General features: G+C 46.4%; 1 protein-coding gene across 4 annotated transcripts; it reads left to right on the top strand.

The window, feature by feature from the left end:
• The first annotated feature begins 26,049 nt into the window (after window positions 1–26,049).
• LOC135056685 (carbohydrate sulfotransferase 15-like) lies at window positions 26,050–139,197 on the top strand. 4 transcript variants are annotated; one of them, XM_063962141.1, is made up of 8 exons: window positions 26,105–26,192; window positions 60,827–61,492; window positions 77,764–78,103; window positions 85,360–85,506; window positions 85,613–85,769; window positions 117,867–118,023; window positions 127,649–127,796; window positions 138,593–139,197. In XM_063962141.1, the coding sequence occupies exons 2-8, from the start codon at window positions 61,133–61,135 to the stop codon at window positions 138,778–138,780; spliced, it is 1,497 nt and encodes a 498-aa protein (XP_063818211.1). In that variant the 5' UTR covers window positions 26,105–26,192; window positions 60,827–61,132; the 3' UTR covers window positions 138,781–139,197. The 4 variants fall into 4 exon arrangements, with proteins under 4 accessions (XP_063818214.1, XP_063818211.1, XP_063818213.1 ...); XM_063962143.1 differs by lacking the exon at window positions 26,105–26,192 and adding an exon at window positions 58,996–59,057; XM_063962142.1 differs by lacking the exon at window positions 26,105–26,192 and adding an exon at window positions 59,105–59,260.
• Window positions 139,198–144,179: the final 4,982 nt, after the last annotated feature.

Below are 144,179 nucleotides of genomic sequence, written 5' to 3'. Positions count from 1 at the left end.
GTCGACCTTTTGTACCTGTCGACTTAGTGCATGTTGACTATATGGTGTAGACCTATTGACTGTCTACCTAGATGGTGTAGATCTAGCATCTGGATACCGATTTGATGTGGGAAGCCTGGCAACAACTCAGTGGCGGGCTCTGATGTCCCTACCTAACATGAAGTCACAGATGTGGCCAGAGCCGGCCCTAACCAATATGATGCCCTAGGCAAGATTTTGGCTGGTGCCCCGTAGCACTACTACTGGTTCCACCTCTGACCTTGCACCTTTTTTCCAGCACCTTCACCCCTCACCCATAGCAGTCCTTATTTTGGTGTTTGTACCCCCTATATTTTAAATAGGAACAGTTCGCACATTTGGCACACAGCCCAAAAAGGGGTGTGTTTTTGCTGGCAAGGGACATGGCCACACAGTAACCCCAATTCCAATTACGCCACATAGTACTGCAACTTTATTCACATTTGATCATGCGATAGTGTCCATAATTCACATTACATCCCACAGTAGTATCACTTTACCTTATAAACGTTACTCCAAACAGTAGAGCCCCTTATTCACATTACATCACACTGAATTGCTCCTTATTCACATTACACCACACCATATTGCTCTTTATTCACATTAGACGACACAGTAGTGACCTTTTCATATGCAACGCCACATAGTAGAGCACCTTATACACCTAATGCCACATATTAGTAATGCATTTATACACATTCCTCACAGTAATGCCCCTTACACATATGAGACACCTTATTAATGTCCTTATAAACATAATGCGCCTTACACATTATGACAACCTTTATTAATGCCCTTTTACACATAATGTCCCTTACACATATGCCGCACATGATTAATGCCCTTATACATATAATGGCAAACATAGTGCCCCTACACATTTGCTGCACATTATTAGTGCCCCTATACACATAGTGCCCCTTACACATTTGCTGCACATTATTAGTGCCCCTATACACATAATGACACACATACAGTAGTACCCTGTTACACATATGCCGCACATTATTAATGCCCTTATACACATAATGACACACACAGTGCCCCTTACACATATGTTGCACATTATTAATGCATTTTTACATGACACACATAATGCTCCTTACACATATTCCAAACACAAATTGATTTGGTGGGTGTAGAAGAACCCACACCTCACCAAAAGAAAAGAAATTCCTTTGTTTGGAGCACTCTTTTAAATGATATGTATGAATAATGATATGTATGAATAATGAAAAAAAAATTTTGATTAAAACTTAACTTTTATTTTTCAATACTTGTCACACCGAGTCCCGCCAGCGCTGCAGCCTGTCTTCCGCCTTCGCCACCGCCTATGCAAGTGACTCGGGAGCGCTGCCACAGCCGCCAGCTCCCGGGTCTCTGCCTGCCACTGCCAAGTTGCCGCTGCGGGGAGAGTAATGCCGGCACTCACACAAGCTGCAACAATATTTGAAGAGATGCTTTCCCTTTTTATACAGTGTGCGTCTCACTGATGACTTTTACCAGGTAAACTGTATCACACAGTTGGGCTGGAGAAGTGTCAATGGAAGACACTCCTTTGACCCCTTTTGCATTCACTTACAGCTAACAAAAGTAAATTGAGCATGATCAGTACTTTTCTATCATGCCTCTACCATTCTTGATTGAAGGCAAAAATGGGTTTGGGGGTATCCTATTTAAGTCACTGGCCTTGTATTGTCATATATATATATATATATATATATATATGTGTGTGTGTGTATATATATATATGTGTATATATATATATATATGTATATATATATATATATATAAAGCAGAGGTGTGGCACTCAGATTTTTCTTCAATAAAGCACAGCAGCCTAGATTAGATTATCAAAATAAATGATAATCTAATCTCGGCTGCTGTGCTTTATTGAAGAAAAGTCCGAGTGCCGCACCTCCATTTGTTGCATGCTATCTTATAGTGAAGGCACTGGCGAAGCAGTGGATTTGAATTGGGAGTGCCAGACCCTGGCACCTCTGTAAGGGACGGGGAGCGGTGCCACAGGAGGCAGTTGGTGTTACAGAGGCCCCTGTGCGGTAATTCCGCTTGTGAGAGCCGCCACACCTGTGCAATGGAGAGCTGGCACTGTGTGTGGTAATTCTACCCATAGGAGCCTCTGCACTGGAGAGGGAGTGTTATTGTAGGCGCAGCTCCCATATATGAGCTGGCGCTGTGTAATAATTCCACCTGTGAGAGTCGCCGCAGCAATGGAGAGAGAGCACCCGTATATAAGTGTCAGCGCCTGATCCCGGATCGTCTTCACAGGTGACAACACACACTCTTTCTTTCTCTCTCTCTCTCTCAGACACACACACTCTCCCTGCCGTAATGTGTAAAAGGGGGACTGCCTGCCGTAATGTGTACAAGGGGAACTCTACGTGTCGTACTGTGTAAAAAGGAGGACACTACGTGCCATACTGTGTTAAAAGGGGACTCTGCCTGCCAATGTGAAATAGGGGACTCTACATGCCATACTGTGTAAAAGGGAGCGCTACCTGCCATACTGTGTAAAAGGGAGCTATGTGGCCACGCCCCTTCATCAAGAAGCCACGCCTGCGGCGCGCATTGGCCCAGATTCTTATTTGGGGGGGGGGGGTGGGGGGGGCGCCGATGTTGCTTTTTGCACACAGCGCTAAAATGTCTAGTTACGGCACTGTCTGGATTTTACCAAGCAGTGTGAGTGGTGCTGAAAGTCTTCTTAGGATCGACTTCTCCCCCTACTTCAATAAAACTTATGCATATAAGACTGATGCCTCTTCCATAAACATGAATCAGTAATAATGTCCATGTCTGTGTTGATGAAAAAAAGAATGAAAGAAAGAATACATGGTTGCAATTAGACTATAATGGGCATCTCATCTGCATTGTTAGTTCAATGTAACTTTTTTATGTCCTAAGGCAAGGACCTGTCACATAGGTATTTGTATCCAATTGTGTGTGTAACAAATACAGTTGCCTAGGCAGCCACCTTATGTTTGACCAAAATCTAGTCACAGTATAGCAAACCAGGTAAATCAATCAACACTTAATCATATTCAGAACAAGGTGACGATACACATAGCAAATCCTGTGCATCTTGGTAATTATCTATATTCTGAGATCACATTAATTCATGTGGGAAAAAATTATATTGTGATGTAATATGGGCAGTGGCGCGTCTAGTCACAGTATAGCGAACCACGTAAATCAATCAACACATAATTATATCCAGAAAAAGGTGACAATACGCATAACGAATCTTGTACATCTTGGTGATTATCTGTATTCTGGAATCACATAAATTCATGTAGAAGAAATTATATTGTGATATACCATTGACAGTGAAAAGAATAAATAGTATAGACACTCTAGTAAACTAATCCCATCTACTGTCTGACCTCATCCGTGAGCGGAGGAAAGATGAGAGTAGGACCGTCGACTGTGTCATAGAGATAAGAAAGACAAGCGCACTGGTTAAAGACCAGGGAAGAGTTACAATTCCTGGACAATCCCATCACCACTAGGAAAATATGTAAAAAAAGATCAACATTCATTCCTTCTGAAACTATCAGCCCAGAAACCACGGTTTTCCTAAATCTGGTGTCCAGAGAATTCGATAACATCTATAAGAAATCTGGACATAACAGACGAATAGGAAACCTGAATCAAAAGGAAAGATCAGCCCTAGCTGAAATAAAGGAATGGGATGACACCATAATTAAACCCTCTGACAAAGGGGGTAACACGGTTCTGTGGCCCAAAGTCATGTATATGAGGGAAGCTTTAAGACAGCTTGATGATACAACGTGTTATCAAAAACTTATACTTAATCCAACTCAAAATTATATGGAGATGTATAACAACATGATAGACCGTGCCTTCACAAATGGTACTATCCTTAAGGAAGAACGTGATTTCCTGCGAGTGATCAATCCAAAAATTCCCACATTTTATTTACTCCCAAAGTCCACAAGAACCTACAGGAACCGCCAGGACGTCCCATAGTGTCCGGAATAGGTGGACTTTCGAAGAGGGCAAGTATTTTTTTAGACACTCACCTCAGAACGCATGTAACAAAACTAGCATCATACGTTAAAGACACACCAGACGTTCTGAGAAGACTCAATGATGTCCAACTAGAGACCAAACATATTTTGGTTAGTATGGACGTCGAGTCTCTTTATACTTGCATATCCCACGATCTTGGGATGAAAGCAGTTGAATACTTCCTACATATGGAAGGAATGGGTGATTTTCAATCTTTTTTGTTGAAATTACTAAAATTTGTACTGCACAAAAATTACTTTGTCTTCAATGACCGCTACTACCTCCAGGTAAGGGGGACGGCTGTGGGGGCGGCCTGTGCGCCCACGTATACCAACCTCTTCCTGGGGTGGTGGGAAAGAGAACATGTCTTTTCCGACAGGAATGACCAACATACACAGCATATCATCACCTGGCTGCGCTATATAGATGATGTTCTCATCATCTGGGATGGTTCTGAATGTGAACTCTTTTAGTTCCTTACAGATTTGAACAATAACAACCTCAACTTGAGACTAACAATGAACCACAGCAGCCAGGAAATCTCTTTTCTTGATCTAAAAATCTATAAAGATGGAGGGAATATGCTGGCTACAGAGTTACATCGTAAGGAGACTGCTACAAATAGCATTCTCCACAATTCCAGCTCACATTTCCCTCCTACCATAGCGAACATACCCAAAGGGGAGTTCCTACGGTTAAAAAGGAACTGTTCGGATGAGGCAACTTACCGACACAAAAGTGAGGAGGTGACCGTCCGTCTTAAAGAACGGGGCTATAGTAACAGGTCCATTAAAAGGGCACGCAATTCCTTACTGAAGACAGATAGGAACTCACTTATTTTCCAAGAAAAGAAAGTAAAGGATCAAGAATTGAGATTTGTGGGAGACTTTTGCCAGGAGTGGAGACAACTCAAAGAAGGCATTCAAAAGCACTGGCATGTTCTGTTGTCTGACCCAGACTTAGCAATTAATCTGGGAGAAAAGGTCTCGATGAGCTGGAGTAGGTCACCTAACTTAAAGGATCACTGGGTACAAAGTCATTACCAACGACACCCCTCTGTCTCTCCCTCAGTCAGAGGCACATACCCATGTGGGACCTGTAGAGCTTGCGACTACATGAAGCCAATACAAGAGATTACAGATAAATTTGGTAATCAACATAGGATTTCTGACTACTTCAACTGCAAAACAACAAATGTGGTGTATTGCCTACAGTGTTTATGTGGTAAAAGATACGTGGGAATAACCACCCGTATGCTTAAACAACGGATATTGGAACACGCAGGAATGATTCGGAATGTGGACAGAGATATGCAGAATTTTCGACAAATAACAATGGTGGCTAGACATTTTTATCTTCATCGTAATGATAACACCCATCGAATGCAAGCCTTTGGCTTGGAAAAGGTGAAACTTGGAATCAGAGGGGGTGACGCAATGCAGGAATTGCTCAAAAAGGAGAGTCAGTGGACCTACCTACTGGGAAGCCTAGCCCCATCAGGTCTTAATGAACACATAAACTATACAGTATTTCTATGATCATATCCAGGTGGAGCTGAGATATATTTTTTTAGATCCATAATTGCATCTTCATCTTTCACTTTTACAATTTTAATCTTATTAATTTCTACTCTTATTTTATTTTCACCACCCTTGTTCTTTGGATATATTCTTACATCGTATTTTATGCACTAGAATCACCTTTCTTAGACCATAATCACAAAATTATAGTATTTAATCAAGCACCAATGCATAGCAATAATACACAACTATTACAGCATCTCTATTTTATCTCTTTTTCCCTTTTCTTCTGGTTTTTCTCTCTCTCTACTTTCATGTCTTCCCAACAGGAATCAGTACACTCTTTGAACACAATTAATTATAGTGACACTTTCATGACCATCATCATTTCAGACCAGGTTTTCATTCACGCGTAAGTTTTTTTAGTGTGGCACTTTTTTTCACTTCACCGTTTTTATTTCACTTCATCACACATGCCAGGCTGAAATAATATCTGCTTGGTCAATAATCAGTAGACTTACACATAGGATTTAAACCTTTCACTCTATTGTCACATCACCACACATTCCTTTTACACATTTACAATTGACATTCAGCACTTATGACATATTCATATCCTTCCTCAAAGGTGTCACCACTATGTAGTATCTCTCATATACACGCCCCCCTTTTTTTGTTCTATATTCATATTTAACCTATGCCTCACCATACACTCAATCTTATGCATTATATTGTACTTTACAGTAACCACATTAGGTAGGGATCCCTCCTTAGGGCACTGCAATCATGTATGTTCTATGTACCTTCCTTTTTATTAATGAGTTATTTTTACTTTAGATACCTTCCTTTTTATTAATGTGTTACCTTTATTTATTTTTATATTTATATTTATTTTAATATTTTTTTTATATTTATTTTTACTATTATATAATTAATTAATTAATCCTTTTTACACTGACACACACTCACAATATTTTTGTTATTATCATCACTATTATTATGAATTCATCATCCCAATACTTTTACCATTTCCCTCACTTTCAAATCTTTAATTGTTAATTAGTTATTTAATTAATTAATATTCCATTAACAATTTTATAACCCAAATTCAATCTAAATTATCTTTTCTTACCATTTTTATTTTAATTATTTTATTTTTTGATCTTTGTTAACAAGGTTTAGGTCTCTGCTCTTTGTTATCGGATAATGCAGCATATATCAACTGTCTAATTAATTTACGTGTGCTTATTAATTGAACAAGTGTCTCATGTTCATGATTCAATTATATATTAAATTATTTTTAAGTACCATTATAATAATTAGGATATCATCATGACCTATCTGTGTTACTTTGTGCAAGTAAATTCTGTGTATAATAAAAATCTTATATTTATTTTGAGATTATGATGTCATAACATTCGCCTGTGGAGTAGTGATAGAATATGCACTATCTAATGGATAGAACAGCTGGGTTAACTTACGCCTTAATTAGGCAATTAGAATCTCAGGAAAGCTATTGGCTAATGAATCCTTTTTAAATGTACCATCTGAACACCACTATAGGCTGCCAGGTGAGCAAGCCCAGGTGGTGAAACGTACGTCCAATAATGGCCCAACGCATGGACTCCCCACTGCAGGGGGAGCCGTGATCAGCAGCAGTAATTTCACAGTGGATGAGCGGCTTGGATCGATCGAATCTGGAGATACCGCGGTCAACAGCGGTGACATGCAGTAACGTGCGCTTCAGATACAACAGTCCGGTACTCCCGATACTCTCTCCCCCCCTCTCTCTTCTCCCCTCCACGGACGGCATTTGGTTTCCGGTGGCGCATCCGGACCCTGCAAGGCTATCTGCATCAGGGTCCGCCTAACACCACTTACGGCTTCTCAAGTTACCATCCGTCTTCTCCTTTTTTCAACGGCACTACCCACGATCCTACTCTCATCTGTCCTCCGCTCAATTGATGAGGTCAGACAGCAGATGGGATCAGTGAACTGGAGTGCCCACTATCCTTTTTTTCAGTCTCTCACTAGATAGAATTATCAGTGTATATTTGCTAATCGGTATCAATCTTTTTGAGCAGTATGGCAATGTGCAATGTGTAACCAATGTGGACATATCAATATCTTTGATATCATTTAGTCTGTGCTCACAAATATATACACCACCATTATTCTCTAACAACAATACTATCTACAAGGAGCAATTTTGGTGTGAGCAATTGCAGTGTAAATTTAAACCCTCTTTTTTTCTTTAAGATTAAGAGTTAATGATCTCATTTTGTAGATTATAAAATTGACAGCATAATTTAAATTGATCCCTGTTTATTGTCTTTTCTCATTTCGGAGTCTGGCTCAGACCCAAGTGGCGCATTTAGACCCTGCAAGGCTTATAAGCACCAGGGCCCATCTAACACCACGACGGGGTCTTTAACCAGTGCGCTTGTCTTTCTTATCTCTATGACACAATGCAGATGAGATGCCCATTATAGTCTAATTGCAACCATGTATTCTTTCTTTCATTCTTTTTTTCATCAACACAGACATGGACATTATTACTGATTCATGTTTATGGAAGAGGCATCAGTCTTATATGCATAAGTTTTATTGAAGTAGGGGGAGAAGTCGATCCTAAGTAGACTTTCAGCACCACTCACACTGCTTGGTAAAATCCAGACACATATTATTGGTCTGGACCTTATATGAAATATTTAAGGTTTAATACTTTAATACCAATGAATTGTCTGATTAAATGCGAACAGATATAAAAAATATCACTACTGCTGCTTGTTCAAAAGTCTGATAGATTACTATCATTGTCTCTTTTTTATTATTTTTGAGCAAAATACATAATTTTAAAACGATAGTATTTGCTCTCACTCATAGATTTTTACCACTGTTTATAAGGGGATTTACCAATTGATACGTGCATTATACCCCTTTCATTTTTTAGTCAAGTATTGAAAAATAAAAGTTAAGTTTTAATCAAAAATTTTTTTTCATTATTCATACATATCATTATTCATACATATCATTTAAAAGAGTGCTCCAAACAAAGGAATTTCTTTTCTTTTGGTGAGGTGTGGGTTCTTCTACACCCACCAAATCAATTTGTATTTGATACACTATTCCTTGGACCACCTTCAACGCAAGAATTGTCGCTCATTGGGGCTTACATTTTTTTCCTTGTTTAGTTGGTTATCATTATTCAGTCAATTAATTATACTTAGTCTGGTGCAGGATATACCTGGATTTGTTACATATTCCAAACACTACTGCACAACCAACCCACTCACATGCACACAGCACTCACACAGCCAATAACACTGTGACCTCTGCCTCTGCTTGGATACAGATGTGTCCTCTTAAATCTTGCCTCAATGCTAACGTCGGGCACACCTTTTTAATGAAAAATAAGATTTTACTTACCGGTAAATCTATTTCTCGTAGTCCGTAGTGGATGCTGGGGACTCCGTAAGGACCATGGGGAATAGCGGGCTCCGCAGGAGACTGGGCACTCTAAAGAAAGATTTAGTACTATCTGGTGTGCACTGTCTTCTCCCTCTATGCCCCTCCTCCAGACCTCAGTTAAGGAAACTGTGCCCGGAAGAGCTGACATTACAAGGAAAGGATTTTGGAATCCAGGGTAAGACTCATACCAGCCACACCAATCACACCGTATAACTCGTGATAAACTTACCCAGTTAACAGTATGAACAATAACAGAGCATCAGATAAACCCTGATGCAACTATAACATAACCCTTATTTAAGCAATAACTATATACAAGCATTGCAGAAAAAGTCCGAAATCTTATTTTCTCTAACGTCCTAGTGGATGCTGGGGACTCCGTAAGGACCATGGGGATTATACCAAAGCTCCCAAACGGGCCGGAGAGTGCGGATGACTCTGCAGCACCGAATGGGCAAACACAAGGTCCGCCTCAGCCAGGGTATCAATCTTGTAGAATTTTGCAAATGTGTTTGAACCCGACCAAGTAGCAGCTCGGCAAAGCTGTAATGCCGAGACCCCTCGGGCAGCCGCCCAAGAAGAGCCCACCTTCCTTGTGGAATGGGCTTTCACTGATTTTGGATGCGGCAATCCAGCCGCAGAATGAGCCTGCTGAATCGTGTTACAGATCCAGCGAGCAATAGCTTGCTTTGAAGCAGGAGCACCCACTTTGTTGGATGCATACAGGATAAACAGCGAGTCAGTCTTCCTGACCCCAGCCGTTCTGGTTACATAATTCTTCAAAGCCCGGACTACGTCAAGCAACTTGGAATCTTCCAAGTCACAAGTAGCCGCAGGCACCACAATAGGTTGGTTCAAATTAAAAGATGACACCACCTTTTGCAGAAATTGCGGACGAGTCCGCAATTCTGCCCTGTCCATCTGGAAAACCAGATAGGGGCTTTTACATGACAAAGCCGCCAATTCTGACACACGCCTAGCCGGAGCTAAGGCCAACAGCATGACCACTTTCCACGTGAGATACTTTAGCTCCACAGTCTTAAATGGCTCAAAACAGTGGGATTTCAGGAAACCCAACACCACGTTAAGATCCCAAAGTGCCACTGGTGGCACAAAAGGGCGCTGAATATGCAGCACTCCCTTAACAAACGTCTGAACCTCAGGCAGTGAAGCCAGTTCTCTTTGAAAGAAAATGGATAGGGCCGAAATCTGGACCTGTATGGACCCTAATTTTAGGCCCATAGTCACTCCTGACTGTAGGAAGTGCAGGAATCGACCCAGCTGGAATTCTTCTGTAGGGCCTTCCTGGCCTCACACCAAGCACATATTTTCGCCATATACGGTGATAATGCTTTGCTGTCACGTCCTTCCTAGCCTTTATCAGCGTAGGAATAACTGCATCCGGAATGCCTTTTTCCGCTAGGATCCGGTGTTCAACCGCCATGCAGTCAAAAGCAGCCGCGGTAAGTCTTGGAATAGACAGTGCCCTTGTTGCAACAGGTCCTGTCTGAGAGGCAGAGGCCATGGGCCCTCTGTGAGCATTTCTTGCAGTTCCGGGTACCAAGTCCTTCATTGCCAATCCGGAACAATGAGTATTGTTCTCACTCCTCTTTTTCTTACAATTCTCAGCACGTTTGGTATGAGAGGAAGAGGAGGAAACACATAGACCGACTGGAACACCCACGGTGTTACTAGTGCGTCCACAGCTATCGCCTGAGGGTCCCTTGACCTGGCGCAATGCCATTTTAGCTTTTTGTCGAGGCGGGACGCCATCATGTCCACCTATGGCAGTTCCCGTCGATTTGCAATCTGCGTGAAGACTTCTTGGTGAAGTCCCCACTCTCCCGGGTGGAGGTCGTGCCTGCTGAGGAAGTCTGCTTCCCAGTTGTCCACTCCCGGAATGTACACTGCTGACAGTGTGCTTACGTGATTCTCCGCCCAGCGAAGAATTCTGGTGGCTTCTACCATCGCCACCCTGCTCCTTGTGCCGCCTTGGCGGTTTACATGAGCCACTGCGGTGATATTGTCTGACTGGATCAGAACCGGTTGGTCGCAAAGCAGGGTCTCCGCTTGACTTAGGGCCTTGTATATGGCCCTTAGTTCCAGGATATTGATGTGAAGGCAAGTCTCCTGCCTTGACCACAGCCCTTGGAAATTTCTTCCCCGTGTGACTGCCCCCCACCCTCGGAGGTTTGCATCCATAGTCACCAGGACCCAGTCCTGAATGCCGAATCTGCGACCTTCGAGAAGGTGAGCACTCTGCAGTCACCACAGGAGAGACACCCTTGCTCTGGGGGATAGGGTGATTAACCGATGCATCCGAAGATGTGATCCGGACCACTTGTCCAGTAAGTCCCATTTATGGAACCTGCCGAAGGGAATGGCCTCGTATGATGCCACCCTCCTTCCCATGACTCGAGTGCAGTGATGCACTGACACCTGTTTTAGTTTTAATAGATTCCTGACCAGTGTCACGAGCTCCTGAGCTCTCTCTATCGGGAGATAAACCTTTTTCTGGTCTGTGTCTAGGATCATGCCTAGGAGAGGCAGATGAGCTGTAAGAACCAACTGCGACTTTGGAATATATAGAATCCAGCCGTGTTGCCGTTTCACTTCCAGAGAAAGTGATACGCTGTTCAGCAACTGCTCTCTTGATCTCGCTTTTATGAGGAGATCATCCAAGTATGTGATAATAGTGACACCTTGCTTCCGCAGGAGCACCATCATTTCCGCCATTACCTTGGTGAATATTCTCAAGGCCGTGGAGAGACCAAACGGCAACGTTTGAAATTGGTAATGACCATCCCGTACCGCAATTCTGAGGTACGCCTGATGAGGTGGATAAATGGGGACATGAAGGAATGCATCCTTTATGTCCCGAGTCACCATAAAATCTCCCCCTTTCAGGCTTGCAATCACCGCTCTTAGCGATTCCAACTTGAACTTGAACCCTTTCAGGTATATGTTCAGGGATTTTAAATTCAATATGGGTCCGACCGAACCGTCTAGTTTCGGGACTACAACATGGTTGAATAATAACCCCCTCCTTGTTGAAGGAGGGGAACCTTGACCACCACCTGTTGAAGATACAATTTATGAATTGCAGTTAACACTGTTTCCCTCTCGTGGGGGGAAGCCGGCAGGGCCGTCGGTGAGGGGGCATCTTCTCAAAGTCCAGCTTGTATCCCTGAGACACAATATCTATTGCCCAGGGATCTAACAGGGAGTGAACCCACTTGTGGCTGAACTTACGAAGGCGTGCCCCCACCGGGCCTAGCTCCGCCTGTGGAGCCCCAGCGACATGCGGTAGATTTTTGTAGAGGCCGGGGAGGACTTCTGTACCTGGGAACTAGCTGTGTTGTGCAGCTTCTTTCCTCTGCCCCCGCCTCTGGCAAGAAAGGACGCACCTCAGACTTTCTTGTTTCTTTATTCGAAAGGCTGCATTTGATAATGTCGTGCTTTCGTAGGCTGTGCAGGAATATAAGGCAAAAAATCAGAATTACCAGCTATAGCTGTGGAGACCAGGTCCGAGAACCCTTCTCCACACAATCCTCAGCCTTCCAAATGCCTCTTAAGTCGGCATCATCTGTCCATTGCATATTCTACAGGACACGTCAAGCAGAAATCGACATAGCTTTGACTCTAGGACCCAGTATACTCATGTCTCTTTGGGCATGTTTAATATATATATATATATATATATATATATATATACCTATCACTTAAGACAGCATCTTTAATATATATATATTTCTATATATACATATATATATATATATCTATATATCTATATGCATACTAGGGTCTCAATCTCTGCTGAGAAGGTACCTGTCCACGCTGCCACAGCGCTATAAACCCATGCCGACACAATCGCCGGTCTGAGTAGTATACTAGAATGTGCACGCTATCTGCAGGATCCCTGAGAATAGCTAGTGCTACCTTCCGGGCAAACGGGACACCCTAGGGGAAGATTCCCATCACATCCTGGCCCTAGTGGGGAAAGGATACTGCTTGAGAATTTTTTGTAGGAAGCTGCAGTCTCTTGTCTGGAGTTTCCCGCTCTTTTTCCTCATGAGAGGAGGGAAATTTACCTCAGCTTTCTTCCCCTTAACATGTGCACCCTTGTGTCAGGGACAAATGAGTCATTAGTGATATGCAAATCCTCTTTTATTACAATAATCATATATTGAATACCTTTCAGCCATTTTGGCTGTAACTTTGCATTATCGTAGTCGACACTGGAGCCAAACTCCGTGTCGATATCAGTGTTTATTATTTTGGATAGTGAGCATTGTGAGACTCTGAAGGTCTCTGTGACATAGGGACAGACATGGGTAAATTTCCTGTCTGCTCTCTAATCTTTTGTGCAATAAATTCATCTCAGCACTTACACATATCCAAACAGGTGTCGGCATTGTCGACGGAGACACCCTCTCACACACATATTTGCCCTATCTCCTCCTTAGGGGAGCCTTTTACCTCAGACATGTCGACACACACATACTGACACACCACACATACAGGGGATGCTCTATTTGAAGACAGTTCCCCCACAAGGCCCTTTGGAGAGACAGAGAGAGAGTATGTCAGCACACACCCAAGCGCTATATGACCAGAGTCGGCCCTAACCAATATGATGCCCTAGGCAAGATTTTGGCTGGTGCCCCCTAGCACCACCGCTGGTTCTGCCTCTGACCTTGCACCTCTTTCCCAGCACCATCACCACTCACCCATAGCAGTCCTTGTACCCCTATATTTTAAATAGGATTAGTTCACACATTTGATGCACAGCCCAAAAAGGGGCATCTTCTTGCTGGGAAGGGGCATGGCCACACAATAGTAACCCCAATTCCAATTACGCCACACAGTGCTGCAACTTTATTCACATTTTATCTTGCGATAGTGTCCATAATTCATATTACATCCCACAGTAGTATCACTTTACCTTATAAACGTTACTCCTCACAGTAGAGCCCCTTATTCACATTACATCACACTGAATTGCTCCTTATTCACATTACACCACACCTTATTGCTCTTTATTCACATTAGACGACACAGTAGTGCCCTTTCTATATGCAACGCCACATAGTAGAGCACCTTATACACATAATGCCACACATTAGTAATGCATTTATACACAATTCCACACAGTAATGCCCCTTACACATATGAGACACATTAATGTCCTTATAAACATAATGCACCTTACACATTATGACAACCTTTATTAATGCCCTTTTACACATAATGTCCCTTACACATATGCCGCACATTATTAATGTCCTTGTACACATAATGACACACATAGTGCCCCCTACACATTTGCTGCACATTATTAGTGCCCCCATACACATAATGACACACATACAGTAGTACCCTGTTACACATATGCCGCACATTATTAATGCCCTTATACACATAATTACACAAATAGTGGCCCTTTACACATATGTTGCACATTATTAAAGCATTTTACATGACACCCATAATGCTCCTTACACATATTCTGAACACTACTGCACAACCAACCCACTCACATGCACACAGCACTCACACTTCCACTAACACTGTGACCTCTGCCTCTGCTTGGATACAGATGTGTCCTCACAAATCTTGCATCAATGCTAACGTCGGGAACCTTTTTTTTTTTTTAAATGCATCTTATTTGCATTGCTATGTGGCTAGGATGCACAAGCAGCTTCTGCTGATTAAACTGATTGTTATGCACACCAGTGCCTGCAGGAATGTACTGGTGTTTGAACTGTTATGCACACCAGTGCCTGCAGGAATGTACTGGTGTCTGAACAGAGAGGGATGCAAAACAAATGAACTCACAGACAGACTGGGAAATATGACATAACGTACACAGAAGGTGATAGGGTAACAAAACCAACACAGAGTGAACAGAGAAGCCCAGAGGCTAAGAAACTGGGTGTCTCCCTAGTATTAGAAATGCTCAGATGGAAAAAGCAAGATGTTGTGTTTTAATACGTAGAGAACCCGAAATGCTGTTGCTAAGGGCAACAGCAAAACCCTAAAGGGTTACCAACGGGTGTGGCAGTAAACTCCTTGGTCAGAGATGGAATAATAGACACAAGGAGAGTCTCCACAATCCTAATTCTCACTTGCAGGGCCCAGGTACAGCTTACTGCCACTAAACTGACACATGGACACCCTGCACATTGAGAGAGGATTAAGCAGGCAGGTCTGAAAGTACAGCCACAAACCTGCTGGGTTCACAGAATATCAAAAGAACCTCAGCAGGCTAAACGACTGACTCCAGTCTTACTGCTAGGCCTGGATTGGCAGAGTGTAGTACCAAATCCCCAGGCCTATTTGCAGTAAGCAACAACAAATACAAAGCTACACAGTACTGGCTAACTTTCAGGAACTGACTAACCAACAAAGATTCAGCAGCATCTGCTTAACCTGAGAAGAGGCCTTATAAAGCAGGTGCTGTCCACGCCCCCCTCAGACCTCACAGACTGTGAGCACAAAAACCAGCACCGGATCCCCTGCCTGTAACCACTGCACAGCAAAAGACCCGAACCGGAGTATCAGCTGCGCTCAGGTTACTCCGCTAGCACTTGTCTCCCGGTTGCCATGACGACGTGGCAGCACAGGGCAGGAGACCCTAACAGTACCCCCCCTCTGACGAGGGGTCAAAGAACCCCTACCACCGGGTTTATCGGGGAACTGCGAGAAGAAAGAGCGTATCAGTCTGGGGGCATGAAGATCACAACTGCGCACCCACGACCGCTCCTCCGGGCCATACCCCTTCCAGTGCACCAAAAATGACAGCCGACCCCGAACCATCTTGGAGTCAAGAATCCTTTCAACAACAAACTCCCTCTGGCCACGTATCAGAAGAGGGGAAGGTCTTCCTCTGGAAGAAGGATTACTAATCGCCCGTTTTAAAAGGGAACAATGAAATGTTTTATTGATACCCAAAGAACGGGGCAGATCTAACTGAAATGCCACCGGATTGATAACCCTGGTGATCTTATAAGGGCCGATGAACCGGGGGCCTAACTTATGAGATGGCTGTCTCAACTTCAAATTCTTGGTAGACAACCAGACGAAGTCTCCTAATTTGAAGCTGCAGGGTCTTTTCCGCTTATCAAAAACCCTTTTGGTCACTAATGACACAGACACAAGGGCTTTCTTCACTTTCCTCCAAATACCTCTAAGGACCGAAACGACAGAGGAACCACCAGGCGTGGAGTCCAGGGGGTCAAAAGAATTGGCCTTAGGATGATGCCCATACACACAAAGGAAGGGAGAGATCCCTGTAGCAGAGTGAGCCGCGTTGTTATAGGCAAACTCCGCCATTGACAGATGAGCAACCCAGTCAGTCTGACACTTGGAGACATAACACCTGAGGAACTGCTCCAAGGACTGGTTCACCCTTTCAGTCTGCCCATTAGACTGCGGATGGTAGCCTGACGACAAGCTGACAGAAATCTGGAGATCGGAACAAAATGCCCTCCAGAATTTGGCCACAAACTGGGATCCGCGGTCAGAAACCACATCAAGTGGCAACCCGTGGAGATGCACAACATGCAGCATAAATAATTCAGACAGGCGTCTGGCCGATGGCAGCCCAACCAGTGGAACGAAGTGCGCCATCTTCGAAAACCTGTCAACGACAACCCAGATGGCTGTCATCCCCGAGGATTTGGGCAAGTCCACAACAAAATCCATTGAAATGTGGGTCCATGGCTTAGATGGAATAGAGAGTGGATGTAATGGGCCAACAGGAACCCCTCTAGGAGTCTTATTTCGGGCACAGATGTCACATGCCCGAACCCACTGATCCACATCCTTAGCCACCGAGGGCCACCACACCGCCCTAGATAGCAACTCCCGAGTTCTGGCAATACCCGGGTGACCTGCCGACTTCTTGGCATGGAATTCCAGGAACACTCGCTGTCTTAACCTAGGAGGCACAAACAAAAGACCTACCGGAAGGTCTGGAGGAGCCTGCTCCTGTGCTCTAAGGACTAATGACAAGAGGTCCTGGGTAATGCCCACTTTAATACATGATGGGGACACAATGGGCAACGGCTCCTCGGTGGTCTCCTGGATTGGAGCAAAACTCAGCGAGAGCGCATCAGCCTTGATGTTTTTTGACCCAGGGCGATATGTTATCAAAAAATTAAAGCGAGCAAAAAACAAAGCCCATCGTGCCTGCCTGGCATTGAGACGCTTCGCTGACTCTAAATATGCCAAATTCTTATGGTCGGTGAGAATTGAGACCACAAACTTAGCCCCCTCAAGCCAGTGTCTCCACTCCTCGAGTGCATCCTTAATAGCCAACAATTCCCGGTTACCCACGTCATAATTCATCTCGGCAGGCGAAAATTTACGGGAAAAGTAAGCACAGGGATGAAGGCGATTATCAGACACTCCCATCTGAGAGAGCACTGCCCCAATACCCATCTCAGAGGCATCCACCTCCACCACAAAAGGACGCTCTGGATCTGGGTGTCGCAGCACCTTGGCCGAGACAAATGCCCTTTTGAGACGGGCAAAAGCCGCTTTGGCCTCACGAGACCAGTGAGCAACATCCGCCCCTTTCTTAGTGAGTGCCACCAAGGGCGCCACTATAGACGAAAATCCAGCGATAAATCGTCTATAAAAATTTGCAAAGCCCAGGAAACGCTGAAGCGCCTTCAAACTAGTGGGCTGCACCCAATCCAGGACTGCCTGTACCTTGGAACCCTCCATTTGGAAACCTTCTGGGGAGATAATATATCCTAGAAATGCGATTTGCTGAACTTCAAATTCGCACTTCTCCAGCTTCGCCCCAAGCCGGTGGTCTCTGAGTTTCTGGAGGACTAAGCGTACATGCTTCCGATGTTCCTCCAGGGAATGGGAGAAGATTAGGATGTCATCTAAGTATACAACTAAGAATCTATCCAAATATTCCCTGAGCACATCGTTCATGAAATCCTGGAAGACTGCCGGGGCATTACAGAGCCCAAAAGGCATCACCAAATATTCATAATGCCCTGAGTGGGTATTAAAGGCAGTCTTCCATTCATCCCCCTCTCTTATTCGGATTAGATTGTACGCACCGCGTAGGTCAATCTTAGAAAAAATGGTGGCAGTACGAAGCTGGTCAAACAAGACCGAAATGAGAGGCAGTGGGTTTGAGTTTTTAATCGTGATACGGTTCAATTCCCTGAAGTCGATGCAGGGTCGCAATGAACCGTCCTTTTTACCCACGAAGAAGAACCCCGACCCAACTGGAGACTGTGAAGGTCTGATAAATCCTTTAGCCAAGTTCTCCTGAATGTACTCTGCCATAGCCTGAGTCTCAGGACGTGACAGGGAGTACAACCTGCTCTTGGGAAGCTTAGCATTCGGCAACAAATCAATGGCACAGTCATAGGGGCGATGGGGAGGTAGACCTCTGCAACTTTTTTGGAGAACACGTCCGCAAAATCTGCATAACACCCTGGCAATCCTGGCAAACTTAGCTGCGAGAGCCTGACTGGAAGGCTCAAGCAACTCCTGAAACAATCAGTACCCCAACTAAGAATCTCCCCAGAGACCCAGTCAAATTGAGGATTGTGGGCCCTTAACCAGGGTAACCCCAACACCAATGGGGCAAAAGTACAGACAGTCACATAAAAGGACAATTTTTCAGAGTGTGTGGCTCCAATAAACAAAGAAATCTGGCTAGTGCAAGAGGTAATTTTACCGTGGGATAATGGTTCCCCGTTTAACCCACAAATCTCAATTTCCGACCCCAAGGGTACTAAGGAAACAGAGTGTTTCAGGGCGAATTGGCGGTCCATAAAAACCCCGTCTGCCCCACTGTCCACAAAGGCCCCAGTCTTGACAGTTTGACCGAGGATCTTCAAGGTCACCGGAATGATAAAAGTCTTCTTGGGAAATTCTGACTTCTGGCCTGACAGGATATTTCCCATCACCCTCAGGCCCTGAAGTTTTCCGGCTTTTCTGGGCATGATACTACCACATGACCCTTATTCCCACAGTACAAACACAACCCCTGCTGTCTCCTCCGCGTCTTCTCACGCGAGGAGAGGCGGGTAGCCCCAATCTGCATAGGCTCCTCGGAAAATTCCTCAGAGTCTGAGGTTCCCTTGGGAAAGAAGGAAACCTCGGTCTCCCTTTCAAGCCTACGCTCTCTCAGCCGTCTATCCACCCGGATGGATAACTGCATGAGCTGATCCAAGCTATCAGGCAAGGGATATTGTACCAGTTGGTCTTTTATCTGGTTAGAAAGACCTCTTCGGTACTGGTGTCTCAGGGCTGGGTCATTCCACTGGGTATCATGGGCCAACCTCCGAAACTCCGTACAGTAAACCTCAACTGGCCTTCGCCCTTGCTTAAGGATCGAAATCTGAGCCTCGGCTGAGGCCGTCTTGTCAGGGTCATCATACAACATGCCCAGTGCCGTAAAAAAAGCATCAACACTTTTAAGCGACGGACAGTCAGGCTGCAACCCATATGCCCAGACCTGTGGGTCTCCTTGTAGCAAGGAAATCACTATGCCCACCCGCTGAATCTCTGACCCAGAAGACTGAGGCCTAAGCTGGAAATATAACTTGCAGCTCTCCTTGAAACAAAAGAACTGCGAGCGATCTCCAGAAAAACGATCCGGAAGATTTACTTTCGGCTCCTTAACCCCTGAAGGTGCTGCTGCTGCGGGAGCTCCGCCAGCGGCCTGGGAGGTGTGCATTTTAATGGACAAATCATTAAATTGACGAGTCAGGACCTGCACCTGATCGACCACCTGTTGCAACGTATTTTGAGGGGTATGCTCCATATTCCCACAAAATTTCAACAGGAGTATTGGGCTGCTGAATATGTTATGCACACCAGTGCCTGCAGGAATGTACTGGTGTTTGAACTGTTATGCACACCAGTGCCTGCAGGAATGTACTGGTGTCTGAACAGAGAGGGATGCAAAACAAATGAACTCACAGACAGACTGGGAAATATGACATAACGTACACAGAAGGTGATAGGGTAACAAAACCAACACAGAGTGAACAGAGAAGCCCAGAGGCTAAGAAACTGGGTGTCTCCCTAGTATTAGAAATGCTCAGATGGAAAAAGCAAAATGTTGTGTTTTAATACGTAGAGAACCCGAAATGCTGTTGCTAAGGGCAACAGCAAAACCCTAAAGGGTTACCAACGGGTGTGGCAGTAAACTCCTTGGTCAGAGATGGAATAATAGACACAAGGAGAGTCTCCACAATCCTAATTCTCACTTGCAGGGCCCAGGTACAGCTTACTGCCACTAAACTGACACATGGACACCCTGCACATTGAGAGAGGATTAAGCAGGCAGGTCTGAAAGTACAGCCACAAACCTGCTGGGTTCACAGAATATCAAAAGAACCTCAGCAGGCTAAACGACTGACTCCAGTCTTACTGCTAGGTCTGGATTGGCAGAGTGTAGTACCAAATCCCCAGGCCTATTTGCAGTAAGCAACAACAAATACAAAGCTACACAGTACTGGCTAACTTTCAGGAACTGACTAACCAACAAAGATTCAGCAGCATCTGCTTAACCTGAGAAGAGGCCTTATAAAGCAGGTGCTGTCCACGCCCCACTCAGACCTCACAGACTGTGAGCACAAAAACCAGCACCGGATCCCCTGCCTGTAACCACTGCACAGCAAAAGACCCGAACCGGAGTATCAGCTGCGCTCAGGTTACTCCGCTAGCACTTGTCTCCCGGTTGCCATGACGACGTGGCAGCACAGGGCAGGAGACCCTAACACTGATATGCAGCATGCCAATATACTGTGTGAGACTGTGGCTGTATCTGCATATGAAATGCTACATACAGAATATAGGCATGCCGCATATCATTTTAATCAACAGAAGCTGATGATGCCCCTAGGCATATCAAATGCCCTAGGCAATTGCCTAGTTTGCCTATACCTATGGCCGGCTCTGTATATGACCCAGGAATCACACAGTAACTTATGCTAGCCATACATCAGACCAACTTCAGACCAACTTTTCTCCAACACTCCAAACTTCCAACCATCCAACTTGTCTGTTCAACTAAAACAGTGCCCCACACATCTAACCAACTTTTTACCAGTGCTCCACACATCTAACCAACTTTTCATCAGACCAACCAACCTACCAACTTCTGTCCAACTTGTGATGTCACCGAAGTAGGCGGACAGTGCCTGCCTACAGTTCTTCAGTTTGTTTTGTTTTTTTTCATTTCAAAACATGCAGAATTGTCTTTTTTTCAGTTAACTGGGCTTTTCTTTCACCACCATACATTTATTAGATTTACTTGTTTTTATACTGAACTATGGATACCAGCATGGTTGGGCTGCCAAGGCAAATTATCTATATATCTATATATATATATATATATATATATATATATATATACACATATACCAGATGTAGATATTTGGCACTCCCAATGTAGTAAAATGTACAGCTTGCCTGGTGCCCTCCTGAGCTTCAAAAAGCAAACATATCACAAACGATAGGCGGCACTCTAGGACTTTTCAAAAATCAAGAACATACGTGACCCTGTTCTGACAGCTTAACGTTTCGGTCATTTTCAATCCGCCACACTTTGCTGGCGGAATCTAATAAAAAATTTTAAAAACATGTTTTTTTTGGTGTTTTTTTGGGTGGGTAATAGCATATCTATTTATATTAGAAGGGATTAGGTACTTGGTTTGTCTTTTTTGGAGGCACAAGTATTATTTATATATTTTAAAAAAAATTATTATTATTATTTTTTTAAATGGAATGGGAAAAACCTGAAAAAAAATTGCGTGGGGTCCCCCCTCCAAAGCATAACCAGCCTCGGGCTCTTCGAGCCGGTCCTGGTTCTAAAAATGCGGGGGGAAAATGGACAGGGGATCCCCCGTATTTTTAAAACCAGCACCGGGCTCTGCGCCTGGTGCTGGTGCAAAAAATACGGGGGACAAAAAGAGTAGAGGTCCCCCGTATTTTTTACACCAGCATCGGGCTCCACTAGCTGGACAGATAATGCCACAGCCGGGGGTCACTTTTATACAGTGCCCTGCGGCCGTGGCATTAAATATCCAACTAGTCACCCCTGGCCAGGGTACCCTGGGGGAGTGGGGACCCCTTCAATCAAGGGGTCCCCCTCCTCAGCCACCCAAGGGCCAGGGGTGAAGCCCGAGGCTGTCCCCCCATCCAAAGGCTGCGGATGGGGGGCTGATAGCCTTGAGAAAATTAAAAGAATATTGTTTTTTCCAGTAGTACTACAAGTCCCAGCAAGCCTCCCCTGCAAGCAGGTACTTGGAGAACCACAAGTACCAGCATGCGGGAGAAAAACGGGCCCGCTGGTACCTGTAGTTCTAATGGGAAAAAAATACCCAAATAAAAACAGGAGACACACACCGTGACAGTAAAACTTTATTTCACACATGTCGACACACACATACTTACCTATGTTGACACGAAGCAGTCGGTCCTCTTCTCCAAGTAGAATCCACGGGTACCTGAAAATAAAAGATAATTATACTCACCTGATCCAGGGTCCAGATTATAATCCACGTACTTGGCAAAACAACAAACCGAACACCCGGACCAAACGGACTGAAAGGGGTCCCATGTTTACACATGGGAACCCTTTCCACGAATGCAGAGACACCCCGGTCACAGCTGTCACAGAAGTGTCTCTTCAGCCAATCAGGAAGCGCCACTCCGTGGCACTCACCTGATTGTCTCCGTGCGCGTCTGAAGTGACAGAAGGCTGGCGGAGGGGGGCCGCGGGGGGGGGGTGAATTAGCGGTGCGGGAGCCGGTGCGGGCTGGAGCTGGCCCTGGTGGTGGTGAGGGGGAAGGGGTGCCGCGATCTTGGGGGGCAGTGACTGCAGGAGGGGAGCAGAGGTCCCGCGATCGCTGGTGATATGCGGGGGGTGCCGCGATCGTGGATGATATGCGGGGGGTGCCGAGATCGCGGGTGATATGCGGGGGTGCCGTGATCGTGGGTGATATGCGGGGGGTGCCGCGATCGCGGGGGGGGTGCCGCGATTGCGGGTAAGTTGCGGGGGGTGCCGCGATTGTGGGTAAACTGCAGGGGGTGCCATGATTGCGGGTAAGTTGCGGGGGGTGCCGCGATTGCGGGTAAGCTGCGGGGGGTGCCGCGACCGCAGGTGGGGTGCCAGTGATCGGGGGTGGCGTGCGTGGGTGCAGCAATCATGGGTGGGGTGCGGGGGGTGCCGCGATCGTGGGGTATCGCGGGAGGGGTGCCACTGCTGGGTGTCCTGTGACAGCGGCAGCCCGGCAGCAGTGATGTGCTATTGTAGCGGTGCGGGGGGGGGGGGGGGTGCGGCGAATTAGCGGTGCGGGGGGTGCGGCGAATTAGGCGGTGCGGGGGGGTGCGGCGAATTAGCGGTGCGGGGGGGGGGTGCGGCTGATTAGCGGTGCGGGTGCGGGGGGGGGTGCGGCGAATTAGCGGTGCGGGGGGGGTGGTGCTGATTAGCGGTGGCGGTGCGGGGGGGGTGCGGCGAATTAGCGGTGCGGGTGCGGGTGGGGTGCAGCGAATTAGCGGTGCGGGTGCGGGGGGGGGGGGGTGCGGCGCATTAGCGGTGCGGGTGTGGGGGGGGGGGGGGCGGCGAATTAGCGGTCCGGGTGCGGGGGGGGTGCGGCGAATTAGCGGTGCGGGTGCGGGGGGAGTGCGGTGAATTAGCGGTACGGGGGGGGGGTGCGGCTGATTAGCGGTGCGGGGGTGGGAGGGTGGCTGGCGGGCGGTGAATTACCGGTGTGGCAGCCGGTGCAGGCGGAGGGAGGCTGGCGGGCGGGGTGTAAATTTGCGGTGCGGGAGCCGGTGCGAAGGGAGGCTGGCGGCCGGGGGGGGGGGGGGAATTACTGCTGGGCGGGCTGAGGGAGGCTGGCGGGATGGATGGGGCGGACGGCGGTGGAAAGGGACTGGCGGGCGGAGGGGGGTTAATTTGCGGTGCGACTGGCAGCTGGGCAGTGGCGGGTCACTGCGGCTGGGGCGGTGAGGTGGCCGGAGGGGTATGGAGCACAGAGGGTCACCTGCAGCACGAGACAAAAGTAGGCGGACACTAGCAGCCAGTGTCCGCCTACTTATCGTTCAGTTGGGGGGAAGTTTTCCCCTACACCTGAACGATTGGTTGGGAAAATCAAACAGGTTGATTTTCCCAACTAGTTGGTCAGACCGTTACTGACCGTTTTTTAGCGTGTGGGAGCAAACGGCTGATAATCGTTTGCTCCCACACACTGCCAGATTATCTTTCCAACCAGCCAACTAGTTGGCTGGTTGGAAATATATTGTCCTGGTGTATGGCTAGCTTTAGTGTTAACCCAGTAGCTGCTGTATATATTGTTTTTGCACCAAATTTATATGCCCCCCCTCTCTTTTTACCCTCTTCTATTGCAGGGGAGAGCCTGGGGAGCTTCTCTCAGCAGATCTGTGGAGAGAAAATGGCGCTGGTGAGTGCTGAGGGCTTCTGTCCCGTTTCTGTGTAAAAATAATGGCGGGGGCTCGTACATATATACAGTGCCTGACTGTATATATGTATAATTTTGCCAAAAGGTATCTTAATTGCTGCCCAGGGCGCCCCCCCTGCGCCCTGCACCCTACAGTGACCGGAGTGTGCGGTGTGCTGTGGGAGCAATGGCGCACAGCTGCAGTGCTGTGCGCTACCTTAAGTGAAGACAGGAGTCTTCAGCCGCCGATTTCGATGTCTTCATGCTTCTGCTGCTTCTGTTCTTCTGGCTCTGCGAGGGGGACGGCGGCGCAGCTCCGGGAACGGACGATCAAGGTTAGGTACCTGTGTTCGATCCCTCTGGAGCTAATGGTGTCCAGTAGCCTAAGAAGCGCTACCTAGCTGCCGTGAGTAGGTTTGCTTCTCTCCCCTCAGTCCCTCGTAGCAGTGAGTCTGTTGCCAGCAGAAGCTCTCTGAAAATAAAAAACCTAACAAAATACTTTCTTTTCTAGCAAGCTCAGGAGAGCCCACTAGGAGCACCCAGCTCTGGCCGGGCACAGATTCTAACTGAGGTCTGGAGGAGGGGCATAGAGGGAGGAGCCAGTGCACACCAGATAGTACTAAATCTTTCTTTAGAGTCCCCAGTCTCCTGCGGAGCCCGCTATTCCCCATGGTCCTTACGGAGTCCCCAGCATCCACTAGGACGTTAGAGAAATGCATCTTATTTGCACTGCTACAGTATGTGGCTAGGATGCATAAGCAGCTTCTGCTGATTAAAATGATATGCAGAAGCTGCTGATGCCCCTAGGCATATCAAATGCCCTAGGCAATTGCCTAGTTTGCCTATGCCTATGGCCGGCTCTGGATGTGGCTGCGGAAAAGAGGCACACGGGGCCTCACCTGCATCTGCCTCATAGCCAGGCCCAAAGGCTCATCACAAAGCAGTAACTGCAGGCATGTGGCATGTTTAATAGAGGTCATACATATTCTGAATGACTAGATGTAAGCTAGAATGTCTGAGAGGTCTGGCAGTATCTGCTGATCAAGCATAGCAGTCTGAGTTATCACAGATACAATCTGTTACTATCCTTCCTGGCTTACCACCAGAGAACACTGCTGCTGATTCTCACCACCCCTCTTGGGAGTAGGGTCAGCTATCTATAGGGGGGAGGGGGTACACACATGGAATACACATGCGACAGCATGGCTCCATTATATATGTATGATGCATGCTTGTATATATCAGCTTGAGGCATGCATCATATACCTGGACTGGTGCAGTAAATTACTATTTGCAATTTGATCTTGATAACTGCACGACTTGCAAGGCTCTGCTATCCTATGTGCAACCTACGCCTGCTGCTGTGTCTGCAGCAGATGGAATTATTGCATGAAACGCTGTTTCCTAAGCAGCATTTGTCTGCAGACTCTGTTTGGCGCCAGCACTCTACACATTACGGTAGTTGTATGTGTGTGGGCGTGTCTCGGGTGACATGTAGGGGCGTGTCCTGCTAGCTTATCCCAGGCAGCAGTAGAGGCATCTCATTCTGTAAGAGACAGTGAGATGCTGCTGCCTGGACTGGAGTTTCCCAAAGATGCTGCCTGACACCCATCTGCCTGCACACAGGGAAAGGGTAGCAGCCTGCAGAGTGCATTGTACAGAGACAAGGATCCTGCATAAGGTACATTGTATCACTGGGGGGGATCTGGGGGATGCTGCATTTGATACATGCATAACTTAATACAGAGTGCAATGATGCAGTGTCAGAGGTGCTGGACGGAGATCATCACATACATCCTGCAGGGAACACTCTCCATAACCAATACAGATCTCTATAGGACTCACATGGCTGAGACAGACATCTGCCCATCATTGTATTCCACTCTGGAATACTTGCATGCAGCAGAAGTTGTTACTGTACAATGTTGTTTTACATATTCCATATTTGCAGGACACACGTGATAAAACAGCTGCGAGGTATGTGCATGGTATTATAGAGTCAGGCAACCTGTGGCTCACACTGTGGTGGCACTAGAAGTTCCAGCATGCACTAATTCCATAACACTAGTGCAGATGATTGATGGGTAATAGTAGTATTAACATTCCAGAGGGCTCCCATATAACCTGATTACTTAAGGACCCTTAAAGCAAAGTGCCATAGACCAGAGATGGTCTGTATGTGTCTTGTGCTTACTCCTTGCTCCCCTGGTGTATAAATAATACATATGAAATAATATTCTGGGAACAGGGAATAAGCGTTTCTCTAGCAGTGGGAACACCTATAGAATAACAATAAGGTATCAGTAAACGTGTCCAGTGCCAACGGGAACACATCAATCAGTTGTACCGCTGTGTAGTAACTATATGGATACATTATTTCAGTTCTTGTAATGATATTTTTATTGCACTTGTAAGAGGCAGATTCAGTTACACGCGAGAAGCGTTGCGTGGGTGTGTGTGTATATATATATATATATATAAGTGTGTGTGTATATGCGCATATAACAACAATTACTGGATCTCATTCCTTCTCACACCGCCATGGGCTGCCAGCGAGGGTTTATTTACTAATGCTTGATTTGGGGTTTTTGGTCATTTTGCATCCGATGTTGCAATGTGGAGATTTACTAAAGGCAAAATCAAATGTAAAATCGAATCGCACTCAAAATCGAATATCGACAAAATGTTGGCACACTTACGTAGACGAATATGGGATCCCCTGGTTTACTAACATTCAAATTGAAAATCGAACACAAATCGAATGACAAATTCCCCAAATAATCCAGTTACTGTGCCTTTGCGATGGCTCTAATGGGCATCTCTGTACTTTTATAGGAATGCTGGTTTTTATCATTTCACACATCCTCACAGTGGACACTCGCAGCTGCAGTCGCCATAGCGTCCGTCAATGAATCAGGACAGATATTAATAATACTGTAAAGGCTTTGGGTGGGATGTACATCGCCCCCCCTTGCCGCCCACCGCAGCGATGCTAATCGCATATGTACTAACATATGCGATTAACATCGCAATGCGGTGACAGAGACCTCCCGCGATAACTGTTATAAGGTTGTGCAGGGGTCTCCGTCACCTCCCTGGGGTCTCGCACATCCCAGACACCGACAAGCAGGCAGACTTGAGTCCTGGGCTCCTCCTCCCTGCAGCCGGTAGGACCTCCAGCTGTGTTGGTTGGGGGAGGAGGAGTTTGGGTTCCTTGACCAGGGCTGCCTGCACACAGGTATGCCGGGGGGAGAGGGGGGGGGGGGTAGCGTGAGTGGCGGGATGAGGCGACTGACGGTAAGAAGCCCATAGGCTTCTATAGAGTGTCGTTATCAAATTATGGTGATACCCTTGGCTGTGAAAACCCGGGTCCTAGTACATATGAAAATGCAGTAAAACCCCCGAAAATGGGGGTTTTACCGCATTTTTCCTTTAGTACATCCCGCCCTTTATGTGAAAGGTCCAAATTATGTGATTATAGATGTTTTTATAAATTTTAAAAGAAATCAAGAAACACTTGAGGATCTGCGCATGTCTCTAATAAAAAGGGACCCAAACCATACTTGTTGACTTAATGGCTGCTCTGGGAGGGAGCAGGAAGGTTGGCACAGCAGGGGTGTGTGGTTCCGGACTAGGGGGCGGTCTGGGGTGATGGAGGCCGGATCGCGTCAATGCTGCCCCACCCCCCGCTATACAATGCCCAGATTACTAAAGCATTTATTTATTTTGTATTTGATTTTACATTTGATTTTATAGGTGATTTTGAAATGGATATCCTAAACTGAACATAAAATGACTAGTCAAAATCGATCAACGAATTTGATTTCAAAATCTTAGTAAATATGGGATTTGATGAGTGAAATAGAATGTTGACTCTATTTGAAGGCATGGTTTCCCCTTTAAAAAAAGTCTGAAATCGTCCGGCATCCCTCCTCTGTTAATCTCGGATTCCATTACATCCTGCCGGCAGTCTATTTAAATCGAATTTAAATAGAATACAAAATCAAACTTTAATAAATATATACCACACAGCCTGCGAAGCCGCTCTTGGAGTAACTTGCATATAAAGGATAGTTATTTCACAAAGCTTGGTGGAGTGATAATGTGGAGAGATAAAGTACCAACCAATCAGCCCCTATCTGTCATTTTTTACACACAGTGTGTAACATGGCAGTTGGGAGCTGATTGGTTACTACTTTTTCTCTCTCCAATTTTTGCTAAATCTCCTTCAAAATGTACTAATCAGGTCCTGTGGGATAAGATGTATTATTTGGATTCAGTATGCTATCCCGGCTGTCGGGATCCCAGCGATCAGGAGACCGACGCCGGAATCCTGACAGGCGGTATACCAGTGGCGAGCACAGCATGTCCCCTTGCTCTGCTCACCACGCTTCGGGCTCGGTGGCTGCCTTCGGTCGCCACAGGGTTAATATTCCCCCTCTGGTGGTGGCGTGGACCACCACCCGCCAGCATTTCACTGGGTGTCGGGATTCCGGCGTCGGTATCCTGACTGCCGGGATCCCGACAGCCGGCAATTTGAATGCCTCCTGTATTATTTGATAGTAATTGGGGCTATACTGTAAGCTTTAAAGGGATGCGGTCATGTGACTGGCGCTCGGGATCCCGGCGGTCGCCATCCCGATGCCGGAATCCCGAGTGCTCAAAATGCCGGCAGTGCGAATGTCGACCCAGAGGGTCTATTCCCACTCGTGGCGAGCGTAGTGGGGGCTGCCCGGATCCTGGGGTCGGTATGCTGGCCGCCGGGGTCCTGGCAGCCGACAACGAGAACCCAATCTGTTTTAAATACATTTAAAATAGTTTTGCATTGATTCATGTAGAGATGCACAGATATAGCTACATGACTTGTACCTGGCAGCTATTGCCAGCTGCTGCCGCTGAACAGATACCCTCTGTATAAGCCCTTACATTGCACCCCACACCCACGCATTTTGTGGGCTCATAATGCAGCCTGTCCATTCACTAAGATCTACTGACATCAGTGAGACACTTCCAGCAAGATATTTACAGCAATCATTCTGTATGCTAATAAAGACACTGCAATAATTGTGCATTATCATCCTGTATCTGGTTTTGTTTATGCAAATATTGTGACTACAGAACAGGGGTTTGTAACTTCTAAGATTTCAATTATGTCATTGAAACCGCTTTGTGACAAATCATCTCATTTTTACATAGTAATATACTGTAGTACTTGATTATTTTACTGTCATAAGTTTATCACAATTGAGAGAATAGGAAATAAGGTTCTTGTAACAGAAAAAAAAAATCAAAACAAAAAACTTGATAATGGGGGTAATTCGAAGTTGGTTGCAGCAGGAATTTTGTTAGCAGTTGAGCAAAACCATGGGGGTCATTCCGAGTTGTTAGTTCGTTATGTTTTTCTCGCAACGGAGCGATTAGTCGCTAATGCGCATGCGCAATGTCCGCAGTGCGACTGCGCCAAGTAAATTTGCTATGCAGTTAGGTATTTTACTCACGGCATTACGAGGTTTTTTCTTCGTTCTGGTGATCGTAATGTGATTGACAGGAAGTGGGTGTTTCTGGGCGGAAACTGGCCGTTTTATGGGTGTGCGCGAAAAAACGCTACCGTTTCTGGGAAAAACGCGGGAGTGGCTGGAGAAACGGAGGAGTGTCTGGGCGAACGCTGGGTGTTTGTGACGTCAAACCAGGAACGAAACTGACTGAACTGATCGCAGATGCCGAGTAAGTCTGGAGCTACTCAGAAACTGCTAAGAAGTGTCTATTCGCAATTCTGCTAATCTTTCGTTTGCAATTTTGATAAGCTAAGATTCACTCCCAGTAGGCGGCGGCTTAGCGTGTGCAAAGCTGCTAAAAGCAGCTTGCGAGCGAACAACTCGGAATGACCCCCCATGTGCACTACAGGGGAGGTAGATATAACATGTGCAGAAAGAGTTAGATTTGGGTGGGTTATTTTATTTCTGTGCAGGGTAAATACTGGCTGCTTTATTTTTACACTGCAAATTAGATTGCAGATTGAACACACCCCACCCAAATCTAACTCTCTCTGCACATGTTATATCTGCCTCCCCTGCAGTGGACATGGTTTTGCCCAAGTGCTAACAAAATTCCTGCTGCGATCAACTTGGAATTACCCCCCATGTGCACTGCAGGGGAGGCAGATTTAACATGTGCAGAGAGAGTTAGATTTGGGTGTGGTGTGTTCAATCTGCAATCTAATTTGCAGTGTAATAATAAAGCAGCCAGTATTTACCCTGCACAGAAATAAAATAACCCACTTAAATCTAACTCTCTCTGCACATGTTATATCTGCCTCCCCTGCAGTGCACATGGTTTTGCCCAACTGCTAACAAAATTCCTGCTGCGATCAACTTCGAATTACCCCCCATGTACATCTTATAGTAAATCAGGAGTTACAGCATGATTTTGATGGGATGGTATAGAAATACCGGCAGTCGGGATTCCGGTCAGAATCCCATCAGTGGAATCAAGATCCTGGTGAGTATTCTAAGGCTAATCCTACCCCAGGGCCGATTCTAGGTCTTTTGGCGCCCCGGGTGGAGAATAGGGGCGTGGCTTCATACAGGGGCGTGATCAGTTACGCCCCCTGTAGAGTTGTGCCCCCATTTGTGCCCCCTGTAGCGTAGTGCCGCTTGCACACACCAAAAAATAATAATACTTACAATCCCCGCTCCTGACCGCTGCAGACCTCCGCCGGCGCCGCTCCTCTCCTCTCCTCGGATCTATGGGAGAGACGTCATGACGGAGAACGGGTTAGGGTTAGGCACCCCCCTCTGATGGTTAGGGTTAGGCTGCGGGGCCAGTGGGTTAGGTTTAGGCAGCGGGGACGGGGGGTTAGGTTTAGGCACTTACGGAAGAAAGTTAGGGTTAGGTAGCGGATAGGGAGGGATAGGGGGGTAGGGGAGAAGGTATAACACCCCTTACCCCTGTCAGGTTGTTCTCGATCGGGATCCCGACATCTGTATTTCGTACATCCCATGCACCGGCTTTCCCTGCTGAACCCGCAACAGGTAGTGTTTGTGTGCTGAGGTGTTGCTATTTAATTGGGGGAGGAGATTGTGTCTGGGTGGTGCTGGAGTGTTGAAGGTGTAGGCAGGGGGAGGACAGTGTGTGTCTGGGTGGTGCTGGAGTGTTGGAAGCAGTGATGCAAGTAGAAAAAATGTCTTACAGGTACTGTGTGCGCGCGTACCAAAAATGGGTGTGGTCAAATGCCACATGGGGCGTGGCCAATGAAAATGGGTGCGTGATACACATATGGGGGGCCAGATACACATATGACCCCAATAGTGCCAGATATACATTGCCCCACAGTGCCAGATATACATTGCCCCACAGTGCCAGATACACAAATGCCCCCACTGTGTCAGATATACATTGTCCCCCAGTGCCAGATACATATATGCCCCCCAGTGCCAGATACAAATGTCCCCACAGTGCCAGATATGCCCCCAGTGCTAGATACAGAAATGCCCCCAGTGCCAGATACACATGTCCCCTCAGTGCCAGATATGCCCCCTGTGCCAGATACAGAAATGCCCCCCCAGTTCCAGATATGCCCCCACTGCCAGATACAGATATGCCCCCAGTGTCTTATATGCCCCCAGTGCCCGATACAGAAATGCCCCCAGTGCCAGATACACATGTCCCCCCCCAGTGCTAGATACAGAAATGCCCCCACAATGCCAGAGATGCCCCCAGTGCCAGATAGAGATGCCCCCAGTGCCAGATACAGAGATGCCCCCAGTGCCAGATACACATGTCCCTGCAGTGCCAGATATGCCCCCAGCGCCAGGTACACATGCCCCCCCTACCCTCCCCCTTCCCCTGCTGCTCACCACGCTGCTGCTCTCCTGTTCCTGTGTGTGAGGGGAGGAGAGAGCGCAGCGTGCTCCTCTCCTGCCCCTCAGTCTCCGGCGTCGGTGTGGGTGTCACTCTACCTTCAATTAGGTGCCGATCCGTGAGCCAATCAAAGCTTGCGGTCCGGCAGCCAATCAGGAGCCTTGGCTGCCAGTCTGCGAGCTCTGATTGGCTACCGGGAGGGAGGGAGGGAGCGGCGGCCCGGCGGCGGTGGGTACGGCGTACCCACGGCTCAATTCTTAAGTGTACGCCATACCCACCCGTACCCGCCCACTTGCACCGCTGGTTGGAAGTGAAGGCAGGGGGAGGACAGTGTGTGTCTGGGTGGTGCTGGAGTGTTACAATTGAAGGCAGGGTGAGGACAGTGTGTGTCTGGGTGGTGTAGCTGGCGCTGCGGAGGAATTTGACAATGAGGATTCTGATGTTGATGTGGTTTGTTTGAATAAGGCACCAGTGCAGACAGTTGTTGGCCATGGGATGAAAAAGCCCATTGTCATGCCTGGGCAAAATACCAAAAAAGCCACCTCTTCGGTGTGGAATTATTTATCCACAAATCCGGACAACAGGTGTCACGCCATCTGTTGCCTTTGTCAATCCATAATAAGTAGGAGTAAGGACGTTAACCACCTAGGAACATCCTCCCTTATACGTCACCTGCAGCGCATTCGTCAAGTTCAGAAACTTTGGGTAATAGCGTAAGCAGTCCACTGACACCTAAATGATGTGGTTTGTTTGTTTGAATATCATTTCTCTGTGAGGATGAGGATGTAAACACTGAGGGGGGTGAATCTGAGGATGAGGACGACATCTTGCCACTGTAGAGCCAGTTTGTGCAAGGAGAGATTAATTACTTCTTTTTTGGTGGGGATCCAAACAAACCAATCATTTCAGCCACAGTAGTGTGGCAGACCCTGTCGCTGAGATGATTGGTTTGTTAAGAGTGTGCATGTCCTGTTTATACAACATAAGGGTGGGTGGGAGGACCCAACCACAATTCCATCTTGCACGTCTTTTCTTTGCCACATCATTCCAGGGGTGCTGCCCTATATGGGGTACTGCCCCTCTGCCCTATCAGTCCAGGGGTGCTACCCCACTGCCATTTAAGTCCTGGGTGCTGTTGCCTGTCTGATGTGCTGTGTAAGTCTCCAGGTGTGCTGCTGTACTTGATCCTAGGTTTAAATGAAAGCCTAGAGCAGATATGAAACAAGCTTCAACATCACAAACAGATTTGTGAAAACTAGGTGGAAATAGAAATTGCCGAAGTGTTTTTAAATAAAGTGGGGAGATACCACATTTGTGGCCAAAGTCAGTGAGACTGAATCATAATCCAGCGCAACTGCCGGGGAGGTAAACGTGATGTTTTCTGCCGGAGCATTAGAGAGAGGTTCTTCTCAATTATTTCATGTTAGGGACTGACTTAAATGAATGGCTCCAATTAGTCAACCTTCATTTTGATTTATTATTGATGTTCCACATTTTGGGATTATTTATTTAAAAGATGCGCATTTGTTGTACAGGGATCTTCTTTTCCTAAGGGCTTCATAGGGTTATCGCAAGACCTTGCGGTGTTAGAAGAACAGAGTTTCAGTGATCTTGCATTGCATCAGCTTTCCATTGCACTGCAGCACAAGATGGACCAGGAGCTCCTGTGACAATTCCATCTTGCACCTCTTTTTTTTTTTTGCATTATGTACTCTTTTTTTAAAACTGCCATCCTGTCTGCCACTGCAGTGCCACTCCTAGATGGGCCAGGTGTTTGTGCCGCACACTTGTGTCGCTTAGCTTAGTCATCCAGCTACCTCGGTGCAACCTTTTGGCCTAAAAACAATATTGTGAGGTGTTCAGAATAGACTGAAAATGAGTGGAAATGAATGTTATTGAGGTTAATAATACCATAGGATCAAAATTACCCCCAAATTCTGTGATTTTAGCTGTTTTTATGTTTTGTTTTGTTTTTTCAAAAATCATCCAGATCCAAAACCCGAAAGGGTGGTTTCGGCAAAATCAAACCAGATCCAAAACACGAGCGGGGATCCAGATCCAAAACCAAAACACAAAACCCGAAAAGTGTCTGTCACACATTTCTAATGCAGATCTGTCCTCATCTTAGCTGCAGTCCCGCCAAAGAGTCCCTCTTGGCACGCCATGGCGCATGAGAATCTTCTAGTGTCGGGCGTCTATTTTGCTTCATTTTAACAGAAAATGTGACTAGATTTGAACTGTCATTCACACACAGTGTACAAGTGTCCTATGTCAAATTAATCAGCACAGTCTCCTCATGCGTCCTAGTCAGCGTTCCGACTAAGAATCACTTTCGGCAAAAAAAGATGGCCGATGTTAGCAGAGTTGCACGGGACCTGGCGGTTCACTCATGCCAGACATCTCACACTGCATGGCGTATTTGGGGCTAGATGTATGAGGACACATCTGTATGTGTGTGTGTCTATGTATGTGTATAGGTGTGATCGTATGTATGTGTGCATGTGGGTGACAGTATGTATCTGTATGGGTGTGTGATTTTATGTATGTGTGGCTGTATGCATGTATGTGACTGTATATGTATATATGTGTGTGACTGTATATATCTATGTATGCACCAAGGCTTGTCGTACAAGAACTCAGACCCCACGTCCCAAATTTTGCTCTTTAGGGCCCTCCCAGTTTTAAGTGCCCCGTGGCTCCAAGGCCTAAATCCAGGTTGTTGGTAGTTAATGTGGGTTAGAGGGAGTGTGTTTCTGGGTGCTGCTGGGTTGTTGGTAGTGAATGTGGGTTAGAGGGAGTGTGTGTGTGGGTGCTGTTGTTGGTAGTGAATGTGGGTTAGAGGGAGTGTGTGTGTGGGTGCTGTTGTTGGTAGTGAATGTCGGTTAGAGGGAGTGTGTGCAGTAGCGGATCTTGCCACGGGCAAGCAGTACTTTTGCCCGGGGCGCCGCCTTCCGGAGGGCGCTGGCGCCATCCGGAGGGCGCCGCACCATGGCAAGATCCGCCACTGCTGTGCCCTCCGCTGCCCGCTGTGTCCCCCCGGCTCCTGCGGCTCTGGTTCCGTGAAGGGAACTAGACGCTACCTTCGCAAAGAGGACCATTACTGAGCGGTGCGCGATGACGTCATCGCGTACCGCACAGCAAAGGTCCTCTCCGCGAAGGGAACTAGACACTACGCGTCTAGTTTCCCTTCGCGGAGAGGACCTTTTGCTGTGCGGTGCGCGATGACGTCATCGCGCACCGCTCGGCATTTAAGCGGCGCTTCTGCTGTACAGGGGGCGTGACTGACCACGCCCCCTGTAGTAAGCCACGCCCCCATTCCCTGCCCGGGGCGCCGAGGGCATTCGAACCGGCCCTGAGTGTGTGTCTGGGTGCTGTTGTTGGTAGTGAATGTGGGTTAGAGGGAGTGTGTGTCTGGGTGTTGTTGGTAGTGAATGTGGGTTAGAGGGAGTGAGTGTGTGTGTGGGTGCTGTTGTTGGTAGTGAATGTGGGTTAGAGGGAGTGTGTGTCTGGGTGCTGCTGGGTTGTTGGTAGTGAATGTGAGTTAGAGGGAGTGTGTGTGTGGGTGCTGTTGTTGGTAGTGAATGTGGGTTAGAGGGAGTGTGTGTCTGGGTGCTTCTGGGATTTGGGTATTGGTAGTGAATGTAAGCATTGACGAAGTTTGGGTAGGGGGGGGGGCGCACCAACAGCTGTTTTGGCTCCTGGTATGAATTTACGCCACTGCCCCTACTCATAACCTACTTCTCCCACAGTCTAACCCTAACCATCGCCTCCCGCAGCCTAATCCTAACCCTCCCCTAGTGCCTACCTCTAAACCTAACCTCAGTGCGTACCATCGTGATCCATCAGAATACTGACTGTAGGGATCCCTACAAGTTTATAGTAAGGAGTATATTATTCATATTTAATACTTTTTTTTTTGCAATGTTCTATAAACAGAAAGTGATTCCAAATACATAGAAAAAAACAAATACAATTATTATTATTATTATTATTATTATTATTATTATTTTATTGTTAATAATGTACACAAAGTTTGCTCCACTTACTGTACATTGGCATCTGTTGTTAGCATTTTGCATTACCTCTTGTGTTCTCAAAAATTTCCTCTGAGCATCTCTCTGACTTGAAGTTCTATTTATCAAGCAGTGATAACTCATTTATCTGTCCTTTTTGCTGGAGATAGGAGTTATCACTGATGAGTTTTTCTATGGTCCTTCTATTTTCTGCATCTTTCCGTGTCACGCAGCCTGCTTTGGAGACTGCTGTGTTTCTAATGGGTAAATTTACTGAGGTGGGAGTTTTTTTTAGAACTGGTGATGTTGCTCATAGCAACCAATCATATTCTACATAACATTGATCTAGCTGCTTCTAGAAAATAATAGATAGAATCTGATTGGTTGCTATGGGCAACATCATGAGATAACCACTTCTTAAAAGCAATGGATTGAAAAATAGGGAGTTATCTGCACCCTGTATCGCTGTGATAAACCATGGTGAGTTAGATGTAGTTTTCTTGGAAACCGATGTTGATGATGTACAGATGTGACAATGCCCTGTAAAATATCGCAGGTTCTTGCCATCGGTGCATGCAAACTGCTCTCAAACTCTTTGGGGTGATGTTTCTTCTTAACGGTTTCCTGTACAAACAATTCCATCGAGCGGTTCCTCTATAATACATTTCTTGTTACCGCTCTGAACTTTTTCCTGCATCCATTCACCGCTGTGTTGTTTTATTTAAACATCTCATCTCTTTGCTAACAAGCCCTCAATAGCTTCTCTATATGCTCTGTTTATTTGATGGAATCATGTACATGAGTTTTCCCAGCCATCTTCTCCTTTCTGTCAGGCCGAGCCAATGCACACAGCGGTGTAAATCAGCTCCTCTGCGCTGACCTCTGCATAGCCTGCCCTTACTGAATGTATCCTAACAGTGACTGCGCTCTAAGGTAAATAGGATTCAAATATTTTTCTGCATACCCTATAAATTAGCAATATTCTGGATAGTAAACGTATTTATTTATTGCTCATAACAGAGCAGTGTGTAGCTGATTGAGCTGTAGGAGAGGTCAATTAAGCATTTCACAGTTTAAGTGGAAAAATACAATCTCAGTGCTTTTCACCAAAGCTTATATACCATCTGAGATTACGTTTGTTTCATTTGCGATGGGTGCAGTACAAAACGGTTCTAATTTTGTAAATATGCATAAAAATATGCAGAGCAGGTTTGAGCTGTAGTGTACTGTATGTAAAGGTAATAAATAAAAATCGGGATGATCTAAAGCGATGATGAGCAACCTATTGATACTCTACTCAAGAGCCACATGGACTTTAGGGGATGTTACAGGGGGATGCAGAACTTGATAGTTGCAGACCCCCTGTAACATCTGACACCCACAATGACTGCACTGGCAGTGGCTTACCATTGCAAGTGCTCTCTGCAAGTCGTGCGCACACGTGCAGTTCCCCTGCTCCAATAAGATAAGAACGCACATTACCCTTAAGTTGGCCATACATCAGAATGATTTCATTCCAACCAGTCAACTAGTTGGCTATCTGGAATGATAATCGGCAGTGTGTGGGAGCAAACGATAATTGTTTGCTCCCACATGCCCAAAAACATAAAAAAAAGTCATCCCAGCTACAGTAGCTGGAAAAGTCAAACATGTTGGGCGACTGTCAGCGTAAGGAAAGTCAGCGCAGAGGAAAGTTGGACTCTTTCCCCCCAACTGAACGATTTTATAGAAGTGAGTGGAATCTCTGGAGCGCAGGCTGTTGCTGCTGCAGGAAGGCAAGCCCTCCGTGAGAAAGCCCTCCCTGCAGAAAGGTGCAGCCCTCCCTGAGCCAGGCACTGGACCTTGCGACCTCAGGACACTTCTTCCCCACAGATAAAGCACTAGAGCAGCCCCTCTGCCCTCTCTGGGTGTTGTGCCCACCTCCTCCTCCACCGCTACCATCAGCTGCTGCTTGCGGGACATTGTGGCGGCCCTGGGCTCAATAGTAATTCCATGAATACAGTATGTCTAATTCAGCCTGGTTTCCTTTTATCTACATTTACCGTTTGCAACTCTTTGCTCAGTTAATTTTTTGTCTTTTCGCATGTGTAACTTGGTGGAGGTCTTAGCATGAGGGGCTGGAGGGGTAGGGGGGTGGGGGTGGATTGTCCCTGTGGCTTCTATGCTCCTAGTTACCTACTATAACCTGATCTTATGGCTGCAAGTTCTGATGGGGTAGGGCTCCTTCTGCTGGTCTAGAACATCCAAGGCCTTAGCTACAAGACTTAGCGACCCTTAGTTATGTTCCAGTCAGGAAATGTAGTTCCGATATCACTTGTCTCTTAGAGACATATCTGTCTGGAGGTAAGGAGCTGGCTTGGAAGAAACCTGGGATAAGCTGAATGTATCATTCTACTTTTGGGTGGCCATGGTCCTACTTAAGAAACATCTTAATTTCTATCTGGATCACATCCAAGTTGACCCTCAGGGCCGTTTCATATTTCTGCGTGCCTTTGTTAACTTTACTTTACTCATCCTTTTAGCTACAGTATTTATATCCCTCCTCCCTTTAGTAATGACGTATTAGGTAACGCGTCCTCCTTCATTGCATTACCTCCTGATACTCCTGTAGTTTGCATTTGGAATTTTCATAACGTGGTGGATTAATCCCTTGAACATTGGAGGAAATCTTCCAGTTCCATTCCCAGTTCATCCACCCCTTTTTCTAAACTTCTTTCTGAAATGGGTCTTATAGATGTTTGAAGGGAACGCCATCGATCAGCTGCTCTAGAATTAGCTTTTGTGCCCCCTCTTTCCTCTCCTAAGGTTCTTATAGTAGAATATTTGCCCAGATCTCTGGGCAAATGGGTTCAAGCAAGCTGGCCGCAGCAGATCCAACAGAGAGGCCAGGAAATCTGTCTTCCCATGGAGATCCTGGTCGCTTGGAGACCCTGGCCTCATCACTGCCCCACAACGTTGGTGACACACCTTTGATTTGGGAAACGGAGGCTGTTGTTGCCCCCTCTCTGCCACCAAACGGCAGCAGGCTGTCAATCACTGACAGTCTGCTGCCGTTCTGCACCCGACATCGCAGACCCGTAGTGCACATGCGCAGTAAAAGCCTGGCATATGTGTAAAGTACCGAACACCGGTACTTTGTGGCATGCACCGCACCTCCAATCACTTCTGAATCAGGCCCCATGTTCCCACGCTGCTCCACCACTTATGTTTTGTGCATGTTTGCTCTGCATATACAGGTTGAGTATCCCTTATCCAAAATGCTTAGGACCAGAAGTACTTTGGATATGGGATTTTTCCGTATTTTGGAATAATTGCATACCATAATGAGACATCATGGTGATGGGACCTAAATCTAAGCACAGAATGCATTTATGTTACATATACAGCTTATACACACAGCCTGAAGGTCATTTTAGCCAATATTTTTTGTAACTTTGTGCATTGAACAAAGTGTATCTACATTCACACAATTCATTTATGTTTCATATACACCTTATACACACAGCCTGAAGGTCATTTAATACAATATTTTTAATAACTTTGTGTATTAAACAAAGTTTGTGTACATTGAGCCATCAAAAAACAAAGGTTTCACTATTTCACTCTCACTCAAAAAAGTCTGTATTTCGGAATAATCCGTATTTCAGAATATTTGGATATGGGATACTCAACCTGTATATATTGTTCCACTGCACTCTGGCTACAGATGCACAGCCTAGTTTGTTCTCTTTTAAAATTATATCTATTCATGCCAGATTGTTTGTCTTTCCTCTATTGTCACATATATGGCAGCATATGGCAGCATATTTATATGAATAATGTTTTGCTTTCATTATGTTCTGTTAGTTATTGCTCTTGTTTTCTTTGCTAAACCAAAACTCTTTATAAAAAGTATACTTGATTTGGGAAAAAAACAAACCCAGAAGGATGTGCAGAAGTAAATTGCGGTGTCTGTCTCTTGCATTCCTCCCCAGTGATGCGTTAACCAGACTTCTCTCCGTTCCCTTATTCCATACACACTGCTTATTTCAATCTTTCAGCGAGTGATGTTTGTACAGCAGTTCCAAGTACATATTTCTCCAATATCCTTACTTCACCTCCTAGGCTTCTGTACAAGAATATGACCATTGAGATAAATAATTTCCCCACGGTTAGAGGTAAACTATCATAAAACTGGTATGATTAAATGTTTATCCTATTAAAGTGTATATATAATTGTCGCACAAATATTAGTTATTACTGTTTTGTTTCAACTGCTTTTCTTACAGTTTCTTTCTCTGACTCTAATTGGCCGTTCACTGGGGGTAATTCTGAGTTGATCGCAGCAGGATTTTTGTTAGCAGTTGGGCAAAACCATGGGGGTCATTCCGAGTTGTTCGCTCGGTAAATTTTTTCGCATCGCAGCGATTTTCCGCTTAGTGCGCATGCGCAATGTCCACTGTGCGACTGCGCAAAGTAAATTTGCTATGCAGTTAGGTTTTTTACTCACGGTTTTTTCTTCGTTCTGGTGATCGTAATGTGATTGACAGGAAGTGGGTGTTTCTGGGCGGAAACTGGCCGTTTTATGGGTGTGTGCGATAAAAACGCTACCGTTTCTGGGAAAAACGCGGGAGTGGCTGGAGAAACGGAGGAGTGTCTGGGCGAACGCTGGGTGTGTTTATGACGTCAAACCAGGAACGACAAGCACTGAACTGATCGCAGATGCCGAGTAAGTCTCGAGCTACTCAGAAACTGCACAGAGATGTCTTTTCGCTATATTGCGAATCTTTCGTTCGCAATTTTAAGAAGCTAAGATTCACTCCCAGTAGGCGGCGGCTTAGCGTGTGTAAAGCTGCTAATAGCAGCTTGCGAGCGAACAACTCGGAATGACCCCCCATGTGCACTGCAGGGGAGGCAGATATAACATGTGCAGAGAGAGTTAGATTTGGGTATGTTATTTTGTTTCTGTGCAGGGTAAATACTGGCTGCTTTATTTTACACTGCAATTTAGATTGCAGATTGAACACACCCCACCCAAATCTAACTCTCTCTGCACATGTTATATCTGCCTCCCCTGCAGTGCACATGGTTTTGCCCAACTGCTAACAAAGATCCTGCTGCGATCAACTCAGAATTACCCCCCACTGTTCACTATACTCTCTAACTCTCTCTCAAACTACCGCCCTATCTCTCCGCTCCCTTGTCTCTCTAAGCTACTTGAGAGACTTGCCTACACTCGACTCACACACTTTCTTAACTCACACAATTTATTGGACCCACTTCAGTCAGGCTTCCGTTCCCAACACTCTACGGAGACAGCACTGACTAAAGTGGTTAATGATTTGGTCACTACGAAGTCTAAAAGCCATTACTCACTACTTATTCATCTAGATCTATCTCCTGCCTTTGATACTGTTGACCACTCTCTTCTCATACAAACACTACAATCCCTAGGTCTTAAAGACACAGCCCTTCCTTGGTTCCTATCCTACCTATCTAATCGCTCTTTCTGTGTTCGCTTTTCTCAATCTACCTCCTCTTCACTACTTCTTTCAGTTGGAGTACCGCAAGGCTCAGTCTTGGGACCTCTGCTTTTCTCTATCTATCTATACCTCATCTCTTGGTAAACTAATCAGCTCTTTTGGATTTCAGTACCATCTGTATGCAGATGATACTCAAATCTACCTATCCTCCCCTGATTTGTCCCCATGTCACTGAATGCCTTTTTGCCATTTCATCTTGGACGACATCTCGCCACCTCAAACTTAATATTTCAAAAACAGAGGGGGTCATTCCGAGTTGATCGCTCGCTAGCAGTTTTTAGCAGCTGTGCAAACTAATTGTCGCCGCCCACTAGGGAGTGTATTTTTGTTTTGCAGAAGTGAGAACGCTTGTGCAGCAGAGCGCCTGCAAAATCTTTTTGTGCAAAACAAGACCAGCCCTGTAGTAACTTTGTGTGCGTTGATTCTAATGACGGAGGGACGGCTTGTGACGACACACACACCCGCCTAGCTAACGCCCAGCCACGCCTGCATTTTTTCTGACACGCCTGCGTTTTTCTAAGCACTCCCTGAAAACGGTCAGTTGCACCCAGAAACACCCTTGTTCTGTCAGTCTCCTTGCGGCCGGCTGTGCGATTGGAATCGTCGCTAGAACCAGTGCAAAACCACAATGGACTTTGGGGGTCATTCCGAGTTGTTCGCTAGCTGCTTTCGTTCGCAGCGCAGCGATCAGGCAAAAAATCTGCACTTCTGCGCATGCGTATGATGCGCATGCACAACGTACTTTCACAAAAGCCGATGCAGTTTTACACGACGCTTTTCAGTCGCACTGCTGATCGTTGAGTGATTGACAGGAAGTGGGTGTTTCTGGGTGGTAACTGACCGTTTTCGGGGAGTGTGCTGAAAAACGCAGGCGTGCCAGATAAATCGCAGGAGTGGCTGGGAAAACAGGGGAGTGGCTGGCTGATCGCAGGGCGTGTTTGTGACGTCAGAACAGGAACTAAATAGTCTGAAGTGATCGCAAGGTAGGAGTAGGTCTGCAGCTACTCTGAAACTGCACAATTTGTTTTTGTAGCAGCGCTGCGATCCTTTCGTTCGCACTTCTGCTAATCTAAGATACACTCCCAGAGGGCGGCGGCTTAGCATTTGCACTGCTGCTAAAAGCAGCTAGCGAACGAACAACTCGGAAAGAGGGCCTTTGTACCCTTACGATGAGCGTGCGCATTGCGGAGCATACGCATGTGCAGATTAGCCGATTTTCTCACTGACCGCTACGCAGCGAACAACGGCAGCTAGCGATCAACTCGGGATGACCCCCAGAGTTAATTATATTTCCACCGCCCAATAGTAGGTACCACCCTGATATCTCTATCACTGTTGAAAACTTGACAATCTACCCTACCCCACAAGCTCGCTGCCTCACATTCAATCTGTCTCAAAATCGTGTTACATGCATCTAAAAAACATATCCAGAATACGACCATACCTTACACAAGACACTGCTAAAACTGTAATCCATGCTCTCATTATCTCCTGCATTGATTATTGCAATAGTCTCCTAAATGGTCTTCCTAAAACGAGACTCTCATCACTACAATCCATTCTGAATGCAGCTGCAAGGCTAATCTTCCTCGCTAGACATTCATCATCTGCAGATCCACTCTGTCAGTCCCTCCGTATTCATTATAAAATACTTTTACTCACACACAAGGCCATTAACCAAACTACACCAACGTACATCACTTCGCTTATCTCAAAATATCTCCCAACCCGGCCTCTTCACTCTTCACAAGATCTACGTCTCTCATCCACACTCATTACTCGCTCCGACTCATGATTGCAGGACTTTCTTTGTGCTGTACCCACTCTGTGGAATGCCCTACCACGTACAATAAGACTCTCCTCTATTCTCCAAACCTTCAAGCGTTCCCTGAAAACTCACCTCTTCAGGCAAGCGCTTCAAATTCCAGAACCGCCCACATAACTTTCATAAACCATCCTATCAAATTGTATCCACTCTGCACAGTCCACACACATCCTCACATGTCTTCTCGTTCGTCACTTTCCCTTCCTCTCGACCCCGGTTCATCATTGCTGTATGACCATATCATACAGTCCACCAAAAACCTTTGCAATCTGGTGGACAACTATGCAATAGATCGAACCTATCCTTGTGTATACATGCCTATTTCCCTATAGATTGTAAGCTTGCGAGCAGGACCTTCCTACCTCTATGACTGTTTGTTGTTACCCAGTTTTGTTATATTATTGTTATTTCCAATTGTAAAGCACAACGGAATTTGCTGCGCTATATAATAAACTGTTAATAAATACATAAATAAATAATATACTGTAAACAGTAGGCGCATAACAATATCATGACAACCGTCGGAACAGCCCATGCGTCTGCTATGGCCCCTTGCAATATTGGGCCACATATTCATGGCCAAATTTTGCTTCAGAGATTGTGTGCTACGCACATAGTACTTAGTAATATTAATAGTCATGTAATAAAGTTGCCTATTTCTGAAGCCGGGGAACATAGCACACGTGATACCACATAGTGACACTTAAACTGGGTAGACACTCGGTGATAAATCGGGCGTTCGATCAAACAGACGTAATATTGCAAGCGGGTTTTGCAGGTGTTTCACAGACATATCATACCGGCCCTGCAGCACAGCTGACACATAACATAAATTAAGAAATATCGGGGCAGCTGGTGACTCTGTGTACGGTGGACCGCACCATCACTTGCTGCAATTTCAAATGCCCGCCGAGCTGTGATGGGGTGTGGTATGGAAGGTAGATAGTAACTAGGTCGACCACTATTGGTCGACACTAACTAAGTCAGCAGGGTCTCTAGGTCGACAGGTCAAAAGGTCGACATGAGTTTTCAATGGGTTTTTTGTGTCGTTTTCTTCATAGAGTGACCGGAAACCCCAGTTAGTGCACCGTGTCGCCTCGCATGGCTCGCTTCACTCGCTATGCTTCGGGTAAGGTGCCTCGCTCCACTACCGCTGCGCTCGTTACAGGTTACCATTCCCAATTGTTGACCACGTGGATCGTTAAGTATGAAAAGGTTCAAAAAAAGAAAAAAATCGTGACAAACTCATGTTGACCTTTTGACCTGTTAACCTAGAACACGTCGACATAGAGACCCTGTCGACCTAGTTGCTGTCGACCAATAGTGGTCGACCTAGATTGTGTCGACCCAGCTACTGTCGACCTAGAGACCGGATCCCCTGTGATGTGAGTACGGACATATTGAGAGTCTGATTGGTAAGTGTGTATGCATACCTCCCAACTTTAGCTTCCACAGAAGCGAACCTATCGTGATCCAAAAAATGGGTGTGGCCTCGGCCATGAGGGCGTGGTCTTGTCCAAGTGGGCATGGCCTCGCCAAATGGAGCATTTTCCAGCCTTCTGGGGGCATGTCCAGTGCTCCCCGAGCAGCTGGGCAGCCCCCTGCTCCCCTCCTAGCACTGAACACGTGCTGTGCGCGTACACACAGCATGTATTCAGTGATCACCGGCTGTTTTGCAAAGCAGAGCAGCGGGTGATCAAAGCCTCCCCCCAATTGCCCCTCCCCGCCCGCGGAACACTGCTGCCCGCAGGAGGGACAGTGTCCGAATAGTGGGACTGTCACGCTGGAGTCAGGGCCAGTTCGGAGGTCCCGCTGGAATCGGGAAAGTTGGGAGGTATGTGTATGCTGACCTGAATCGGCATCTCTGTCGGCACAATGTTGGCACCGCTGTCATGCCGGCGTAGTGTGTACCCAGCTGTAGCTGATTTTAACAACATTGTGCAACCATGATCCCATATCTACAAAACAGAGCAATGTGCGAATGTGACATAGTGTACTGTGGCTTTGAGAACATACTGTCTTATTTTTAAAATCAGACAACATGTGTAAGTGTGTTGGATGTACAGTATAACCATTACATGTTTTTGAAATGTGTTTTTGGAATGTGATGTGGGGAAACACTTGCTAGGATGTGTTCTTGTGGGGGTGACCTGTGAATGAATCTCAGTGCCAGCTTGTATAGGTCCTAATGTTGTCTTTATCTGAGATCTGTGCAGGCAACTACTCTTGAATTTGTGTTACCCCTCTTCATCTCTTTATGTAGAAGTTTAACTGTAAGGATTTAAAAAAGAAAAAGAAAAAAAAAGATATATATACTGTTTATATCTCATTTTTTCTTTGCATTTTTTTTTTTTTTTGTTTGGAGCCGACAAAAACATTAATGTAGTTTTCAGAAAAGGAATATACATAATTAATATATGAAGGTTATTCTTAAATTGACTTGCTCTGCTGTTAAACACCCCCTCCCCCTTCCCCCCAATCTCTCCTCCACCCTCCCCAACTGTTCTATTAAATGCATCCATTAAAGCAATTTCTGGAAACATCACCCTTGCTCCTTCCCAAGGATTCCTGCGGGAGCACAAGAGCAGCGCTATTGGAGTAATTACATGTGTAGCCATTTCCCCACAGGGCAGGTTTGTTTCCCTCACACGCTGCTTATGCAAGGCACTACTCTGTGATGCAGGATGCCAAATACATCCAAGGGACTGAAGAGCTGCTGTGTGCTGCCGGCTATTGGCAGGAGGTGACCATCTTCTAGCTGTAATCAGAATTACTTTTAGTGGGTCTTGTCAGGGGTGTAAGCAGTGTTTTGCTATGTCTTTCCCTTGTGGGAACTGAAAGCTACATCCAGAATCAAGTGATGTGCTTCTTTTAGGGATCCGGTCTGAAGGTCGACAGTGTCTAGGTCGACCACTATAGGTCGACAGTCACTAGGTCGACATGGACGGAAGGTCGACAGGGTTTCTAGGTCGACATGTGCTAGGTCGACAGGTCTAAAGGTCGACATGAGTTTTTCAAAAAAAAAATTCTTTTTTTGAATTTTTTCATACTTAACGATCCACGTGGACTACGATTGGAACGGTAAAGTGTGCCGAGCGAAGCGAAGGCACCATGCCCGAAGCATGGCGAGCGAAGCGAGCCATGCGAGGGGACGCGGTGCACTAATTTGGGATCCCGGTCACTCTACGAAGAAAACGACACAAAAAAACACACCTCATGTCGACCTTTAGACCTGTCGACCTAGCACATGTCGACCTAGAAACCCTGTCGACCTTCCATCCATGTCGACCTAGTGACTGTCGACCTATAGTGGTCGACCTAAAACATTGTCGACCTAGACACTGTCGATTTGATGAACCACACCCCTTCTTTTAGTGTTTTTTGTTGTTGTTACTATTAATCCTATTAATACAATGTTTCACTCATATTAAATAACGACATAATACATAAATATCTTGGGGCTGATTAAGTTGGGAGCAAAGCAAAAAAGAGCGAGTAACTTTGCTCCTTGGTAAAACCGGGTGTGGTATGGAAGGTAGATAGTAACTAGGTCGACAGTGTCTAGGTCGACCACTGTTGGGCGACAGTAACTAGGTCGACAGGGATGCTAGGTTGACCGGGTCTCTAGGTCGACATGTTCTAGGTCGACAGGTCAAAAGGTCGACACAAGTTTTTTATGGGGGGGGTTTGTGTCGTTTTCTTCGTACAGTGACCGAGAACCCCAATTAGTGCACCGTGTCCCCTTGCATGGCTCGTTTCGCTCGCCGTGGTTACCGTTCCCAATTGTTGTACACGTGGATCGTTAAGTATGAAAAGGTAAAAAAAAAAAATCGTGAAAAACTCTTGTCGACTTTTTGACCCACTGCCTGGGGCCCACCAGTGGTTTCCCCTGTACACCTCTGGGCCAGTCCAACCCTGGGTCTATCTTTCATCCAATAGCAGTGTATTTGGATAGCTTCTTGCAACCAATAGTGCAGGAATCCTATTCTTTTCTTTTTTTTTTTTTTAAGGGATTCCACTACACTGCTAAATATTTTGTATGATGTTAGAGACATTCCACATCATTTATTATTGTGCACAGCAGATATCAGAAGCTTATACACAGTGATATCACATGGAGAGGCACTAAAAGCAGTACACAAATGAATTGCACAGAGCACTTCATACAAAGGACCAGATGTAAACTTGTTAGATCTTCTTGAACTAACGCTTACAATTTATTTTTATTTTTTTTACTTTGTTGCTCATTATTTTTTCCAAACAGCGGGTGTGCTATGGGTTCCACAGTAGCATTGTTACTAGCCAATTGTTACATGATTCAAACTGAATGCAATATTTTTTTTTTCTAATCTAGATATCTACAGGCATTTGTTCATATACAAGCGCCACATTGATGATCTTATTATCTTTTGGGCAGGTCCACAGATAGGGGTATATTTACTAAGATGGGAGTTCTATTTAAGATGCAACCAATCAGATTCTACTTCTCATTTATGTAGCACCGTCTAGAACAGTGTTTCCCAACCGCGGTCCTCAAGGCACACTAACAGTCCTGGTTTTAGTGATATCCAGGCTTGAACACAGGTGACTTAATTAGTACCTCAGTTATTTTGATTTAACCATCTGTGCTGAAGTCTGGATATCACTAAAACCTGCACTGTTGGTGTGCCTTGAGGACCGCGGTTGGGAATGCCTGGTCTAGAAGATAATACCTGGAATCTGATTGGCTGCTATGAGCAACGTCCCATCTTAACTAGAACTCCAATCTTAGTAAATTGACCCCATAGAGTTAAATACTCAATCCAATTAAATTCACTAGGGAAGGCAGTGCAGACCAAGTAAATTATTTGGATATTACCATCAAGAGACATGGCCAAACATTTCAAACAGACAGTTATGTAAAACCGACCAATAGAAATAATTTGCTCTTAAACAGGGACTTCCATATTTCCAGTGCTTGATGTAGGGCGGTGATGGCTAACCTTGACACTCCAGCTGTTGTTGAACTACACATCCCAGCATGCTCTGCATCACTTTTAGCATGGCCAAATAGCAAAACTGATGCAGGGCATGCTGGGATGTGTAGTTCAACAACAGCTGGAGTGTCAAGGTTAGCCATCACTGATGTAGGGTCACTAGTGATCAGACTCATTTACATTCCCAGTTAGATACTATGATGTCTACATTTATAGAACGGGGATATAATAACCAAGAGACCTTAAACAAACAAAGGAAACGAGCTTTGTCACATCAAAGAATCTCATTACTTACTACACAGAAAAGTAAAGGATAACCAATGCATTGCATGGGTTAATAATTTTAACCCTTTGAGTACTACAATTCGAGGGCAGATTAAAAAACTATGGCCCATAGTAACATCTGACCCAGATTTGCCCAGTTTTAAACAATCACAGAGCGATGCAATGTTTCACTAGGGGTAAAAACCTTAGGGACATGTTGGTAAGAACAGATGTTACTGAACTAAATAAATCAAAATCAACATCTTTAAACACACACAAAATGTATTAAATGCCCTAATTGCATGACATGTCGTTCCATGATTAGTGGGGATACTTTCAGACATCTCCGCACTGGAAAAGCATACAAAGTTCCCCATCTGGTGACGAGCACGACACGTTATGTAATTCATATGATTACGTGTCCGTGTGGCCTAAACTATATAGGCAAGACAGAAACTATGATTAAGGAGCGTATTGCGAACCATAGAAGTGCCATCAAAAACGCATTAATAATAAAACCACAAAAAAAACCACATAGTGATCCACCGGTCGCTAAGCACTTTTTAAATCCACCCTTAGATATCGCATAATAGATCATGTTCCCCCAATGAAAAGGGGTGGAGACCGGGCTAATGCTTTGTTACGTCTAGAGGCTAGATGGATTTTTACATTATAGACCTTAGCTCCTTTTTTTCACTCTGGTAGGTTATTTTAAATCAGGGGTGGGGAACTTTTTTTCTACCGAGGGCCATTTGGATATTTATATAATCCTTCGGGGGCCATACAAAAATTCTCAACTTAAAAAATTACCCTGCCCCCCAGTAGGTCTGCCCCTTAGAGGCACTGTGTGTGCGCGCCGGAGGCGCGCACGCGCCAAAAAAATTGGTGTGGCCAGTTAAAATGGGACGTGATACACATATGCCCCCAATAGTGCGGTGCCAGATCCACAATTGCCCCCATAGTGCCAGGTATACAAATGTCCCCACAGTGCCAGGTATACAAATGCCCCTCACAGTGCCAGGTATACAAATGCCCCTCACAGTGCCAGGTATACAGATGTCCCCACAGTGCCAGGTATACAGATGCCCCCACAGTGCCAGGTATACAAATGCCCCTCACAGTGCCAGGTATATAGATGTCCCCACAGTGCCAGGTATACAGATGCCCCCACAGTGCCAGGTATACAGATGCCCCCACAGTGCCAGGTATACAGATGTCCCCACAGTGCCAGGTATTCAGATGCCCCCACAGTGCCAGGTATACAAATGCCCCTCACAGTGCCAGTTATACAGATGCCCCCACAGTGCCAGGTATACAAATGCCCCCCACAGTGCCAGGTATACAAATGCCCCCCACAGTGCCAGGTATACAAATGTCCCCACAGTGCCAGGTATACAGATGCCCCCACAGTGCCAGGTATACAAATGCCCCTCACAGTGCCAGGTATACAGATGTCCCCACAGTGCCAGGTATACAGATGCCCCCACAGTGCCAGGTATACAGATGCCCCCACAGTGCCAGGTATACAGATGTCCCCACAGTGCCAGGTATACAGATGCCCCCACAGTGCCAGGTATACAAATGCCCCTCACAGTGCCAGGTATACAGATGCCCCCACAGTGCCAGGTATACAAATGCCCCCACAGTGCCAGGTATACAGATGCCCTCCCCACTCCCCTCTCCCCTCCGTGCTGCTTACCGTGGGACACGGAGGAGAGCGTGGTTGTCGGGTGGGAGCGGTGGCGTGTAGTACTTCAAACCAGCCGCCGGTTCGAGAGCCAATCAGAGCTCGCGGACCGGCAGCCGCGGCTCCTGATTTGCTGCCGGTCCGCGAGCTCTGATTGGCTCACGGACCGGCGGCTGGTTTGAAGTACTACACGCCGCCGCTCCCACTCGACAGCTGCGCTCTCCTCCCTGTTCTGACAGCTGAGACACGCTGCCGCGGGACTGAGCGGCAGCGTGTCTCACTGACACAAGCTGGTGGGCCGGACCAAACGGCTTCGCGGGCCGGAGGTTCCCCACCCCTGTTTTAAATGAACAAGTGGCCATATGTGTACAGTTTACATGTTCTCTCTATATGTGGTTTATATGTTCTCTCTACAGATTGTTTAACAGGTTATATGGTGTACATGTTCTGATTGTGCTACAGATAAACTCACACTTCTCTTTCACATAGCTTGATTATTTCTAGATAAGTAATTAAACATTGGTTTGTAGTTTATATGTTCTCTCCATAAGATGTTGATATGACCTTTCCTGATATGGCCCATTGGGTTATATCTGATACGTGTTCCCGATTGCACTACTGATTACTCTATGTCTATTTATTATTCTGCGTAAAGATATGTCTGTATGCGTGATTTTTTTTTTCTTTTATATTTGGAACTGTCTATAGACACCTAGATCAAGTGGTACACTCTGTAATTATTGCAAATATTCTACATATACAGCAAAAATTATGTTTTAACTTATTTTAGACAAATATTCTTGATTTAGTTCTTATTACAGAGATACCATCGCTGACTCACACGGCTTGAGCGCATTTCCACAACCTGGTCCGTGTTTTTATCACTTTTTATTATAACTTTGCACTACATTGGATTAATAATTCCGCTGCACATTATTTATATTAATGTTATATTGTTTGCATTTGTTATTATATACCGTACTGCACTTGATTTGTATTTATATCTCTATAACTACTTCTGGTCTTTTGGACAGAGAGCTGGAGCCAAACTGATTGATTGTCACATTTAAACACTTACCACACACTGATTGTATCCTGACGAAAGAGTGTAAGATATATATATATATATATATATATATATATATATATATATATATACACACACATACAGTGGGGCAAAAAAGTATTTGGACAGCCATCGATTGTGCAAGTTGACCCACTTAAAAAGATGAGAGAGGTCTGTAATTTCCATCATAGGTACACTTCAACTGTGAGAGACAGAATCTGGAAAAAAAAAAAACACTAGGAAACCACATTGTATGATTTTTTTTAAACAATTTATTTGTATATTCTTGTGGAAAATAAATATTTGGACAATAAAAAAGTTTAACTCAATACTTTGTAATATAACCTCGGTTGGCAATTACAGAGGTCAAACGTTTCCTGTAGTTCTTCACCAGGTTTGCACAAATTGTAGCAGGTATTTTCTTGTCCCACTCTTCCATGCAGATCTTCTCTAGATCTGTCATGTTTTGGGGCTGTCGCCGGGCAACACAGACTTTCAACTCCCTCCACAGAGCAGCAGCATAAGACATCTATGTTCTATTCATTTTGCAACTCATGTGATAAATAGAAGTCAGTTTTCATGTAAAACACAAAACTGTCTGGGTGACCCCAAACTGTGTATGCGTGTGTGTGTGTGTGTGTGTGTGTGTGTGTGTGTGTGTGTGTGTATATATATATATATATATATATATGTATATATAGTGGTTATTTATCAGAGTTGCAAAAAAATGATTATCGTCTTTCAGGCCAAGGGTGGCAGTATTCTGACACAGCGCAGTTTGTGAACTGTTTGCGTGCTGCTGTGGTGAAGGCGTATCGTGACTGGACAAATGGCATCATTGCGAATAACTGATGTGGAAACTGCGGGACACCACGTGACATCGTTGTGAGAGGTGAATGAAGCCGTGGGCCGTCCGACATTACGGAGGAGCAGCTCACCATCACAATAAACCCATGCCAACCTACCAGCACCTCATTATCTTATTGAGTCACTCCCAGCCTGTCTAGCTGCTGTCCATTCTGCATACAGCGGTTACTCTGGCTATTAGCTGGTGGTCCTAATAATGTGACTTGCCCTTGTGTATGTATGTATATGTATATATATATATATATATATGTCTATATATATATATATATATATATATATATATATATTGTAAGCGTGCATGAACATAGTAACATAGTATTTGAGGTTGAATAGAGGCAAATTGCCCATCGTGTTCAACCTGTATTAAGTTGTGATGATTCTACATGCTCGCCGGAGTAACCACGTTGATATTTTAAGTATTATAACCTTGGATAGCTTTTTAATTCAGAAATTTATCCATTCCTTTTTTAAATCCAATTACAGAGTCCGCCATTACCACCTTACCTGGCATGGAATTCCACATCCTGATTGCCCTAACAGTGAAGAACCCTTTCCTCCGTTGCATTCGGAACTTTCTCTCCTCCAGTCTCAGCGAGTGCCCACGTGTCCTAAACTGTGTTCTTTTAATAAATAATTCCTCTGATAACTCTTTGTGATGTCCCTTTACATATTTGAAGATATTAATAATATCTCCTCTTAGGCGCCTCTTTTCTAGTGTATACATATTCAGCCTAGTAAGTTTTTCCTTATAGTTCAGTCCTTCTAGGCCTTTAATCAATTTAGTAGCTCGCCTTTGAACACTTTCGAGTTCACTGATGTCTTTTTTATACAATGGTGCCCAAAACTGAACACAATATTCCAGGTGCGGACGTACCAATGCCTTATACAGCGGCATGAGTACATCCGAATCCCTTGTCTCATTCCCCTTTTTATGCACGCTAGCACCTTACTTGCCTTCTTTACTGCGTTTTGACATTGTGTACAGTTATTAAGCCTATTATCAATGGATACCACCCAAATCTTTTTCCAAGTCTTTTTCCCCTAGGCGTTCCCCATTTAATATGTAGGATGTAAGTTTGTTTTTAGTCCCAAAGTGCATAACCTTGCATTTGTCTGTATTGAACCTCATTTTCCATTTAGACGCCCAGAGTTCAAGTTTAGATAGATCATTCTGCAAGGACTCCACATCCAATTCTGAACTAATTACCTTACACAGTTTAATATCATCTGCAAAGATTGACACTGTGCTATCCAGGCCTATTTCTAGGTCATTGATAAATATGTTGAACAGTAGTGGTCCGAGTACGGACCCTTGTGGTATGCCGCTGACTACTGGGGACCAGGTTGAGGACTTCCCGTTGACCACTACTCGCTGTACCCTGCTATCCAACCAGCTGCTTATCCATGTGCAAATAGTTTTTCCTAGGCCAAGCTCCTTTAATTTGATCATCAGTCTCCTGTGAGGACCTGTATCGAAGGCTTTTGCAAAATTTAGGAAGACCACATCCACTGCTTTTCCTTGATCAAGATTATTGCTCACTTCTTCTTAGAAGCTAATTAAGTTAGTCTGACATGACCTGTCCCTCACAAACCCATGCTGGTTCTTGCTAATAATCCTAGTGGACTGTAGATACTCCTGTATGCCGTCCCTTAGAATTCCTTCCAATATTTTCCCCACTATAGATGTTAAACTAACTGGTCTGTAGTTTCCCGGAAGATTTTTGGATCCCTTTTTAAATAATGGCACTACCCCAGCTATATGCCAGTCCTTCAGTACCATGCCTGATCTAATAGAACTATTGAAAATCAAGTATAGGGGTCGTGCTAGTTGTGAACTAAGCTCCATAAGAACCCTCGGGTGAAGTCCATCAGGACCAGGTGATTTATTAATCTTAATTTTGCTTAGTCTCTCACTGACTACTTCTTCGCTTAAACAAGTATCTAACCATGAATCATTACTGTCACAATTGTTATGCTCTACTCCCACCATCAGTTCTTCACTGGTGAATACTGATGAAAAGAATTTGTTCAGTATTTCCGCTTTTATTTCGTCATCATTTATCAATTCTCCTAATTCATCTTTTAATGGACCTATATTCTCCTTTTTTAAACCTTTGCCGTTTATGTATTTAAAAAAACTTTTTAGGATTGGTTTTACTCTGTATAGCGATTTGCTTTTCATTTTCCATTTTAGCTGCTCTTATTGCTTTTTTGCATTTCTTATTACACGCCTTGTAATACTTGAAAGACTCCTCCTTTCCATTAGATTTTAATACTTTGAAAGCCCGCTTTTTTTTTTTTATCCATTTCTGCCTTAACCTTCTTGTTAAGCCACATCGGTTTGAGTTTAATACTCCTGCGATTACTGCCCATGGGAATAAAGTTATGAATATTGCTATCCAGCAACCCTTTTAAAACATCTTACATTTCCGAAGTGTTCTTGTTATTAAACAGAACCTCCCACTGTATGTCACTAAGTGCACATCTAAGCATACTGAAATTAGCCTTCCTAAAGTTAAAAGTTTTGGTGGAACCCCTGTAGCTATGTTTCCTGAAACTGATGTCGAATGTGATCATATAGTGATCACTGTTACCCAAAGTCTCCCCAACTTTAGTGTTTGATATAATGTCCACATTATTAGTAATTACTAGATCCAGGGTAGTTTTACCCCTCGCTTTAGCACATGAATCGTTACTCCAGTTTATATCTGGGTAATTAAAATCCCCAATCACAAGGATGTCCCAAAATCCCGCAGCCGTTTTGATTTGCTGCAATAGTTGTTCTTTCTCATGTATGCTAATATCTGGCTGTTTGTAGCACGTGCCTATGACTAGCTTTTTTGCATCAATTTCACCAATTGAGAATTCTACCCATAGGGACTCCACATTATCGCCAGTCTCCTCATAGATAACCTCCTTTTAGGTATGGTTTAAGTGATGGTTTAACATAAAGACATACACCTCCTCCTCTTTTGTTAGCCCTGTCCCTCCTAAAAAGAGAATACCCCTCCAAGTTAGCAACCCAGTTGTGAGAGTCATCCCACCATGTTTCTGTAATACCTATAATGTCATACTCAGTCTTTGATGCTAACAATTCCAATTCCCCCATTTTACCTGCTAGACTTCTTGCGTTTGCAAGCATAAATTTTAGTTTATCGGTTCCTTTATTTGTTTGTTTTCTTAAAGATTTCCCATCCTGGTTAACTAGTGCATCCGTAGAGTTACTGATACAGACTGTCCTTCTCGCTCCCTCTCCAACCCCACCGTACTTAGTATTGCCCACCTTACCTTTCTCTTTGGTCAACCCAATGTTCCCATCTAAATTCACCACCCTGACATAAGTATTTTCCCTTAAGTCCCGTACAACATTTTCTATATGCTGTAATGATGACCCATAATTGTTATTATTTAATGCTTTAGCAATACCTTTCTTAACACCCTTTTTGGAACCCATGTAAATGCCCTTACCGGCTGAACTTTCCCTCCCCCCTTCTCCACCCCCATTTATCTCACTACCACCATCCCTACTATACTCGCTGCATGACCCATAGTTTCTAGCTAAACAATCCCCCCAGGCTCCTAGTTTAAAAGCTCCTCCAACCTACTAACCATCCTACCCCCCAGCACCGCAGCCCCTTCCTCATTCAGGTGCAATCCGTCACGAGAAAAAAGATGGCGCCTGACTGAGATGTCCGCCCAGTGTTCCAAGAACACAATCCCCTCTTTCCTGCACCAGTCTCTGAGCCACACATTAACCTCCCTAATCTCCCTCTGTCTCCCTGGGCTAGCGCGTGGCACTGGTAATATTTTGGAGAAAATTACCTTAGATGTCCTTTTTTTTAGTTTCTGGCCTAAGTCCCTATAATCTTTCTTAAGGCCAACCCACCTACCACTAACTTTGTCGTTGGTGCCAACGTGCACCAAGACCGCCAGGTCTTTCCCAGCCCCTCCCAACAATCTATCTACCCGGTCCGCGATGTGCCGTATCCGAGCACCCGGGAGACAACAGACCGTACGGCGATCACTGTCCCGGTAGCAGATTGCCCTATCTGCCTTCCTAATGATAGAGTCCCCTATTGCCCTCTTCCCTTTTTGTTCCCTTTATCTTCTCTATATTGTAATGTTAATAATGTATCTGTGAGAATTTATGTACTGTACTTTTCTTGTTGCCAGTTTTATTTCCTTCTATGGCACTACGGAATCCTTGTGGCGCCTTATAAGTAAAAGATAATTATATACGCTATGCAAATTTTATTTATGTGTTCTCAATCCCATAATCAGTATGGTGCATTGCTGTTATACTACGGTATGAATCTATGGGGACACAGCTATCATAACAATGTGTGGCTGGACCCTTCTTGTTTAATTATGTATGGAGGCACTGATGATATTATCATGTGATGGGACTACAGTTAACACTGGAGGAGGTGTGGGTTGGGGTTGCACAAAGTGTGTCGTATCAAGGCATCCTGTGCTGTCCCTGTCCCCTAAACCCATTATATCATGTATAGGGGGCAGGGCTGCTGGCTCTAGAAGTACGGCGCTGGCTGCAAGCTCTAGGAAGTACTGCGCTGGCTGCAAGCTCTAGGAAGTACTGCGCTGGCTGCTGGCTGTAGGAAGTACTGCGCTGGCTGCTGGCTGTAGGAAGTACGGCACTGGCTGCAGGCTCTAGGAAGTACGGCACTGGCTGCTGGCTGTAGGAAGTACGACGCTGGCTGCAGGCTCTAGGAAGTACGGCACTGGCTGCTGGCTGTAATAAGTACAGCGCTGGCTGCAGGCTGTAGGAAGTATGGCACTGGCTGTAGGCTGTAGAATGTACGGCGCTGGCTGCAGGCTGTAGGAAGTACGGCACTGGCTGCAGGCTGTATGAAGTACGGCGCTGGCTGCAGGCTGTAGGATGTACGGCGCTGGCTGCTGGCTGTAATAAGTACAGCGCTGGCTGCAGGCTCTAGGAAGTACGGCACTGGCTGCTGGCTGTAATAAGTACAGCGCTGGCTGCAGGCTGTAGGAAGTATGGCACTGGCTGCAGGCTGTAGAATGTACGGCGCTGGCTGCAGGCTGTAGGAAGTACGGCACTGGCTGCAGGCTGTATGAAGTACGGCGCTGGCTGCAGGCTGTAGGATGTACGGCGCTGGCTGCTGGCTGTAGTAAGTACAGTGCTGGCTGCAGGCTCTAGGAAGTACGGCACTGGCTGCAGGCTGTAGTAAGTACGGCGCTGGCTGCAGGCTGTAGGAAGTATGGCGCTGGCTGCAGGTTCTAGGGAGTATGGTGTTGGCTGCTGGCTCTAGGAAGTACGGCGCTGGCTGGAGGCTCTAGGAAGTACGGCGCTGGCTGCAGGCTCTAGGAATTACGATGCTGGCTGCTGGCTCTAGGAAACACGGCGCTGGCTCTAGGAAGTACGACGCTGGCTGCTGGCTCTAGGAATTACGGTACTGGCTGCTGGCTCTAGGAAGTACGGCGCTGGCTGCTGGCTCTAGGAATTACGGTACTGGCTGCTGGCTCTAGGAAGTACGGCGCTGGCTGCTGGCTCTAGGAAACACGGCGCTGGCTGCAGGCTCTAGGAAGTATGGCACTGGCTGCAAGCTCTAGGAAGTATGGCACTGGCTGCTGGCTCTAGGAAGTATGGCACTGGCTGCAGGCTCTAGGAAGTATGGCACTGGCTGCAGGCTCTAGGAAGTATGGCACTGGCTGCAGGCTCTAGGAAGTATGGCACTGGTTTCTGGCTCTAGGAACTATGGCACTGGCTGCTGGCTCTAGGAAGTATGGCACTGGCTGCAGGCTCTAGGAAGTATGGCACTGGCTGCTGTCTCTAGGAAGTATGGCACTGGCTGCAGGCTCTAGGAAGTATGGCACTGGCTGCAGGCTCTAGGAAGTATGGCACTGGCTGCTGGCTCTAGGAAGTATGGCACTGGCTGCTGGCTGTAGGAAGTATGGCACTGGCTGCCTGGATCGCCCTTTGATGCTCCGGGTGGCTCTGCAGTTGCCAATACAGGCAGGTGCCGTGTGGCATTGACGGTACCAATCCCAGAGCTCTGTGATATGGCAGCACTAGTTACAGCCCTGTGCACAAAATTCTCCATATGCCTATTTTACGTTCTGCTCTAACCTCCGTATTCCTCTCCTTCATTGGTTAATTATATATCACAGTACCTCTGTCAATCAATGTTGTTAATTTCCTCCTGGGGGACATTTAATTACATTACAGGGTGCTTATTAAATGGCAACAGGGCTAGTTAAATGATGAAAGGATGCAAATTAAATTAGATTACGGCTTTTATTCTTACTCTCACGTGTAATGGGTTTCTCTAAATCTCATAGATTCAGAACATGCATTTTTAGCCAATGAAGTATTATGAGTGGGATTATCTGAGCTCAGTTAGGGAAGCATCACATTTGCTGTTGTGAGCCATGAGAAGAGGGCAGGAACTGTCAGGTTAGATTCTTTCTGGTTGACGAACAGTCTACTGTGAGTAAATCTGTTTAAAACAGCTTTCCAGTGTGATTTCATGCATGCTGCCAGGACTCTGAAATATTCATCGGATCACCGCTGCAGGGGCTACAGTTAATCTGACACCCACCATTGTGCATTTATCCCTGACATGGGCCTGACTGACTGAGCCCTCACTGTGTCACCACAATGCTGTAAAGAGAAACTGAAAGACTGAGGGTGTAAGTAAAATATGGGCGGATTAATTTCCAGTTATCAGGCGACGCTAACACTGCACCACCAAATCAGTCAATGCCAGTGATTCTGGCTACATTAAGGAGCACAACTCAGAAATAACCCCAGATGAACAAATTACAGATGTTGCTGTTATAAAAGTGATTTTGTTCTGCGCGATAATTGTTGTGCTATAAAATCTGCTAGGTCTTGGAAGCAATTATGTCCTCCAAACCGTCAACAGCTTTTCAGGCACATCTGGGTTGTGGCCAAAAAGGAGTACATAACAAGTCTCCAAAACAAAACGGTGGACAAATTTATTGCAGTATGGTCTTCATAGTCTCAGTTCTCAGGGTGTGACTCCTCCTAGCCTTTCCTAATCTATTGCTCTCTGCTTCCTCTACTGTCTTTCTCTATCTCTCTTCTGCTTTCCTTTTTTCTTTCCTGACTATGGCCCCCCTCTTTCTTTCTCTATCTAATCCCCAGCTAGTCCTCCCTCTTCCCATATCCTGTTTTTATTATTTTCTCTTCCCACTCATTTCTCTTTCTTTCTTTCTTTCTTTCTTTCTTTCTTTCTTTCTTTCTTTCTTTCTTTCTTTCTTTCTTTCTTTCTTTCTTTCTTTCTTTCTTTCCTTCTTTCCTTCTTTCCTTCTTTATTTTTCTTTTTCCTTTTCTGTTTTTCCTTTTCTCTTTTTTGAGTATGACTACTCTTCTTGCCAAAATTTTTGAAGATGTATTGTAAATACCCACAAGCTGTTATATATTACTACCCTTTGCTTGATTTTTCTTTTTTTTGTTGTTTTCACTCTCATTCTGGTAACATATATTATTAGCATTAACAAGTCATTACGCGTCATGTTTTATAGTAAAGTACGTTATCTTTGTTTGTAGACTATTTAAGATGCCTTTTGTCACCTAATTTTTCCCAGCGATTGGTTTTTGTTTTTTTCTGTCTATTGATTCCTTAATAAAAATTATACGATATATATATATATTTTTTTTAATAAAATCTGTTTGTGCGCTTGTAAATTGAGCCACAACATCATATCTGTATTGAAAATTATTCTGTGATGCACAAAAATGTATTGGTCTTCATAAAATGTACATTTGGAGACGAGGAATTGAGAACATTTAGAAAAATGTAATTGAGAGGGACATTTACGTGTTGTCACCAGCTAGTTTATATGAATTTATATTATTCCAAATGTACAATTAATACACAAATCAAATAAAATATTCTAAACCTGATTTTGTGGAAAGGCCACACTGCAAAATCCTGTCTTATATGTCTGCTGGTATGAAATTATTAATTTTAACATCAAGATTTTTCGCAGAATATTCTTTTCTTTCATGCAGACTATACATAGACAGGGATCTCTATGACGAAAGGGAGAACGAGCTGACGTATGAAACATTTAAAATCCAGGTCCTGTAGTATCTGAAGTATGCTGTATCAAAGTGCGTCTGCAATTGCTTTTGTGACGCACGTGCAGTCTGCTAATAATGGCGGAATGCGTTTGTACTTATACAGTGAAGACTTTGAATTTCAACGGTTTTCTTTCTTTTTATTACAGGATGCATGAAGATTAGGAGCAATAATAAGTCAATTTGTGATTGATAAAGCCAATATTTTAAAACCTTTGAGCACAGATAATATGTTGGACATGACCCTCGACAACCTTACTGCCACATGTATGATCTACTGTTCTAGAATCCGTGACACCATAAGTTCTGTCAATCCACTTTTGCCATTATTTACAGTTACACCTGGATCAAGCCATGTTCAAGTATAAATATGGACTTCCGGATTTCAGAATTAACTCCAAACTGGTGCACGGTGCACTGACTTATGCTGTTGCGATTCGCTGCGTGTCTTTGGGATGCCGCCAGTAGAGGGCAGTAGATGGAGTCTTCAAAAGGGCTTTGGCAGAAGGACCCTGTGCAGCTTGCTTGCGGCATTGTTAATAACTGCTTTGGTGGTTGCATCATATGTGCTGTCTGGAGGGAGATCCGATCTGGTCCAGGTGTTCTCTGCATTCTCATCTAGAGACTTTGCCTTCACATCCAACCAGTCTGGTATAGAGAGACCAAAGGGGGCTTCTCAGCTCATCAAGCCCAGTCCTTTAAACCTGACATACATCACCCCTCACATGGGGATTTTGTCTCAAGATGAAAGAGAGATTCACTTAGCAGGACGGAGGATTCCAGACACAGCAGAGCTGGAGCAATATGAACCACATGTAAGTGTATTTCATTCACAGACGTGTGTTTGATGTATATTGAGATGTGTGTGTTGTATTCCACTTTGTCAGTGGAGACCTCAGTAGATGATCATTTGATATACGTCTCCTAATAGCTAGGACCCCCATGTATCTGACTTTGTTCAGCACATAAAATCTAATTCTTTATGGTCTCCTCACTTATTTTGGTTATTTTTGTAAAAATGTGTAATAGAAACATAGAATTTGACCGCAAATAAGAACCACTTGGCCCATCTAGTCTACCCCTTATTTTAAGCCTTCAGATAACCTCAACCCTTTTTGATCCTTAGTTCTTTGTAAAAAATATCCTTATGTCTATCCCATGCATGTTTAAAGTGCTGTACAGTCTTAGCCTCTACCACCTCTGATGGGAGGCTATTCCACTTGTCCACTACCCTTTCCGTGAAGTAATTTTTCCTCAAGTTTTCCCTGAACCTACCTCCCTCCAGTCTCAGTGTATGTCCTAGTGTTCTATTATTTCTCTTCCTTTGAAGAATGTTTCCTTCCTCTACCTTGGTAAAATGCTTGGAATATTTGAAAGTCTCTATCATGTCCCCTCTTTCCCTTCTCTGCTCCAAACTATACATCTTAAGATCTTTTAGTCTTTCCAGATAAGTTTTGTGATGTAGGCCACACACCATTTCTCTAACGTCCTAAGTGGATGCTGGGGACTCCGTCAGGACCATGGGGTTTAGCGGCTCCGCAGGAGACAGGGCACAATAATAAAAGCTTCAGGATCAGGTGGTGTGCACTGGCTCCTCCCCCCATGACCCTCCTCCAAGCCTCAGTTAGATTTTTGTGCCCAGCCGAGAAGGGTGCAATCTAGGTGGCTCTCCTGAGCTGCTTAGAATAAAAGTTTAAGTTAGGTTTTTTATTTTCAGTGAGTCCTGCTGGCAACAGGCTCACTGCTACGAGGGACTTAGGGGAGAGAAGTAAACTCACCTGCGTGCAGGATGGATTTGCTTCTTAGGCTACTGGACACCATTAGCTCCAGAGGGAGTCGGAACACAGGTCTCACCCTGGGGTTCGTCCCGGAGCCGTGCCGCCGACCCCCCTTGCAGATGCCGAAGTTGAAGAGGTCCAGAGGTCCAGAAACAGGCGGCAGAAGACTTTCAGTCTTCATAAGGTAGCGCACAGCACTGCAGCTGTGCGCCATTGTTGTCAGCACACTTCATACCAGCGGTCACTGAGGGTGCAGGGCGCTGGGGGGGGCGCCCTGGGCAGCAATGTATTATACCTTTTTTATGGCTAAAATACATCACATATAGCCCTTGAGGCTATATGGATGTATTTAACCCCTGCCAGATCTCACAAACTCCGGGAGAAGAGCCCGCCGTTTTAGGGGGCGGGGCCTATTCTCCTCAGCACACGGCGCCATTTTCCTGCTCAGCTCTGCTGTGAGGAAGGCTCCCAGGCTCTCCCCTGCACTGCACTACAGAAACAGGGTTAAAACAGAGAGGGGGGGCACTTATTTGGCGATATGATTACATATGTGAAAATGCTATAAGGGAAAACACTTGTATAAGTGGTTGTTCCTGTATAATTATAGCGTTTTTGGTGTGTGCTGGCAAACTCTCCCTCTGTCTCCCCAAAGGGCTAGTGGGGTCCTGTCCTCTATCAGAGCATTCCCTGTGTGTGTGCTGTGTGTCGGTACGTGTGTGTCGACATGTAGAAGGACGATGTTGGTGAGGAGGCGGAGCAAATTGCCTGTATTGGTGATGTCACTCTCTAGGGAGTCGACACCGGAATGGATGGCTTATTTAGGAATTACGTGATAATGTCAACACGATGCAAGGTCGGTTGACGACATGAGACGGCCGGCAAACAAATTAGTACCTGTCCAGGCGTCTCAGACACCGTCAGGGGCTTGTAAAAACGCCCATTTACCTCAGTTGGTCGACACAGACACGGACACTGACTTCAGTGTCGACGGTGAAGAAACAAACGTATTTTCCTTTAGGGCCACACGTTACATGTTAAGGGCAATGAAGGAGGTGTTACATATTTCTGATACTACAAGTACCACAAATAAGGGTATTATGTAGGGTGGGAATAATCTACTTGTAGTTTTTCCTGAATCAGATAAATTAAAGGGTGTGATGATACGTGGGTTTCCTCCGATAGAAAATTATTGGAGGTATACCTTTTCCCGCCAGAAGTGAGGGCGAGTTGGGAAACACACCTTAGGGTGGATAAGGCGCTCACACGCTTATAAAAACAAGTGGCGTTACCGTCTCCAGATACGGCCGCCCTCAAGGAGCCAGCTGATAGGAAGCTGAAAAATATCCTAAAAAGTATATACACACATACTGGTGTTATACTACGACCAGCAATCGCCTCAGCCTGGATGTGCAGCGCTGGGGGGCTTGGTCGGATTTCCTGACTGAAAATATTGATACCCTTGACAGGAACAATATTTTATTGACTATAGAGCATTTTAAGGATGCATTTCTATATATGCGAGATGCGCAGAGGGATATTTGCATTCTGACATCAAGAGTAGATGTGATGTCCATATCTGCCAGACGATGTTTATAGACACGACAGTGGTCAGGTGATGCAGATTCCAGACGGCACATGGAAGTATTGCCGTATATAGGGGCGGTCCATCGGACCTGGTGGCCATGGCAACAGCTGGAAAATCCACTTTTGTTACCCCAAGTCACATCTCAGCAGAAAAGGACACAGTCTTTTCAGTCTCAGTCCTTTCGTACCCATAAAGGCAGGCGGGCAAAAAGGCCAGTCATATCTGCCCAGGGTTAGAGAAAAGGGAAGAAGACTACAGCAGGCAGCCCATTCCCAGGAACAGAAGTCCTCCACAGCTTCTGCCAAGTCCGCAGCATGACGCTGGGGCCATACAAGCGGACTCAGGTGCGGTGGGGGGTCATCTCAAGAGTTTCAGCACGCAGTGGGCTCACTCGCAAGTGGACTCCTGGATCCTACACGTAGTATCCCAGGTGTACATTGGAAATTCGAGACGTCTTCCCCTCACAAGTTCCTGAAGTCTGCTTTACCAACGTCTCCCTCCGACAGGGAGGCAGTATTGGGAAAAAAATTCACAGGCTGTATTCCCAGCAGGTGATAATCAAAGTACCCCTCCTACAACAAGGGAAGGGGTATTATTCCACACTATATTGTGGTACTGAAGCCAAACGGCTCGGTGAGATCTAAAAGATTTGAACAATTACATACAAGGGTTCAAATCAAGATGGAGTCACTCAGAGCAGTGATAGCGAACCAGGACGATATGGTGTCACTGGATATCAGGGACGCTTACCTACATGTCCAAATTTTGCCCTTCTCACCAAGGGTATCTCAGGTTCGTGGTACAGAACTGTCACTATCAGTTCAGACGCTGCCGTTTGGATTGTCCACGGCACCCCGGGTCTTTACCATGGTAATGGCCGAAATGATGATTCTTCCTAAAAGAAATATGGACGCTTTCCTGATAAGGGCAAGGTCCAGAGAACAGTTGGCGGTCGGAGTAGCACTATCTCAAGTAGTTCTACGACAGCACGAGTGGATTCTAAATATTCCAAAATCGCAGCTTTTTCCGACGACACGTCTAATGTTCCTAGGAATGATTCTGGACACAGTCCAGAAAAGGATGTTTTCTCCCGGAGAAGAAGGCCAGGGAGTTATCCGAGCTAGTCAGGAACCTCCTAAAACCAGGAAAAGTATCAGTGCATCATTGCACAAGGGTCCTGTGAAAAATGGTGGTTTCTTACAAAGCGATCCCATTCGGTAGATTTCACGCAAGAACCTTTCAGTGGAATCTGCTGGGAAAATGGTCCGGATCGCATCTTCAGATGCATCAGCGGATAACCCTGTCTCCAAGGACAAGGGTGTTTTCTTCTGCGGTGGCTGCAGAGTGCTCATCTATGAAAGGGCCGCAGATTCGACATTCAGGACTGGGTCCTGGTGACCACGGATGCCAGCCTGAGTGGCTGGGGAGCAGTCACACAAGGAAAAAATTTCCAGGGAGTGTGATCAAGTCTGGAGACTTCTCTCCACATAAATATACTGGAGCTAAGGGCAATTTACAAGGCTCTAAGCTTAGCAAGACCTCTGCTTCAAGGTCAGCCGGTATTGATCCAGTGGGACAACATCACGGCAGTCGCCCACGTAAACAGACAGGGCGGCACATGAAGCAGGAGGGAAATGGCAGAAACTGCAAGGATTCTTCGCTGGGCGAAAAATCATGTGATAACACTCTCAGCAGTGTTAATTCCGGGAGTGGAAACCTGGGAAGCAGACTTCCTCAGCAGGCATAACCTCCACCCGGGAGAGTGGGGACTTCAGCGGGAAGTCTTCCACATGATTGTAAACCGTTGGGAAAAACCAAAGGTGGACATGATGGCGTCCCGCCTGAACAAAAAACTAGACAGATATTGCGCCAGGTCAAGGGACCCTCAGGCAATAGCGGTGGACGCTCTGGTAACACTGTGGGTGTACCAGTCAGGGTATGTGTTCCCTCCTATGCATCTCATACCAAAAGTACTGAGAATCATAAGAAGGAGATGAGTAAGAACGATACTCGTGGTTCCGGATGGGTCAAGAAGGACTTGGTACCCGGAACTTCAAGAGATGCTCACGGAAGAACCGTGGCCTCTACCTTTAAGAGAGGACCAGCTCCAGCAGGGGCCTTGTCTTTTCCAAGACTTACCGCGGCTGCGTTTGACGGCATGGCAGTTGAACGCCGGATCCTGAAAGGGCATTCCAGATGAAGTCATCCCTACCCTGGTCGAAGCCAGGAAGGATGTAACCGCAAAACATTTTCACCGCATTTGGCGAAAATGTGTTGCGTGGTGTGAGGCCAAGAAGGTCCCTACAGAGGAATTCCAACTGGGTCGTTTCCTACATTTCCTGAAAACAGGACTGTCTATGGGCCTAAAATTAGGGTCCATTAAGGTTAAAATTTCGACCCTGTCGAATTTCTTCCAAAAAGAACTGGCTTCAGTGCCTGAAGTTCAGACGTTTGTAAAAGGGGTACTGCATATACAGCCTCCTTTTGTGCCCCCAGTGGCACCTTGGGATCTCAATGTTGTTTTGAGTTTCCTAAAGTCACATTGGTTTGATCCACTCACCACTGTGGAATTAAAATATTTCACATGGAAGGTGAAGATTCTATTAGCCCTGGCTTCAGCCAGGCGTGTGTCAGAATGGGCGGCTTTATCATATAAAAGCCCTTACTTAATTTTTCATTCTGACAGGGCAGAATTGAGGACTCGTCCTCAATTTCTCCTTAAGGTGTTTTCTGTTTTTCACATGAACCAACCTATTGTGGTACCTGCGGCTACTAGGGACTTGGAGGACTCAAAGTTACTTGACGTTGTCAGGGCCCTGAAAATATATGTTTCCAGGACGACTGGAGTCAGAAAATCTGACTCGCTGTTTAGCCTGTATGCTCCCAACAAGATGGGTGTTCCTGCTTCTAAGCAGACGATTGCTCGCTGGATTTGTAGTACAATTCAGCTTGCACATTCTGTGGCAGGCTTGCCACAGCCAAAATCAGTAAAAGCCCATTCCACAAGGAAGTGGGCTCATCTTGGGCGGCTGCCCGAGGGGTCTCGGCTTTACAACTTTGCCGAGCTGCTACTTGGTCAGGGGCACACCCTGACTGAGGAGGACCTGGAGTTCTCTCATTCGGTGCTGCAGAGTCATCCGCACTCTCCCGCCCGTTTGGGAGCTTTGGTATAATCCCCATGGTCCTGACGGAGTCCCCAGCATCCACTTAGGACGTTAGAGAAAATAAGAATTTACTTACCGATAATTCTATTTCTCGTAGTCCGTAGTGGATGCTGGGCGCCCATCCCAAGTGCGGATTGTCTGCAATACTTGTACATAGTTATTGTTACAAAAATCGGGTTATTCTTGTTGTGAGCCATCTTTTCAGAGGCTCCTTCGTTGTTATCATGCTGTTAACTGGGTTCAGATCACAGGTTGTACGGTGTGATTGGTGTGGCTGGTATGAGTCTTACCCGGGATTCAATATCCTTCCTTATTATGCACGCTCGTCCGGGCACAGTATCCTAACTGAGGCTTGGAGGAGGGTCATGGGGGGAGGAGCCAGTGCACACCACCTGATCCTAAAGCTTTTATTATTGTGCCCTGTCTCCTGCGGAGCCGCTAAACCCCATGGTCCTGACGGAGTCCCCAGCATCCACTACGGACTACGAGAAATAGAATTATCGGTAAGTAAATTCTTATTTTTAACCCATCTCTAATGTATTTATAACCTTCTGGATTGTCAATGAACTGTTTCAGAAAATGTAGATATTTAATGGCGGTGGTTGCGAAAGTTGTTATGGTGGATGGGTACATTAATATATGGGGCAGGATGCATAAAAAATGTGGTCAAACCTCCAAAAATGCAATTTTCGGAGGATTGGCCGCATTTCTCATGCACCAAACTCCATAATGCGATACATTCCTGAGCTTGGATGCGGTAGCCAATGTCATCTGTAGATGGCATTGCCTAACAGAAGCTTATAGGCTTCTTCTTGCATTGTTCCCTGAGAGGGATCCAATCGGATCCCTTCCAGTGTTGTCTGCGGTGCGTGCATCAGCCAACGCATGCGCAGATAGAACTCCTGGGTCATAAACCCAGAAGACATTTTATTCAAGTATATTGTGTTACTAAACACCGTTGTGCTTGCGATGAGTGGGCGATGCTTTAATCATCCTGCCCATGGTCTTTTACCAACATCTAATAGATTTCCTATAAGGCATAGAAAGATAGTGTACATGGATATGCTATAAGATAACCCTCCCGTCTTGCTGGCAAAGTTCAGTGTCTGCAGTCCGTTGGGTATCCTGGCTTCAGCCTAAATCTGGGTACACACAAAGAGATGGTATGACACGACGATGTGACGATACATCACACCACTGTACACACTAAATGATTTGCTGTGTGCTGCGCTATGTATTGTTACATGGACACAACACTGCGTCGGCCATGGAATCATCCTATTGGATGTGCAGCACATCAGATGGGACGATTCAATGAATGATGGGTGGGAACGACAGATCAGGGGTACACACTATCCAATCTGTACTCAACACTGCAGCTAGACTTACCTCTACTCCACACCTTCCTCCCTGCCTTGCTAAGTCTGTCACTGGCGCCGCTTCATCTGCAGACTCCTTTTCAAACTCCTTACTTTCGCATACAAGGCCCTCCCCAACTCTATTGTTCCCCTTATCTTCATCCTTGTGAACACAACCTCTCACCCTCTCCCGACGGCCAAAGAACTTTCCACCGCTTTGGTTACCACATCTCACTTCAGAATCCAAGATTTCTCCCCTGCTGCGCCCTTCTATTGGAACGATCTCCCTCCCTCCGTCAGACTATCCGCCAGCCTACAAGCGGACACTGCAACTCACCTGTTTATAAAAACATATTAGTCTACCACTTAACCATGTCACCATGTAGCCTACCTCACCTTCTCACACCCTCCAATTCTCCTACTCCGGCTTCCCGTCCTTAGCTTCCCTTTACTTGGATCACTCCTTATGTCTTGCGATAGTCTACCCCCCTTCCCTTTAGACTGTAAGCTTCACGAGCAGGGCCCTTCTTCTTCATGTTCTCATTACCTGCTTCTCTTGTACACCAGATAGACTCTATACCTCCTCCTCTTGAGCTCTCTGCCCCCGGATTACACTAATTCGTTGTTTTTTGTTTCTTCAGACGATTTAGACCTATTATCTGTCCACGCTAATAGGTACCGGTTTCAGCTTACACTGTATCTTGCACCCCTTGCATCAGTGACTGTGTTGAGAGTTGCAGTGCTATTTGTTACTTGTCTACTGTATTGTATGGTACTGTTTTCTCCAGTAGTGTCTTCTTGTTTTGCCTTCTGTATGGCGCTGCGGACCACTACGGCACCCTATAAATAAAGCATAATTATAATATTATACCATTCGCATCGGAATGATAGATCCTGCAATATATCTTAAAATGTTTATGTAGTTTAAGAGCTGCAATGCTCAACCTTGGACATTGTAGCACATCGGCTAAATCCAGCCACACAATGAATACATGGATGAGGAGACAGATCTTTCTTTAATAGCCAGCCAGATGGATTGCAGAAATCTCATTCTCAGAAATATGGTGAAGGCCTTTTTTTTTTTTTTTTTTACAGTGGTCTAGCTAAAGGACCCAGGGCTCCCTATGCAAATTATGACGTGCTCCCTGACCAGCTGAAACAACCAATCAGCTCAGATAAGTCGAGTCTTGGTACACACGGTGAGATCCTTGCTATGCCCAATTTTCACTTGCGATTTCCCTTGAACTCCCCGGAGCCCAGCACCACCGATTTTGACTGACTTTTCTTGAGATATGGACTATGTGTGCTTACGATTTTGGCTTATGTGAGATTTTGGCTTATGTGAGATGTCATTGACATGTGAGATGAACTAGATAGTACACCGATCTAGCAAGGATTGACTTGCCTGCACAGTCCATCTTTTCTTGCGATGCCGACCTGGCGGGACAGCGCATCGGGATCGAATCGGGATCACAAGGTGACTTTCACCTTGCGATCTGCACTAACTTTTCTTGCGATTTTGACTATATAGTCAAAATCGAAAGAAAATATCTCACCGTGTGTATACACCCTAAGTTCTTGCAGTGCTGTACTGACCAGTGTGTTCCAGGAAGCCTCCTGGATCCGTCACTGTCCATTCTGGTGCTTCCAGTACAATTGTGTAGATTACTACTTTTTAGGATAAACATTTGGGGTAGTACAGTAGTAAGAGCTCTGCTCTTTTAAAGAATAATTCATTGTGACCGCTGTCATATTACATTGCATCATATCGGTGAGATATTGTAACTTTGGCCCTCATTCCGAGTTGTTCGCTCGCTAGCTGCTTTTAGCAGCATTGCACACGCTAAGCCGCCGCCCTCTGGGAGTGTATCTTAGCATAGCAGAATTGCGAATGAAAGATTAGCAGAATTGCGAATAGAAATTTCTTAGCAGTTTCTGAGTAGCTCCAGACCTACTCACAAATAGCGATCAGTTCAGTCAGTTTCTTTCCTGGTTTGACGTCACAAACACACCCAGCGTTCGCCCAGACACTCCCCCGTTTCTTCAGACACTCCCGCGTTTTTCCCAGAAACGCCAGCGTTTTCCCGCACACTCCCGTAAAACGGCCAGTTTCCGCCCAGAAACACCCACTTCCTGTCAATCACACTCCGATCACCAGAACAATGAAAAATCTTCGTTAAGCCGTGAGTAAAATACCAAACTTTTGTGCTAATTTACTTGGCGCAGGCGCACTGCGAACATTGCGCATGCGCAGTTTGCGACTAATCGCTCCGTAGCGAAAAAAACTAACGAGCGAACAACTCGGAATCACCCCCTTTTTTGTTCATGCAATTTATAAATACTACAAAGCATTGATCCTTGCAGAACGCCATATATTTAAAGCTCGCGGAAAGGTCTCCCTAGTCATTTATATGGTGTATGCGCACTGACATATTATGAGGAGTGTGATACTGTACTCAGAGATGTTCTACGGGACCAACAAAACACTTTCCTTTGAGGCTCGCTCTGAGTTTTATCCTCAGCCTCAAGCATCTGTTCCTGGTCACCCAGAATCTCTTTCAAAAGAACAACTGCTACTGTGGAAGCTGAGATAAGTCATGTGGACTGCAGGATGCTCTGACTGAGATCCTTGAGGCACCACCCAGATAGGGGATTTGCTCACACTGGGTACATACCAGACAGAGAGGGTTTGAGATTCTGAGGGTTTGCTCCAGTTGGAACTCTGGGCTCTCCTCAAGTGGAAACTGAGATAAGTCATGTGGACTTTCTGACTGAGCACCTTGAGGCACTCCCCAGGTTGGTGATTTGCTCCCACAGTGTACAGACCAGACAGAGAGGGTTTGAGAGTCTGAGGGTTTGCTCCAGTTGGTACTCTGGGCTCTCCTCAAGTGGAAACTGAGATGTCTCAGGTGGGCTGTGGCTGGCAGACTGGTGGTACACTGAAATGTGAGCTGTGTGACATACATAGACCAGGGAGGAAGCAGGAGGAATATGGTCTCTTCTGTGTTATTATTTCTCACATAATGCAAAAAGTGCTTCTTGTGTGGGGAGACAAAGTGAACCAAAACTGGGGGGACTGCAGGAGAAGTCAGAGATATGTCTGTGGTAACCTACTTCTTGAATAGCATGATGTTGTGAAAAGCCCCTTTTACCACAGGTGATGGGTGACAAAGGGTTTGGGGCTGTGTGCTATTATGGCAAACTGGTGACAGTTTTTGGAAAATAGGGGGGACTCCACACCATCCCCCCATTTTTCAGTACCAGCCTAGACTCCGAGGTCCGGGTTTGGTTATGGATTTGAGGGAAAGACCTCCCCACCCTTTCCTTTTTTGTTTTCCTGTATTGGGTTCCTGTCTATAGACAGACAGTTAAAAGATAGACAGTCATTAGTTAGACACTATATGGTCGACAGTCAAAAGTCAGACAAGGTCAAAAGTCAGACAGTCAAAAGTCAGACAGGGTCAAAAGTCAGACAGTCAAAAGTCAGACAGGGTCAAAAGTCAGATAGGGTCAAAAGTCAGACAGTCAAAAGTCAGACAGGGTCAAAAGTCAGACAGTCAAAAGTCAGACACAAAAAAAGTTTGTTTTTTTCTGTTTTTTACAACTTTTGCCTCATTTACTATCCATGTCACACAAACTATTACCTTTTAGTAAAGTTGTGGTGAGCGAAGCGGAGCGGAATGAGACACCGAGCCTGAAGCGTGGCGAGCGGACAAATTTCACCAATTTTGGGTTAAAAATGTTTAAAAACACAAAAAAATATATTTTTTTGTGTGTCTTACTTATGACCCTGTCTGACTTTTGACCCTGTCTGACTTTTGACGGTCTGACATTTGACTTTCTGACTTTTGACCCTGTCTGATTTTGACCCTGTCTGACTTTTGACTGTCTGACTATTGACCCTGTCTGACATTTGACTGTCTGACTTTTGACCCTGTCTGACTTTTGACTGTCTGACTTTTGACCCTGTCTGACTTTTGACTGTCGACCATATAGTGTCTAACTAATGACTGTCTATCTTTTAACTGTCTATGAGCTATACCACACCCGTAATCCGATGCCTCTGCTGTTGATTAGATGTGGATGCAGACCAAAACACCCTTGCTACCTGGAATCTGGCTTGTCCCTTTGTTCTGGCTGGAGGTAGCTGCTGCTGCTGTTGTTCTGCGTCTTGTCCTTGCTGGGGGGTGAATGCACTCAGCCCCCCCGGCTCCCAGCATATAAACCTCCTGCTGCCCACTCCCCTGCAATTAAATCCTCTAACCCTCACTGGCCGTTATGATCAGCCAGGTGCTAAAAGGGGGACCGGTGTGCTGGCTGCTACCTCCCCCCCATCCCCCCTGCCTGGGGGGTTCCCTCCATTGCCCCCAGGAGCTGCCTTGCGCCCCTCCCCCTTATATGGCTTCGGGGGCCATCTTTGGCTACCTTTGCCCCTTAATTCCATATATCTTCCTGACAAACTATCATCACGAAGGTAGAACGCGTATCTCATCAGGAAGAACTCTGCAATGTCTCAGATCAGTAACAATCACTGTAGTAGTGAAATTGTAGTTGACCTGTGAAAAAATGACTGGACACTTGGGGGAAAACGTCGCTGACAACGAACGCCTTCAGGTATCAGAGTACAGGATTGTACAGTTCTAACATCTGCAGATTGTCCAATGACGTAGGTGTTTATGTAGGTAATATAGTCATAACGTTTTGACAGCTTGTAATAAGTTTTGTTGTTAAACCTCAACAGGAAACCTTGTCACTTGGTGGAAATGACCGCTACTTCCTCTGCTAATTGGCAAGCAACAACATAAACTCTGGGAGTTGCCTACTTAACCACGAATCCTCCTGTAATGTTGTTGTGGAGAACTCACACTCCCCACTAGTGTCTCATCTCCGAATAAAAAAAACTAAAATTATTATATTATTAAAAGCATACATACTGTATTGTGATTACAGTTTTTTTATGTGTTCTTTACAATATAAAAAGTGTGCGAGTTTTGTTGTTTATTGAGCTTTCTACGAGAATGCATGAAAAAGATTCCCCAAAACAAGTATAAGCTAAAATCGGGGAACCAGAGGAAATCAGGGCCTGATTCTGCTTTGGAAATAAAGCAAAAGAAGCAATTAACTTTGTATCCGGAACAAACGATGATTCAATGCAAGGGGAGCAAATCCAATTATATATTTTTCTGTGCAGAGTAAATACTGGCTGCTTTTGCATGTAGCTTACAAATGTTAGTCAGCCAAATCTAAAGCTCTCTGCACATGTTACATCCAGTGGTGCAAGTGGGCGGGTACGGGTAGGTACGGCGTACCCTTAAGAATGTAGCCGTGGGTACACCGTACCCACCACCGACGGGCCGCCACTCCTCGCCGCTCCCTCCCTCTGCTGCTCAACGCCGCTGCTGAGAGGGTAGGAGAGCGCAGCCTGCGCCTCTCCTGCCCCTCAGTGTCTTCCTTCAATTCAGCACCACCCGTGAGCCAATCAGAGCTCGCAGACCGGCAACTAAGGCTGCCGTACCGCGAGCTTTGATTGGCTCACGGATTAGCGCTGAATTGAAGGAAGACACCCGCACCGCCGCCGGAGACTGAGGGGCAGGAGAGGCGCAGGCTGCACTCTCCTCCCCTCACACACACACACACACACACACACACACACACACACATACACACACACACACACACACACACACACACACACACACACAGGACAGCAGCAGCAGCAGCGGTGAGCAGCAGGGGAAGGGGGGGGCATGTATATCTGGCACTGGGGGCATATCTGGCACTGGGGAGACGTGTATCTGGCACTGGGGGCATATCTGGCACTGGGGGTCATGTGTATCTGGCACTGGGGGCATGTCTGACACTGATGGCATATCTGGCACTAGGGGGACATGTGTATCTGGCACTGGGGGCATATCTGGCACTGGGGGGGACATGTGTATCTGGCACTGGGGGCATATTTGGCACTGGGGGGACATGTGTATCTGGCACTGGGGGCATATCTGGCACTGCAGGGACATGTGTACCTGGCACTGGGAGCATATCTGGCACTGGGGGCATATCTGGCACTAGGGGGACATGTGTATCTGGCACTGGGGGCATATCTGGCACTGCGGGGATATGTGTATCTAGCACTGGGGGCATATCGGACACTGAGGGCATATCTGGCATTGGGGGACATGTGTATCTGGCACTGGGGGCATATCTGGCACTGGGGGAGACATGTGTATCTAGCACTGGTGGCATATCTGGTACTGGGGGGACATGTGTATCTGGCACTGGGAGCATATCTGGCACTAGGGGGACATGTGTATCTGGCACTGGGGGCATATCTGGCACTAGGGGGACATGTGTATCTGGCACTGGGGGCATATCTGGCACTGGGGGGACATGTGTATCTGGCACTGTGGCCATATCTGGCACTGCGGAGATATGTGTATCTAGCACTGGGGGCATATCGGACCCTGAGGGCATATCTGGCACTGGAGGGACATGTGTATCTGGCACTGGGGGCATATCTGGCACTGGGGGGGGACATGTGTATGTAGCACTGGTGGCATATCTGGTACTGCGGGGACATGTGTATCTGTCACTGTGGCCATATTTGGCACTGAGGGCATATCTAGCACTGGGGGGACATGTGTATCTGGCACTGGGGGCATGTGTGGCACTGGGGGCATATCAGGCACTGTGGGGGCATTTCTGTATCTGGCACTGGGGGCCAATGTATATCTGACACAGTGGGGGGCAGTTGTTTATCAGGCACTGTGAGGGCATTTGTGTATCAGGCACAGTGAGGCAATGTATATCTGGCACTGTGGAGCAATGTGTATCTGGCACTGTGGGGCAATGTGTATCTGGCACTGTGGGGCAATGTGTATCTGGCACTCTGGGGCAATGTACATCTGGCACTCTGGGGGCATTTATGTATCTAGCACTGTGGGGCAATGTGTATCTGGCACAGTGAGGCAATGTATATCTGGCACTGTGGGGCAATGTGTATCTGGCACTGTTGGGGTCATATGTGTATCTTCCCCTCCCCCCCCATTTTTTAGCGCACGCACCTTCGGCGCGCGCACACAGTACCTATAAGACATTTTTTCTACTTGCACCACTGGTTACATATGCCCCATCTACAGTGCAACATGGTTTTGCCTAGGTGCACAGTTGTTTGTTTATTTGTTTTTTTTGCTTTACTTTCAAATCAGAATCAGGCCCTCAATGCAACATTAGCTTTGATCTGTTAGCTCTAATACGGGTAACATTGAAATGTGAGCATTGTGAGAAATGCTAGACTAGACCATAGAAAGCTTCAGTATACATTTATTATTATTATTATTATTATTATTATTATTATCATTTATTTATATAAGGCGCCACAAGGGATCTGCAGCACCCAATTACAAAGTACATAAATTAGCAAAAACAAGAAGACAGTGATTTACAATAAAATACAATATAGGGCAAGTACAGGGTATATAAACATGGCTGCGTCAGGAGAAAACACTGAAATCAGTATCAGGGTGGTAGCAAATCCAGGGGAGGGAAGAGTACCCTGCTCATGAAAGCTTACATTCTAAAGGGGAGGGGCACATAGACAGGGGTGACACAGATAGGGTAGACAGTGAGCGTGGGCCACAGAGGGCTTAGGGTGAGAGACACATTTAATGAACTTATCTCTGCACAAGCTGTGCTTTCGTATCGATAACAGGACATGCTCTGTACTTTTTTCAATTTAAATAAAATGTAGAACTATAAAGCAAACATTGTGCTCTAAGTGGGGTCAACAAGACTGTGCAACATATCTGGTGTCATGCTGAACTCTGCAAACCTCTCAGAATCGTTCCATGACTGATAAAGAATTTTGTGCTTCAAGTATTGTGCCAAACTTTCCATTATGCCCGCTCTTGTGCTGGACAGCCTGAAACATACCAGGTATCAAAGCGGTTAAGGTTCCACAAGCAGCAGATTTCTGTTCTTATGTCTCCTGATTATCTCTGGTTTGTGTAGTTGTGATTATATCACTCACTGCAGGAATCTGATCACACTACGAGCAGTTTTGTGCGAGTACAGGCTGAGTAAAGTGCGGCTTTTGCCGCGCTAACTGGCATTCGCGGAATTGGATTGACTTCATTGTATTTTCCCTGTGTTTGCATTTCCAAGTGTATCTTAACTGACAAGAGTATCCTGCATCAGTTAGTTCTCTGTATCCCAGAATAAATACCATTGTATGAATATGACTATTTTGTGCCTTTTTGTGCAACTGCATCCAGGGGGTTCAAACACAATGTGAACGATTGCATCCATGTGCCATAATGTGATGCGGAGTCACTACAGTGTGGCCTAATGTAAAGTGGGGGCACTACAGTGTTTCATAATGTGGGCTGGCAGGAACTTCATTGTGTAGCATAATGTAACTTGGGGCCTCTATACTGTAAGTTAACTGCTCTGAGGCCCCATAAACCTTATTCTAGCCCTTGTGTAGGTACAACATGAGACTGCCTGAATAAACAGTGAATCACTAACATGAGCTGAACCTGATTCTTAAGGGGGGTACACATGTAGCGATGTGCGCTTAATTTCTAAGCAATCTGACTAGATGCTTAGATATTAAGCACAGATCTCTGTGTGTATGCCCCATAGCGATAGTGATGCGCGGCCCTGTGCGTCGCTATTGCCGGTTCTAGATTGGCACACTTCATCGCTGGGTGAAGCGAGCATACCCCCCCTCACTCAGCACACATTGGGGCAAATGTATTAAGCCTGGAGAAGGCATAAAGAAGTGATAAACCAGTGATAAGTGCAAGGTGATAATGAACCAGCCAATCAGCTCATAACTGTAAATGTACATATTGCAGCTGATTGGCTGGTGCATTATCACCTTGCACTTATCACCGCTTTATCACTTCTTTATGCCTTCTCCAGGCTTAATACATCTGCCCCATTGCGCTGTGTGCTGAGCGGGGGGAGAGATGTGTGCTGAGCGGTCTGTGATAGATCACTCAGCACACATCTTCCCCGTGTTTACCCCCCTTTACTGTTTCTGATCTTCTAAGATCTTTACACAATATTGCTGATAAGTCTGTGACGTCACCCTAGAAGGTGATAGGTTGCCCTCATATGAATATTTGTCCAGCTCACAACAGGCGTGCCTCCTCTATGCATAGGTTACAGTTACAGTTTTGTGTTTGTTTCTTTTCCCAGCTGTTCTCTGTAATCCCACATCAGTTCCTCCATCTGAGTCGCAGCCCGTGCTGGTACCAGAAATATGATGGCAATCGCAGCAGTGATCCCTATGGGACAAACGCATATGCCTTATACGCCAAGCGCTTGCAGACCATATTGGAAGAGATGCGCCAAGGGTTCTGGGCAAGACTCCAACTTAGAAAGGGTCACCAGTACCGCTTGCGCTGTTTGCCCCACTTTTACATCATTGGACAGCCCAAATGCGGCACTACAGACCTCTATGACCGATTACGCCTGCACCCCAACATCCAATTCTCTGTCATCAAGGAGCCACACTGGTGGACAAGGAAACGCTTTGGTAAGATTGCATTGACTAGATTGATCAAATGTTCGAAATTTGCTAACGAATAGATCATATTTTTTTGTGCTAGATCATATTTTGTTGTTGTTGATATTAAGCAAATTAACACCACTGTAGTGGCCGCGACAGACATTTATAAACTGGAATCTTAGCTCCATTTGACGAATTCTTGAGCCTATTTGTGGGGTGAGATTTATCGACTATTGAGAGAGCCTGTAAAATAAGTTAGGCATTGATTGGTTGGTACTTTATCTCTCCCCAGTATTTGAGAAATCTCCCACTATATTATAAAAATAAATTTGGGACAGTAAAAGTGTTTGATAGATTGTATGTAACACATCATCCACAATTGTGTGCCAGTAATTGATGGATCCTCTATAATATTCCCACGCTGGATGAATTTCAATTTAACTGCTAATAATCTAGTCATGGGAGAGTTCCGTGTCCCAAAGCTGTGAGATACTCCTAAAGTGACTGTTTGTGACTCCGTTATGTAGCATGTGCTTACTGAATTGATTGACTATAATTGCACAACTTTCATTCACTTGTTTGCGTATGTCATCACTGCAACTTAATTATTTCTTAAAATATGGGGGACGGGGTGCATTGGACTGCACACACACCCTAACTGCAAACATAATGAGAGGGGCTATTATGCTGATACTTGTAGTTCTACTCAGAAAAAATAAAATGCAGATGCACGCTCTACACTGCTAATCAGAATAATTGTAATAAACTCTGCAGTCTAACACAGAACAGAACTGAGGTGCTTAGCATAATTTTTGCCCAAAAGTATATGGGCCCACCATCCACGACCAGGTGACCTCACTAAGGTTCAAGTCCAGGGCACAGGACCACCAAAGTCAGCACAGGCCAACTGTCCTATGGCATCACACTAGTAAGATGTTAAAGTGTTAGTAAGTGTTACATAAGAAGCAGAAGCTATGTGCTAAGTGTGTAACATGGGTAAGAGATAATAGAATGATAAAAGGTGTTACATAGGTAGATAATTAGGTGCTAAAACGTGCTAGATTAAGTGTTACAATGTGCTGCCCCAAAGCAGGTAGGCCACACCAACCTAGGGGCCCCGTTCCACGAACTGTTACCATCATAGTGTCTTTACGAATATGCAGTTAGTAATTGCCAAAGATCCATGCTAATTAAAAACACCCCTGGGTAGGTAGGAGGGGTTCTAATCCAAGCTGAAGGAGTCTCCGCCTTCAAGTGTACACATGTACACAGCATAGAATATATGGGGGGGGGACGACACCTTGGACCGCACACCCTAAGTCCAACCATATTAACAGGTGCTGGAGGAAGAGAAATGCAGATGCACACTCCTAGCACTAAGAGCACTGATAGTATGAATAATTGAAATCAGGGGTCAGGGAACTTTTTTACCTTTTACCCCAAAATATATTTAGATACGCCGACGTTACCCCCTTGATTCGAAAGGAAGGAAATCATATATTATTGTGCATATATACTGGTTATCACTGTTTATATGGCATTTCTGAGATGCTGTGTATATATGTATGTATGTGTGTGTGTGTGTGTATATATATATATATATATATATATATATCATTATTATTTTCGCCAATTATTTTTTAGCAATGAATTAACACTTTCTCCCAAAAACACCAGAATGAATGTAAGAAAGACGGATGAGGGGGGGAAGGAGGAGGGGGACACGACTTTTAGGAGACAGATGGTCACATCCTCACCTCAGTAATGTCAGTGGGAATTTCCCACTGTTATGTGGGCCACTGTCTGATCCTGCAGAACCCCATCAGCGGTCAGCCACAGAACACTTCAAGTTCTGTGTGTGGGCTGGCGGGCCATGGGCGGGAGGACAGGACAGCGCAGGATGGGCGGGTATGAGGGAGCACGGTGTGCCGTCAGCACGTCACACCGCGGGCAGGAACACAGCACAGGGCGGCCAGGAGCTCAGCGCAGGGCGGACAGGAGGGTGCGTGGTGTGACATCAGCACGTAACATCGCGAGCCAGCCAGTGCTGGGCGGGGCTGTGTCTCTGCAGCGCGACCGTCCATTACCCCCAGGAATTTCATTTTTACCCCATTTGGGGTAATTTACCCCTGTTCCCTGACCACTGATTTAAATAAACCCTCACAATTATATTAAGAGGTGCTGTCATGCTGACACCTGTAGTTCCACACATAAAATATTTCTTAATATGCCTCAGATGTTTTGGAGCCAGCAGAAAGTATAAAAGTGGAAAAATTGCCTATGGCAACCAATCAGCTTGTGACTATCATTTTATAAACTTTGCTAGATAAATGACAGTTGCAAGCTGATTGGCTGACCTAGGCAATTTCTCATTTTTATCTCATTAAGATTTGATACATCTCCCCCAAAGTTTAATACACCTGGGTGTTGAAAAAACACTAGTTTTAAAAGGTACATGGGAAATTGTATAATGAAACGTAAATGATTGTTCTATGGAACTCTGGAAAAGTTGCCCATAGCAACTAATGAGTTTCTGTCATGTATCTACCACATCTTGTGAAATGAGAGTTACAAGCTGATTGGTCTCTCCATAGGGTTGATACATCTCCCTCACAGGGTTCCATAGAACATCCACAGTAATTAAATGAACACTTGTTAAGATGTAAAATATTATATAATGAAAATAATATATACACATAATTATATTGCTTTGTTGATGTATGGTGAAAAGTACTTTAAGGGCTTGATTTAACTGTATGAACATGATCTGCTAATGTATTGGCCAAGTGTACGGGGTCTCCGAGACTATGGCTGGGTACACACTGGAGGGACGGGGAATTTGTTCCAACATATGAACGAATCCCCGTTAGCCCGAATTTCCTGTACACAATGGGGTGATTTTAATAAAGGACGGAACCTTCATTAACATAACACTAAATCTACACCCATTGAGCCGACACTGCTTTTCTAATCTGCATTTCTGCAATTCTTCAACTCTGAATTCCTTACAGCCTCCACTCCTACTTCCACTTTCCCTCAACCTATTTACCTACTAAACACTATGTCAAGGCTTTCTTATACTCCCCACATTACTCAGTGTCTACCTAATCATGCGTCTTTATCCTTCCCCCCTAGTCTCCTACACCTCCTGCTCCCTCCCCTCCTCTGTTTCCCTCCATCTCTCTGTAAACTTTCCCCTCCTTTCCTGTTACCCTACTTTCACTCACGTCTACCCCATGGTCCTGCTACCCCACAACTCAGCCCTGCTCCCTCTCTCCCTTCCCTGTCACCTCCCCACACCCCCATCCACATCACACTGACCTCTCTCCCTACCCACCTCCTGCAGTTTCCCCTCCTAGCTCTGGAACCCGCACCATCACTACTCTCTCATCATCCCTGCACTCAAAGTTAATCTCTCCTCATCGCTTCAGCAACCCTGATAATCTCATTCCCTTCTCTCCCACAAACCCATACCCCCTATCCTGTGCCCTGTGGAATGCCAGATCTGTTTGTAACAAACTGGTCCCCACTCATGGCCTTTTCATTTCCAACTCCCTACACCTACTAGCCATTACTGAAACTTGGATTACGCCCTCTGACACTACTTCTCCTGCTGCTCTCTCTGCTGGGGGCCTCGCATTCACACACACACCCCGACCTGGGGGTCGCCATGGGGGTGGTGTTGGGGTCCTTTTACCTTCTAGTTACTCCTACCAACTCATACCACCAGAACCATCCCTTACATTCTCTACATTTGAGGTCCATACTATACGCCTCTTCCAACCAGTCCATCTTAGAGTAGCTGTCATTTACCGCCCCCCTGGCGTTGCTTCCAAATTCATCGACAACTTTGCTTCCTGGCTTCCTCTCTTCTGACATTCCCTCCATTATCCTAGGCGATTTCAACATCCCTATTGACATCCCCACACAATCCCCTGCCTCTAAACTCCTTAACCTCACCTCTTCACTTGGTCTCTCCCAGTGGACCTCCTCACCCTCCCATGTGAATGGGAGCTCACTGGATCTGGTCTTCACTCACCGCTGTGATATTTCTGATTTTTCAAATTCCCCATTTCCCCTCTCTGACCACCACCTGCTCTCCTTTAACCTCTCTCTCTCGACTTCCCCATCTCTACCTCCCAAGGCTACCGTCACTAAGCGTAGCATTGAGGCTATTGACACCACATTCCTTTCCTCCCTGTTTGACTCATTTCTCTCTCCTATTCTCTCTCTCTCATGCCCTGAACAAGCCACCTCCATATACAATGCATCCCTTACTTCTGCTCTTGACTCTGTTGCTCCACCAACCACTATTCACCCTCGCAAATTAACACCTCAACCCTGGCACACCAAATGCACCAGATATCTGCAAAAATGCTCACGTACTGCTGAGCGACACTGGAGGAAATCACGCTCTAAGGCAGACTTCCTCCATTTCAAAGTTATGCTCTCATCCTTCAGTGCTGCCCTTTCTCTTGCTAAACAGTCATACTTCAAGAACCTCATCTCCTCCCAGTCTTCCAACCCCCGGCGCCTCTTTGCCACTCTCAACTCACTCCTCTGCCCACCTCCACCTCGTCTCCCTTCCTCACTCTCTGCTCTTGACTTTGCCACTTACTTCACATCCAAAATTGACTCCATACGTAAGGACATCACATCACACCAGACCATCAGTAGCCAGCTTTCCCCCATCCCTTACCACCCCTCCCCATCCCTCCCACCTACTCTGACCTCTTTCTCCCATGCAACTGGAGAGGAAGTCATGGCCCTCATTCGTTCCTGTCCCCTCACCACCTCCCCACTTGACCCTATCCCCTCCCACCTCCTCCGCTACCTCTCTCCTTCTGCTTGTTCTCACCTTTCCCACCTTCTCAATCTCTCCCTCTCATCAGGCACTGTCCCCTCTGCCTTCAAGCATGCACTCATCTCTCCTATTCTTAAAAAACCTACCCTTGATCCAAACACTCTCTCCAACTACCGACCCATCTCTCTCCTCCCTTTTGCCTCCAAACTCCTTGAGCGTATTGTCTACAACTGCCTTACTGCCTTTCTTTCCTCACACTCACTACTTGACCCATTCCAGTCTGGCTTCCGTCCTCTCCACTCCACTGAAACTGCCCTTATAAAAGTATGCAATGACCTCCATGCTGCTAAATCTAAGGGACACTACTCTCTACTTATTCTACTTGATCTCTCTGCTGCTTTTGACACTGTGGACCATCCTCTCCTACTGCAAATCCTTCACTCCATTGGTCTGCGCGACACTGCCATCTCTTGGCTGTCTTCCTACCTCACTGACCGTTCATTCTCTGTCTCTTCTCATGACTCCACCTCCCCCTCACTTCCACTAACTGTAGGTGTACCCCAAGGTTCTGTCCTTGGTCCTCTCCTCTTCTCTCTCTATACGTCCTCACTAGGTAAGCTCATTAGTTCTTTTGGTTTCCAATATCATCTCTATGCTGATGACACCCAAATCTATCTTTCCTCTCCAGACCTCTCCCCTGCTCTCCTCACTCGTATCTCCAACTGTCTCTCTGCTACCTCTTCCTGGATGTCCCAGCGCTTTCTTAAACTTAACATGTCTAAGACCGAACTGATCATCTTTCCTCCCTCCCGCATAACCTCACCTCCTACAATCTCATTATCTATTGATGGCACTACTATCTCCTCTAGCCCCCAAGTGCGCTGTCTTGGAGTAATCCTTGACTCCTCCCTCTCCTTCAAACCACACATTCAGCACCTCTCACAAACCTGCCGTTTTAATCTAAAAAATATTTCCAGGATCAGGCCCTTTCTGACCCAGGATGCTATTAAGACTCTTATCCACTCACTGGTCATCTCCAGACTGGATTACTGTAATCTCCTCCTGACTGGCATTCCTGACAAACACCTCTCTCCACTCCAATCTATCCTCAATGCTGCTGCCCGGCTCATTTTCCTCACCACTACGCACTACGTCTACCTCTCCTCTCTTACTAGACCTTCACTGGCTCCCCTTCCCTTTCAGAATCCATTTCAAGCTTCTCACACTCGCTTACAAAGCCCTCACCCACTCCTCTCCCATCTACATCTCTGATCTTATATCCCTTTACATTCCCACACGTCCTCTTCGCTCTGCTAATGCACGATGACTTTCCTGCCTACGGATCACCTCCTCCCACTCCTACCTCCAAGATTTTTCACGTGCTGCACCACTTCTCTGGAATTCCCTACCTCTCCCCCTCAGACTCTCCACCTCTCTACAAAACTTCAAACGGGCTCTCAAGACCCACTTCTTCACCAAACCCAGCCAAATCTCATCCTAACCCTCTGTTCTATTCTCTCCATGTACCCCATCTGTGTCACCCCTGTCTGTCTACCCCTCCCCTTTAGAATGTAAGCTCTCACGAGCAGGGCCCTCTTCCCTCATGTGCTTATCCTTTCTTACTTTAATAATCTTCAACTGCATCAACTCCAGCAGTCTTCTGCCACCTGATACTTATTCCAGTGTCATCTGCTGATGTAACTATGTTTATTTACCCTGTACTTGTCCTATACTGTCATCAACTGTAAGTTGCTGTTTTCCTGTTTGATTATTCATGCACTCTGTAATTGGGCGCTGCGGAACCCTTGTGGCGCCATATAAATAAAGGATAATAATAATAATAACAACACAGGACGCTAGCGGCGGATGCTTGGTTTGATGTGCAGAACATCAAACCAAGTGTCTATCACATGCCACCACGGGAGCGCGCAATCCTGGGTACACACTGCACGATATAAGCGATATGTCACAACAAAATGGCATTTCGGTGCGACATCACTCCAGTGTTTTCCCAGCTTATGGAGTACTGGCATTCTAGTTATACCCCTTTCACACCGCACAAATAACCCGGTATCGAGCCAGCATATTGCCGGGTCGACACGGGTCAGTGTGCGGTGTGAAAGCGCCATAGTCGAAATCCCGGGTAAATCCCAGTGTTATTCCCGGGTTGAATACCGGGTCAGTGGCAGCTTACACGGGCTCCCTGGTCGATGCCATCCGGGACCCGTTCACCACAACAGGGAGTGCGGCGCGGAGATGATCTCATCTCCCAGCGCCGGCTGCGCCCCCCCGCCGCTATGACAACCCGCCCCGGCATATTGCCGAGTCGGGGAAGCCAGCAGTAGCGTCCAGTGCCGGATCCCACCCGGAAAAGACCCGTTTCCAATTCCCGGGTGGGATCCGGCATTGGCGGTGTGAAAGGGGTATTACCGTATTATCAGTAGATACTTTATACATTGTTACATTGTTTCCACTATAGGAATTGTGAGGCTGAAAGAACCTTTCCACCAGCCTTTCCCAGTGGAAGATTATCTGGACCTCTTTGATTTGGCAGCACAAAATATTCAAGATAATCACAGAGGAGACACAGAATTAGAAGCAGGGTGGATGGATCCCATCCTCACAGGTAGGACACTGCGGAGGAACAGATACAGGAGCCGCATGATATACCTGTTAATGATTTAATAGTGGAAATTGCCGGCCAATGAAAGTCTTTCCTCCTCTTGATTCAGGAGAGGCCAGTGCATCCACCATGTGGGACAACAGTGCTTGGTCTTATTTCTATGATAATGTCACCAACACAGAACCTCCAGTGTTAATCCAAGACTTCATCCATTCCATCCAGCCACGGGCAAAGTTTATTGTCATGCTTCGGGATCCGGTGGAGAGGTCAGATAATGGTTAATGCTATTTTCCTAATGCTATGGTGGGTTTCCGAGACGGAGAAGCCAGCATGAAAACAAGTTTATTGCTGATTCTCGGAACCCTTAAAGAGTACCAGTCTCAGCTGTGTCTTTTGTGGCCTGGACTAATTTTTATAAATACGAGGCAGTGAAAGTACTACAAACACCGTGATGTCACCAAGGTGTCCACTTCATGCCCAATTTGTATGAATCATTGGTCGCTAGAGAATTAGCTTTGGGTGTATGAAATTATTTTTGTATGCTCATGTTCAGAAATGATTTTAAAGAAAGTTGATTTTCTCTCTTACTATATTTATAATTTATAACTGCATGTTGACCCAGAAAGTGAGTCGCAGGGGGGAATTCAATTGTTTACCCCCACGGCTGCCACTAGATGGTGCCTGAGGGAGCAATTCAATTGTTGCTCCAGTTGGGTGTGAATGCCGTGGGGGTAGTCACATTTCTGCTCCCAGCTTCCTGAGGTGGCGAGCAGAAATGTGAGAACACTCTGTGGTTTGGGTGCTCTAATCAGGAGTTTAGATGGGCTTAGCAGCTATACGCGGCTAAACCTGGTCTTATTAGATGTGACAAATGCAATATTGGGTGCCTGGGACAATTGAATTGCTCCACAGGGTGCTCATTAAGTATAGCAGTGCCCATAACAATTGAATCGTACCCATATTATTGGTTTGCTGCTGTACTCATTTGAAGTGTGCTTGACTGTAGTGTTGGATCTTGTATGCTACCAGGTATAGAGGAAACCTCTCATGAAGTCCTAGAGTGACCGACCTAGGTTACCCTGGAAGATTGTGCATCATTCTCAGTACATTTAAGTACACAGTGTAGCATCACATAGGTAAGAGATGGTTCTGTTTCCATAGTCACATCAGCAATATTTGGATATGCTTGCCAAGCAGGGGCAAAGCACTTGGCTAGATATACAGGATGAGCAGGGGAGGCGCTGGGTTAGATATACTGACTGAGCAGGGGGAGGTGTTGGGTTAGATATACTGCCTGAGCAGGGGAGGTGCTGGGTTAGATATACAGGCTGAGCAGGGGAGGTGCTGGGTTAGATATACAGGCTGAGCAGGGGAGGTGCTGGGTTAGATATACAGGCTGAGCAGGTGGAGGTGCTGGGTTATATATACTGACTGAGCAGGGGAGACGCTGGGTTAGATATACTGGCTGAGCAGGGGAGGTGCTGGGTTAGATATACAGGCTGAGCAGGGGAGGTGCTGGGTTAGATATACTGGCTGAGCAGGTGGAGGTGCTGGGTTAGATATACAGGCTGATCAGGGGAGGTGCTGGGTTAGATATACTGGCTGAGCAGGTGGAGGTGCTGGGTTAGATATACAGGCTGATCAGGGGAGGTGCTGGGTTAGATATACAGGCTGAGAAGGGGATGAGCTGGGTTAGATATACAGGCTGAGTAGGGGATGAGCTGGGTTAGATATACAGGCTGAGTAGGGGATGAGCTGGGTTAGATATACAGGCTGAGTAGGGGATGAGCTGGGTTAGATATACAGGCTGAGCAGGTGGAGGTGCTGGGTTATATATACTGACTGAGCAGGGGAGACGCTGGGTTAGATATACTGACTGAGCAGGGGAGGTGCTGGGTTAGATATACAGGCTGAGCAGGGGAGGTGCTGGGTTAGATATACAGGCTGAGCAGGGGAGGTGCTGAGTTAGATATACAGGCTGAGCAGGGGAGGTGCTGGGTTAGATATACAGGCTGAGCAGGGGAGGTGCTGGATTAGATATACTGGCTGAGCAGGTGGAGGTGCTGGGTTAGATATACAGGCTGAGTAGGGGATGAGCTGGGTTAGATATACAGGCTGAGTAGGGGATGAGCTGGGTTAGATATACATGCTGAGTAGGGGATGAGCTGGGTTAGATATACAGGCTGAGCAGGTGGAGGTGCTGGGTTATATATACTGACTGAGCAGGGGAGACGCTGGGTTAGATATACTGACTGAGCAGGGGAGGTGCTGGGTTAGATATACAGGCTGAGCAGGGGAGGTGCTGGGTTAGATATACAGGCTGAGCAGGGGAGGTGCTGGGTTAGATATACATGCTGAGCAGGGGAGGTGCTGGGTTAGATATACAGGCTGAGCAGGGGAGGTGCTGGGTTAGATATACTGGCTGAGCAGGGAGGTGCTGGGTTAGATATACAGGCTGAGCAGGGGAGTTGCTGGGTTAGATATACAGGCTGAGGAGGGGAGGTGCTGGGTTAGATATACTGGCTGTGCAGGGGCAGGTGCTGGGTTATATATACTGACTGAGCAGGAGAGGTGCTGGGTTAGATATTAGATATACTGGCTGAGCAGGGAGGTGCTGGGTTAGATATACTGGCTGAGCAGGGAGGTGCTCGGTTAGTTTGTAATGCGGATGCTAATTAAACATTTAGTATTCATAGTTCTGTCCGGGCTTGCGTTAGAAACTAACAACACCTCTTGCATGGTCATACAGTGTATGGAGCAGGGGTGGCCAACCAGTCAGTGGCAAAGAGCCATAAAAGATCTGTAGTCAAGAGTAAGAAACATTATCATGCAGTTGCTGAAGGTGTGCACGTGAAAATGGGGGCATGTCCTAGTTGTCACAAAGCCACACCCCATTTTTGTGCGCACACTTTTCTGTATGACATTTCTAGGAGTATGACCTTGTGTCATAACCCCGTTTTTAGTCTTGTTGTACAATTCCACATACATATAATGCCCCAGTACAGTGCCACAGACATATAAAAATGCAAAATAATGAGTGCCTCCACAGTGACAGATACATATATGCCCCCAGTGCCAGATACACATGCCCTCACAGTGCCAGATACTTATGCTCCCACAGTGCCAGATACATACTGTATATGCCCCCAGTGCCAGATACACATATCCTCACAGTGCCAGATACATAATGCCCCCACAGTGCCAGATACATAATGCCCCCACAGTGCCAGATACATAGTGCCAGATACATAATGCCCCCACAGTGCCAGATACATAATGCCCCCACAGTGCCAGATACATAATGCCCCCACAGTGCCAGCTACACATGCCCTCACAGTGCCAGCTACACATGCCCTCACAGTGCCAGCTACACATGACCCCACAGTGCCAGCTACACATGACCCCACAGTGCCAGATACACATGCCTCCACAGTGCTATCCCCCACAGTGCCAGGTACACATGCCCTCACAGTGCCAGCTACACATGCCCTCACAGTGCCAGCTACACATGACCCCACAGTGCCAGCTACACATGACCCCACAGTGCCAGATACACATGCCTCCACAGTGCTAGATACACATGCCCCCACAGTGCCAGATACACATGTCCCCCACAGTGCCAGGTACACATGTCCCCCACAGTGCCAGGTACACATGTCCCCCACAGTGCCAGATACACGTGTCCCCCACAGTGCCAGGTATACGTCCCCCACAGTGCCAGGTACACATGTCCCCCACAGTGCCAGGTACACATGTCCCCCACAGTGCCAGGTACACATGTCCCCCACAGTGCCAGGTACACATATGCCCCACAGTGCCAGATACACATGCCCCCACAGTGCCAGATAAATATATGCCCCCAGTGCCAGATACATATATGCCCCACATTACCAAATACATATATGCCCCCAGTGCCAGATACACATGTCCCCACAGTGCCAGATACATATATACCCCGCAGTGCCATGTACACATATGCCCCACAGTGCCATGTACACATATTCACCACAGTGCCAGATATATATATATATATATATATATATATATATATTTGCCCCACAGTGACAGATTCATACAGTATATGCCCCAAGTGCCAGATACACATGTCCCCCACAGTGCCAGATACACATGTCCCCCACAGTGCCAGATACACATGTCCCCCACAGTGCCAAATACACATGTCCCCCACAGTGCCAGATACACATGTGCCCCACAGTGCCAGATACACATATGCCCCAAGGTGCCAGATACGTATATGCCCCCATTGCCAGATACACATGTCCCGACAGTGCCAGATACATATATGCCCACACAGTGCCAGATACATATATGCTGTCGAAGTCAGAAAAATGTCTCAATGCACACTGCCATATTCGCACCGCACACTGGTCCGTGCTGCGCATGCGTATGCTCTCCCGTGGAAGCGCATACCCGCAATAGCGTGCACTCGCACGCGCAGTATGCGCATTTACGGTAGAGTTTATGTGATCGTAGCGTGCGACTCATTCGTTACAAAAGTTCACAATTAATGTCGTTTATAGATCATGTTCCCCTCAATAGTTTCTGTAAGTTTGGTTTAGATAGAATGTCCCTGAGCGGAGGAGTCCCTCTTTGTATTGCACGAAGGGTCTAACAGGAGTCATACAGCAGTATTTGGTACCCATCGGAAGAGTATTTAATTAGCAATATTCCGGTGTTGGTTTGGAGCGTATTAATCGCTCGTGCGAATAGTTATGAACATAAGAAGTTTATGTCCATTTCTATTATTTACCCATACTCAGGTATGCGGCGGGAAACCCAGTTTCCCACCCACCTGAGCCGTTTAAACTCAGCACAGCCCACCTGTATGAATCAACCTATGACCTTTGGTTACAGTACAGGGCCGAATTCCTGTGTCCAATAAACTGAAGGATTGTAGGACCAGGAGATTGCATTGTGTGTGGGGCATAAATAGGCAGGCCGACCACATCCAGCTCTCACTCTCTCATCAACGGTTATCTGCTGATAATCGGGAGCTGGATATCGAGGCGCAGGCGATCATACCCTTTGTGCGTAAGTTCTCTCCGTAATCATTGTCTTTCTGTGAGCCAATTCCTCTCTCTCCCTCTGTGTCTATTTCTCTCTCTCTATTTTCTCTTTTCTCTCGTAACTCCCCTAGACTAAACTTTATAGTATTGTATTGTATTGTGTTAGGCCAGGATAGTATTGTAGTTTATCCCTTAGTTAGGTGTTTGGTTAGGAAGTCTTTGTTATATTGTAGTGTATCATTTGTACTGTGTTACTCTTTTACAAGTATACTAGATATAATACAGATAATAGGCTTTGGAACCCTAAAACAGTATCTGTGTATTTACTATAGTGTTAAGTGTTCACTTGAGCGTCGGTGACGCTCAAACAGCTTTGTAGGTAGTCAGGCTACACAAAGTTGCATTTACACCCTGTACTCACATTAAAGGTATTCTGTGTGTTTCGTCGGTATAAGGTTTAATATCAAGGTATAGTGTTGTGAGCGTCTGCATCGCTGGTGACCTCCTCGTGGTCTCGAGTGTATGCTACGCCATAGCGAATCATTCCCCTAGACATAACCAATAACGTGTCCTGTGATCGCTGGGCCGTGAGCGAACGTGACGCTTGAGCGTCTCGCCTACGGCTGAGCGATCGTTACGCAAATAGCGTACCATTACGGTATTTCTTAAGTAAACAGCGTACAGTGTTCTTAGCTTCATAAGGGTTGTTTATACGACATAGGAATTTAGCATTGTCAATTGGGGACTCGTCCGATCCTTTTCACATCTGCACTAGGTAGATCAGCAGACATTATCCCCCAGCAAAAGGGTGGGAGGTTGTCTCGCAGTTGCTGACGGGATAAGCGTCTGCTTCACTTAGGTAAAGAGTGCTGAAGGAATCCGGTAACCGGAAGTAAGAACAAAACGCTTGTCTTTTAAAAACTGTTTATTTGTCTTTTGTCTTGCGTACGCACGCATATATCTGCATTTCTGTTCCATTTTTCGTATATCACTATTCCTGTTTGCCAAATTTTATAGTTGATAGAAAGTGCTAAAAGGAGATTTGCTGTTATTTAATAAATAGAGGTAATAGTTAAAGAATAGAACAACACACGGCTTGTCCGAGAGACGAGGCAGCCAGTGTGCAGTGTGGATTGCGGTAGATGATCAGGGATCATCTACATTGATAAAATATATATTGTGTTACGGTGGATCCTTTGCATTGCGTACACGTGTCGCTAACAAAGACTAGCGTACGCAATCCGAAAGGCAGACGCACGCAGCGTACATTACGCAACGTAGCGTCTGGTTACGCCCACGTAGCTCAAGTTGTGATAAAGTTGAATTAGCGCAAAAGCGATAAGTAGCGCAAAAGCGATAAGTGGCGCAAAGGCGATAAGTAACGCACAGCGGTAGATAACGCAAATCTATTTTTGGAAAATCTGAAATTTAGTTTAACAGATCCTGCTCCTAATTGGTAACACTCTTGGCCTGAAGACAATTTCTGCGCAGAAATAGATATAGAAACAAAAGTGTACATGTGTTGAGTGAGTGTGTTTTGTATACAAAAGTTTATATAACTTTAAGGTGGAACCAAAAGGAAAGTCGGGTACTCGTTAAGGAACATACGTGTAAGTGACATATACGGTGGCCAGGGAGGCATCTCTGGTTAAATAATATTTGAGCATTAGAGTATAGCGGACCATAAGGTAACAAGACCAGGAGGTCATAAGGTAACAAGACCAGGAGGTCATAAGGAACAAGACCAGGAGGTCATAAGGTAAAAAGGTCCGCTATAAAAGTCCAGTGGCACAACGCCTGGGGTGTTGGTGCAGAACCCATATAGGCCATTAAGCTCTGGCTGAAGGAATTCGCAGCCGAAATTTTCGATTCCACTGGTCGCTCCGCACATAAGATTAGTTGCTTATGTGCTGAACGATTGTACCGCACGTAATTGTGTGCATTAGTAAACCTGACCGGTACTATTTGTGTACGAAGGTCATAAACGCTATTTGTACATTCTGACGTGATTTGTGTAATTTTTTATTTTTGGAAGGGAAGTTCGCTGGTCACTCAGGAACTATCTAACAACCCCAACGTTTACTGGAAAGAGTAAGTGTCCTGCGGGTATCCCTCATATGTTCCAGTAAACTGAAGGTTCCATAGGGGCCCTGTATCGAGTACGCCAGCACCACGTCGGTGTGATCAGGTCGTATTGGTCGAGGTGGGCGAGTGAGTGGGGTACTCGGTAAACCGCCACCGCCGGCCTACTGCGGAGTAATTTGGTTGTCTGTAAAGGCTTGCTGAAAACCTTGATACAGAAAATCCAAGGAGGACTAAGCAACACCTACAGACGATGGGGGCCAGTTGCTCAGGTAGGGGGCGATCAACCCTGGTTCAGGTTGATTCTGTGAACCGACCAGTTGGGTCGGCACGATATGTAATGTGTGAAAAATATGGAATTCACACCGAATCTTTATGTGATGAATGGGAGAGAATGACTGTTCAAGACAGAGACAAGTTCCCAAGAATAGGTAGCTTCAGTCCGGAAGTGTTACAAAATTTAAGGAGGAGGATATGTCTCGTAAAATCATCAAAGAGACGAATTCAGCATCATGATTACTTACAGTTATGGCACCAGGAAGGTGAGATACAGAGAGGTTTGGCTCTGGCGGCAGGATCTGGGGCAGTCAGGAAGTTGATTGCCACAGCTCCTCCTCCACCATATATTGCAGGAGAGAAGTTGATTGCGGAGAGAAACGCACTGGGTTGTAAAACACAAACTCTTAGTAACAATGTAAATGTTAATGATGTTAACCAAATAACTCATGCAAGTATTAACCCGTGCAAGTTGTACCCTGTTTTGAACCTTCCTCAGGAGTGTGAACAAGAAGACGATTCGGCAACGATTTCAGCGCTCTCTCTAGCGGCCACCATAGCAGAGACCACAGTAGGCACAGCACCACCCACGAGATTAGTGAAGGCCCCTAGCGGAGGGATAGGTGAGGTCGTGTCAGCGGGTAAGTACGGCACCATGCATTACACTGAAACAATTGTACCACAAGTTGTAGAATCTACACAGAATGAAGTTGTTAGAATTGCTCCTGTAAAGGTGATAGTAGTTCCCAATGGGAAAACAGATGCATCAGGAGTCACACCCGTCAGGAACATTGCCATGTATTGCCCGTTAACTAGAATGGAATTGAGGACCATAGTGTCTGAATTCCCAGACCCCAGAAAGGATTTAGTGGCAAGCCAAAAATACATCAGGGATTTAGGAAACACTTTAGAGCCCAATAATAAGGATTGGCAGATAGTGTTAAGAGCTTGCTTACCTCCCAGTGTCGACTCAGTTAAATTCTTAGCTGATTGTCTATTAGATAAAGATGTACCACTTACAGATGTGTACGACCAGGATAATGTAAAAAGGATAAATTTGCAGCTAAAAGAATATTTCCCAGCCGTTGCTAAATGGAATAAACTATTCTCCATTAAACAAAAGGAGTCTGAAACGGCAGCAGAATATTTCCACCGGGCATTATCAGAAATGGCAAAATACACTGGTATAGAAGACATAAAGACCAACCCAAACCATCGAGAAGTAGCAGTATCTGTACTGATGGATGGTTTGAAAGAAACATTAAAGGCTAGGGTACAGACCACGCAGCCATGCTGGCGAGGTCTGTCAGTGTCCACTTTGAGAGAGGCTGCTGTTGATCACGACAAAAACATCACTAGGCACAGGGAGTCGCAAAGTGATAAGTTGATGTCCGTAAGTATACAGGCGCTGACCACAAGGCAGCCTGCGTATGTACCACCGAATCCTGTGGATAAGGCAAGTATGATAACATGTTTTTCTTGTAACAAACCAGGACATTTTGCACGAGACTGTAGAGTAAGAAATGTACAAAGATCTTTTCAACCCCCTAGACAACAACACCACACACGACATTGGGAGCAGGGTCCACAGAGGCGGAGTTTTGAGCCACATACAGGGGAAACAAAAAGATATCCCCCAAACAGAGATTGGCATGCCTCTGGTAGTTCCCAGCTAACCCCCGCACAAGTAGTTGCTGCCAATGGGATTCAGGGCGGTCAGCATACCCAATAGGGGTGTGGCCATACCTGTAATCTGCAACCAGTTAAATTGATTGCCAGTCTTGGAAGCGAACCAGAGATTGCAATCAATGTGGCTGGTAAAACTTTAAACTTTCTTGTAGACACAGGGGCGGCCAAGTCAGTGATAAATTCGACAGTGGGCATGAGAACCACTGGTAGGACAGTTCCAGCCATAGGAGTAACAGGAGTAGTCCAGCACTACCCTGTTAGCAAACCAGCCGAGATTACAATAGGGCCTCTGCACACCAAGCATTCCTTTTTGCTGGCTGCATCGGCACCGACCAATCTCCTGGGAAGAGACTTACTATGTAAAATGGGTTGCGTCATTTATTGTACTCCTGAAGGTGTATTCTTGGACATACCTGAGAATCACGCTCAAGAAGTACGAGATATGTTAGACTCCCCATCAAAATTAATGTCACATTCCATTATGACAAATAGGAATCCATCCCAGGTAGAAGAGATGACATCTCAGATACCAGATTCACTTTGGACAAAAGATGGACAAGACACTGGATTAATGGCAAACGTAGCTCCAGTAGTAGTGCAAGTAAAAGATGGTAGGATAGCTCCAAAAATCCCACAGTATCCTCTGAAGCCAGAGGTGGAGTTAGGAGTTTTTCCCGTAATAGAGCGCTTGCTACAACAGGGCATTCTAGTAAGAACGTCCAGCACAGCAAATAGTCCCATCTTCCCTGTTAAAAAGAGTGGGGGGAGGGGTTACAGGCTAGTGCAGGATCTAAGGGGGATTAACAAAATAGTCGAGAGTCAGTTCCCCGTAGTGCCTAATCCAGCTGTCATCCTAATGCAAATTCCTCCCACTGCCAAATTTTTCACTGTTATTGACCTCTGCTCCGCTTTCTTTTCGGTACCTCTGCACCCTGACAGTCAATATTTGTTTGCATTCACATACAGAGGAGTCCAATACACGTGGACTCGATTACCCCAAGGTTTCATAGATAGTCCAAGTATATTTTCTCAGGCTTTGCATGATTGTTTACAGTCTTTTCAACCAGAAAGTGGATCAGTGTTGATACAGTATGTGGATGATCTACTACTGTGTTCTGATTCATTGGAGGCATCCCTGAAAGATACGAAACAGCTCCTGTTTCATCTTTCAGACACAGGTCACAAGGTCTCCAAAGACAAGTTGCAATTATGCCAAGCTAAGGTAAAATATTTGGGACACTGTCTAACACAAGGACTGAGACACCTGACCGCTGATAGAATCCAAGCCATTAGAGACATGACACTACCACAAACCCAGCAACAGATCAGAACGTTTTTAGGAATGTGTGGGTATTGCCGTAATTGGATCCCAGGGTTTTCCATATTGGCACTACCTCTGCAGGAAATGGTCTCCTCAAACAAACCTGATCGGATTTCGCATACAGACGAATCTGAAACGGCATTTGAGAGACTCAAACAGTGTCTAACGCAGGCACCTGCACTAGGTATGCCAGACTATGGGAAACCCTTTGAACTATACGGAACAGAAAGTGCTGGGTGCGCAGCAGGTGTACTAACACAAAAACACGGTGACGCCAGCAGGCCAGTTGCATACTACAGCGCTCAGCTAGATACGGTAGCGCGGTCCCTCCCCACATGCTTGCGTAGCGTTGCGGCGATAGCATTGCTAGTGACGAAAAGCGAAGATGTCGTGCTAGGCCACAACCTCACAATCCATACACCACATGCAGTATCTGCCTTATTAAATTCTGCCCAAACCAGACATGTCTCATCAGCAAGGTTTACGAGATGGGAATTGGCATTAATGGCCCCAGTAAACATCACCATAAGGAGATGCAGCGCATTAAACCCTGCAACATTTCTCCCAGGTGTGCCTGGACAGGCACAAAGGGTGGGAGGTGAGAGTGATGGGGAAGGAGGATTTTATACAAAGGAGGATGCACATGATTGTATGGAATATTTGACCCAAAATTTTACCGCAAGGCCTGACATCAGTGACAATCCACTAGAAGATGCAGAACTCACGTTCTACACGGACGGTAGTTGTCACAGACAGTCAGACTCGGGAGACTTGTGTACTGGATACGCAGTCGTAGATGACCAAGACACCATAGAAGCGGAACCGCTAGGCCCACCTCACTCAGCCCAGGTTGCTGAACTGGTCGCCCTAACCAGAGCATGTGAATTGGCTAAGGGTAAGTCTGCCAATATCTACACCGATTCTAGATACGCGTTCGGGGTAGTCCATGATTTCGGAGCCCTATGGCGGCTCAGAAATTTCATGACGGCAGCTGGCACACCGATAGCGCATGCAGCGTATATAAAAAGGCTTCTAACAGCGATACAGGAACCCGACAGAGTGGCTGTTATCAAATGTAAAGCACATACGTATAGCCAAGACCCAGTATCCCTTGGTAACAGCCGAGCAGACGAAGCTGCAAAGCTTGCAGCTGCTACCCCCATACGGACAGACACCACACAGTTGATGGTATTTAATACCATCAACACACAGAAGTTGTGTGAGATGCAGAGTTTGTGTTCCACTCAAGAGAGAGCAGTCTGGAAGGCAAAGGGATATGGCCAGGAGCCCTCAGGGCTCTGGACGGATGGACATGGTAAACCAGTGGCCCCCAGGGCATACCTTCCATGTCTGGCTGAAGCAGCTCACGGGCTGACTCATCTAGGCAAGGAGGGGATGTGCAAATTGGTAAGAGCATACTGGTGCGCCCCAGGATTCTCCTCTCATGCTGGTAAAAGAGCAATGTCATGCCTTACCTGTCTGAGAAAGAATATTGGAAAGGCAATACCTACAGAACCCTCCCATATCCCACCTGCCGGCGGCCCTTTCCAAGTAATACAAATTGACTTCATCCAATTGCCCCCATGTAGAAACTTAAAGTATGTACTTGTCTGTATAGATGTTTTCTCGAATTGGGTCGAAGCTTTTCCAGCAGCTACAAATACCGCTATGTTTACAGCTAAGAAAATTGTGCAGGAATTTGTATGTAGATATGGTATCCCTAGAATCATTGAAAGTGATAGGGGTACCCATTTTACAGGTGATGTCTTTCAAGGAATGTGTAAGTTGATGGGAATTGATAGCAAGCTGCACACTCCGTACCGTCCACAGGCGAGTGCGAAGGTCGAAAGAGTGAACAGCACTATTAAAAATAAATTGAGTAAAGTAATGGCAGAGACAGGATTGACGTGGCCAGAAGCTTTACCCATTGTTTTGTATAGCATCAGAACCACTCCCAGGTCCCCTCTTAATCTGTCTCCTTTTGAAATTCTGTTTGGTCGACAACCGCATGTCATGATTAACCCTCAGGATGATTTGAAATGTAACAATGAAGTAACTGTAAAGTACTTGATTAACATGAGTAAGCAGTTGAGGAGTCAAAATGATAATCTGAAGTTGGTGATTCCTGATTTACCAGATAGTAATTGTCATGACATTGAACCTGGGGATTATGTAATGATACGAAATTTTCTACGCTCAGGTTGTCTTATTGATAGATGGGAAGGACCATACCAGGTCTTATTGACTAGCACCACAGCATTGAAGGTTGCTGAGAGAGAGACTTGGGTCCATTCATCCCACTGCAAGAAGGTTGCTGACCCAGAGAAGTCCCGTGATAAGGAACAGACGGTAGAGGTTGTATCACTGGAGTGTCTGTTCCAGGAGGACTGAGGCGGCACCTGAGCCTTGAAGATCGAAAGCAGTTGTCGACTCCCTTCTCCCTTGATATTTCTTTTTCCCCTTTCTCATTCTTCTCCATTTCCTCCTCAAAGATGGACTTGCCCAAAGAGACTGTGATCCGGATTTTGATGTTAACCATGATGTTGACCAGAGCAGTCTGTTCCGGCGAGAGTACCATAGAGGTCGAGAGAGGTTCTGGAATGGGTTCCGATTATGATGATGGAGGCGTAGTTTTCCAAGATCAACCAATCCAACAAGCAAAGGCGAGTATCAGAAAACGATCCGATAGAAGAAATTGTGATGGATTGTTAGCTGAGGAAAATTGTATCTGTAGGCTCTGTGGTAATCTGGTTGAAGATGGATGCATAAAGCAATGCCAATCTAGTTTTAATATCCATATGGACCGGCATCCATTGAGTGACTATCACTCTCTAGTGGGTAACGTGTTGAACCAAACAGATTGTTGGGTATGCTCTCAAGTACCTCAGGGTCACAGCAAATCAGGGCTAGTACCATTTCCTTTAACGTTAGGGGAGGTACTTGAGCTAAGTGGTGGGAGACCGGTGGACCGGAGGTTTAACATCTCCAGCCCTCCCAGTTTGAAGCTCCACCAATACCATGTGGATAGGTCCCTCTTATGTTTTAACATCTCCAATCCTAGAAAACCGGGAAATTGGGAAGTGTCATGGAGCAACCTTACCATGACCTTTTCACACAGAGCAGATAGAATGCCTACAGATACAGAGCTTGTACGCCACATAGCCAGTAGAGGAAAATCTTTCCGGTATAGGTATACCTTAGGAAATAGAATTACTAAAGTTGGAGAGGTATCACCAGGATACTGTGCACATATCGTACAAACCGATACATGTATTAGACAGATGGAAGAATTAGGGTCAGGAGATTTCACCTGGAAGGTTTGTAACATGGTCATGTCCTTCTCCGTCCCTTATGTTCTCCCCGATGATGCATATTTCATATGCGGGAGAAAGGCGTACAAGTGGCTTGCCCCAAACTCTGAAGGATTGTGTTATATTGGAAAAGTATTGCCTGAAGTGATGACTGTAACACATGACAAAATGAAAGACATACACCGTGGTGCCCAAGCTCCTTATACTCACACTCACTACGAGCACCTTGTTAAAAGACAACTGTCAGAAAGGTTAGAGCATCCGGCCTCTGATCTTATCCATGAATCCACCGGGATTCAGGTTCTGGTAGCGTTAGATTTCACTCGTACCGCTCGAGGAGTGATGAATTATAAATACATTTCCGCACTCGCCAATTTGTTAGATAATATCACTGAAATGTATGATGACACGTTTAGATACACTGGAAGAGAACTTCAAGCTTACAAAACAGAACTAGTTCAGCATAGGATGGTTCTTAATTACCTTACAGCAGTAACAGGCGGATATTGTGTTACATTGGCAACACAGTACGGTATAAAGTGTTGCACGTATATCACAAATAACACCGAGGATCCGGTAGAGGTCATAGACCAAAAGATGGACGATATTCTGCAATTAAAGTGGGAATTTCGTCGGAAACACAATCTCACCCTTGCTGCTGTAGGTAATGAGCTGACTGGTTGGGTGTCATGGTTGAACCCGCGAAATTGGTTCTCCGGTTTGGGAGAGTGGGCTCAAGGAGTCATAATGGATGTTGGAAAGTTTCTCCTATGTATCTTGGGTGTCGTTATATCTATTGGATTGATATTTAGATGCGGGCAGGCTTTAATGAGGTGCAAACAAAGTACAAAAGTGATGAGCTTGAGGAGCGAGGAAACTGTAATTAACCTGGATTTGATTTATGACCCAATGCTAGAAACCATGACGTAATGATGTAATGAGTATACGGTCCGTCTTTCACCCATTTCTATGTTTTCCTCCGAGGTACAAAGCCAAGGGGCCGACAACGGAAAGATGGAAAGAAGAAGAGCAGACGACCTGATATACAAGATTTTATGGACAATGCCATGGGTACCCCAGTTTCCCTAGGAACTTTAAAATCACGCTAGCCCAACATTTTTTGTAAATCCATGGACGTTGTTTGCTTTACTCACGATTTATGAGCAAAAGCACAAAGAAGAAGACTGCAATCAAACGACACCAATCAAGACCTCAATCGACGAACGTACATTAACCTGACATAGAATATCATTGCATTTTTCGTAAGTGTTCTTTATCTTCATCTCTGCAACCCTCAGGTAATAACACACATAGTCGATAGGGAATACAGGCACAGATAGCAGCAACCACATACCCCCCCAATTCATGTATCATCAACTAAAATGTGCATCCCCATTGTGTTACAACCACAGCCGAAATGAGCTCGGTAGAGTTTGACAGCCCATCCACAGACCTGTACCACAGGATAAGAAGGAATTCAAATGTATACTTCGCAATACCTCGAAGCTTGATTTACCACACGTACGGCACGATGATACATGACCCCCCCAAACATGGACTCATACCCCCCAAACATGGACTCATACACACATGCTCCTGCTTTCTCACTAGGTCATACTCTCTTCACACCTACTCCATTCTTCCTCCTTTCCCCACCATGGAAATCAATTAACCCCTGACTTACATTTTTCTCCTTAAATATTTTGTGGCAGTTATTATTGACTGCCAAAGGGTGGACTGTCGAAGTCAGAAAAATGTCTCAATGCACACTGCCATATTCGCACCGCACACTGGTCCGTGCTGCGCATGCGTATGCTCTCCCGTGGAAGCGCATACCCGCAATAGCGTGCACTCGCACGCGCAGTATGCGCATTTACGGTAGAGTTTATGTGATCGTAGCGTGCGACTCATTCGTTACAAAAGTTCACAATTAATGTCGTTTATAGATCATGTTCCCCTCAATAGTTTCTGTAAGTTTGGTTTAGATAGAATGTCCCTGAGCGGAGGAGTCCCTCTTTGTATTGCACGAAGGGTCTAACAGGAGTCATACAGCAGTATTTGGTACCCATCGGAAGAGTATTTAATTAGCAATATTCCGGTGTTGGTTTGGAGCGTATTAATCGCTCGTGCGAATAGTTATGAACATAAGAAGTTTATGTCCATTTCTATTATTTACCCATACTCAGGTATGCGGCGGGAAACCCAGTTTCCCACCCACCTGAGCCGTTTAAACTCAGCACAGCCCACCTGTATGAATCAACCTATGACCTTTGGTTACAGTACAGGGCCGAATTCCTGTGTCCAATAAACTGAAGGATTGTAGGACCAGGAGATTGCATTGTGTGTGGGGCATAAATAGGCAGGCCGACCACATCCAGCTCTCACTCTCTCATCAACGGTTATCTGCTGATAATCGGGAGCTGGATATCGAGGCGCAGGCGATCATACCCTTTGTGCGTAAGTTCTCTCCGTAATCATTGTCTTTCTGTGAGCCAATTCCTCTCTCTCCCTCTGTGTCTATTTCTCTCTCTCTATTTTCTCTTTTCTCTCGTAACTCCCCTAGACTAAACTTTATAGTATTGTATTGTATTGTGTTAGGCCAGGATAGTATTGTAGTTTATCCCTTAGTTAGGTGTTTGGTTAGGAAGTCTTTGTTATATTGTAGTGTATCATTTGTACTGTGTTACTCTTTTACAAGTATACTAGATATAATACAGATAATAGGCTTTGGAACCCTAAAACAGTATCTGTGTATTTACTATAGTGTTAAGTGTTCACTTGAGCGTCGGTGACGCTCAAACAGCTTTGTAGGTAGTCAGGCTACACAAAGTTGCATTTACACCCTGTACTCACATTAAAGGTATTCTGTGTGTTTCGTCGGTATAAGGTTTAATATCAAGGTATAGTGTTGTGAGCGTCTGCATCGCTGGTGACCTCCTCGTGGTCTCGAGTGTATGCTACGCCATAGCGAATCATTCCCCTAGACATAACCAATAACGTGTCCTGTGATCGCTGGGCCGTGAGCGAACGTGACGCTTGAGCGTCTCGCCTACGGCTGAGCGATCGTTACGCAAATAGCGTACCATTACGGTATTTCTTAAGTAAACAGCGTACAGTGTTCTTAGCTTCATAAGGGTTGTTTATACGACATAGGAATTTAGCATTGTCAATTGGGGACTCGTCCGATCCTTTTCACATCTGCACTAGGTAGATCAGCAGACATTATCCCCCAGCAAAAGGGTGGGAGGTTGTCTCGCAGTTGCTGACGGGATAAGCGTCTGCTTCACTTAGGTAAAGAGTGCTGAAGGAATCCGGTAACCGGAAGTAAGAACAAAACGCTTGTCTTTTAAAAACTGTTTATTTGTCTTTTGTCTTGCGTACGCACGCATATATCTGCATTTCTGTTCCATTTTTCGTATATCACTATTCCTGTTTGCCAAATTTTATAGTTGATAGAAAGTGCTAAAAGGAGATTTGCTGTTATTTAATAAATAGAGGTAATAGTTAAAGAATAGAACAACACACGGCTTGTCCGAGAGACGAGGCAGCCAGTGTGCAGTGTGGATTGCGGTAGATGATCAGGGATCATCTACATTGATAAAATATATATTGTGTTACGGTGGATCCTTTGCATTGCGTACACGTGTCGCTAACAAAGACTAGCGTACGCAATCCGAAAGGCAGACGCACGCAGCGTACATTACGCAACGTAGCGTCTGGTTACGCCCACGTAGCTCAAGTTGTGATAAAGTTGAATTAGCGCAAAAGCGATAAGTAGCGCAAAAGCGATAAGTGGCGCAAAGGCGATAAGTAACGCACAGCGGTAGATAACGCAAATCTATTTTTGGAAAATCTGAAATTTAGTTTAACAGATCCTGCTCCTAATTGGTAACACTCTTGGCCTGAAGACAATTTCTGCGCAGAAATAGATATAGAAACAAAAGTGTACATGTGTTGAGTGAGTGTGTTTTGTATACAAAAGTTTATATAACTTTAAGGTGGAACCAAAAGGAAAGTCGGGTACTCGTTAAGGAACATACGTGTAAGTGACATATACGGTGGCCAGGGAGGCATCTCTGGTTAAATAATATTTGAGCATTAGAGTATAGCGGACCATAAGGTAACAAGACCAGGAGGTCATAAGGTAACAAGACCAGGAGGTCATAAGGAACAAGACCAGGAGGTCATAAGGTAAAAAGGTCCGCTATAAAAGTCCAGTGGCACAACGCCTGGGGTGTTGGTGCAGAACCCATATAGGCCATTAAGCTCTGGCTGAAGGAATTCGCAGCCGAAATTTTCGATTCCACTGGTCGCTCCGCACATAAGATTAGTTGCTTATGTGCTGAACGATTGTACCGCACGTAATTGTGTGCATTAGTAAACCTGACCGGTACTATTTGTGTACGAAGGTCATAAACGCTATTTGTACATTCTGACGTGATTTGTGTAATTTTTTATTTTTGGAAGGGAAGTTCGCTGGTCACTCAGGAACTATCTAACAACCCCAACGTTTACTGGAAAGAGTAAGTGTCCTGCGGGTATCCCTCATATGTTCCAGTAAACTGAAGGTTCCATAGGGGCCCTGTATCGAGTACGCCAGCACCACGTCGGTGTGATCAGGTCGTATTGGTCGAGGTGGGCGAGTGAGTGGGGTACTCGGTAAACCGCCACCGCCGGCCTACTGCGGAGTAATTTGGTTGTCTGTAAAGGCTTGCTGAAAACCTTGATACAGAAAATCCAAGGAGGACTAAGCAACACCTACAGACGATGGGGGCCAGTTGCTCAGGTAGGGGGCGATCAACCCTGGTTCAGGTTGATTCTGTGAACCGACCAGTTGGGTCGGCACGATATGTAATGTGTGAAAAATATGGAATTCACACCGAATCTTTATGTGATGAATGGGAGAGAATGACTGTTCAAGACAGAGACAAGTTCCCAAGAATAGGTAGCTTCAGTCCGGAAGTGTTACAAAATTTAAGGAGGAGGATATGTCTCGTAAAATCATCAAAGAGACGAATTCAGCATCATGATTACTTACAGTTATGGCACCAGGAAGGTGAGATACAGAGAGGTTTGGCTCTGGCGGCAGGATCTGGGGCAGTCAGGAAGTTGATTGCCACAGCTCCTCCTCCACCATATATTGCAGGAGAGAAGTTGATTGCGGAGAGAAACGCACTGGGTTGTAAAACACAAACTCTTAGTAACAATGTAAATGTTAATGATGTTAACCAAATAACTCATGCAAGTATTAACCCGTGCAAGTTGTACCCTGTTTTGAACCTTCCTCAGGAGTGTGAACAAGAAGACGATTCGGCAACGATTTCAGCGCTCTCTCTAGCGGCCACCATAGCAGAGACCACAGTAGGCACAGCACCACCCACGAGATTAGTGAAGGCCCCTAGCGGAGGGATAGGTGAGGTCGTGTCAGCGGGTAAGTACGGCACCATGCATTACACTGAAACAATTGTACCACAAGTTGTAGAATCTACACAGAATGAAGTTGTTAGAATTGCTCCTGTAAAGGTGATAGTAGTTCCCAATGGGAAAACAGATGCATCAGGAGTCACACCCGTCAGGAACATTGCCATGTATTGCCCGTTAACTAGAATGGAATTGAGGACCATAGTGTCTGAATTCCCAGACCCCAGAAAGGATTTAGTGGCAAGCCAAAAATACATCAGGGATTTAGGAAACACTTTAGAGCCCAATAATAAGGATTGGCAGATAGTGTTAAGAGCTTGCTTACCTCCCAGTGTCGACTCAGTTAAATTCTTAGCTGATTGTCTATTAGATAAAGATGTACCACTTACAGATGTGTACGACCAGGATAATGTAAAAAGGATAAATTTGCAGCTAAAAGAATATTTCCCAGCCGTTGCTAAATGGAATAAACTATTCTCCATTAAACAAAAGGAGTCTGAAACGGCAGCAGAATATTTCCACCGGGCATTATCAGAAATGGCAAAATACACTGGTATAGAAGACATAAAGACCAACCCAAACCATCGAGAAGTAGCAGTATCTGTACTGATGGATGGTTTGAAAGAAACATTAAAGGCTAGGGTACAGACCACGCAGCCATGCTGGCGAGGTCTGTCAGTGTCCACTTTGAGAGAGGCTGCTGTTGATCACGACAAAAACATCACTAGGCACAGGGAGTCGCAAAGTGATAAGTTGATGTCCGTAAGTATACAGGCGCTGACCACAAGGCAGCCTGCGTATGTACCACCGAATCCTGTGGATAAGGCAAGTATGATAACATGTTTTTCTTGTAACAAACCAGGACATTTTGCACGAGACTGTAGAGTAAGAAATGTACAAAGATCTTTTCAACCCCCTAGACAACAACACCACACACGACATTGGGAGCAGGGTCCACAGAGGCGGAGTTTTGAGCCACATACAGGGGAAACAAAAAGATATCCCCCAAACAGAGATTGGCATGCCTCTGGTAGTTCCCAGCTAACCCCCGCACAAGTAGTTGCTGCCAATGGGATTCAGGGCGGTCAGCATACCCAATAGGGGTGTGGCCATACCTGTAATCTGCAACCAATTAAATTGATTGCCAGTCTTGGAAGCGAACCAGAGATTGCAATCAATGTGGCTGGTAAAACTTTAAACTTTCTTGTAGACACAGGGGCGGCCAAGTCAGTGATAAATTCGACAGTGGGCATGAGAACCACTGGTAGGACAGTTCCAGCCATAGGAGTAACAGGAGTAGTCCAGCACTACCCTGTTAGCAAACCAGCCGAGATTACAATAGGGCCTCTGCACACCAAGCATTCCTTTTTGCTGGCTGCATCGGCACCGACCAATCTCCTGGGAAGAGACTTACTATGTAAAATGGGTTGCGTCATTTATTGTACTCCTGAAGGTGTATTCTTGGACATACCTGAGAATCACGCTCAAGAAGTACGAGATATGTTAGACTCCCCATCAAAATTAATGTCACATTCCATTATGACAAATAGGAATCCATCCCAGGTAGAAGAGATGACATCTCAGATACCAGATTCACTTTGGACAAAAGATGGACAAGACACTGGATTAATGGCAAACGTAGCTCCAGTAGTAGTGCAAGTAAAAGATGGTAGGATAGCTCCAAAAATCCCACAGTATCCTCTGAAGCCAGAGGTGGAGTTAGGAGTTTTTCCCGTAATAGAGCGCTTGCTACAACAGGGCATTCTAGTAAGAACGTCCAGCACAGCAAATAGTCCCATCTTCCCTGTTAAAAAGAGTGGGGGGAGGGGTTACAGGCTAGTGCAGGATCTAAGGGGGATTAACAAAATAGTCGAGAGTCAGTTCCCCGTAGTGCCTAATCCAGCTGTCATCCTAATGCAAATTCCTCCCACTGCCAAATTTTTCACTGTTATTGACCTCTGCTCCGCTTTCTTTTCGGTACCTCTGCACCCTGACAGTCAATATTTGTTTGCATTCACATACAGAGGAGTCCAATACACGTGGACTCGATTACCCCAAGGTTTCATAGATAGTCCAAGTATATTTTCTCAGGCTTTGCATGATTGTTTACAGTCTTTTCAACCAGAAAGTGGATCAGTGTTGATACAGTATGTGGATGATCTACTACTGTGTTCTGATTCATTGGAGGCATCCCTGAAAGATACGAAACAGCTCCTGTTTCATCTTTCAGACACAGGTCACAAGGTCTCCAAAGACAAGTTGCAATTATGCCAAGCTAAGGTAAAATATTTGGGACACTGTCTAACACAAGGACTGAGACACCTGACCGCTGATAGAATCCAAGCCATTAGAGACATGACACTACCACAAACCCAGCAACAGATCAGAACGTTTTTAGGAATGTGTGGGTATTGCCGTAATTGGATCCCAGGGTTTTCCATATTGGCACTACCTCTGCAGGAAATGGTCTCCTCAAACAAACCTGATCGGATTTCGCATACAGACGAATCTGAAACGGCATTTGAGAGACTCAAACAGTGTCTAACGCAGGCACCTGCACTAGGTATGCCAGACTATGGGAAACCCTTTGAACTATACGGAACAGAAAGTGCTGGGTGCGCAGCAGGTGTACTAACACAAAAACACGGTGACGCCAGCAGGCCAGTTGCATACTACAGCGCTCAGCTAGATACGGTAGCGCGGTCCCTCCCCACATGCTTGCGTAGCGTTGCGGCGATAGCATTGCTAGTGACGAAAAGCGAAGATGTCGTGCTAGGCCACAACCTCACAATCCATACACCACATGCAGTATCTGCCTTATTAAATTCTGCCCAAACCAGACATGTCTCATCAGCAAGGTTTACGAGATGGGAATTGGCATTAATGGCCCCAGTAAACATCACCATAAGGAGATGCAGCGCATTAAACCCTGCAACATTTCTCCCAGGTGTGCCTGGACAGGCACAAAGGGTGGGAGGTGAGAGTGATGGGGAAGGAGGATTTTATACAAAGGAGGATGCACATGATTGTATGGAATATTTGACCCAAAATTTTACCGCAAGGCCTGACATCAGTGACAATCCACTAGAAGATGCAGAACTCACGTTCTACACGGACGGTAGTTGTCACAGACAGTCAGACTCGGGAGACTTGTGTACTGGATACGCAGTCGTAGATGACCAAGACACCATAGAAGCGGAACCGCTAGGCCCACCTCACTCAGCCCAGGTTGCTGAACTGGTCGCCCTAACCAGAGCATGTGAATTGGCTAAGGGTAAGTCTGCCAATATCTACACCGATTCTAGATACGCGTTCGGGGTAGTCCATGATTTCGGAGCCCTATGGCGGCTCAGAAATTTCATGACGGCAGCTGGCACACCGATAGCGCATGCAGCGTATATAAAAAGGCTTCTAACAGCGATACAGGAACCCGACAGAGTGGCTGTTATCAAATGTAAAGCACATACGTATAGCCAAGACCCAGTATCCCTTGGTAACAGCCGAGCAGACGAAGCTGCAAAGCTTGCAGCTGCTACCCCCATACGGACAGACACCACACAGTTGATGGTATTTAATACCATCAACACACAGAAGTTGTGTGAGATGCAGAGTTTGTGTTCCACTCAAGAGAGAGCAGTCTGGAAGGCAAAGGGATATGGCCAGGAGCCCTCAGGGCTCTGGACGGATGGACATGGTAAACCAGTGGCCCCCAGGGCATACCTTCCATGTCTGGCTGAAGCAGCTCACGGGCTGACTCATCTAGGCAAGGAGGGGATGTGCAAATTGGTAAGAGCATACTGGTGCGCCCCAGGATTCTCCTCTCATGCTGGTAAAAGAGCAATGTCATGCCTTACCTGTCTGAGAAAGAATATTGGAAAGGCAATACCTACAGAACCCTCCCATATCCCACCTGCCGGCGGCCCTTTCCAAGTAATACAAATTGACTTCATCCAATTGCCCCCATGTAGAAACTTAAAGTATGTACTTGTCTGTATAGATGTTTTCTCGAATTGGGTCGAAGCTTTTCCAGCAGCTACAAATACCGCTATGTTTACAGCTAAGAAAATTGTGCAGGAATTTGTATGTAGATATGGTATCCCTAGAATCATTGAAAGTGATAGGGGTACCCATTTTACAGGTGATGTCTTTCAAGGAATGTGTAAGTTGATGGGAATTGATAGCAAGCTGCACACTCCGTACCGTCCACAGGCGAGTGCGAAGGTCGAAAGAGTGAACAGCACTATTAAAAATAAATTGAGTAAAGTAATGGCAGAGACAGGATTGACGTGGCCAGAAGCTTTACCCATTGTTTTGTATAGCATCAGAACCACTCCCAGGTCCCCTCTTAATCTGTCTCCTTTTGAAATTCTGTTTGGTCGACAACCGCATGTCATGATTAACCCTCAGGATGATTTGAAATGTAACAATGAAGTAACTGTAAAGTACTTGATTAACATGAGTAAGCAGTTGAGGAGTCAAAATGATAATCTGAAGTTGGTGATTCCTGATTTACCAGATAGTAATTGTCATGACATTGAACCTGGGGATTATGTAATGATACGAAATTTTCTACGCTCAGGTTGTCTTATTGATAGATGGGAAGGACCATACCAGGTCTTATTGACTAGCACCACAGCATTGAAGGTTGCTGAGAGAGAGACTTGGGTCCATTCATCCCACTGCAAGAAGGTTGCTGACCCAGAGAAGTCCCGTGATAAGGAACAGACGGTAGAGGTTGTATCACTGGAGTGTCTGTTCCAGGAGGACTGAGGCGGCACCTGAGCCTTGAAGATCGAAAGCAGTTGTCGACTCCCTTCTCCCTTGATATTTCTTTTTCCCCTTTCTCATTCTTCTCCATTTCCTCCTCAAAGATGGACTTGCCCAAAGAGACTGTGATCCGGATTTTGATGTTAACCATGATGTTGACCAGAGCAGTCTGTTCCGGCGAGAGTACCATAGAGGTCGAGAGAGGTTCTGGAATGGGTTCCGATTATGATGATGGAGGCGTAGTTTTCCAAGATCAACCAATCCAACAAGCAAAGGCGAGTATCAGAAAACGATCCGATAGAAGAAATTGTGATGGATTGTTAGCTGAGGAAAATTGTATCTGTAGGCTCTGTGGTAATCTGGTTGAAGATGGATGCATAAAGCAATGCCAATCTAGTTTTAATATCCATATGGACCGGCATCCATTGAGTGACTATCACTCTCTAGTGGGTAACGTGTTGAACCAAACAGATTGTTGGGTATGCTCTCAAGTACCTCAGGGTCACAGCAAATCAGGGCTAGTACCATTTCCTTTAACGTTAGGGGAGGTACTTGAGCTAAGTGGTGGGAGACCGGTGGACCGGAGGTTTAACATCTCCAGCCCTCCCAGTTTGAAGCTCCACCAATACCATGTGGATAGGTCCCTCTTATGTTTTAACATCTCCAATCCTAGAAAACCGGGAAATTGGGAAGTGTCATGGAGCAACCTTACCATGACCTTTTCACACAGAGCAGATAGAATGCCTACAGATACAGAGCTTGTACGCCACATAGCCAGTAGAGGAAAATCTTTCCGGTATAGGTATACCTTAGGAAATAGAATTACTAAAGTTGGAGAGGTATCACCAGGATACTGTGCACATATCGTACAAACCGATACATGTATTAGACAGATGGAAGAATTAGGGTCAGGAGATTTCACCTGGAAGGTTTGTAACATGGTCATGTCCTTCTCCGTCCCTTATGTTCTCCCCGATGATGCATATTTCATATGCGGGAGAAAGGCGTACAAGTGGCTTGCCCCAAACTCTGAAGGATTGTGTTATATTGGAAAAGTATTGCCTGAAGTGATGACTGTAACACATGACAAAATGAAAGACATACACCGTGGTGCCCAAGCTCCTTATACTCACACTCACTACGAGCACCTTGTTAAAAGACAACTGTCAGAAAGGTTAGAGCATCCGGCCTCTGATCTTATCCATGAATCCACCGGGATTCAGGTTCTGGTAGCGTTAGATTTCACTCGTACCGCTCGAGGAGTGATGAATTATAAATACATTTCCGCACTCGCCAATTTGTTAGATAATATCACTGAAATGTATGATGACACGTTTAGATACACTGGAAGAGAACTTCAAGCTTACAAAACAGAACTAGTTCAGCATAGGATGGTTCTTAATTACCTTACAGCAGTAACAGGCGGATATTGTGTTACATTGGCAACACAGTACGGTATAAAGTGTTGCACGTATATCACAAATAACACCGAGGATCCGGTAGAGGTCATAGACCAAAAGATGGACGATATTCTGCAATTAAAGTGGGAATTTCGTCGGAAACACAATCTCACCCTTGCTGCTGTAGGTAATGAGCTGACTGGTTGGGTGTCATGGTTGAACCCGCGAAATTGGTTCTCCGGTTTGGGAGAGTGGGCTCAAGGAGTCATAATGGATGTTGGAAAGTTTCTCCTATGTATCTTGGGTGTCGTTATATCTATTGGATTGATATTTAGATGCGGGCAGGCTTTAATGAGGTGCAAACAAAGTACAAAAGTGATGAGCTTGAGGAGCGAGGAAACTGTAATTAACCTGGATTTGATTTATGACCCAATGCTAGAAACCATGACGTAATGATGTAATGAGTATACGGTCCGTCTTTCACCCATTTCTATGTTTTCCTCCGAGGTACAAAGCCAAGGGGCCGACAACGGAAAGATGGAAAGAAGAAGAGCAGACGACCTGATATACAAGATTTTATGGACAATGCCATGGGTACCCCAGTTTCCCTAGGAACTTTAAAATCACGCTAGCCCAACATTTTTTGTAAATCCATGGACGTTGTTTGCTTTACTCACGATTTATGAGCAAAAGCACAAAGAAGAAGACTGCAATCAAACGACACCAATCAAGACCTCAATCGACGAACGTACATTAACCTGACATAGAATATCATTGCATTTTTCGTAAGTGTTCTTTATCTTCATCTCTGCAACCCTCAGGTAATAACACACATAGTCGATAGGGAATACAGGCACAGATAGCAGCAACCACATACCCCCCCAATTCATGTATCATCAACTAAAATGTGCATCCCCATTGTGTTACAACCACAGCCGAAATGAGCTCGGTAGAGTTTGACAGCCCATCCACAGACCTGTACCACAGGATAAGAAGGAATTCAAATGTATACTTCGCAATACCTCGAAGCTTGATTTACCACACGTACGGCACGATGATACATGACCCCCCCAAACATGGACTCATACACACATGCTCCTGCTTTCTCACTAGGTCATACTCTCTTCACACCTACTCCATTCTTCCTCCTTTCCCCACCATGGAAATCAATTAACCCCTGACTTACATTTTTCTCCTTAAATATTTTGTGGCAGTTATTATTGACTGCCAAAGGGTGGACTGTCGAAGTCAGAAAAATGTCTCAATGCACACTGCCATATTCGCACCGCACACTGGTCCGTGCTGCGCATGCGTATGCTCTCCCGTGGAAGCGCATACCCGCAATAGCGTGCACTCGCACGCGCAGTATGCGCATTTACGGTAGAGTTTATGTGATCGTAGCGTGCGACTCATTCGTTACAAAAGTTCACAATTAATGTCGTTTATAGATCATGTTCCCCTCAATAGTTTCTGTAAGTTTGGTTTAGATAGAATGTCCCTGAGCGGAGGAGTCCCTCTTTGTATTGCACGAAGGGTCTAACAGGAGTCATACAGCAGTATTTGGTACCCATCGGAAGAGTATTTAATTAGCAATATTCCGGTGTTGGTTTGGAGCGTATTAATCGCTCGTGCGAATAGTTATGAACATAAGAAGTTTATGTCCATTTCTATTATTTACCCATACTCAGGTATGCGGCGGGAAACCCAGTTTCCCACCCACCTGAGCCGTTTAAACTCAGCACAGCCCACCTGTATGAATCAACCTATGACCTTTGGTTACAGTACAGGGCCGAATTCCTGTGTCCAATAAACTGAAGGATTGTAGGACCAGGAGATTGCATTGTGTGTGGGGCATAAATAGGCAGGCCGACCACATCCAGCTCTCACTCTCTCATCAACGGTTATCTGCTGATAATCGGGAGCTGGATATCGAGGCGCAGGCGATCATACCCTTTGTGCGTAAGTTCTCTCCGTAATCATTGTCTTTCTGTGAGCCAATTCCTCTCTCTCCCTCTGTGTCTATTTCTCTCTCTCTATTTTCTCTTTTCTCTCGTAACTCCCCTAGACTAAACTTTATAGTATTGTATTGTATTGTGTTAGGCCAGGATAGTATTGTAGTTTATCCCTTAGTTAGGTGTTTGGTTAGGAAGTCTTTGTTATATTGTAGTGTATCATTTGTACTGTGTTACTCTTTTACAAGTATACTAGATATAATACAGATAATAGGCTTTGGAACCCTAAAACAGTATCTGTGTATTTACTATAGTGTTAAGTGTTCACTTGAGCGTCGGTGACGCTCAAACAGCTTTGTAGGTAGTCAGGCTACACAAAGTTGCATTTACACCCTGTACTCACATTAAAGGTATTCTGTGTGTTTCGTCGGTATAAGGTTTAATATCAAGGTATAGTGTTGTGAGCGTCTGCATCGCTGGTGACCTCCTCGTGGTCTCGAGTGTATGCTACGCCATAGCGAATCATTCCCCTAGACATAACCAATAACGTGTCCTGTGATCGCTGGGCCGTGAGCGAACGTGACGCTTGAGCGTCTCGCCTACGGCTGAGCGATCGTTACGCAAATAGCGTACCATTACGGTATTTCTTAAGTAAACAGCGTACAGTGTTCTTAGCTTCATAAGGGTTGTTTATACGACATAGGAATTTAGCATTGTCAATGCTCACACAGTGCCAGATACACATGCCCTCACAGTGCCAGATACACATATGCCCCACAGTGCCAGATACACATATGCCCCACAGTGCCAGATACACATATGCCCCACAGTGGCAGATACACATGTCCCCACAGTGCCAGGCACATACATGCCCCCAGTGCCAGATACATATATGCCCCACATTACCAAATACATATATGCCCCCACAGTGCCAGATACACATGCCCCCACAATACCAGATACACATGCCCCCACAGTGCCAGATACACATGCCCCCACAGTGCTAGATACACATGCCCCCAGTGCCAGATACACATGCCCCCAGTGCCAGATACACATGCCCCCACAGTGCCAGATAAATATATGCCCCCCAGTGCCAGATACATATATGCCCCACATTGCCAAATACATATATGCCCCAGGTGCCAGATACACATGTCCACACAGTGCCAGATACATATATACCCCGCAGTGCCATGTACACATATGCCCCACAGTGCCATGTACACATATTCACCACAGTGCCAGATATATATATATATATATATATACACACAGAGTAAAAACCACAGCACTCACCGCACCAGAAGCGGGGCACAGCTATGCACTTACCACTCACAGGGTGGGGTGCATGTAACACTGCACTCTCCACCACAGAAGCGGGGTACACAGCTGTACTTACCACTCACAGGGCGGGGTGCATGTAGCCCATGACCACATCACTCTAATAAATACAAACAGAGAACCCAGCACTCACCAAAGTAAACTCACTTATCCTCAACAATTCAATAAATAAATGATGGGGGTTTAGTTGGTGGATTGGCCAATGCACGGAAGCCTGTATACCGATTCAAGGTACCCCACCTTCATACAGGTCCTACACTATCACAGAGTCTTAAAACCTGACTACCACACTGCTGCATCATCTGCCTGCTAGATGTAATGTGTACCTGCCACAGACTTTATGGCTTTTAAAGGCACACTAGTCACCTATTGCACTGGCTCAAAGATGATTGCTAAAAAACAGCTGAGACAGGTTCAGGATAATAAAGTCCACACAGGGGTGCATGAGAAAGCTAGTGGCCACGGTTAATAAGAGCTAACCATAGATTAACCCCTTCATATACACACAGAGTAAAAACCACAGCACTCACCGCACCAGAAGCGGGGCACAGCTATGCACTTACCACTCACAGGGTGGGGTGCATGTAACACTGCACTCTCCACCACAGAAGCGGGGTACACAGCTGTACTTACCACTCACAGGGCGGGGTGCATGTAGCCCATGACCACATCACTCTAATAAATACAAACAGAGAACCCAGCACTCACCAAAGTAAACTCACTTATCCTCAACAATTCAATAAATAAATGATGGGGGTTTAGTTGGTGGATTGGCCAATGCACGGAAGCCTGTATACCGATTCAAGGTACCCCACCTTCATACAGGTCCTACACTATCACAGAGTCTTAAAACCTGACTACCACACTGCTGCATCATCTGCCTGCTAGATGTAATGTGTACCTGCCACAGACTTTATGGCTTTTAAAGGCACACTAGTCACCTATTGCACTGGCTCAAAGATGATTGCTAAAAAACAGCTGAGACAGGTTCAGGATAATAAAGTCCACACAGGGGTGCATGAGAAAGCTAGTGGCCACGGTCTCAGCTGTTTTTTAGCAATCATCTTTGAGCCAGTGCAATAGGTGACTAGTGTGCCTTTAAAAGCCATAAAGTCTGTGGCAGGTACACATTACATCTAGCAGGCAGATGATGCAGCAGTGTGGTAGTCAGGTTTTAAGACTCTGTGATAGTGTAGGACCTGTATGAAGGTGGGGTACCTTGAATCGGTATACAGGCTTCCGTGCATTGGCCAATCCACCAACTAAACCCCCATCATTTATTTATTGAATTGTTGAGGATAAGTGAGTTTACTTTGGTGAGTGCTGGGTTCTCTGTTTGTATTTATTAGAGTGATGTGGTCATGGGCTACATGCACCCCGCCCTGTGAGTGGTAAGTACAGCTGTGTACCCCGCTTCTGTGGTGGAGAGTGCAGTGTTACATGCACCCCACCCTGTGAGTGGTAAGTGCATAGCTGTGCCCCGCTTCTGGTGCGGTGAGTGCTGTGGTTTTTACTCTGTGTGTATATGAAGGGGTTAATCTATGGTTAGCTCTTATTAACCGTGGCCACTAGCTTTCTCATGCACCCCTGTGTGGACTTTATTATCCTGAACCTGTCTCAGCTGTTTTTTAGCAATCATCTTTGAGCCAGTGCAATAGGTGACTAGTGTGCCTTTAAAAGCCATAAAGTCTGTGGCAGGTACACATTACATCTAGCAGGCAGATGATGCAGCAGTGTGGTAGTCAGGTTTTAAGACTCTGTGATAGTGTAGGACCTGTATGAAGGTGGGGTACCTTGAATCGGTATACAGGCTTCCGTGCATTGGCCAATCCACCAACTAAACCCCCATCATTTATTTATTGAATTGTTGAGGATAAGTGAGTTTACTTTGGTGAGTGCTGGGTTCTCTGTTTGTATTTATTAGAGTGATGTGGTCATGGGCTACATGCACCCCGCCCTGTGAGTGGTAAGTACAGCTGTGTACCCCGCTTCTGTGGTGGAGAGTGCAGTGTTACATGCACCCCACCCTGTGAGTGGTAAGTGCATAGCTGTGCCCCGCTTCTGGTGCGGTGAGTGCTGTGGTTTTTACTCTGTGTGTATATGAAGGGGTTAATCTATGGTTAGCTCTTATTAACCGTGGCCACTAGCTTTCTCATGCACCCCTGTGTGGACTTTATTATCCTGAACCTGTCTCAGCTGTTTTTTAGCAATCATCTTTGAGCCAGTGCAATAGGTGACTAGTGTGCCTTTAAAAGCCATAAAGTCTGTGGCAGGTACACATTACATCTAGCAGGCAGATGATGCAGCAGTGTGGTAGTCAGGTTTTAAGACTCTGTGATAGTGTAGGACCTGTATGAAGGTGGGGTACCTTGAATCGGTATACAGGCTTCCGTGCATTGGCCAATCCACCAACTAAACCCCCATCATTTATTTATTGAATTGTTGAGGATAAGTGAGTTTACTTTGGTGAGTGCTGGGTTCTCTGTTTGTATATATATATATATATATATGCCCCACAGTGCCAGATACACATATGCCCCACAGTGCCAGATACACATATGCCCCACAGTGCCAGGTACACATATGCCCCACGGTGCCAGGTACACATATGCCCCATGGTGCCAGATACACATATGCCCCACGGTGCCAGGTACACATATGCCCCACAGTGCCAGGTACATATATGCCCCCATTGCCAGATACACATGTCCCGACAGTGCCAGATATGCACCCAGTGCCAGATACAGATGTACCGACAGTGCCAGATACATATGTGCCCCCAGTGCCAGATACACATGTCCGCACTGTGCTTCTTCCCCCCCAAGTGCTTCTCACCGCACTGCTGCTGTTTGTGAGGGCAGGGAGGAGAGCGCAGCATGCATCTCTCTTGACCCTCAGTCTCCGGTGGTGGTGTTTATCTTCAGTTAGGTGCCGGTCCGTGAGCCAATCAAAGCTCACGGTCCGGCAGCCAATCAGGAGCCTTAGCTGCCGGTCCGCAAGCTTTGATTGGCTCATGGGCCGGCGCCGTTAGAGACACTAAGAAGTGTGTCAGGCAGCGGGAACCGGGAGCTGACCGAGCTGCATGCAGAGCTTGAAAGAGCTGCATGCAGCTCAAGAGCCGCGAGTTGTCCACCGCTGGTATAGAGGATACATTTCATCGCTAGCGGGGGTGAGTTCTGGTTTGCTGCAAGTCACCATTATCAGTGAGTTCTGTTCAGAACACAGTTTAAGACCTGGAGGGGGGCGGGAATGGGCGTCGACCCCATTTTGTGGACATTGACACTCCATTTAGGGGCGTGGTCCAGACAACGGAAGTGTATCCAGACCGATGGAGGGGTGCGCCGCGGGTAGCTGCGTGACATCACACGCAGCCGCTGCAACCCTTAACATGGTGGGTAGCCGTCTACTGTCAGAGGGCCACTTGAAACATGTGAAAGCATCGCCGCCGTATGATGCTTTCGCGTGTGTGCGGGGGGGTCAGGATCCGACATGCGGGCGGACTTGCCCTGTGCTGGGTGTCCCCCCCGCATGTAAGAGAAATTGATCGTAGGTGTGCGTTTTCTTGCACTTCTACGATCAAGTCTGAATTTGGCGCTATGTGCGTGCCAACACATTCTGAGCACACGCAGTGCAAATAGACGTGTAGATGTGCTCTGCAAACTGAATGAGATTGAATGTTTGGTGTGGAAATACAGCGGTCAGGGAGTGGATTATGGTTTTTGTTTGCTATGTAATGTACTGCTTACTGTGATTGCTGTGCTTTCTCCTCGCAGGTTGTATTCAGATTATCTGTACTTTGTGATTGCAAACAAGTCGGTCGAAGACTTTAACGACAAAGTGAACGAGTCGCTGCAGATGTTTGAGAGCTGCCTGCAGGGTTCCTCCCTCCGATCCTGCGCTTACAACACTACCTTTGCAAACACACTTCCGGTACGTGCAGCCCCTGGGGATTCAGCATGTGCAGAGCCAGGCAAGCATTACACCTGTTCTGATCAGTACCTGGAGATGGTGGCATATGGTTTGGCTGTAGGGATTTAATGAGATGTACTTCATAAGCCCTCTGTTACTTACTCCCAACACAATTTAATATTCCCAGAGATGGTCCTTGCATCAGGAATCTCCAAATGGTGAATTGCAATCTAAAAAAACAACCATTATTTACTCTACCCTTTATTCTGCAGATCTGACTGCAATTCTGCTGTCAATAGTAGATCACTATGATCTAATAATAATATCACTATGAACTGTGCAGGCTTTGTTTCATTAATGTGGTTAAAAAGAAAAGGTGGAGGATCCATCTTACATCGATAACCAGGCCTGGGCCTCTGAGCCTCGTCTGAGCCTATTTTCCAGTAACCAGCACTAGGCTGAACCAGCTGGGAGGTGGCACTATAGCAGGGGGACACACATTCAGGAGGGGTGGTATTTAGGTTGCCGGCTGTTGGGATCCCGGCGCACAGTATACCAGCGCCGGAATCCCGACACCCAGCATTCCGACACCTTTTCTCCCTCTTGGGGGTCCACAAGCTCCCTGGAGGGAGAATAGATAGCGTGCCCGCAAGGGGCTCATTTGCGCTCGCCCAGCTGTCGGTATGCCGACGGTCAGGATTCCGGCGCTGGTATGTTGTCCGCCGGGAGCCCGGCCACTGGCATACCATACTACACCCATTGAGGAGACTTCCTGCTATAATTTCAGCATACTTACCTACTTTCCCAGAATGGCTCTCCCAGCACCCCGGAAGAGAGGGCAAGTCTCCCGGCCAGCCGCCACCTGCCCACACCTCCCCCTCAGCTGCACACAGTGTCCGGCAGATGGGGCACAGATGACGTGATTCGCGGTGAATCGCTTTGTCGTGGCCTGCCCCCTGCCTCACAATGTCTGTAATAGCGGCATTGTGTAGCTGGGGGTGACTCCGCGATGATGCAATTTTACGGACACGCCCCCGATCAGCCCCTATCTAGCATCACTCCCCCTCCATCATGCCCACAATAAGGCGGGCCACGCCCCCCGCCATGCCAAATAGCGGAAAGTATGAATTGCAGCTAGACCCAAACTGGTCAGCTCAGAGCTGGAATCCCTTGGGAAGTGGGGACCTAGTGCTGCTTATGGGTTAATAGAGAGGCACCTCCTCCCCCTCCCCCCCCCCCCCCCCTTCCTAATTTATAATACTGCTGATTGAATTGGGAGGGTGTGGGGCCCACACTGCATTTTTTAAGCTTATTAATAAAAAATAAAGCCTGATTTTTCAAAATATTTATAAAATAGGTAAAAATCACATAATTCGTTCCTCTTTTGTTCCTACAAATTTATTAACATCAATAACATTAATTTCCATTGAATTTTGACCACAATATTGTTCACCAACATAGGCCAAAGGCTATCTGGCTATACTGAGCACAGAGCAGCGGCACAAACACACGGCAGTTTATTTCTGTTTAAAAATGTTTAGCAATTTAGTAATGTATTAGCAACAGCCAATGAAATCAGTTCGCAAATACTTTCAATAGAAAACAAGACAACACAGAAACTTGCTTAGAATCGGGTGTGGAATATCTTTGCTCTAAAGTAATAGTTGTTAGCAACAGCAAACAAAAAAACACTAAACCATGTGTAAAATGGCAACAGCAGATGTGGATGTCCCCTACACATGTGCACCTGCCCCCAACATATACCTATTCTCAGTGCCCAATCTCTCCTTGGGGCAGAGGTGCTTTAAGAGAGGATGGGGCCAGTGTGCAGTCTCCGATTGGGCCCCCTATCCTCCGGCCATGCAGTAAATTCTGGTATTGTGCCAGAGTCTGCTGCAACATTTTCCAAGTGATATTTGCTTCTCTGCAGCCAACACCGGGCCCTCCCTGGATCCAGGGGCCCGTAGGCACCACACACCTTGCACCCATTATATGCCAGTGCATTGGGGCCCTGGGCCACTGATGACTGTGCTCCTCACAATTTCCCCAACCATGAATGTATATAATTCCTGATGATACAGAGTCGTACACAGCTCGATCGCATTCCCCATTTGCGACTGACGGAGTGTCACAGGGTGGTAACAGGACATTCGTGGTAGGCTCAGTTTATCAAGAGAATGTCAACTAAATTGTGGAATATCCAGAGTTGTGTATGAGCCCAAGTACGCCTGTTCTTAGTATGCAGGGCACCCACCGTGCTCATTTTGCCTGTGCGACAGCCTAACCCAATGCCCCAAAATATCCACGAGACCACCCAAGTAGCAGAACACTTTGAATATGGAGATATGTGCTGGGGGGGAGGATGAAGTGTAACAATCTCTATACAGAATACAGGGCCATAACTAGGGGGGGGCCTAAGGGGGCATGTGCCCCGGGTGCAGGATTTGAGGGGGCGCCAAGGAGTTACAGAGGAGCAGGATTTTTTTGTTTAGTTTTTTTACCGGCAGTGCTGTGCTGCTCCAGTGAGACAGCAGACAGCTCCCAGGGCAATGTATCTGACTCACCTGTCTGCCCGCAGCTAACTCCGACGCTGTGCGGGTGAGCTCCAGTACCTGGGATCTCTCCCATGTTGGCTACTGTCTTAAACTCTTCTTTGCCATGCAGTGCTGCGACTAGCATGCGGTGCACCGTACAAGCTACTATAGAAGCGCACTGTGCTCCCAGTTAGCAGTATCAACCTACGCTTTGCCTCCCAGATGGGGGAATTTGGTGTAGCTTATAGGGGGGTGTAGTGCAGTGATGTTGTTTACCATATAGGGTGGGGTGGGCAAAATACGGCCCGCGGGCCGGATGCGGCCCGCAAACCGATCCTGCCCGGCCCACTGCCTCCCACCAGCGAGCAATGACAAGCGGCCCGACCGGCTGAGCTGCTTGTCATTGCTCTGCGCTGCAGTATCTCCAAGCTGCCAGCGGCGCCTCTCTCCCCTGCTGCTCCTGCTGCTGCGTTGTAGCAGCCTCCTCCAGAGTCCCCAGTGACAACGGCTGTGTTCAGCCGAGAAGGGGGCGGGGCTACACGGGATGTCAGGGGGCGGAGCTACACGGGACAAGAGCCGGACTGCTACAGATCCATCCTTCCTGCCACTGCCAGCAGGATCAGTAAGTTAATGGGAAAAGTGAAAGAAAGTGTGTGTGTGTGATAGTCTGCATATGTTTGTGTGTGCGGGCAGTGGCGTCAGACTGTTTTTAGGTTTGGGGGAGAGATCTTTAGGTCTCGCTGTACCAACCCCTCCCGTGTTCTGTCACCATGTCACCCCCATGTTCTGTCACTATGTCACCCCCCCCCGTGTTCTGTCACTGTGTCACCCCCCCGTGTTCTGTCACTGTCACCCCCACCGTGTTCTATCACCCCCCCTCCCAGTGTTCTTTCACTGTGTCACACCCCCCGTGTTCTGTCACCGTGTCACACATCCGTGTTCTGTCACTGTCACCCCCACCGTGTTCTGTCACTGTGTCACACCCCCCGTGTTCTGTCACTGTCACCCCCCTCCCCGTGTTCTGTCACCGTGTCACCCCCACCATGTTCTGTCACTGTCACCACCCCCTCCCCGTGTTGTGTCACACCCCCCATGGGCAGTGGCGTCAGACTGTTTTTAGGTTTGGGGGAGAGATCTTTAGCTCTCGCTGTACCAACCCCTCCCGTGTTCTGTCACCATGTCACCCCCATGTTCTGTCACTATGTCACCCCCCCCGTGTTCTGTCACTGTGTCACCCCCCCCGTGTTCTGTCACTGTCACCCCCCCGTGTTCTGTCACCGTGTCACCCCCACCGTGTTCTGTCACTGCCACCCCCCCGTGTTCTGTCACCGTGTCACCCCCACCGTGTTCTGTCACTGTGTCACACCCCCCGTATTCTGTCACTATGTCACACCCCCCGTGTTCTGTCACTGTGTCACACCCCCGTGTTCTGTCACTGTGTCACCTCCACGTGTTCTGTCGCTGTCAACCCCACCATGTTCTGTCACCATGTCACCCCCCCCGTGTTCTGTCACTGTCACCCCCACCGTGTTCTGTCACCCCCCCTCCCCGTGTTCTTTCACTGTGTCACACCCCCTGTGTTCTGTCACCGTGTCACACATCCGTGTTCTGTCACTGTCACCCCCACCGTGTTCTGTCACTGTGTCACACCCCCCGTGTTCTGTCACTGTCACCCCCCTCCCCTTGTTCTGTCACAGTGTCACCCCCACCATGTTCTGTCACCCCCCCTCCCCGTGTTCTTTCACTGTGTCACCCCCCCCCGTGTTCTGTCACCGTGTCACACATCCGTGTTCTGTCACTGTCACCCACCCCTCCCCGTGTTCTGTCACTGTGTCACCCCCACCGTTTTCTGTCACTGTGTCACACACCCGTGTTCTGTCACTGTCACCCCCCCTCCCCGTGTTCTGTCACTGTGTCACCCCCACCGTGTGCTGTCACCGTGTCACACACCCGTGTTCTGTCACTGTCAGCCACCCCCCCCCCCCCCCCCCCCCTCGACATGAGGATATTTTTTTTTTTTTGGTGTTGTTTTCTTCGTAGAGTGACCAGGATCCCAAATTAGTGCACCGCTTCGCTCGCCATGCTTCGGGCATGGTGCCTTCGCTCCGCTACCGCTTCGCTCTGCACAGATTACCGTTCCAATCGTAGTCCACGTGGATCGTTAAGTATGAAAAAATTCAAAAAAAGAAAAAATATGTGAAAAACTCATGTCGACCTTTAGCCCTGTCGACCTAGCACATGTCGACCTAGAAACCCTGTCGACCTTCCATCCATGTCGACCTAGTGACTGTCGACCTATAGTGGTCGACCTAAACATTGTCGACCTAGAAACTGTCGATCTTCAGACCGGATCCCGTAGCATATAAGGTGATGTAGTGTAGTGATGTAGTGTAGCATATAGGGTATGTAGTGCAGTGCATAGGGGCATGTAGTGTAGTCAGGCCTGTCGCTACCCACTCAGCAAGGTCCTGCAAAGCAGGGAGGCGCAGGGTCAGAGAGGCGCTCTCCCCGCTCTGCGACCTTGCTCTGATGTGCGCTGTTGATGCCGGCTGCCAGCGCCTGTCACTCTGACAGACATCAGCAGCGGCGCCAGCAGCATAAACAGCGGCTCCCCTCTCCCTGCCTCCTCACTGATGGAGCCGCCCAGCGCTGTGAAGGGGCCCGCAGCCAGCAGCAGTGTAGTGAGTCACACTGACTCATTACACGCTGCCGCCACTGAGCTACAAGTTCTAACAGTGAAAGGCTCACTGGCGCAGTGAGAGGGTGATCAGTCACATCACCCTTCATCTCTGCACCGCACTGCTGCTGCAGCTCTCAGCTTCCTGTTCTCTGTGTGTGTTGGCCCTCCACTGCATGCTGGGACATACAGGGGAGGGAGGAGAGGGAGTCACGGCAACAGTGTGTTAGTACAGATTACAGAAGAGTGAGGAGACGTCAGTGCACTCAGCCCCTGCAGTGAGGAACCTTACTGGAGCCAGAGCCAGGAGGTGCACCAGTGTGAAAGTGTGGAAAAAGAAAACACATGTAAAGTAAAGAGTGTGTGTTTAGCTATGGGTGTGTGTGTTTCTGTATATACTGTATATGTATTTTCCTATGTCTGTTTAGGTGTGTGTGTGTGTGTGTTTAGCTATGTGTGTGTTTTTCTGTGTATACTGTATATGTATTTTGCTATGTGTTTAGCTGTATGTATGTGTTTGTGTGTGTGTTTTCAGTGGGTGTGTCTGTGTATATGTGTTTTGCTGTGTGTGTGTTTTACTATGTATGTGTATATCCATATCTACAGATGTAGCCACACTCATCCATCTCGTGATGCGTACGCATCGCGGCATAGATAGCGCCACTAGTGTGCCCATGTCTATGAAGCGCGCATGTGTACTTCTATGGAGTGAACGGAGGCTGCGAATAGCCGCAGCACGGCGTTAACTGCTGCTTGCCATGATGCGTATGCCGGTTCCTACACATTGCTGCAACAATGAGGCTGGCCACATCTCCTATCTATCTATCTATCTATCTATCTATCTATCTATCTATCTATCTATCTATCTATCTATCTATCTATCTATCTATCTATCTATCTATCTATCTATCTATATCATTCCCGGTAGTAAATGTTGACGTGTGCATCTCTCTACTGTGTGGCGTATCGTGTATAAGGCTCTCTACTGTGTGGCGTACCGTTTATTAAGATCTTTACTGTGTGGCGTACGGTGTATGAGGCTCTCTACTGTGTGGCGCAACGTGTATAAGGCTCTCAACTGTGTGGCGTACCGTGTATAAGCTTCTGTACTGTGTGGCGTACCATGTATAAGCTTCTGTACTGTGTGGCGTACCGTGTATAAGCCTCTCAACTGTGTGGCGTACCGTGTATAAGGCTCTCAACTGTGTGGCGTACCGTGTATAAGGCTCTCAACTGTGTGGCGTACCGTGTATAAGCTTCTGTACTGTGTGGCGTACCGTGTATAAGCTTCTGTACTGTGTGGCGTACCGTGTATAAGCTTCTGTACTGTGTGGCGTACCATGTATAAGGCTCTCAACTGTGTGGCGTAACGTGTATAAGCTTCTCTGCTATAGGGGGTATTCAATTATGTGCCACATTGGACCATGGGTATTCAATTGCGTGCATTTTGAGCCTGATTTTGAATCCCTTTTCGCCCATGAATTTCCCCCCTTTTTTTTTTTTCGAATCGGCATGGGCGAAAACGCCCCCAAATTCGACAAAACTCGTAGATCATCTTCAAATTCGCAGATTCACGTGGTTTTTGCCAGTGCCGGACTTTTCAACAAGTCGAAAAATCGGCACAGGCATTGAATAGGGCGAATCTAATTTGTCCTAAAAACGGACGATAAATTGCCGATTTTTCGACTGGTCGAAAAATCTGGCAATAATTGAATGCCCCCCTATGTGTTGTAACATGTATAATCTTCTCTATTGTGTGGCGTACCCTGTATAAGGCTCTAAACTGTGGCGCAACATATATAAGGCTTTCTACTGTGTGGCGTACCATGTATAAGCTTCTCTACTGTCTGGCGTACCCTGTATAAGGCTCTCTACTGTATGGTGCAACGTGTATAAGGCTCTCTACTGTGTGGCATACGGTGTATAAGGCTCTCTGCTGTGTGGTGTAACGTGAATTAGGAGTACTATTGTGTGGCGACACTCCTTGTTAGTGAGACAAACCATATTTTGGGGGATGCCATTTCCCTATTTTTAATATGGGATGGGGCTCAATGCATATTGTTGCACCTGGGCCCACTATTCTCTAGTTCCGCCACTGCGCTTGTCTGCCCAGGAAGACCACCGCACGTGTCCCTGCCCTCACCCTCTCTGTAACTTCCCCTCAACGTCCCTGTCCTCACCCTCCCTGTAACTCCCCCTCAGCATCCCTGCACTCACCCTCCTTGTAACTCTCCCCTCAGCGTCCCTGCCCTCACCCTCCCTGTAACTCTCCCTCAGCATCCCTGCCCTCACCCTCTCTCTAACCCCCCCTCAGCGTCCCTGCCCTCACCCGCCCTGTAACTTCCTGTCAGTGCCCATGCCTACACTCTCCCTGTAACTCCCCGTCAGCATTCCTGCCCTCACCCTCCCTGTAACCACCCTTCAGCGTCCCTGCCCTCACCCTCCCTGTAACCACCCTTCAGCGTCCCTGCCCTCACCCTCCCTGTAACCACCCTTCAGCGTCCCTGCCCTCACCCTCCCTGTAACTCCCTGTCACTGCCCCTGCCTTCACTCTCCCTGTGAATCCCCCTCTTTTGTGACGCACACTGACTCTTTATGAGTTAAGGGAGGGAGGGCACAATTTTATAGTTTGCAGGAGGGCGCCGAACACCAAGGCACCGGCCCTGAGTCTAGTGATGTAGTTCAGCATGTAGGGGATGTAGTATGGTGATGTAGTGCAGTGGATAGAGGAATGTAGTGCAGTGATAAAGTGTTATGATATAGTGCAATGTATGGGGGGACACAGAGGAGCATGTAGTTGAACACGCTGGCAGGGCATGTGACGCATAGGGCATTTGAGGCACAAACATAGTAACATAGTATCTGAGGTTGAAAAAAGACAATTGTCCATCGAGTTCAACCTATTTGTGGTCTCCTATGCATGATGATTTGACTAAAATTTCTGACTGATGCTGCTGTCAGCCGTTGCATTTTATCCCTATTTATAGTAACTATAATGCATGACTATGCACCATACCCCTGGATATCCTTATCCATTAGGAATTTATCTAACCCATTCTTAAAGGTGTTGACAGATTCCGCCATTACAACTCCCTCAGGGAGGGAATTCCAAACACGTATTGTCCTTACCGTAAAAAAGCCTTTACGCCGTATTGTGCGGAATCTCCTCTCCTCTAACCTGAGCGAGTGTCCACGAGTCCTCTGTGTTGATCTAACCAAAAACAGGTCCCGCGCAAGCTCTGTGTATTGTCCCCTTATATATTTGTAGAGGTTGATCATATCCCCTCTTAGTCTCCGCTTTTCCAATGTAAACATGCCTAGTCTTTCAAGCCTTTCCTTGTATTCCATCGTCTCCATCGTGTCCAGTAGTATCCCCTTTTTTCAAAATGTTTGCTAATCTGAATATTTTAGTCTGATATGTATTTTTTGTGTGAGGGGGGGGGGCTCCAAATTACTGCCTTGCCCCGGGTGACTAAAATCCTAGTTTCGGCACTGCAGAATATAACCCATTGGATAGTCATGGTGAGAACACTGTCTTAGGGGGCTTTTAGGTCCTATTCCCATTCATCAACATCCACGTTGGGCATATCCTGATCTATCCATAGTGACAGCTTATGAACCCTAGGTCAGATAATTAGAATACTGCCACAATAATTGTCACTTGTGTGTAGTTCTGCTATGGAGTGGGAGGTTTTGATAAACCGCCCCTTAGTAAATCTACCCCTTGATCTGGGTAATGACTGCCCCTCCTGATTGCATGAAACCGGCACATTTTTTAATCCGGACCATTATTTAGCTGAAACCAGTCATTAATGTTGCCAGTTCCTTGTTGGTAGGAGGCACAGTTTTAGGAGTATAGTATATCCCTTGCTCTTATTAGTGGGCTGTTGTATACAGGGGCCTATGCATCTATTGCATATTGGGGGTCATTCCGACTCATTCGCATGCAGCGTTTCTTCGCTGCGGTGCAAACGGGTCAGGACTGTGGCTGCACAGCACCTGCAATGCGCACGCGCGCCGCCGGCGCAGAAAGTGATTGCAGCAGCGATCGCTAGAAGATTGGTGGCGGGGAGGCATTCCGTTTTCCAGGCGTGGTGAGGTGAACGCAGGCGTGTCCAGCCGTTTGGAGGGCGGATGTCTGATGTCAATCCCGGGACCTTCGTCGCTGGATCCGTCACACAGGGTAAGTAACTCTTACCCTGGTCTTGTTTTGCTGCACAAGCGAACGCAGCCCTGCTATGCTAAAATACACTCCCACATAGGTGGCGTCAAATTGATCGCACGAGCAGCAAAAAGTTGCTACATGCGATCAACTCGGAATGACCCCCATTATTGGTAGAATTTGTAGAGTACATTTTGTAAGTGTGTGTATGTATAATATTAATAATACTTTGTATATGTAATAATGCATGCACCACACATCCTGTGTCCTCAGGTGCGGCTACAAGTCGGCCTTTATGTGGTCTATTTGTGGGACTGGCTGTCCGTGTTTCACCTGGATCAGTTTCTCATTCTCCGACTGGAAGATCATGCCGCTAATATCTCACAAAGCATGAGGCTGGTGTACACGTTCCTCGGTCTGGGTATGTGCAGAGCTTGTTTTGGGCAACAAAATCTCCACATTCATGTGAAACCAGGTTACAGGGACTTTCTAAGGACTTTTTGTATTCATCTAAAGTAATCCTATAGGGGGGGATCTATAAAAAGCTTCATGTTATAGAATTTGACGTAATACGATGGTGCTAGTAACTCTGCTTGCAGAATTGTAAAATACTAATAGTAAAAATAGGACTCACAGTGGGCAATTTAATTGCACGCAATGTTCAGCTGTACGGCTTGGGTCTGATGTGCCAGCGTTTGGGATGCCGGCAGTCAAAATACTGATCGGGGCAGCTTGATGTTGAGAATCCCGAACAGTAGAAGGGAAGTATACTTACCTTTCACCAGTGCCCGCATGATACTCCCTTTCTGCAGCCTAAACCTAACCCCCCCATCCTCCGCGACTTAACCCTATCCCTCCCCCTGCAGCTTAAACCTACCCCCCCTCCCCCCCCCCCCCCTCCGCGACTTAACCCTATCCCTCCCCCTGCAGCTTAAACCTAACCTCCCCTCGCGGTTTACCTCTCTGGTGGCCCAGCAAACAGTCATTCAGGACCCCAGTGGTCAGGATTCCGGTGCTAAGTGGAGAAAGGGAATCAGAGTACTTAGGGTGTTCCCTGTTTGTAGGGACTGTATATCCCAAATATGTTTTCGTGTAGAGGGACTTTTTGGGATCCGGTCTGAAGATCGACAGTGTCTAGGTCAACAATGTTTAGGTCGACCACTATAGGTCGACAGTCACTAGGTCGACATGGATGGAAGGTCGACGGGGTTTCTAGGTCGACATGTGCTAGGTCGACAGGTCTAAAGGTCGACATGAGTTTTTCACATTTTCTCTGACGTCCTAGTGGATGCTGGGGACTCCGTAAGGACCATGGGGAATAGCGGCTCCGCAGGAGACTGGGCACAAAAGTAAAGCTTTAGAACTACCTGGTGTGCACTGGCTCCTCCCCCTATGACCCTCCTCCAAGCCTCAGTTAGATTTTTGTGCCCGAACGAGAAGGGTGCACACTAGGTGGCTCTCCTGAGCTGCTTAGTGAAAAGTTTAGTTTTAGGTTTTTTATGTTCAGTGAGACCTGCTGGCAACAGGCTCACTGCATCGAGGGACTAAGGGGAGAAGAAGCGAACTCACCTGCGTGCAGAGTGGATTGGGCTTCTTAGGCTACTGGACATTAGCTCCAGAGGGACCGATCACAGGCCCAGCCATGGATAGGTCCCAGAGCCGCGCCGCCGGCCCCCTTACAGAGCCAGAAGACAGAAGAGGTCCGGAAAATCGGCGGCAGAAGACGTCCTCTCTTCAACAAGGTAGCGCACAGCACTGCAGCTGTGCGCCATAGCTCTCAGCACACTTCACACTCCGGTCACTGAGGGTGCAGGGCGCTGGGGGGGGGGGCGCCCTGAGACGCAATAAAAACACCTTGGATGGCAAAAAAAAAATGCATCACATATAGCTCCTGGTCTATATGGATGAATTTAACCCCTGCCAGAATACACAGAAAAACGGGAGATAAGGCCGCCGAGAAGGGGGCGGAGCCTATCTCCTCAGCACACTGGCGCCATTTTCCCTCACAGCTCCGTTGGAGGGAAGCTCCCTGGCTCTCCCCTGCAGTCACTACACTACAGAAAGGGTTAAAAAAGAGAGGGGGGCACGAATTACGCGCAGTATTAAAAATACAGCAGCTATAAGGGGAAAAACACTTATATAAGGTTATCCCTGTATATATATAGCGCTCTGGTGTGTGCTGGCAAACTCTCCCTCTGTCTCCCCAAAGGGCTAGTGGGGTCCTGTCCTCTATCAGAGCATTCCCTGTGTGTGTGCTGTGTGTCGGTACGTTTGTGTCGACATGTATGAGGAGAAAAATGATGTGGAGACGGAGCAGATTGCCTGTAATAGTGATGTCACCCCCTAGGGGGTCGACACCTGAGTGGATGAACTGTTGGAAGGAATTACGTGACAGTGTCAGCTCTGTATAAAAGACAGGGGTTGACATGAGACAGCCGGCTACTCAGCTTGTGCCTGTCCAGACGTCTCATAGGCCGTCAGGGGCTCTAAAGCGCCCGTTACCTCAGATGGCAGATATAGACGCCGACACGGATACTGACTCCAGTGTCGACGGTGAAGAGACAAATGTGACTTCCAGTAGGGCCACACGTTACATGATTGAGGTAATGAAAAATGTTTTACACATTTCTGATAATACGAGTACCACCAAAAAGGGGTATTATGTTCGGTGAGGAAAAACTACCGTATATACTCGAGTATAAGTCGACCCGAATATAAGCCGAGGCACCTAATTTTACCACAAAAAACTGGGAAAAATTACTGACTCTAGTATAAGCCTAGGGTGGGAAATGCACGGTGCCAGGGGTTTTCATGCTCACGGTGTCATGCTCGTTGCCAGGGATTTCATGCTGTAGGTGTTATGCTTGTTGCCAGGGGGTAATGTTTGTTTCTAGGGTTGTGCCCCCAGTGCCACATATACTCCCAGTGACAGATATCTCCCCACAGTGCCAGATAAAAACATGCCCCCGTTGCTTTGCCCCCAGTAGTTATGCCCCTTCTTTGCCCCCAGTAGTTGTGCCCCCTCTTTCATTGCCCCCAGTAGTTATGCCCTCTCTTTCATTGCCCCCAGTAGTTATGCCCTCTCTTTCATTGCCCATAGTAGTTATGACCCCTCTTTCTTTGCCCCAGTAGTTGTGGTGCCCCCTTTCTTTGCCCCCAGTAGTTGTTGTGCCCCCTTTCTTTGCCCCCTGTTACTGTGCCCCCGTTGCAGCTTACAAACACACACTAAAACAATACTTACCACTGCCCCGCTCCTGCTTCCCGACCGCTTCTTCTGCTGCTGCGCTGCTCCGCTCCGTCTGTCCACCCGCTCCGTCTGGCCGCCGCTCCATCTGTCCACCCGCCGCTCCGTCTGGCCGCCGCTCCATCTGTCCACCTGCTCCGTCTGGTCGCCGCTCCGTCTGGCCGCCCGCGCCGGCGCCCGCTTCCCGGCACCCGATCATCTCTATGGGAGAGACGTCATGACGTCTCTCCCATAGCAACGCCGCACAGACACTAGAGGTCAATAATGACCTCTAGTGTCTGTCCCTGGAGCCGGCTGCAGCGGACGCCCACACAGCCCACGGCGTCTGCTGCAGCCGTTGACTCGAGTATAAGCCGAGGGGGGCTTTTTCAGCATAGAAAAATGTGCTGAAAAAGTCGGCTTATACTCGAGTATATACGGTACCTGTAGTTTTCCTGAATCTGAGAAATTAAATGAGGTGTGTGATGATGCGTGGGTTTCCCCCGATAACAACTGATAATTGCTAAAATGTTATTGGCATTATATCCTTTCCCGCCAGAGGTTAGGGTGCGTTGGGAAACACCCCCTAGGGTGGATAAAGCGCTCACACGCTTGTAAGAACAAGGGCTCTACCCTCTCCTGAGATGGCCGCCCTTAAGGATCCTGCTGATAGAAAGCAGGAGGGTATCCTAAAATGTATTGACACACATACTGGTGTTATACTGCGACCAGCAATCGCCTCAGCCTGGATGTGCAGTGCTGGGTTGGCGTGGTCGGATTCCCTGACTGAAAATATTGATACCCTAGATAGGGACGGTATATTATTGCCTATAGAGCATTTAAAAGATGCATTTCTATATATGCGTGATGCACAGCGGAATATTTGCCGACTGGCATCAAGTCTAAGTGCGTTGTCCATTTCTGCCAGTAGAGGGTTATGGACACGACAGTGGTCAGGTGATGCGGATTCCAAACGGCATTTGGAAGTATTGCCTTATTAAGGGGAGGAGTTATTTGGGGTCGGTCTTTCAGACCTGGTGGCCACGGCAACAGCTGGGAAATCCACGTTGTACCCCAGGTCGCCTCTCAACATAAGAAGACGCCGTATTATCAGGCGCAGTCTTTTCGTGGGCAAGCGGGCAAAAGGTTCCTCATTTCTGCCCCGTGACAGAGGGAGAGGAAAAAGGCTGCAGAAATCAGCCAGTTCCCAGGAACAGAAGCCCTCTCCCGCCTCTGCCAAGCCCTCAGTATGACGCTGGGGCTTTACAAGCAGAATCAGGTACGGTGGGGGCCCGTCTCAATGAATTTCAGCGCGCAGTGGGCTCACTCGCAAGTAGACCCCTGAATCCTTCAGGTGATATCTCAGGGGTACAAATTGGAATTCGAGACGTCTCCCCCTCGCCGTTTCCTAAAGTCGGCTTTACCGATGTCTCCTTCTGACTGGGAGGCAGTTTTGGAAGCCATTCACAAGCTGTATTCCCAGCAGGTGATAATCAAGGTACCCCTCCTGCAACAGGGAACGGGGTATTATTCCACACTGTTGTGGTACCGAAGCCGGACAGCTCGGTGAGACCGATTCTAAATCTAAAATCTTGAACACTTACATACGGAGCTTCAAATTCAAGATTGAGTCACTCAGAGCAGTGATTGCGAACCTGGAAGAAGGGGACTACATGATGTCTCGGGACATCAAGGATGCTTACCTTCATGTCCCAATTTACCCTTCTCACCAAGGGTACCTCAGGTTTATGGTACAGAACTGTCACTATCAGTTTCAGACGCTGCCGTATGGATGGTCCACGGCACCCCGGGTCTTTACCAAGGTAATGGCCGAAATGATGATACTCCTTCGAAGGAAGGGAATTTTAGTTATCCCTTACTTGGACGATTCCCTGATAAGGGTAAGATCCAGGGAACAGTTGGAGGTCGGTGTAGCACTATCTCAGGTAGTGTTGCGGCAGCACGATTGGATTCTCAATATTCCAAAATCGCAGCTGATTCCGACGACTCGTCTTCTGTTCCTAGGGATGATCCTGGACACAGTCCAGAAAAAGGTGTTTCTCCCGGAGGAGAAAGTCAGGGAGTTATCCGAGCTAGTCGGGAACCTCCTATAACCGAGCCAAGTCTCAGTACATCAATGAAATGGTTCTGGGAAAAATGGTGGCTTCCTACGAAGCAATCCCATTCGGCAGATTCCACGCAAGAACTTTCCAGTGGGACCTGCTGGACAAATGGTCCGGGTCGCATCTTCAGATGCATCAGCGGATAACCCTGTCACCAAGCACAAGGGTGTCTCTCCTGTGGTGGTTGCAGAGTGCTCATCTTCTAGAGGGCCGCACATTCAGGACTGGGTCCTGGTGACCACGGACATAAATATCCTGAAGCTAAGGGCCATTTACAATGCTCTAAGCTCAGCAAGACCTCTGCTTCAAGGTCACCCGGAGTTGATCCATTCGGACAACATCACGGCAGTCACCCACGTAAACAGACAGGGTGACACAAGAAGCAGGAGGGCAATGGCAGAAGCTGCAAGGATTCTTCGCTGGGCGGAAAATCATGTGATAGCACTGTCAGCAGTATTCATTCCGGGAGTGGACAACTGGGAAGCAGACTTCCTCAGCAGACACGACCTCCACCCGGGAGAGTGGGGACTTCACCCAGAAGTCTTCCACATGTTTATAAAACTCGACAAGTATTGCGCCAGGTAAAGGGACCCTCAGGCAATAGCTGTAGACGCTCTGGTAACACAGTGGGTGTACCAGTCAGTGTATGTGTTCCCTCCTCTGCCTCTCATACCCAAGGTACTGAGAATTATAAGATGGAGAGGAGTAAGCACTATATTCGTGGCTCCGGATTGGCCAAGAAGGACTTGGTAACCGGAACTTCAAGAGATGCTCACGGAGGATCCGTGGCCTCTACCTCTAAGAAGGGACCTGCTCCAGCAAGGACCCTGTCTGTTCCAAGACTTACCGCGGCTGCGTTTGACGGCATGGCGGTTGAACGCCGGATCCTGAAGGAGAAAGGCATTCCGGATGAAGTCATTCCTATCCTGATCAAAGCCAGGAAAGATATAACCGCAAAACATTATCACCGCATTTGGCGAAAATATGTTGCGTGGTGCGAGGCCAGTAAGGCCCCGACGGAGGAATTTTCAACTAGGTCGATTCCTACATTTCCTGCAAACAGGAGTGTCTATGGGCCTGAAATGGGGGTCCATTAAGGTTCAAATTTCGGCCCTGTCAATTTTCTTCCAAAAAGAACTAGCTTCAGTCCCTGAAGTTCAGACGTTTGTGAAAGGGGTACTGTATATACAGCCTCCTTTTGTGCCTCCAGTGGCACCTTGGGATCTAAATGTAGTTTTTGGGTTCCAAAAGTCACGTTGGTTTGAACCACTTAAATATGTGGAGTTAAAATATCTCACATGGAAAGTGGTCATGCTGTTGGCCCTGGCCTGGGCCAGGTGCGTGTCAGAATTGGCGGCTTTATCCTGTAAAAGCCCTCATCTGATTTTCCATTCGGACAGGGCGGAATTGAGGACTTGTCCTCAGTTTCTCCCTAAGGTGGTTTTCAGCGTTTCACCTGAATCAACCTATTGTGGTGCCTGCGGCTACTAGGGACTTGGAGGACTCCAAGTTGCTAGACGTTGTCAGAGCCCTGGAAATATAGGTTTCCAGGACGGCTGGAGTCAGAAAATCTGACTCGTTGTTTATTCTGTATGCACCCAACAAGCTGGGTGCTCCTGCTTCTAAGCAGACTATTGCTCGTTGGATTTGTAGTACAATTCAGCTTGCACATTCTGTGGCAGGCCTGCCACAGCCAAAATCTGTAAAAGCCCATTCCACAAGGAAGGTGGGCTCATCTTGGGCGGCTGCCCGAGGGGTCTCGGCTTTACAACTTTGCCGAGCAGCTACTTGGTCAGGAGCAAATACGTTTGTAAAATTCTACAAATTTGATACCCTGGCTGAGGAGGACCTGGAGTTCTCTCATTTGGTGCTGCAGAGTCATCCGCACTCTCCCGCCCGTTTGGGAGCTTTGGTATAATCCCCATGGTCCTTACGGAGTCCCCAGCATCCACTAGGACGTCAGAGAAAATAAGAATTTACTTACCGATAATTCTATTTCTCGTAGTCCGTAGTGGACGCTGGGCGCCCATCCCAAGTGCGGATTGTCTGCAATACTGGTACATAGTTATTGTTACCAAAAAATCGGGTTATTGCTGTAGTGAGCCATCTTTTCTAGAGGCTCCTCTGTTATCATGCTGTTAACTGGGTTTAGATCACAAGTTATATGGTGTGATTGGTGTGGCTGGTATGAGTCTTACCCGGGATTCAAAATCCTTCCTTATTGTGTACGCTCATCCGGGCACAGTATCCTAACTGAGGCTTGGAGGAGGGTCATAGGGGGAGAAGCCAGTGCACACCAGGTAGTTCTAAAGCTTTACTTTTGTGCCCAGTCTCCTGCGGAGCCGCTATTCCCCATGGTCCTTACGGAGTCCCCAGCATCCACTACGGACTACGAGAAATAGAATTATCGGTAAGTAAATTCTTATTTTTTTCTTTTTTTGAATTTTTTCATACTTAACGATCCACGTGGACTACGATTGGAATGGTAAAGTGTGCCGAGCGAAGCGGTAGCGGAGCGAAGGCACCATGCCCGAAGCATGGCGAGCCATGCGAGGGGACGCGGTGCACTAATTTGGTATCCCAGTCACTCTACGAAGAAAACGATACAAAAAAAAAAAAAAATCCTCATGTCGACCTTTAGACCTGTCGACCTAGCACATGTCGACCTAGAAACCCTGTCGACCTTCCATCCATGTCGACCTAGTGACTGTCGACCTATAGTGGTCGACCTAGACATTGTCGACCTAGACACTGTCGATTTGATGAACCACACCCGGACTTTTTATAGTTACTCAGGGCGTGCTGGTGATTTAGAGTCACGCAAATAAATCTTATAACTCCCAACATTCCCTTGGCATGAAAGTGTGATCTCTTGCCGAAGGCGTGCACCACAGATAAGGGGGTAGAGCCTTGCAGTCAAGGGGCAGGGCCTCAATGTGAAAGGTGGGGCCTCGTGTCAAACCCCCGTATACTTCAGTATGGGGGCGTGCCCAGTACTCTTTGAGATGCTGGACAGCCCCCAGGCGCTCCCTGCTCTTTGATTAGATGCTGCGCACATCACATGGCATCTATTCCATTCATACGTTGCTGTGCTATGCAGATCAGCGGTGACAGTGCTCACACCTAACTTCCTCACACCATGGGAGGGACAGCAGGACTGTCCCAATTAAACAGGGCAGCTGGGAGATATGAAATCGGTATGTATCTAGAAAAGTGAAGGTATTGTTGGATCATATTCTGACCAAAATAGTTAAACTTGCAATCTATCTTCCCTGTTCCTCATATGTGCAAGTCCTACACTGACATCAGCTTCACACAGCACTGACGTACAGTACAATCTTACACTCACCTCTCAGATAAGGAATGTAATAAATGAATGGTTTCCAATAGTCTTTAATAGGCTGGACGGACAGCAGCTAAGACAATATTAAGCAATATACTGTATGAAAACAAAATAGAAAATAAAGAAGCTGCACTTCGTTAATCCCAATGTCCAAGGTGCCAGCTTATAAATGTTTTATATCTCTATATGATATTCTTATCCTGCAAATAACATGTTCACTAGGTCGACATGGAAAAATGTCGACATGAGTTTTTCACATTTTTCTTCTTAATTTTTTGTACTTTTTCATACTTTACGATCCACGTGGACATGACCGGGAATAGTAACCTGTGCCGAGCGCAGTGGCAACGGAGCCAGGCATCTTGCCCGAAGCCACGGTGCACCAATTGGAGTTCCCTTACGAAGAAAACGACACCAAAAAGTTTTAAAAAAAAACTCATGTCGACCTTTTTCCATGTCAACCTAGTACACATCAAACTAATGACCATGTCGGAAAAAACTACCTAGGTAGATTGGCGCTGACAGGTGTTGTAGATCCTCAAGCTGCTGAATAAAAAGGGCTAGTTAGACCCTTAAATGGAACAGAAAAGGTAAAGACATTCAGCGCTAGGAACTAATTGAATGTATATTAGAAAATTTATTAAGAACATACATCATCAATTTCATACATAATTAATATATACTGTTGCAACAGGTATTTAAAAAATATTGAAAATATGTGGTAAAAGAACCCACAATAAAAAATATAGGGCCAAAAAACAACACTGCTAATTAGTGTAAAAATCTTGAAATGCTGGGCATATTTCGAGGTATATAATGAGAAAAGGTCTTGACCTTGAAAAAGCTGCGCTAGCAGTGAAACGCGTTGGTGATAAGACTGGGACCTTTATACTACATGATTTGCCTGCTATCCGAAAATTGGGAACGGTGATCCTTAAAGGACAATTTCTGGGAAGATAAACACATCAGGACCTTGCCACGGTCCAATTCCCCCATCAGTACCAGCACGGGACATATCCAAACAAGTGAGAGGATCTCCTTTTCTACGGAGTGCTAACCGACTGGAGGACTCACTACAGTGAACTGGTAACACCGTACAACAAAACCATTTTCCCTAGGATAAGGCTTCTCATTATATACCTCGAAATATACCCAGCATTTCAAGATTTTTACACTAATTAGCAGTGTTGTTTTTTGGCCCTATATTTTTTATTGTGGGTTCTTTTACCACATATTTTCAATATTTTTTAAATACCTGTTGCAACAGTATATATTAATTATGTATGAAATTGATGATGTATGTTCTTAATAAATTTTCTAATATACATTCAATTAGTTCCTAGCGCTGAATGTCTTTACCTTTAATGACCATGTCGGCCTAGTGACCATGTCCACCTAATGCATGGTGACCAATAGTGGTCGACCTAATGACTGTCGACCTAATGACCCATACCCCGGACAGGGCTGCTGTAGTAAAATCAGGATATCATCCTACACTACCGACGCGACAATGTTATATAGAAAAGCACAATTCAAGCAGTGTAAAACAAATAAAAAAAATGTAAAAACTGCATCAAAGATTGGAGAGAGATAAAGTGGACAGAGATAAAGTATCAGCCAATCAGCTCCTAACTGCCGTGTTACAGGCTGGGTTTTAAAAATGACAGATGCTGATTGGTCTCCACTTTATTTCTCTCCACTTTATCTCTCTCCAATGTTTGATACATCTTGCCCTGAGTATCTAGAAAACAACCTTTATGTGAAACATTTCATATCTACACTTAGGAGAGCTAGACTTTGGTTGGTGGAATGGGTTGGGTTTGGGTGACTGGCGGTTGGGGTGGGGGGCGAGTGCAACGAAGCACCTTGTGATGTCGTGGACACCCAGAAGTGGGAATAGTCCCTATTGGTCGGCATGCCGACCGACGGGCTATTCAGCGTTCGGGTTCATAGCGTCGGTAATGTGACCGGCGGTCACATAACCGCATCCCGGTGGAACATGGTAGGACTTCGAAAATAAAATATGACAACAGGAAGGGTACCGACAGGTCCATCTAAGGGGGATATCCAGTTATCCCCAGTAAAACATCGGGTCCGAAAAATGGCCATTTTTCAGACTTTTTTCTGATGTTTCACTGATTATTATTTTTTTCATACGCTATCCAGATGGATCGCCTGTAAAAAAACAAACAAATTCTCCTGAAAACACAGGTTCAATGAAACCTGTGTGTTTTCGTGTGAAACAGCCCCGTTTTGCTGTTTCTGGGGATTCTGCTTCGCCTGCCGGAGGCAAGTGAAACAAAAGCCCAGATAAGCCGCCGCATACCGCGGCTTATCGGGGCTAATTAGCTAGCCCCCGGCGGGACAATTTACCGGGGATAATTGAATATCCCCCTAAATCTGCCCTGTGTCTTTGTTCTGTTCTGAATAAAACCTGTTCTACTCTATGACTCTCCACCACCACTGACTAACTTGCAAGGCTGTAACACTGCAGGTTACCCTAATACGTGCTGTCCTTATACTTGCAGGGCCATTGAGTGATGAACAGGCGGCCTCCATAACGCACAAACAAGCTTCCAACAGCCGTCGCCCAGAAGACTGCAGCCTTGGACCTATGCTTCCTCACACCAGACAGCTCCTGTTGGATTTCTACAGACTCTACAACCAGAAGTTGTCTCAGGTGCTTGCGAACAATGCTTATTTGTGGGAAACGTAATAAAAAAGGATTATCTAAATAAATATATATTTTTACCACTGCTGCATGATCAACTGCATATAAAGGTTTCGCTCTGACATCTAGTGGCTGATGTGGAAGTTGCATGCATCAGGCAGAAGCACGACTTACACGCCCTCTTTGGACCAAACTATGGAACTGCAGTTTGATGTGACGTCTGTTCTAATGCAGCACTGGATTACTTTGCAGATGTGTTATTCCTTTAATGGAATCTAATATACTTTTTATGACTATATGGACCACAGCCAAGAAAACTGACCAAGCGTCACAAAGCCAAAAACAAATAAAATTTGTCAGAATGAGCAAGCCTTCGTGGTGGGAGAAAGAGGATTCTTAACGCACAGAAAATTATTTTTGTTCTCAAGCTGCACAGAAGATTAAATTAATATTTAATTTGGATGTTTTTGTATTTTTAAAATTGGTTGCAAGGTATGTCTACATTAGACAGCATACTGTAGGTGTATTTTATCAGTGATCATCCATCCTGAAAGATCCCGGGTAACACTATTGATTGTATCTGAGTTCCTGCAGGGGACCTGGGTGACACATTACATCAGAATGATCAAATTAGGGGCCTGATTCAGAGATGTATGCAATCCCGATATTTTTGTCGTTGAGAATTGTCGGTAGTCTGCATATGGAGTCAAAGTCTCACTGTGCATGGTCTTATGATGGCGGTCGCAGAGATGATTTATTTGCAAAGTGATCGACTGTCAGACACCATTTCTGGGAGGTAACGGGGGATTAGCTGCTAAAATGCAGGCGTGTCACAACCATTTTGGTTGCGTGTTACTGCTTCTGACTGTGATCATGTATGACGTTACAACGGCTCTGGCATCTTACTTCCTGCATCCATGCTGCACCACTATTGGGGTTCTCAAAACTGTGGTCATCGGCTGATATGGTGGGTGCTGCGCCTTTGTATGCAGGCGCTGGGATTTACAAAGCCGCTGGTGGGAGTTTCAATAAAAATCCAGATGGCAGAGACAAATTGGCAGCTGCAAATGCATTACCGTACATCTCTGGATCAGGCCCTAAAAGCCGAAGAGTAAATTGTTGCATTTAAAAAAAAAAAAAAGTATATATTTTTATAACAAAGGATACACTTGTAGCATAAACCCGTGGCCACGTTATTAGGTACATCAGCTTGATAATGCAAATATCTATTCAGCTAGTCACGTGGAAGCAACTCAAGGCATAAAAGTATATATACTTGGTCAAGAGGTTCAGTTGTTGTTCAGACCAAACAATGGATAAAGAATGGATAAGAAATGTCCTCTAAGTGACTTTAAATGTGGAATGACTGCCATATGGGGTGGCTTGAGTATCTCAGAAACTGCTGATCATCTGGGATTTACACACACACAACAGCTTCTAGATGTTAGAAAGAGAGGTGCCCTATACATAAAACATCAAGAGGTTTATGCAGAGTGAAATACATGTTCATTTGTGGAACGTACCGTGTGTGTTTTTGCATAGCGCATGCTCCGCAATTTGCAAGGACGGGCAAAGCAGAGTTGTATACAAGCCAGTTGCATCACCACTTGTGACTGCAGCAGTGTAACTGGGCAGCACTGGGGCGTTCGCACATAGGGCCTAATTCAGACCTGATCGAGTCACACAGACATGCGGGGGGACGCCCAGCATAGGGCTAGTCAGGCCCGACCCCCCCCCGCACAAGTACAATGGCATGTACTTTAGGAGTAGCTCCCTACCAGCGCAGCTCCTGCGCACTGGCAGGAGCTACTCATCGCTGTGAGGGTAGCAGCGGCTGCATGTGACGTCATGCAGCCGCAGTGGCCCGCCCCTGCACGGTCCGGGCACGCCTGTGTATCCTGGGCCACGCCCCTAAAACGGCGGCCAAACACCGCCAGCCCACCCCCTCCTGCCCAGCGACCGCGAGGCAGAGGCGATCGCAGGGCTAAGATGGCTGTCTGGCATGCATTGGCGCACTGCGGTACCAGCGCATGCGCAGTTCAGACCTGATCGGCTGCTGTGCGACAACGCACAGCACCGATCAGGTCTGAATTAGGCCCATATATGTGTCTATGGTAGTGTGCGGTAGGCATAGTTGTGCGTCTCTATAAATATGCCTGCATTCAGGCCAATCATATGCCTGGTGCACGCGCCCAGTGATGATGATAACGTCTATCACACTAAGTGTCTGATAGTGGTCTACAGAGATGTGCCCAACTGTGTATATTGGTGAATATACCTATTTGTGTCTGTGCGCGCAGTGGGTTAGCAGTAACGGATGACTTGCATTCAAGTTCCCCCCCAGTGAGCCTTGTTACTGAGAAATGTAACAGGAGAATGGCCAGACTACTCCAAGCTGGTAAGAAGCTAACAGTAGCTCCAATAACTGCATCACAACAGTGGAATGCAGAAGAGCATTTTTGAATGCACAGAACAACCAGGGCTGGATTAAGGGAGGGGCGAAAGGGGCGGTCGTCACACATTTGGGGCTCCCACACCCAGGAGCGTAGTAGTCTCCCCCCTCCCGGCGGCTCAGCTCAGCTGTTCATTAACAGCGCCGCCGAGGAGGTGTTCCTTGCACAGCATTTCACAGTCTCGCGGGATTTCAATGCAGCATCCCGCAAGACTATTAAATGCTGTGCAAGGAACACCTCCTCGGCGGCGCTGTTAATGAACAGCTGAGCCGCCGGGATGGGGGAGACTACTACGCTCCTGGGTGTAGGGGCCCTGACTCCTGCATCCGCTGCTCCGCCGGACGGACAGGTAGCGTGCGTGCATATGTGTGTGTACGTCTGTGTGTGTGTTGTGTGTGTACGTCTGTGTGTTGTGTGCAGCATGGGTGTATGTGTGTTGTGTGCAGCGTGTGTGTGTGTGTTGTGTGCAGCATGGGTGTGTGTGTGTGTTGTGTGCAACATGGGTGTGTGTGTGTGTGTGTGTGTGTGTTTGTGTGTGTGTGTAAGTTGGGGCCTAGGGGTCTGTCATCTAATGTAGTGGGGGCCCCCACAATTTCATTGCCCGGTGCCCCCACCATACTTAATCCGGGTCTGAGAACATCGAACCTTGATGTGGACAGGTTACAGCCGCAGAAGATTACACTGGGTTCCACTCCTGTCATGTAAGAACAGGAGACTGAAGCTACAGGATGGCGCAGGCTCACCAATATTTACATTTGAGAAAAGAGACAGGTATATGTTAATCAGATTTTTTTGTGAAAGCAAACTGGTTGGGTTTATATATGTGAAAGAGGACAGGAAATTGCTTTATGCAGTTATTTAACTCCTTTGAAATATAATATATATTTTTCTGCAGTGGGGTACACTGGTATTCCACAGGTAATAACATCGGGGTGTAGAGTTGGATATTGATCCAAGGCACCAACAGGCTAAAGCTTTGACTGTTCCCAGGATGCATTGCACTGCCTCCTCTATAACCCCGCCTCCAGGCACTGGAGCTCAGTTTGTAAGTTGGTTCCTGCAGTGCAGGTCTCTAACAGGTGGGGCTGCACTAGGCAGCCCTGAAAAGAGTTTTTTAAGAAGACTTAAAGGGCCGCAGTAATATTTATGTCAGTCTGACATTCTGTGCTGCGGCTCCCTCACCTACCCAGCAGCACTGCATACACTCGCGGCCGGGTTCCCGGGTACTTGCAGCGGAGGCGCCCCAGTCATCAGGCACACCACCGCTGACTATCTCCAGGATTGCGTGGCTGCACATCAGGGAGGAGGTAAGAGGGTCCTGCCGGTTAATCACGGTCTGGTCACGGTCCCAGGAGATGGACCGCGCCGCTGGCGTGGACACTTTACTGCACAGGGACCCCACTATATCCACCAGGGCAAGGGAGCACAGGTCGGATTTACTAAAATCCGTTTGATATAGGCTCCACAGTACCCGGTGGTGAGGAACAGCAGCCATAGGGGATAAGGCGCTGACCTGTAGCCCATCTCCCAGCTCCGGGTGCCATCTACTGCTGGTGTTCCCGCCCTGGAGCTGCATTTCACTCTCCCTCACTCCCTGACAGAGATTTTGGCGCCATCTTCACTACTAGCTGGGCTGATCTCCGGGACTGCAGGGCTTTGTCTCCTCTGTAAAGCCGCTTGTCTCATCAGCGCTGTGCATTTACAGGAACTTAAGTACTGTATTCTACATGTCATTTTAGACAATGTTAGTTAAGAAAAAGTGTACTGCTATCTGAATATTTAGTACAAGTATTCTGTGATATACATCCAGTATCTACTGTGCATTGTTATATCTATACTCATACATATTTATATGTAGTTATACTAGTCCAGTGCAGTTTTATCATTTATATGTAATAACTTCTGCATTGTACATGTGACTGAGTGTGCCTGTAGCTATTGTGTGGGATTCCATTCTCCTGTATCACATATTGCTATCACTATATTCTGTACCCTGAGGGGCTAGGTGCTTCAGGGTCCAATATATAATATAGTGTTACACAGAATATAAGATTTGGTATTTTTAATGTGTGTTTCAGTCGCCTCATACCGCTTAAATCCTCTGTTTTGTGTTCTGTGTTTACTGTCACATAACAAGGGGGTTATTTGCAGGTATTGTGTTTGTCTGGCTATATTGTACTGTTACGCCCTAAGGCTACATTCCCTATAATGTCTGCCACACAGGGTGGGATATCCATGGACGCTTCTGCATCCTGCAGTACTAACACCACGGATTTACCTGAGAGAGAAGTTCAATCAGGACCCACCTTGGGCAGCGTTCTCAAGTATGCTGACTACACTTGTAACATGTTTACGCCCCCTGTGGGACCTCCTGTGCCATTGCAGCCACATATTGTCTATGTAGTTAATCCGCCCTGGGCGGATACTCTGTCTTCCCAATTACAACAATTAGATCAATCTTTGGTTAGACAAAAGTCTACCCCACGCCCCTCTGGAGCCAAGGGGTCATCTAAACGGGCCATTTCTTCCTCAATCCACTAATTTATCGGATAATTCTTCCAATGAGGATCGGGCATATACTGATCCGTCAGACACTGATACAGTTGCTTCTGATGAGGAATATACAACCCAGGTGGATGTTCCTGACCTGGTGGAGGCTATTAAACTAATTCTTCAGATAGATGATGACAGTGAGCCTACTACTGCGTCTAAGAAACCTGATAAGTTCAAACGTCAGAAGGTTGCTAAAATAGTCTTACCACATTCTGATCATTTAATTGACATACGTCAGGAATCCTGGTCGTCTCCGGGAAAGAAATTTTCCCTGTCTAAATGGATGCTAGCTCGTTATCCTATCCCTGCAGAGTTGAGTAACAAGTGGGAAACTCCACCGCCGGTGGACTCTCATGTCGCCTGTCTTGTGGTGTCATCTACTCTGCATGTCACCACTGTCACCTTACTGAAGGAACCGACGGATAAGCGTGTGGAGGG

Source organism: Pseudophryne corroboree, chromosome 3, assembly GCF_028390025.1.
Source record: "Pseudophryne corroboree isolate aPseCor3 chromosome 3, aPseCor3.hap2, whole genome shotgun sequence".
Classification (NCBI taxonomy): Eukaryota; Metazoa; Chordata; class Amphibia; order Anura; family Myobatrachidae; genus Pseudophryne; species Pseudophryne corroboree.
Note: the sequence above shows the minus strand (reverse complement) of the source record. Positions and strands in the feature narration are given on the sequence as shown.

Bases quoted from the DNA above. Each gene is read 5' to 3' on its own strand.
- LOC135056685 (XM_063962141.1), top strand. From the start codon at position 61,133: ATGCCGCCAGTAGAGGGCAGTAGATGGAGTCTTCAAAAGGGCTTTGGC. The intron at 78,104-85,359 runs GTAAGATTGCAT...TTTCCACTATAG, and splicing joins GTGGACAAGGAAACGCTTTG to GAATTGTGAGGCTGAAAGAA. The intron at 127,797-138,592 runs GTATGTGCAGAG...TTATACTTGCAG, and splicing joins GTACACGTTCCTCGGTCTGG to GGCCATTGAGTGATGAACAG.